The 126,426-nt window shown below is 44.3% G+C and overlaps 3 protein-coding genes and 1 long non-coding RNA gene across 6 annotated transcripts; 2 read left to right on the top strand and 2 right to left on the bottom strand.

Moving 5' to 3' along the window:
• Positions 1–37,654: 37,654 nt before the first annotated feature.
• On the top strand, positions 37,655–39,869 carry RAX2 (retina and anterior neural fold homeobox 2). Its single transcript, XM_075850543.1, has 2 exons — positions 37,655–37,897; positions 39,429–39,869. The coding sequence occupies exons 1-2, from the start codon at positions 37,655–37,657 to the stop codon at positions 39,867–39,869; spliced, it is 684 nt and encodes a 227-aa protein (XP_075706658.1).
• LOC142741163 (uncharacterized) lies at positions 38,519–40,737 on the bottom strand. The gene is made up of 3 exons (XR_012881020.1): positions 40,085–40,737; positions 39,738–39,895; positions 38,519–38,782 (listed from the first exon to the last, which is right to left on the bottom strand). It is a non-coding gene; the product is annotated as an uncharacterized LOC142741163 (long non-coding RNA).
• A 3,867-nt stretch (positions 40,738–44,604) lies between these two features.
• MRPL54 (mitochondrial ribosomal protein L54) lies at positions 44,605–72,978 on the bottom strand. 2 transcript variants are annotated; one of them, XM_075864162.1, is made up of 4 exons: positions 72,813–72,978; positions 71,734–71,914; positions 56,017–56,173; positions 44,605–44,800 (listed from the first exon to the last, which is right to left on the bottom strand). In XM_075864162.1, exons 2-4 carry the CDS (start codon positions 71,867–71,869, stop codon positions 44,668–44,670), a joined length of 426 nt encoding a protein of 141 aa, XP_075720277.1. In that variant the 5' UTR covers positions 71,870–71,914; positions 72,813–72,978; the 3' UTR covers positions 44,605–44,667. The 2 variants fall into 2 exon arrangements, with proteins under 2 accessions (XP_075720277.1, XP_075720269.1); XM_075864154.1 differs by lacking the exon at positions 72,813–72,978 and adding an exon at positions 71,987–72,107.
• APBA3 (amyloid beta precursor protein binding family A member 3) lies at positions 72,071–106,938 on the top strand. 2 transcript variants are annotated; one of them, XM_075864142.1, is made up of 10 exons: positions 72,073–73,017; positions 74,884–74,923; positions 78,241–78,386; positions 78,481–78,567; positions 82,965–83,126; positions 89,519–89,683; positions 102,582–102,794; positions 104,738–104,857; positions 104,937–105,077; positions 105,155–106,936. In XM_075864142.1, exons 1-10 carry the CDS (start codon positions 72,307–72,309, stop codon positions 105,224–105,226), a joined length of 1,857 nt encoding a protein of 618 aa, XP_075720257.1. In that variant the 5' UTR covers positions 72,073–72,306; the 3' UTR covers positions 105,227–106,936. The 2 variants fall into 2 exon arrangements, with proteins under 2 accessions (XP_075720263.1, XP_075720257.1); XM_075864148.1 differs by lacking the exon at positions 89,519–89,683 and having other exon boundaries at positions 72,071–73,017; positions 105,155–106,938.
• The last annotated feature ends 19,488 nt before the right edge of the window (positions 106,939–126,426 follow it).

The following is a 126,426-nucleotide window of genomic DNA, read 5'->3' as shown; positions in this document are numbered from 1 at the left end:
TTTTGCAAGATTCTACACAGAAAAGGACATTAGGAATAAAAAAAGACATGTGAAAACTCTGTACTGGAAGCAACAATCAGCAATCAGTCATCTCAAATATAAGGATATAAATTGTAGTGTCTTAGAAATAAGAAATATAGCGCCTTTCTCTGACGTCTCGTGCGCTTTGCAGCTTTTGGCAAGGGCTTCAACTCACAGACTTCCTGCTCTGCCCACCCCCTGCATTTACTCTGTAAATAACACTGTAAATTCTGACAGCCCCCTGCTCCCTTTGAGGTAATTCTCCCTGTTTTCTAATCTAAATGCATGTGTCACCCCATCAGTACCCCCCGCGCGATGATTGTGGGTTTCCAATGGGTTTTCCCTGCAGCCAGGGGCCTGATGAAGGCCCTCAAATCTGCCTTTATTGTATTGCTGTTAGGCCCAGCCACCTCCACCTGCCAACTTAGTTACCTTGTTTCATAAAAAGTGGAATAAAAGGTGAACAAAAAGTCGTATGTACCCCAAAATAGTACAAAAAAGCAACTTGAGCTTGAGCTTGTCCTGCAAATACATAAGCCCCCACACAGCTGCAGTGATGATCAAATAAGGAAGTTCTAGGTCTCAGAATATAGCAAAACAAAAACAAATGATTTTTTTTAAAGTGTTTTTATTGTTCAAAAGTAGTAGTATTACTGTAATCAGACGATAAAGGTAACATTTATACCGCACAGTAAACGCGATCAAAACAAACCCCAAAAAAAGAAAACCCAAAAAATTGTGCAATTGCTATTTCTTTCCATTTATTACGTCCCAAAAAAGGAATTAATAAAACTTTTTTCAATACATTATAAGTACCCCAAATTGAAGTCAAAATAGCTACAGTACTAAGGGGTTAAAATTAGTTGTTTTTGTAAGAAAACTGCTTCAAAGGGGTTTTCCCATCTTGGACAATTATGGCATATCCGCATTGATCCTCTGGGACCCGCACCTATCTCTAGAACAGGCCCCCTAAAACCCCTTCTAGCTTACTCGGCTCTCGCTGCCTCCCGGCCACTTCCTAGTTAGGTGGTGGGGAGTTACGGAAACAGCCGAGCTCACTGAACTACGATGTTTCATAAAGTAGTCAAAGAAGTAGAAAACATATCAAAGAGCAAATGTATGTATACAATGTCAGAGCGTTGGCATCGTTACATATCCAAGTAACCAACAGGGCAATAAAAGACCAATAACATACAGAGGTGAACACATACCCATATTATGCTCCTGCACACGGAAAGACACCAGACCCGACGCGCATTTCGGCTGATGCCTTTGTCCTTCGTCGAGCTCACTGAGCTACGCTGTTTCCGTAACTCCCATTCACTTCTATGGGAGTTACGGAAACAACGTAGCACGGCGAGCACTTGGCTGTTTCTGTAACTCCCGACCACCTAATGAGGAAGTGGCCGGGAGGCAGTGGAGCCGAGTAAGCTAGAACGGGGTTTAGGGGGCCCCGTTCTAGAGATAAGTGCGGGTCAGATATGCCATAATTGTCCAGGATGGGAAAAACCCCTGTAAATATGAATTTAGAATATTTGTTATTAACATTTTTGGACTTTATTCAAACCTAATAGGTCTAGCTAGTTGTCAGAAAATGCATTATATCAAGTTTATTTTAGATTTTTTTTTTTAATACAAAGAAACTGAATGGGTGTAATGAAACAAGGTTTCTACCCCAGTATTCTGCCATAGAAAAGTAGAAAATTATAGCACAAACTTTTTGTAGTTAGGTTCGGTTCACCAGTTGCAGCAGTGTGCCTCACAATTATTGGCCACGCATTATTTTTAGACATGCGATTTTCGATATTAGATGACATTATTTGATAGTACATAATTGGTTTAAACATGTTATTTATACCATTGATTGTCTTTCTCCATTACAGTCTATGGGAGTAAAGAAAGACTTTCTCAAAATCGCCCCATATCCTGCGCCCACCTTCAACACCATTCATTTCCCCGCTCTGCATCGGCACTACGCATTAGTACCTTCTTGTGATGCAGCCAATTGAAGAAACGCATCAGTAAATGTGTTATGAAAACTAGGGGGTGTTACCACTGACATCAATGGAAGTTATCTTGGCAAAAATACATAATTTTTTAATGCATTTCTATTGTAAATATACAGTGAAGGAAATAAGTATTTGATCCCTTGCTGATTTTGTAAGTTTGCCCACTGTCAAAGTCATGAACAGTCTAGAATTTTTAGGCTAGGTTAATTTTACCAGTGAGAGATAGATTATATTAAAAAAAAATCACATAGTCAAAATTATATATATTTATTTGCATTGTGCACAGAGAAATAAGTATTTGATCCCCTACCAACCATTAAGAGTTCAGCCTCCTCCAGACCAGTTACACGCTCCAAATCAACTTGGTGCCTGCATTAAAGAAAGCTGTCTTAAATGGTCACCTGTATAAAAGACTCCTGTCCACAGACTCAATTAATCAGTCTGACTCTAACCTCTACAACATGGGCAAGACCAAAGAGCTTTCTAAGGATGTCAGGGACAAGATCATAGACCTACACAAGGCTGGAATGGGCTACAAAACCATAAGTAAGACGCTGGGTGAGGAGACAACTGTTGCTGCAATAGTAAGAAAAAGGAAGACATACAAAATGACTGTCAATCGACATCGATCTGGGGCTCCATGCAAAATCTCACCTCGTGGAGTATCCTTGATCCTGAGGAAGGTGAGAGCTCAGCCGAAAACTACACGGGGGGAACTTGTTAATGATCTCAAGGCAGCTGCGACCACAGTCACCAAGAAAACCATTGGTAACACATTACGCCGTAATTGTAATGACGGGGGGTGGGGAAACAGACAAGTGAGCCCTAATCTACCTGCCACTCAGTCCCTGCCTACTTGCAACGACCCGCCCTAGGCGACGGGGTACAACTGGGCGACGGTCCCTACACTCAATAGGTGCACGACAGACAAACAGACAAGGGTACAAAGAAGCCAGGGAAATGGGGAAGTTGCCCACGGGAACACCGTGAGCAACAAGCGAGGTGAACGAGCCGAGTAAAACCAGGAGATGAGCGAGGTACAAAAACGCAGAGCAGAAGAGTGGTAAGAAAAGCCAAGGTCAATCACAAGCAGGGAATCAGTAGTACAAGAAGCTGCAGCACGGCCAGGAAACCAACAGAGAAGAATCACAAGCAAAGGAGGAACAGGAAAGGCAGGTATAAATAGACAGAGGGCGGGAGCTAGCTCCGTCTGGCCAGGCTGTGATAGGTTCTCCCACTCCTAAGCCTGCCATCCTGAGTGGTGGAAGATGGAGTCAGTCTCACAGACATAGAATCAGATGCAGACTGATTATCTATGGGCGTTAACCCCAAAGCTGTGCCTGGCAGATCCTTTACAGTAATGGATTAAAATCCTGCAGTGCCAGCAAGGTCCCCCTGCTCAAGAAGGCACATGTACAGGCCAGTCTGAAGTTTGCAAATGAACATCTGGATGATTCTGAGAGTGATTGGGAGAAGGTGCTGTGGTCAGAGGAGACTAAAATTGAGCTCTTTGGCATTAACTCAACTCGCCGTGTTTGGAGGAAGAGAAATGCTGCCTATGACCCAAAGAACACCGTCCCCAATGTCAAGCATGGAGGTGGAAACATTATGTTTTGGGGGTGTTTCTCTGCTAAGGGCACAGGACTACTTCAACGCATCAATGGGAGAATGGATGGAGCCATGTACCGTCAAATCCTGAGTTACAACCTCCTTCCCTCCACCAGGACATTAAAAATCGCTCGTGTCTGGGTCTTCCAGCACGACAATGACCCGAAACATACAGCCAAGGCAACAAAGGAGTGGTTCAAAAAGAAGCACATTAAGGTCATGGAGTGGCCTAGCCAGTCTCCAGACCTTAATCCCATCGAAAACTTATGGAGGGAGCTGAAGATCCGAGTTGCCAAGCGACAGCCTCGAAATCTTAATGATTTACAGATGATCTGCAAAGAGGAGTGGGCCAAAATTCCATCTAACATGTGTGCAAACCTCATCATCAACTACAAAAAACGTCTGACTGCTGTGCTTGCCAACAAGGGTTTTGCCACCAAGTATTAAGCCTTGTTTGGCAAAGGGATCAACTACTTATTTCTCTGTGCACAATGCAAATAAATATATATAATTTTGACAATGTGATTTTCTGTTGTTTTTTTTAATATAATCTATCTCTCACTGGTAAAATTAACCTAGCTGTAATGACGGGGGTAAGGAAACAGACAAGTGAGCCCTAATCTACCCGCCACTCAGTCCCTGCCTACTTGCAACGACCCGCCCTAGGCGACGGGGTACAACTGGGCAACAGTCCCTACGCTCAATATGTGCACGACAGGCAAACAGACAAGGGTAAACAGAAGCAAGGGAAAAGGGGCAGTTGCCCACGGCAACACTGAGAGCAACAAGAGTGGTGAACGAGCCGAGTCAAACCAGGAGTGTACGAGGTACCAAACGCAGAGCAGGAGAGTAGTGAACAAGCAGAGTCAAACCAGGAGTGTACGAGGTACCAAACGCAGAGCAGGAGAGTAGTCAGTAAGCCAGGGTTAATATGAAGCAGGGTCAAATAGATCAAGAAGCTGCAGCAGGGCCAGGAAACCAAAATGAGAAGAATCACAAGCAAGGAGGAACAGGAAAGACAGGTATAAATAGACAGAGGGCGGGAGCTAGCTCCGTCTGGCCAGGCTATGATAGGCTCTCGCACTCCTAAGCCTGCCATTCTGAGTGGTGGAAGATGGAGTCAGTCTCCCAGACATAGAAGCAGGTGCAGACTGATTACCTATGGGTGTGGATACAGAAGCTGTGCCTGGCAGATCCTTAACACTAGCCTAAAAATTCTAGACTGTTCATGTCTTTGACAGTGGGCAAACTTACAAAATCAGCAAGGGATCAAATACTTATTTCCTTCACTGTACTTACATAGTACATAGTTACATGGGTTGAAAAAAGATACAGGTCCATCAACTTCAACCATTACACGCCATTCATTCCTAAATTAGTTATAACCCTCTATGCCATTCCTCAATAAATAAGTAAATACATAGTATCTGCCATCACTACCTCTTGGGGTAGGGCATTCCATAGCTTGACCACTCTAACTGTAAAGAACCCTTTCCTATATTGATATCTGAAACGTCTTTCTTTCACACGCAATGGTCCTTTGTTGAGTCCTTGGAAGGAACAGATCATGAGCTAGTTCTTTGTATTGACCACACATATATTTATACATAAGATCATCTCTAAGGTGACTTTTTTCCAAGCTGAACAAGCCTAATTTCACATGTTCTTTAAATTTAAATCTAATGTATCGTTTAACCACTGATGTACCTCCATCACTACTGATCGCAGTGTGGACAAAGGGAGAGGCACCCGTTCTCCTATCAGCCCCAGCATCCCAACTGCCTAATAAAGGCCCCCAGGGCTGTCTAGAGTAAAGGCCCTTTTCCATGGGACAATTATCGGGCAAACGATCATTGCCCTGTGTAAACGCTCGTTCATCGGCTGATCGTATAGTTTATGCAGCAGAAAATATTATCATTGTCGGCAGCACATCTCCCTGTGCTGCCGACATGATTGAAATGTATCGGGATAAACGATCGTAGTAATTATCGATCGTCCCAATACATTGCTGATCATAGCTCCTCGTGAAAAGAGCAAACGAGCGCCGATCAACGAGCTGTTCTATATCGGGACATGTATCAAAACCGTGACTATTGGGGATAGCCTCACAGATGCCTGTGCATTTTACATACACAGGCAGTAATGTACTTTCATGTATATATATGACATTATGATTTAAAAACAATTTAAGAAAAATTATTAACAATAAAAGTACCCTAATTCAGTGATCCCCAACCACCGGGACGCGGACCATTACCGGGCCGCGGCATCTGGTATCTGCACAATGGCCGCAGTGAATTCCGGGCGAAAAAAAACGCACAAAAATTGTAAGCATGAACTGTTTCTACGCATCGGCCAAGCAAATTCCAATGGATATCTTATTATGCAAGAAAGTCAGAGTGTCACACAGCCCCCCACAGAGAGTGCCACACAGCCACCTACTGTAAATGATGCCACACAGCCCCCCTTGTAGATAATGCTACACAGCCCCCTTGCAGATAGTGCCACACAGCCTTGAGAGGATGGGGGGGCCTGGGCAATTGCCCAACTTGCCCGCCCAACACCGGCCCTGTCTGTTACAGCTGACACGCTGCTGATGGCACAGGCTCAACTCCTGATCTGCACCCTACATTTACAGTATTGTGCGGAAAATACTTCCTGTCAGCAGCGTAATTCAATGGCTTGGTGTGGGAAGGAGTTAAACAATAAATACCAAAATAAAAGCTAAGGCTTAATAAAAAAAAAATTAGGGAAAGTGTGTAATGGGGCTAACTATTATTATATTGTGCATTCGGTGTTTGTGTGTGTAGAATTTTTTTTAATACCAGCAGACCATGCTTTACTATACAGTGAAAAAAAAAGTATGCTGACATATACAGTATGCCAAAAAGGACACCCTTCTATGGGGTAAATGGGGCAATATGGACTTGTGTATGCTTCGGGAGCTTTCCCGGGGCATATGCCGAACATAGTACAAAACTGGTATGTAAACAGAGGCTAATTTTGAAAAACAGAGAGTTGTCTTGCATTCACTTGGCCTGCTAAAAGGCGTGATAGAAATATGTTATCTAATAAGAAAAAAAACATCTAGTGTGCTCATATTCATAGTAGGCCCCGATTACAAGCTTTTTTAAAAAAAAATAAGATTATAACTTGTAACTAGCATTTCTAACATTATATATAATATATATATATATATATATATATATATATATATATATATATATATAATTTTTTTTTATATATTAGCCCACAGGACCATTGTAAATAATGCAGTATTAAAGAGTTTATACTGTACATTTATTGCCCGGATCATATAAAATTATTATTTTGTTTACAATTTGACAAGGAAAGACTAATTTTAGCACCACCATAAAACTAGGGGTATCACATGGTAATCATTTTTACTTCTGCACTTGGATTAGGATTAAAATATTGAATTATAATTGCTAGTTGTAGTTCAGCTGCTAAATTGTAGCTGATTCTCTTTAAGAAACTCAATTTTTGGGCTATGCACATGCAGATTATACTTCCACACACAAATTAGCAGCACATAAACTGGAAATCCACATTAAAAAAAATCCACCAGAATGCACACATATAACAATCTTGTGAACATAGTCTTTAAGATGTTTTGGGGGAATTTTGATGGCCTATCCTTAGGGTAGGCCATCTGTGTTTGATTGGTAGGGGTCCATCATGTCCCCTGGTTACAAGCATTAAGTTCACACACCAAGCATCGTTTAAGCAGGAGGTGTTGCCCATGGAAGAAAAAGTTGGGCCCTACTGCACAGATAATATGTTGTTTTGACCAGCTATTTGTCACGGTCTGTGGGTATGTGGACCCACTGGGCTGTACCGCCGTAGCGGGATAGCAGCTGGCCAACAGGATACCAAGTCTATATAGTTCGAATAAGGGAACCTGTGGTAATTCAGACAATAGCGATGGTAGGCTCGGATGGGACATTGGCAGCAGGCAGACACCAGACGCGGTGTAACACGGAAGGTGTAGTATACGGCACAACATGCCTCCAACTCTCAATGGCACAGGAACAATGTAGCACGGGATACAGGATACAGGTAGCAGGTACAGGAAAACACTAAGGGACACTTTGCAAACACGGGTAAACACAACGCTCAGGCAATAAAGGAAGGGGCAGGGCCCTTTCTATAGTCCAGGATGACCATGGGCTAATTTAATATACTATTCAGGCGCTGACCCTTTAAGGCCTGGCATGAGCGTGTGCGCGCACCCTACGGGACACAGCAGAGTTAAGCGGAAGGGAGCGCTGGCGTCTTCTGAAAAGGAGATGCGGGTCAGCGCTCACTGATCTATAGCTGCGGACGTCGGGGGGTGAATAATCCTGACAGTCCGCGGCCATGGGTGTCACAGTATCTCCCCTTTTACGCCCCCTCCTCTTGGGACCAGAGCGGGAGAGAAACTTCAGGAGGGTAGGAGCATTGAGGTCCTCCTCTGGCTCCCAGGACCTCTCCTCTGGACCAAACCCCCTCCAATCCACCAAATAAAAAGTTCTTCCTTCTACTTTCTTGGTGTCCAGGATCTTCTTTACCCTTGAATGTATCCGATGAACCGCTGGGGTTAATGCAGAACTAGGAATCTTGGTGTAACGGTTTAGGACCACAGGCTTCAGGAGGGAGACATCGAAGGAGTTGGGGATCTTGAAGGTAGGAGGCAGCCGAAGCTTGTAGGAGACAGGATTGATCTGTTGCAAGATCTCAAAGGGTCCGAGGAACCTGGGAGAAAACTTGTCTGATGGCACCCTCAGCCGGATATTTCTGGAGGACAGCCAGACCTTGGTACCTGGAAGAAACTGGGGAGATTCTCGTCTCCTTGAGTCTGCCTTTTGTTTCAGCAGAATAGAGGATCGTGTTTGCTGCCAGGTCTGCAAGAAGTCCCTGAAAGCAGAATCAGCTGCAGGCACCTCGGACGTAACGGGCACCGGGAGAGGAATTCGTGGGTGTTGGCCATAGACGATGAAGAATGGTGTGGTTCTTGTGGACTCGCTTATATGGTTATTATACGAGAACTCGACCCAAGGAAGAAGATGCCTGGAGATGCTGTGTCATCATGCTGCCTGGAAATGAAGTGTCGTAGGTAGTTCTCCATGATCTGATTGATCCTCTCAACTTGACCATTGGACTGGGGATGGTAGGCTGAGGAAAAGTCCAATTTTACATTGAGGAGTTTACAGAGGGCTCTCCAGAACTTTGAGGTGAACTTAACCCCTCGATCAGACACGATATGCCGAGGTAAGCCGTGCAGTCAAAAGATGTGTTGGATGAAGAGGTTGGCCAGTCGAGAAGCAGAAGGTAGGCCAGTCAGCGGAATGAAATGAGCCATCTTCGGGAATCCGTCCACCACCACCCAGACCGTACTGCATCCAGCAGAGGGAGGCAGGTCTGTAACAAAGTAAATTGCTATATGCTGCCAGGGAGCATGGGCACAGGCAGCGGCTGGAGCAGGCCAGCGGATTTTGGAGTGAGCAACCTTGTTAGCCGCGCACATCGTGCAGGACGAGACGAAGTCCATGATGTCTTTGGGCAGCGTGGGCCACCAGAAATGACGGGCAATCAGGTTACGGGCACCCGCGTGACCTGCCAGTTTGGAGCTGTGTCCCCAGCGGAGGATTCTCCCTCTGTCTGCCAGGCGCACAAAAGTTCTCCCCGGAGGGATGTCTCTAACTTGCAGAAGGTTGACAGAGATAATAGAGGCCGACTCAATAATATTTTGTGGTGTCTTCTGTCTCGAATGACCTGCACAAGGCATCGGCCCTCACATTCTTGTTAGCCGGGCGGTAGTCGAGCTCAAACTGGAACCGGGCAAAGAACAGCGACCACCTGGCTTCATGTGGGTTCAGCCGTTGGGCCGTCTGGAGGCAGGTGAGGATCTTGTAGTCAGTAAATATCAGGATGGGATGAGCTGCACCCTCTAGTAGATGTCTCCACTCCTCCAGGACCAATTTGATGGCCAGTAACTCCCGATCCCCAATAGAGTAGTTGCGCTCTGCAGAAGAGAAAAGTTTAAAGTAATAGCCACATACCACTGCCTTTGGGACCTCTGTGGAACAGAAGTGCGCCAGCACCAACCAAGGAGGCGTCCACCTCCAACGAAAGCTGTCGAGACACATCAGGATGATGGAGGGTAGATGCTGGCGTGATGAAACTCTTCAGGCTATTAAATGCAGATTCTGCCTCTGGAGTCCACACCTTGGCATTAATGCCTTTTTTGGTGGGGGTAGAAATGGGAGCTGTCAGTGAGGAGAAGCTTGGGATGAACTGACGGTAGAAATTGGTGAATCCCAAGAAACGCTGTATGGACCTTAAAGGGAACCGGTCACCAGCATTTCACCTATTGAACTTTACTTCTCCCTCACTGGCCACTGCTATAAAAAGTTCATTGCCGTTATCCCCACTCCTAAACTCCTCTTCCGACTGTAAATATCGGTCTGCAAACGTTTTGCGCCTTTTATCGTAATTATGCGGTGTCCCTTTGTGCGCACACACCAAAAGAGGACATCAATGCACAAGCGCAGGATTTTGTGTGCTGGGGGAAGGCGAGGAGCTGTCAATCAAAAGTAAGGAGGCGAAGTAAACTTGGAAAGACTTGAGGAATGAAGATATGACTCTTTCCAAACGAAGATTTGACTCTTTTCAAATGAAGATCTGACTCTTTTCTGCTCATTAGCATACAGCACGGGAACACTAAAAAGCTAAATACTAAAGCTACAGAGCCGACTAAGAAGATAATTATAGGTTATATTGAAATGATTTTTCACCCACTACCACCAGGTATAGTCGGTTTAATAGGTGAAATGTTGGTGACAGGTTCCCTTTAAGCCTTGAGGACGTGGCAATTCCAGGACGGCCTTTACTTTCTCCGGATCCTGAGAACTTGGTCCGATATGATGTAGCCCAGGTAGAGAATTCCTCTCAAACATGCACTTCTCCAGCTTGGCATACAGGCAATCGCAGCAGAACTTGACAGGCATGTCTCTGATGAGTCATCAGGTCTGGGGAAAAAATTAAGTTGTCATCGAGATAGACCACAACACAGACATAGAGGTGATCCCGGAAGATGTCATTGACAAATTCTTGGAAGACCGCGGGAGCGTTACACAGGCCGAAGGGCATCACCAGATATTCATAGTGCCCGTCTCGGGTGTTAAATGGCGGTCTTCCATTCGTCAACCCAGCGAATGCGGATAAGGTGGTAAGCCCCACACAGGTCTAGCTTAGAAAAAATCTTGGCTCCTCGTATGCGTTCAAAAAGTTCTGAAATCAGTGGCAACGGATATCTATTTTTGACAGTGCTCTGGTTGAGTCGACGGTAGTGGATGCAGGGTTGCAGGGATCCGTCCTTCTTTTTGACAAAGAACCCTGCCCCGGCCGGGGAGGAGGATTTTCGTATAAAACCCCTCTCCAAATACTCCTTAATATAGGCCGACATAGACCGAGTCTCTGGCAAGGAGAGAGGGTATACCCTTCCATGGGGAAGGGATGCATCCGGAACGAGTTCAATAGGGCAGTCATACGCCCGGTGTAGGGGCTGCTTATCCACCTCCCTCTTGCTGAAGATATCCGCAAACTGTGAATAGTGAGAGAGCAATCCTGCCAATGACTGAGGCAGGGGAGGCTGGGCCGGATGGATCTGCCCCAGGCAGCGGTTAGGGCACTTGGGACCCCACTGGAGAACCTCTCCGGAATTCCAGTACAGGACTGGGGCATGTAGTCGAAACCAAGGCAGGCCCAGCAGCACAGGGTTGATGGACTTGGGCAGGACAAGAAACGAGGCTAGCTCTGAATGAAGAGCCCCCACTTGGAGCCTCAGCGGTTTGGTCTTAGCTACAATTGGGTCGGGCAGAGGCAGTCCATTCACTGAGGCAACCATCAACGGCCTCTCCAGGGTGGTTGTGGGCAACTGGAGAAGATACACCATGTCTTTCTGAATGAAGTTAGCTGCAGATACAGAGTCCAGATAGGCAGCAACCCGGTGTGTCTTTTCACCGGGCACTATGGTCACGGGGATGGACAATTTGGAAGAAAGTCCTTCTCCACCCAGAGTTGTCTTCCCAACCAACTCTAGGCTATGGGGCTTTTGGGGGCACAGACGCACAAGATGGCCTCCGAGGACGCAATACAGACAGAGTCATGAAGTGCGTCTGCGTTGTTTCTCCTAGATAGACAACTTGAGATGGTCCATCTTTGTAGACTCCTCTGAACAGCTGATGAGGGCAGTAGGAGTCGGCCTAGGGAGTACTCCCTCCCAACAAACCTCTTGGGACTGTTCTAGGATCTTTATGTTAATCCAGGCGACCAGAAGAATGAGGTCATCCAGGGTAGATGGCAGATCTCGGGCGGTAAGTTCATCCTTAATTTCAGGGGACAGTCCCTGCCAGAATGTAGCCACCAAGGCCTCATTGTTCGAGGTTAGTTTGGCAGCCAGGGTGTGGAACTGCATGGCATACTCGCCCACGGAGGTGTCCTCCTGGTGAAGGGTCAGCAGGGAGGCAGCAGCCGATTAAACTCTCCCGTGAACCTCAAATATAGTACGGAAAGTCTGTACGAACCGCTCTAACTCACGGGTTTCTGGTCCCTGATGTTCCCAAATGGGGTTCGCCCACGCCAGGGCTTTACCAGTGAGGAGATTATAAAGGCGATCTTTGCGTCATCAGAAGAGAAGGCCTCTGCATAGAACGTGAAGTGGATCTGGCTTTGATTCAGAAATCCCCTGCAGGTCCTCACGTCTCCATCATAGAGATGAGGTAGTGACAGAAAAAATCTAGAGTTACCACTGCCAGGAGGTGTAGTAGGAGGAACAGCAGAGGTAACAGGAGCATGTTCTGGGAAGGCTGCAGCTTGCGTATCCAGCCGATATGCAATGATGTTCACCGCCTGCAGGAGTTGGGCTTGTCGTGACCGGAGGTCTAGTATATCTAACCGCATGGCTTGTGACTTCGTCATGGTCTTGGATTGACCAGCGGGGTCCATGGCCTGAGCATACTGTCATGATCTGTGGGTATATGGACCCACTGGGCCTTACCACCGTAGCCTTGGCAGCAGGCAGACATCAGACGCGATGTGACACGGAAGGCATAGTATACGGCACAACACAAATCCAACTCTCAATGGCACAGGAAAAAAGTAGCACGGGATACAGGATACTGGTAGCAGGTACGGGGACACTGGGAACTGGAAAACACTAAGGGACCATTTGCAAAGACAAACACGGGTAAACGCAACAATATTCAGGCAATGAAGGAAGGGGTAGGGCTAATTTAACATACTATTCAAGTGCGCGCACTGGCCCTTTAAGCCCGGGCATGAGCGTGCGCGCGCACCCTACGGGACCCAGCAGAGTGAAGCGGAAGGGAGCACTGGCCTCTCCTGAGGAGGAGATGTGGGCCAGCGCTCACTGATCCATGGCTGCGGAGTGAGAAATCCAGACGGTCCACGGCCATGGGTGTGACACTATGCATCTATATAGGAAACTGGGTAGTTTATTAAATAAACTGTAATGGCCGCCGTCATATGTAATTAATTAATGAATGTGCCATCATACAAATTTGTCCACAGGTTCCTCTGCCCTTTTGAAATCCTACAACAATTAAACCCGGTCTCCTATAAGCTCCGGCAACCTTCTACCCTCAGAATCCCCAACTCTTCTCACGTGTCCCTCCTGAAACCTGTGTTTTTGAACTGCTACAGTAAGACTCCTAGTCCTGGTGTGGCTCCCAGCGTTTCATCTGATGTGTTTGAGGTGAAGGAGATCCTGGACTGCAAGAGGGTAGGTGGAAGGACTTTCTATTTGGTGGACAGGAGAGGGTTTGGTCCTGAGGAGAGGCCTTGGGAGCCGGAGGAGAACCTTAATGCCCCTACCCTTGTTAAAAAAAAGTCCTCTCTTGCTCTGGATTCAAGAAGAGGGAGCGTAAGGGGGGGTACTGTAATGGCCGCAGTCACGGACAGCAGCCTTCCCTTACCTGCAGACCGTAGACCTCCTGTCTGTGGCGGACGTCTCCTTCCCCAGAGACGTCAGCGCATCCGCCCGCTATGTCCCGCAATGGCCGTAAGGTTTCCCGCGGTTTCCCGCCTTAAACGGCCAGCGCGCATATGTAATTATTTTCCAGACCACCCTGGACTATAAAAAGGGCCTTGCCCTTCCACTCCTTGCCTGAGCATTGTTGTCGTTTTCCCATGTCTGTAATGTTAATAGTCCCTTAGTGGTTTCCTGCTCCCAGTGTTCCCTTGTCCTGCCTCCTGTATCCTGTGCTGTGCCTTGTTCCCGAGCCTGCATAGTACCCGAGTCATGCCTTGCTCCGCCTGCTGGAATACCCCACATCTGCTGTTACCTGTCATCCAGGATAGCATCCGCCATGGCTGGCACAACCCACCACTTCCAGTCCCATCTGTGCCAGAGCCCTTGCCGCCATCTGGACTATCAAAGGTACCTTTGTGCTACACTCCTACCATAGACTTTGTGCATAGACTGTGAGTTGGTCAGCTGCCTCTCCGCTACGGTGGAGCGGCCTAGTGGGTCCACATACCCTTAGATCATGACATAAACTACCCAGTTCACTATAAAGACGCATAATTGACAGACAGTGGCTGCAGGGAGGGCCCTGTGTGGGTTGGGGTGGGTGGCAGAAGGGAACAGGCTTTGATAAAGGCTAACTTCTAAGTTCAGGGGCCCATCGGGGGATTCACCGGCTCCTCGGTGGTTCAGTCAGAGCCTGATATAGATAAACTTGAATATGTCTGACTGGTTGTATTGTAAGGGTATGTTCACACGTGCACGTCCGTTACGGCTGAAATTACGGAGCTGTTTTCAGGCGAAAACAGCTCCTGAATTTCAGACATAATGGCATGTGCAGGCATTTTTCGCAGCGTCAATTACGGACGTAATTGGAGCTGTTTTTCTATGGAGTCAATGGAAAACGGCTCCAATTACGTCCCAAGAAGTGACATGCACTTCTTTGACGCGGGCATCTTTTTTAAAAAATGACCGTCTGCACAGTACATCGTAAAACCCATTCAAATGAATGGGCAGATGTTTGCCGGCGCTTTCAAGCAGTATTTTCGGCCGTAATTCCAGGCGTAAAACGCCTGATTTACGTCCGTAAATAGTGCGTGTGAACATAACCTTATGAGATTCAGGTTGGATATTTTAACAACCTGGGACTTTATTATTTGACTTTCAGTACCTTTAGAAATAAAAAGACAAACTACCACCAATAGCTATATGGAAAGGGCTATGATTTTTTGCTTTGTTTGGAAAGTGAAGATGGGGCATAGTCTACATTATAGTCTACGGCCTGTCTTCAACTCTCCAGAATAAAACTGAGACAGGAACTGAAGAAGCACAGCACTTTGCAGAGTGCCGTAGGACCTTCATTTAAGATATTAGTGGGCATCTTAGTGTTCCATACTCCCACCAAGGAGAACTTCTGATCTGTTTCTATGTTGTCCAAAGTTTTCTATAAATAATGGTATATTTTAAAGAAGAATTCTTGGTATACTGACTAAAGCAGTCTACGTCCTTCAATATTCTCCGTTAGGCATATCATTATTGGCGTAACTATAGCTGAATCAGCCATTGCAGCTGCTAGAGGGCCCAGAGGCTGAGGTGACACACTCTAGTATGTGTTGCAACTCTAGTATGCAGAAACCCCCCTTTGACATGACTCGGGAGAAGCAGGTACACAGCCATTGAGCTAAATGATAAATCTTTTCATTTGTGCAGCCAACACTACAGATATCTCCTTACTTACGGATTTATACGGCTAGTATTGAGCTCAATCGGAGCTGTATAAATCCATATGCATTATTAACCACTTGCCGTCCTGCGCCGCAATAGTACGTTGGGAGCAGCGCTGCATTCCCGCACTCCAATGTACTATTGAAGCACTGTCATAAACTGTCACTGCAAGTGACAGAACAGTGATAGCAGCTGTAATGAACATCTGACCATCTATGTCATTGGCCGGGGGACCAATCAGAGCGGTCCCCCGCCGGCGATCGCTGTGAGATTGGTCAATCAGTTCTGACAGACCAGTTACACCATTCTTCCATGAAAACATTAATAAACTGTCACTGCTAATGACAGAGAAGAGACAAAACACTGATGGAAGCGGTCATAGATAGACCAATCACAGCATTATTTAGTAAAAAGAAACCCGGCCAAATGTGGTCACCAGCCGTGTTCTCCTCTGTTTTTCACAGAAATCTGAGGAGATCAAAGCTGTCTAGCCTGGAGAGCTTGTGAAGGGAAAAAACAACAACATACAGTTAACCTCTACTGTGCCGTATCCTTCACACTTTGTACCCCCCAGCAACCCCTGTCACAGCCCCCACTGTGATCCTTTTCTCTTTTTTTTTTTAAATTAATTAAAAAATAAAATAAAAAAAATTAATACTTTTAGGGTCAAAACGTTTGTGATTCTTAGGGTTATTTAAAAAAAAACAAAAAAAAAACAGTTAATATGTCTTTACGCCTATATTCCGCAGAAGAGGAGTATGCTATCGTCTCTTCCGACACAGACATTGACGAGGAGTTTTTTGTCATCTTCCTCTAAGGATATTGAGGTTATAGAGCAGGGGTCTCAAACACATGGCCTGCGGGCCGCATGCGGCCCCTAAGGCTGTCATCTGCGGCCCGCAAGGCACTGTAGCTCCCTCAGGAGGAGAGAGATCAGGCCGACGAAAGAGTGCGCCGGCGCTCCTTCATGATGTCCTAGAGCAGAGCATATACTAGCGCTCTGCTCCGGGACTCCTGCTCTGAGGAAGCCCCCGAGATCACTGTCCATATATGGACAGTGATGGCAGGAGCAGAGCTGGAGTCCCAGTCAGAGTGCTAAAAGCGGCTCTGCTCCAGGACTCCAGTAGGGGAAGCCCCTGACATCACTGTCTATATATGGACAGTGATGTCAGGAGCAGAGTTGAAGTCCCAGGAAGGAATGCTACTAGTGCTCTGCCTGGAACTCGACTCTTTTTTTACTTTTATTTTTTTCATTCCTTTTTATTATAAATTTTCCAAAAATTGAAATACAATATCACACAATTTATCCCCATACGCAGTACAGTTATGTTGCGGTGATGGTGCGGGCTCAGGAGCTGAGCCCGCACTATCACCGCCAGGTGTCAGCTGTATATTACAGCTGACACCCTGCTGTAACGGCTAGCACCGATGCTAGTCTCCAATCTGGGCGATTAACCCCTCAGATGGCATGCTCAATAGCGACCGCAGCCTCTGAGGGGCTTTTAGCCAATCGGCACCCCAGCTACGCCATCGCTGGCGTGGCGATGATTGGTATGGAAACCGGAGGCCTAACAATGGCCTCCGGGCCTGCCAAGTATGGAAACCTATGAGGACCAGCCTGTTGTAAAAAAAATAAAAAATAAAAGTTTCAAGTTAACCCCAAATTGCCTTTTTTCCCATAATTAGGCCCCATGCACACGACCGTAAAATCGCCCATTACGGGCCCATTAATTTCTATGGCCGACGGACACTGTCCCGTATGTCTACAGGAGGGTGTCTGTGCCGTTGAAACCTGACGAAAAAATAGGACATGTCCTATTTCTTCATTTTACGGACCGTGCTCCTATACTTTATAATAGAAGCACCTGTAGTAATTACAGGTCATAATTATGGGCACGGTCGTGTGCATTAAGCCTAAGGCCTCATGCACACAACAGTATTTTCATCTATCCCGAAATACTGTCCGTATTGCGTCCGTATATACGGATCCGAAAAAAAGAGGGAGGTTGCAAATGATGTAATCAACCGATGGTTTACGGATGCACATCAATAGCCGTCTGTATTTACGGAAACTCCCATAGACTTCTATGGGAGAGTCCGTGCTGTAATTACTGACAAGAATAGGACAGGTTCTATAAACCAAGGTCTCTCAATTCAAGGATTCTTTCCTTCTCAGTTTGGGACAAGTGGCAATAACTAGCACGTCGACGAACTGGAAGCATCGCACAATCATCCCACACCACTTGATCCGATTTGGCTAAAAAAAACTTTTTTTGCCCCTCCCATGTACCACAGTTTGGAGCTAGGTGCTTGAAAGTGTGATCATTTGCAGGATTTAGCAACTCCGGCTACTTACTCGATTTGCATAACTTTACGGCTTGCCCTTCGTGGTGTTGCAATTTCAATGTTGAGGAGTTTATATTCTAATAAAAAGAAGGCCCCAAAATCCACATGGTGTTCCTTCATTTCTGAGGCCTGTGTTTCAGTCAAGTAGCACACTAGGGCCATATATGGGATATTTCTAAAAACTTCAGAATCAGGGTAATAAATATCGAGTTGTGTTTCTCTGTTACCACTTGTTTGTTACAGAAAAAAAGGATTCAAATTGAATATCTGCAACAAAAAAAAATGAAATGTTTAAATTTCACCTTAACCCCTTCCCGCCCAATCACGTACAGTTACGTGATGGGAACTGTGTTTTAACGCATTTCCACATAACTGTACGTGAAGGAGATGGAGCTAGCTCAGGAGCTGAGCCCGCACCATCACTGCCGGGTGACAGCTGTATGCTACAGCTGGCACCCTGAGGTATTGGCCAGGACCGGAGCTAGCCTCCGATCCGGCCGATTAACCCCTCATATGCTGCGTTCAATATAGATCGCAGCATGTGAGGAGTTTTTAGCCACCGGCACCCCAGCAATGTGATCGCTGGGTTGCTGGTGGCTGCAAAAGGTGATCGGAGGCCCAATACTTACCTCCCGGTCTGCGAGAAACGGAAGCCTCCTATGCCCCGCTCGGCGGCGGGGCCTAAAAGGCTTCCGGTACCATCGGCAAGATGGCACCGGCTCAGTTTCCTGCTCAAAAGCTGACCTGGCGTCATCAGCAGTGGGTGTCCGCTGTATGTTACAGCGGACACCTCGCTGTATCGGCAGGAACTGGAGCTAGCTCCGATTCCTGCCATTAACCCCTTCGATGCAGCGATCCTTTGCGATCGCTGCATCTTAGCGGTTTGTAGCAAATCAGCAGCCTGCCATGCGATGGCAAGGCTGGCGACTGCTACTATGGCAACAGGAGGCCTAACAATGGGCTCCTGTCTGCCATTACGGAAGCTGATTAGGCCCCGCCCAGAGGCAGAGCCAGATCGGCTTGCGGTCAGTGAACAACTGACAGTTCCAATACATTGCACTACATAGGTAGTGCAATGTATTAGAACATCAAACACACAGTTGGATCTTCATGTCTTCTAGTGGGACTAAAGAAAAGTGTAAAAAAAAAAAAAGAAGAAGTGTAAAAAAATTAAACATAAAAGTTGTAAAAAATACAATAAAAGTTTCAAGTAATAAAATAAAACACAATATCCACCTTTTCCCTTATCAAGTCATTAATTATTGAAAAAAATAATAAACCATACATATTTGGTATCGCTGCGACTGTAACGACCTGAACTATAAAAATATTATGTTATTTATCCCAGGCAGTGAACGCCGTAAAAAAAACCTGTCATAATTGCTGTTTTTTGGTCACTGTCTTCCAAAAATTGAAATAAAAAGTGATCAAAAAGTCACATGTATCCAAAAATGATACCTATAAAAACTATAGCTTGTCTCGCAAAAAACAAGCCCTCATACAGCTCCATCGACGAAAAAACTAAAAAGTTATGGCTCTCAGAACATGGTGACAGAAAAAAGTACATTCTCTTTACAAAAGTAATTTTATTGTGCAAAAAGTTGTAAAACATAAAAAAATTCTATAAATTAGGTATCGCCGGAATCGTACTGACCCGCAGAATAAAGTTAACATGTAGTTTATAACGCATGGTGAACGCTGTATAAAAAGAACTAAAAAAAGATGCCAGAATTGCTGTTTTTTTGTCACCTTGCCTCCCAAAAAAAAAAGGATAAAAAGTGATACCCCAAAATGGTACCAATAATAACTACAGCTCGTCCTGCAAAAAAACAGGCCTCATACCACTACGTCTATGAAAAAATAAAATAAGTTAAGGCTCCAATAATTCAGGAAAGAAAAATATCCAGTTGTGCAGGCCGAGGGGAACATTTATTCTGTTTCAAGAGGCTAATTATCAAGGCACTAAAATTAGGGAACCAGGAAGGGGAGGGCCCAATCATATCTGCTGGAAGCGAGGGTGCCCGTAATATACCAGGACAACACTTCCCAGCAAAATTCCCCACACTGCAAAGGTGCGGAGTGTGGACCAAAAGGGGGATAAAGAAGGACATTTATCAGTGAAACACCGGCCTGTGCAGAAAGGATTGTGTCACAGCGTAACACACATCTATGGATTATTTTATTATTCTTATTATTATACCACCTGACTATGCCCCTGATGTACTCTGCCCAGCTCACATATGCCCCCACATTATAAAACTGAAATACCAGTAATACTCAAAAAAAAACTATTACCAAGCAAAATCCATGCTCCAAAAGCCAAATGGTGCTACCTCCCTTCTGAACCCTACAGCGTGCCCAAACAGCAGTTTACTTCCACATATATGGCATCGCCATACCCAGGAGAACCCTTTTAACAATTTTTGGTGTGTGTGTGTGTCCAGTGGCACAATCTGGGCACGACATATTTTCTACTGAATTGGCATATCTAGGGAAAAAATTAAATTTTTACTTTGCACCTTCCGCTGCGCAATCATTTATGGAAAAGACCTGAGGGATGAAAATGCTCATTACACCCCTTAATAAATTCCTTGCAGTTTCCAAAATGGGCTCACTTGTCAGGGGTTTCTTTTATTATTTCACATCAGAGCCTCTGCAATTGTGAACCAATACTGTGTAAGTCGCCAAATTAGGCCTCAATTTTACATGGTGCTCTTTCACTCCTGAGCCTGGTCGAATGTCCAGGCAAAAGATTAGGGCCATATGTAGGGTGGTTTCTAAAACCGGGAAACACAGCATAATTAGAGAGCTGTCTTGTTATGGTGGCAGAAGCTGGGCACCACATATTGGCATATCTATGGAAAAAAATCCCATTTTCACTCTGCAACATCGAGTGCACACTAATTTCTGCCAAACACCTGCGGGGTTAAGATGCTCACTGCACCCCTAGGTGAATACCTTGAGGGATGTTGTTTCCAAAATGGGGTAACTTTTGGGGGGTTTCCACTGTTTTGGTCCCACAGGGACATTGCAAATGCGACGTAGCGCCCAGAAACCAATCCAGCAAAATCTGTACTCCAAAAGCCAAATGGCGTTCCTACCCTTCTGAGCCCTATTCTGTGCCCAAACAGCAGTTTATGGTGTGGGGTGGAAATTAGAGAAAATTAGCTAAACCTACATTTTCTTTGAAAGAATGTCGATTTTCATTTTCACGGCCTATTTTCAATAATTTCTGCAAAGAACCTGCGAGGTCAAAATGCTCTCTATATCCCTAGATAATTTCCTCAAGGGGTGTAGTTTCCAAAATGGGGTAACTTTTGGGGGATGTCCATTGTTTTGGCACCGCAAGAGCCCTTCAAAACTGACATGGTGCCTAAAATATTTTCTAATAAAAAGGAGGCCCCAAAATCCTCTAAGTGCTCCTTTGATTCTGAGGCCTGTGCTTTAAGTCCATTATCACACTAGGACCACATGTGGGATATTTCTAAAAACTGCAGAATCTGGGCAATAGATATTGAGTTGCATTTCTCTAGTAAAAATGTTTGTGTTACAAAAAAATAGATTAAAAATGCATTTTTGCAATAAAAAATGAAATTTGAAAATTTCACCTCTACTTTGCTTTAATTCCTGTGAAACGTGTAAAGGGTTAAGAAACTTTCTAAATGCTGTTTTGAATACTTTGAGGCGTGAAGTTTTTAAAATGGGGTGACTTATTGGTGGTTACTAATATATAAGGCCCTAAAAGCCGTTTCACAACTGAACTGGCCCCTGTAAAAATAGCCTTTTGAAATTTTCATGAAAATGTGAGAAATTGCTGCTAAAGTTCTAAGCCTTGTAATATCCTAGAAAAATAAAAGGATGTTCAAAAAACGATGCCAATCTAAAGTAGACATATGGGTGATGTTAATTAGCAACAATTTTGTGGGGTATTACTATCTGTCTTACAAGCAGATACATTTAAATTTAGAAAAATGCTAATTTTTGCAATTTTTCACTAAATTTTGGTGTTTTTCACTAATAAATATTGAATTTATTGACCAAATTTTTCCACTATCATAAAGTACAATAAGTAATTTGTTGAATTTCTTGCCTTCATAATGTGTTTGAGACCATCAGTTGTGTTGTGCAGAGGTAGGATTGGTACACACTTCCATACAGTGTTTATCCCTATTCAATTGCTGTTCTAATCCACATTACGGCAAGAACTACTCAACTAAGTAATTAGAAACGACAGTCCATCATTACTTTAAGACAGTGGGTCTCAAACTCGGCCGTGTAAATGGGCTACACATAGAAATAATAATACTACACTACTATAACAATACTACATTACTATAATAATACCGTTCGGTTTAAACTTTCATTAAAATAGTTGACTCCACTTGTATTTTAACAATCCAGTTTGTGTCACTAAATGCAGTCCGGTGGCTCAGTTGGCAGTCACAAGAATGTCAAGCTTGGGCAGCCCCTTCTTAGATAGTGCCACAGTGCCCTCTGTAGATAGTGTAGATAGTGCCACACACACCCCCTGTAGTTAATGCCATGCCGCACCCCCCCCCCCACACTGCAGATAGTGCCATACACACACGCACCCCCCCCCCTGTAGATAGCTCTATTGGGGCTTCCTCTAGGAGCGGAATCCCCAGAGCGTTGTGGATGCTTTGGACAGGGATTCCTCAGCTGGAGGAACCCCCGACACCACTGTCCATAGACAGTGACATCAGGGGATCCTCCTGGACCGAGATGTGATGTCAGGGGCAACCCCAGAGCAGGAGTCCCAGGCAGAGTTGTACTAGCACTCTGCCTGGGACTCCAGCTCTGCTCCTGACATCACTGTCCATATATGGACAGCAGTGTCACGGGCTTCCCCAGAACCGGAGTTCCAGAGCAGAGCCGCTTCTATCACTCTGCCTGGCACCCCTGATCTGCTCCTGACATCACTGTCCATATATGGACAGTGATGTCAGGGGCTTTCCCAGAGCAGGAGTCTCGAAGCAGGGTGCTAGTATAGTCTCTGCTGTGGGACTTCTTCTTTGGGGAAGCCCCTGACACCACTCTCCATATATGGACAATGACTTCAGGGGCTCCTCTAGGAGAGGAATCCCATCCAAAATGTCGGCAATGCTCTGGCTGGGGATTCCACTCCTAGATCGAGCCCCAATAGTGCTATCTACTACAGGGGGCTGTGTGACGGCATGAAGGAGCGCTCCTCCTTAAGGCTGCTCTCTCCTCTCCCGAGGGAGCTACGGTGCTCTGCGGGCCGCAGATGACAGTCTCAGGGGCCGCATGCTGCCCGCAGGTTTGAGACCCCTGCTTTAAGACAATGAGGTCAGTCAATCCGGAACATTTCAAGAACTTTGAAGGTATACTCAAGTGCAGTCATAAATACCATGAAAACGCTATAATGAAACTGTCTTCCATGAGGACCGCCCCAGCAAAGGAAGACGAAAAGTTACCTCTGTTGCAGAGGATAAGTTCATTAGAGTTACCAGCCTCAGAAATTGCAAATTAAAGAGGCTCTGTCACCAGATTTTGCAACCCCTATCTGCTATTGCAGCAGATAGGCGCTGCAATGTAGATTACAGTAACGTTTTTATTTTTAAAAAACGAGCATTTTTGGCCAAGTTATGACCATTTTTGTAATTATGCAAATGAGGCTTGCAAAAGTCCAAGTGGGTGTGTTTAAAAGTAAAAGTCCAAGTGGGCGTGTATTATGTGCGTACATCGGGGCGTTTTTAATACTTTCACTAGCTGGGCGCTCTGAAGAGAAGTAACATCCTCTTCTCTTCAGAACGCCCAGCTTCTGACAGTGCAGATCTGTGACGTCACTCACAGGTCCTGCATCGTGACGGCCACATCGGCACCAGAGGCTACAGTTGATTCTGCAGCAGCATCAGCGTTTGCAGGTAAGATCGACTTACCTGCAAACGCTGATGCTGCTGCAGAATCAACTGTAGCCTCTGGTGCCGATGTGGCCGTCACGATGCAGGACCTGTGAGTGACGTCACAGATCTGCACTGCCAGAAGCTGGGCGTTCTGAAGAGAAGAGGATGTTACTTCTCTTCAGAGCGCCCAGCTAGTAAAAGTATTAAAAACGCCCCGATGTACGCACATAATACACGCCCACTTGGACTTTTACTTTTAAACACTCCCACTTGGATTTTTGCAAGCCTCATTTGCATAACTACAAAAATGGTCATAACTTGGCCAAAAATGCTCGTTTTTTAAAAATAAAAACGTTACTGTAATCTACATTGCAGCGCCTATCTGCTGCAATAGCAGATAGGGGTTGCAAAATCTGGTGACAGAGCCTCTTTAACATCACCTCATATAAGAGCCCACATAAATGCTTCACAGAGATCAAGTACCAGACACATCTCACCATCAACTGTTCAGAGGAGACTGCTGGAATCAGACATTTACGATCGAAACGCTGTAAAGAAGCCACTACTGCTGAACAATAACAAGAAGAGAATTGCTTGGGCCAAGAAACACAAGAAATGGACATAAGACCAGTGGAAATCTGTACTTCGGTCTGATGAGTCAATATTTGAGAATGCCTTTGTGAGAGGCAGAAAAGGTGAGCGAATGGTTTGTACATGTGTATCCGGAGGCTCGCCCTGTCCAGGTGACGTCATTGGCGTATGCCTGCATGGGATTGGCCGGCTGGGCGCCAGGTTATCGCTGTGTGGGAGGGACTACCACTATTTATGTCCGGCATTCACTCTGCTCGTGTTCGACCAGCTGACTAGTGTCGTACACGAGCCGGGTGATGGTTTAAGCACGCAATAGGTGCTTCCCGGCCATTAGGTGTTCTTAATCAATAAATATTGTGACCCCTAATGATGCACCCTGCCAACAAGGAGTGCTGAAACGCGTAGGGACACAGTTCTAGTGGCATGGATGACCAGGTGTTTATATCATAAATCAAGAGGGGGAGATTTCTTTAGGCATCTTGAGGTGTACACAGACACATATAGTACCCATTTGCACACCCCTACTGGTCGCCATGCTTACGCCTCTAATAGTTCTTTGGCTATCTAGCCCATTTTTAGTTTTTGATTACTATAATAAAATTCAATTTTAATCGTTCATACAGGCAGTGATATCTATTTTGACTACAAGTGAACGTACATCTACAATTATCAATACAATGTCAGTTGTGTAGTGTTAACTCTATACATGTGTGGTTCCCACCGTGAAGCATGGAGGAGGAGGTGTGTTGGTGTGAGAGGGGCTTTGCTGGTGACACTGTTAGTGACTTATTCAAAATTAAAGCAACACTTAAAGGGGCTCTGTCACCACATTATAAGTGCCCTAACTCCTACATAAGGAGATCGGCGCTGTAATGTGTCACGACGCGGGGTGTGGACCCACTGGGCGGTACCGTGTAGCGGGATGGCAGCTGGTCAAACAGGTATGGTACAGAGTCTATAGTGCAGATAGGGTACCTGAGGCAATGTAGACAGTAGCAAGGCAGGCTCGGCTGGGACCAGGCAGCAGGTAGACGACAGGCGTTGAATAGCAGAACAGGCGTGGAGTGCAGCACAACACGACAACAGCTCAGCGCGGCAGTAGACCAGGATAGTACTGGATAGCACGGGATACAGGTATGGGGAACACTGGGAACTGGAAGACAGTTAGGAGACCATTTTCAAGACAAACTTTAGGAAACAACAACAACAACAACGCTCAGGCGAGGATCAGAAGGGCAGAGGTCTTCTTATAGTCCAGGAAATCCTGAGAGTTAATGATGATGATTTCATGTGCACGCGCTGGCTCTTTAAAAGCGGGCACGAGCGCGCGCACCCTCCGGGAGACAGTCTCGATACCCGGAAGTGATACCCGGAAGCCTCACAGGGGTACGACGCAGCACAGCAGCACGATGTCCATGGCCTCGGTCGTCGAGGGGTAAGTTAGTACGACGGACCGCGGCCATAGACGTTACAGTATCTCCCCTCTTCTTGGGGCCAGATCGGGAGAGAAACCTCCTCATGAGGACAGGGACATCGATGTTCTCCTCTGGCTCCGAAGACCTCTTTTCTGGACCGAATCCCCCCCAACCCACCAAATAAAACGTCCTTCCTCCCACCTTCTTGTTGGCTAGAATCTCCATTACCTCGAAAGGTCCTGACGAGCCGCCAGAAGCCACTGCAGAACTAGGAGTCCTAGAGTAGCAGTTCAGGACCACGGGCTTCAGCAAGGAGAAATGGAAGGAGTTAGGGATCTTGAGGGTAGGAGGCAGCCGCAGTTTGTAAGACACCGGGTTAATTTGTAGCAGGATCTCGAAGGGTCCGAGGAACCTGGGAGCAAATTTGCAGGATGGCACCCTCAGCCGGATATTCTTTGAGGACAACCAGACCTTCATACCTGGAAGAAACTGAGGAGGATCCCGTCTTCTAGTGTCTGCTTCTTTCTTCATGCGGTCAACTGCCTGCAGAATAGAAGATCTGGTCTGTTGCCATATTTGCAGAAAGTCCCTGAAGGTCGAGTTAGCTGCAGGCACCTGGGACATAGTAGAGTCAGGAAGAGGTATTCAAGGATGTTAGCCGTAGACTATGAACAACGGGCTGCAGGTGGTGGACTCACTAGTATGGTTATTATAGAATGCTGCCCACGGGAGCAGCTGCACCCAGTCATCATGTCGTCGGGAAACAAAGTGACGCAGATAGTTCTCCATAATTTGGTTAATCCTCTCGACTTGCCCATTGGACTGGGGATGATAGGCCGAAGAGAAGTCCAACTTTACACCGAGGAGGCCGCAGAGTGCTCTCCAAAACGTAGAGGTGAACTGGACCCCTCGTTGAGGATTCAACCGTTGAGCTGTCTGTAGATAGTTCAGATTCTTGTGATCCGTGAAGACCAGGATACGATGGACTGCGCCTTCCAATAGGTGTCTCCACTCCTGCAGGGCCAGCTTGTTGGCCAGTAACTCCCGATCCCCAAATCGAGTAGTTGCGCTCTGCAGAAGAAAACAGTTTGGAATAGTAGCCACATACCACAGTCTTGCCTTTAGAACCTCTCTGGAACAACAGTGTACCCACACCAACAGAGGAAGCGTCCACCTCTAATGAAAACAGGCGTGGAGTGCAGCACAACACGACAACAGCTCAGCACGGCAGTAGACCAGGATAGTACTGGATAGCACGGGATACAGGATACAGTTACGGGGAACACTGGGAACTGGAAGACAATTAGGAGACCATTTGCAAGACAAACTTTGGGAAACAACAACAACAACAACGCTCAGACGAGGATCAGAAGGTCGGTGGCTTTCTTACAGTCCAGGAACACATGAGAGTTAATTATTTCATGTGCGCTCTTACCCCCTCCTGAGACAGTCTCGATACCCGGAAGGGAGTGCCGGCGCCTCACAGGGGGACGACGCAGCACAGCAGCAGGATGTCCATGGCCGCGGTCGTCAAGGGGTAAGTTAGAACGACGGATCGCGGCCATAGGCGTTACATAATGTAGGTGACAGCAGTGTTTTTTATTTAGAAAAACAATCTATTTTCACCATGTTATGAGCGATTTTAGCTTTATGCTAATTACTTTCTTAATGCCCAACTGGGCGTGTTTTTACTTTTGACCATGTAGGCGTTGTAAAGAGGAGTGTATGACGCTGACCAATCAGCGCATACACTTCTCTCCATTCATGTAATCAGCACATAGTGATCTTGCTAGATCATGATGTGCTGTCACTCACTTACGTTACTGAAGTGTCTTGACAGTGAATAGACATTCCTTGCAGCCGGGATGGGATGTCTATTCACAATCCCGACATTTCGGTAACGTTTGTGTGGGACTTACACCACAGCACAGCGTAATCTCGCTGTAAACTGTAATTTACAGTGTGATCTCGCGAGATTACGCTTGCTCTGCTTCAAGTACCACACAAACGTTACCGAAGTGTCTGGATTGTGAATAGACATCCTGTCCTGGCTGGAAGGAAGGAATGTCTATTCACTGTCAAGACACTTCAGTAACGTCAATGTGTAAGTGACTGAACATACTGATCTAGCAAGATCACTATGCGCTGATTACATGAATGGAGAGAAGTGTATGACGCTGATTGGGCAGCGTCATACAATCCTCTGTACAACGCCCACTTGGTCTAAAGTAAAAACACTCCCACTTTGGCATTAAGAAACTAATTAGCATAAAGCTAAAATCGCTCATAACGCGGTGAAATTAGATCGTTTTTCTAAATAAAAAACACTGCTGTCACCTACATTACAGCGCCCATCTCCTTATGTAGGAGATAGGGCACTTATAACGAGGTGACAGAGCCTCTTTAACCAGCATGACTACCACAGGATTCTACAACATGCCATTCTATCTGGTTTCCGCTTAGTGGGACCATCATTTGTTTTTCAAGGAAGGAGAGTGATGGAGTGCTGCATCAGATGGCATGGCCTCCACTATCACTCAACCTAAAGCCAATTGAGATGATTTGGGATCAGTTGGACCGCAGACTGAAGGAAAAGCAGCTAACAACTGCTCAGCACCTCTGGGAAGTCCTTCAAGACTGTTGGCAAACCATTCCGGGGGACTACCTCATGAAGATGATAGTATGCCAATAGTACGCAAAGCTGACATCAAAGCAAAAGGAGAATCTAAAAGATTACACATATTCTGGTTGGCTTAACAATTTTTTGTTTACTAATTAATTCCATATGTGTTCCTTCATAGTTATCATGTCTTCAAAATGAATCTACATTATAAAAAAAAAAAGAAAAAGCATGGGATAAAAAGGTGTGTCCAAACATTTGACTAGTACGGACACAAAACAAATTAGTTATTTCTTTCCTTGTACAAGTAGTAAAGTAAAACAAAAAACAACAAATTATATATTGCCGTAATCGTATTGACCCACAGAATAAAGTTAAAGTTTTTTTTTTTTTTACAGTGCGGTGAACACTGTAAAAATGAAACCCCCCCCCCAAAATAATTTGAGGAATCACTATTTTTTCCCAATCCTACCTTACAAATATTTTTTTTTACAGTATCTCAGTAGATTATATGGTAGTATAAATGGTGCCGTAAGAAAAACCTACAACTCGTCCTGCAAAAGACAAGCACATACGGCTACATCAAAGGAAAAACGCTTTTGGAAGGGGAGGAGTAAAAAACTAAAACTGACAGGAAGGGGTTAATTCTGTATTTATACATGAGAGGCTATTGCAGCCATATAGATCAATATGACTTTAGTAGTATATGAATAGATATGACATTAAAGAGAAGCTCCAGGCACATGCTTGTAAAAACAAATTCTAGCCAGTATACAGCAGCTCTGTAACCGACTTAGCTGGGCACATAGGTGTCCTTATCTCTAAAACGTCTGCAAAATTTCATCCAGAAGTCTGCTGAGTTCTCAGCCTCCAGTGAGATGACTGACACCTGCTAAACAGCTCAATGCTGCTGTATGTACTATTAACCCCTGAAAACCAATGCGCTTAATGAGGAACTATTTTGCCATTATCTGTGACGGAGATCTCGTGGGTACTGCCACTGTACCCACAAGATCATAGGCGCCGATCAAAGGCACCAGGTCTGCCACCGGTATCTGCCTAATAGGCCAAATAGATTGTCTGCCAGCATTACACTGACAGGCAATAATGCTTTGGTATACTAAGTATACTAAAGTATTATACAAGCAATCAGCAGATTGCATAGTGAAGTCGCCTAGTGGGACTGAAAAAAATAATTAGTCGGGAAATAAAGATTATTAAAGCAGAGATATATATATATATATATATATATATATTTATATTTGTAATGTAAAACTGGATCTTCCAGTCAGTCTTGTAGCTAAACAATCAGGCAGAAACTGTCAGATTTACATGTACAGTTGTCCAGAGTTTATTGTGCAGTGTCACAAACAGCAATTTAAACAGGCTTGCTTTTGCAGGAAATGTAGAAAATAAAAGGTCCTTAGTTTCGAATAACATACAACTCAAGTTCAGTGCGTCTCACCAAGCTTTGTAGGTTCAGTCCAAATGTGCTTGCTCTTTTCACCCTGGTCTTTCTTCAACCCCACACACTCCATACTGCTCTCTAACAGTCTTCTTTATTAGTCTCTCTGGACACACCTGGACTCCAGGTTCAGGTAGACGACACCAGGCATGGAGTATGCAGTGACCTTCTTACATATTCAGTCACCCATAAAACCTCAATGACACATATCTGCCATCAACTACTTTACCCACTGATATATATATATATATATATATAGATATATAGATATAGTCCAAAAATAGATGAACACAGCACTCCACAATATCAAAAAAATCAGGCCACGTGCTCGTCACCGGGGGATGAATCAATTCCCCTTTTTTTTAAGATAGAGAAAAATATAGGACACAGTGACGGCACCAGGACTTCAAGGTAGATGAAAGCAAAGTGGATTTATTCACCTCAAAAACAGTGTCGCTAGAATTTTTTTTTTTAGTTAAACAGTTAGTATATACATGATTACAAATTGTTCTAATTTTTTAAAAATGTTTCACAAGTCAGGAAATATTATAAATTAGATTCTAATTTATAACATTTCCATGTGCTGGTCACTAGAGGGAGCAATTCCAAAAATTGCAGCATTGGCATGTGGTAAAGCAACCTCATTGCTTTATGCTGCAAAATTGGAGAAGACACACTCGCTCTAGTGTGCTCAAACAATCCCCCTCCTTTATCCTGGCTAGTACCAGGAGAAAGGAGGGGGTTGAATGTTCAAACCTTCTACACTGTGTGCCGCCACTTTTTGAGCGAATGCACAGTGTAGTAGGCTTAGTTACAGTGAACACGAACATACACAAACATAACTTACCTGCAGCTGCCGCTCCCTCCGCTCTTAGTCCTTGCTTCTGAACATATGGACGGCAGCCGCGACCGGAAGTAGTCCTCTTACTGTCCGGCCGCGGTTTCCGGTCCACATGAAAATGGCGCCGGATGTCGCTTGGCCGAAGACCTTCCTTTTGGACTGTGTGGGAGCGGCGCATGCGCCATTCCCACACAGACGGCGTACGCTATAGTGAATGGAACGGCTCCCGTTCGCATTCACTATGGGAATGTATGTGCCGTATTCCATCTCTATATGTGACGTTAATCGACACATACAGAGATGAAAAAAAAAAAAATATGGCAGCTTCCATAGAGAAGTAAAAGACAGAAAAAAGTAAAACACAAATAAATAAAATTGTAATAACATACTAAAAGCAAAAACATATAAAAAAAATTTTTTCGTGACACCTTCCATTTAATGACATTGGATGGGATTGTTGTCCTGCTGCACATTAAATTTGGAGCCAATCAGACGCCTCCCTGATGGTTTCGCATGATGGATAAGTATCTGCCTGTATTAATCTTGACCAAATCCCCAACTCCAATTGCTGAAATGCAGCCCCAAACTTGCAAAGAACCTCTTCTATGCCTCACTCTTGCATGCAGACACTCATTATTGTACCGCTCTCCAGCCCTTCGGCAAACAAACTACCTTGTTACAGCCAAATATTTCAAATTGTGACTCATCAGTCGAGAGCACCTACTGCCATTTTTCTGCACCCTACTTATTATGTTTTTGTGCATAGTTGAGTAGCTTGGCATGGCTTTTTAACCGCAATTCTTCCATGAAGACCACTTCTGGCTAGACCAACTGGGCATGTTTTGATTTTTGACAAAGTGGGCGTTGTGGAGAGAAGTGTATGATGTTGACCAATCAGTGACCAATAATGGTCATACACTTCTCTCTATTAATTTACTTTGCACATAGTGATCCTGCGTTGTTCACTATGTGCAGTCACATACAGACACATTAACGTTACTGAAGTGTCTTCACAGTGAATAGACATTATTTCCAGCCAGGACGGGATGTCTATTCACAATCCCGACACTTTGGTAACGCTTGTGTGTCACTTACTCACACAGCACATCGAGATCACGCTGTGCTGTTATTTACAGCGAGATCTCGTGAGATTACGCTTGCTGTGCTGTAAATCCCACACAAATGTTACCGAAGTGTCGGAATTATGAATAGACATCACTGGTTGGACGTGATGTCTATTTACTGTCAAGACACTTCAGTAACGTTAATGTGGGTGTATGTGACTGCACACAGTGAACAACGCAGGATCACTATGTACAGAGTAAATGAATGGAGAGAAGTGTATGACGCCGATTGGTCACGGTCATACACTTCTCTCCAAAACGCCCACTTGGTCGAAAGTAAAAACACGCCTAGTTGTCTATTAAGAAAGTCGTTAGCATAAAGCTAAAATAGGTAATAACTTGGTGAAAATAGATTGTTTTTCTAAATAAAAACCACTGCTATAATCTACATTACAGCGCCGATCACATTATGTACAAGATAGGGCACTTATAATGTGATGACAGAGCCTTTTTAATAACATTTGTGACATTCGACGTACTCCTTTCCAAACAGCAGCTTATGACCACATACAGCAATACGCTGTACTCGGGAGAGATTGCTTTACAAATGTTGGGGTTCTTTTTCTCCATCATCACTAGTGAAAATGAAAAAAGTAAATATTTTAGTGGAAAAAATGTGGGGTGTAAATGCTCACTATACCCCTAGATAGGTGTAGTTTCCCAAATGGGGTCATTTTTGGGGGGTTTCTACTATTTTGGCCCCTTAGGGGCTTTGCATATGCGACATGACACCCGAAAACCATTCCAGCTAGTTCCAAAAGCAAAATGTTGTTCCTTTCCTTCTGAGCTCTGGCGTGTGTCCAAACAGCAGTTTATGACCACATATGGGATATTGCCATAATCGGGAGAAATTGTAACATAGGGGTACGTTTTCTCCTTCATTCCTTGCAAAACTGTAAAATTTGAACTTTTTAATCAGAAAAAAAACTAAATTTTCAAATTTCACAGCAAAATTCCACTAAATTCAGCAAAAAAACATGTGGGTCAGAATGCTCACTATACCCCTCAATAAATTCCTTCAGGGGTGGTTTCCCAAATTGGGTCACTTCTGAAGGGTTTCCACTGATTTAGTCCCGCAATGGCTTTGCAAATCTGACATGGTGCCACAAACCAATCCAGCAAACTTTGAGCTCCAGAAAGCCAAATAGCGCTCCCTTCTTTATAAGCCCTGCCGTGGGTCCAAACAGCAGGTTATTACCACATATGGGGTATTGCTGTGCTCAGAAGGATTTGCTTTACAAATGATGGGGTGCTTTTTGTCCTTTGTCTATTGTGAAAATGGAAAAATCTGATCGAAAACTAAATTTTATTAGAAAAAAAACTTAGATTTTCATTTTCACAACTTAATTCCACTAAATTCAGCAAAAAAAAAAAAACCTGTTGGGTCAAAATGCTCACTATACCCCTAGATAAATTCCTTGAGGGATGTAGTTTCCCAAATTAGGTCACTTTTGGGGGTTTCCACTGTTTTGGTCCATCAGGGGCTTTGCCAATGCGACATTTTCACCCAAAAACATTTCCAGCAAAACTTGAGCTCCAAAAGCCAAATGGCGTTCCGTCCCTTCCGTGTGTCCAAACAGCAGTTTATTACCACATATGGGGTATTGCTATAAATCGGGAGAAATAGCTTTTCAAATGTTAGGGTGCTTTTTCTACTTTATGCCTTGTAAAAAAAAAAAAATAATTACTACAAATAAAAAATTTCGATTTTCATTTTCACAGCCTAATTCTCACTATACCCCTTGATAAATTCCTTGAAGGGTGCCAAATTGTGTCTTTTTGGGGGGTTTCCACAGTTTTGGCCCCTCAAGACCTCTTCAAACCGGATATGATGCCGAAAATATATTCTAATATAAAAGGAGGCCACAAAATCCAGTAGGTGCTTCTTTGTCTCCGAGGACTGTTTTAGTCCATAAGCACACTAGGGCCACATGTGGGATATTTCTAAAAACTGCAGAATTTGGCCAATAAACATGGAATTGCGTTTCTCTAGTAAAACCTTCGGTGTTGCAGGAAAAAAATGTATTAAAATCTGATTTTCTGGAAAAAAATGAAACATTACATGTACATTTCACCTCCACTTTGCTTTAATTCCTGTGCAATGCCTAAAGGGTTAAGAAACTTTCCAAATGCGGATTTCAACACTTTGAGGGGATGCAGTTTTTTAAATGGGGTGATTTATAGGGGGTTTCTAATATATAGGGCCCTCAAAGCCACTTCAGAACTGAACTGGTCCCTAAAAAAAAGGCATTGACATTTATTTGAAAAAGAGCGAGAAATTGCTGCTAATGTTATAAGCCTTGTAACATCTAGTTAAAATAAACGGACGTTCAAAAACGGATACCACCATAAAGTAGACATATGAGAAATTTGAACTAGTAACTATTTTGTGTGGTATAACTATCTGTCTTACAAGCAGATACATTTGAATTTATAAGAATGGTAATTTTTTGCTAATTTTCACTAAACTTTGTGTTTTTCACAAATAAACACTGAATGTATTGACCAATTTTTGGTACTAACTTAAAGTACAATGTATCACAGAAAATCTCAGAATCGTTCAAAAAAAATAAAAGCATTCCAAAGTTATTACCACTTAAAGTGACACGTCAGAGTTGGAAAAATTGGCCTGGTCCTTTAGGCCAAAACAGGCTGTGTCCTTAAGGGGTTAAAGGAAATGAAGTTTCCTAATTTCATAAGCTGATAGCGAGGTCCCCTGTTAGGAATAGCCAACCTAATCCACTATTTCTTCATTAAAAACAGCAAACTTAATTTGAAAAACAAAGAAAATAGCCCATAATGACGTTCTGTAGAGATTTCTTGTTTGATGCGGATCATACACAAAAATGAATCAGGAAAAGAGGATTTTTTTGAAAGGATGAAGTAAACACACACACACACATTATATATATATATATATATATATATATATATATATATATAATAAGCACTATCAACACACATACAATAAAATAAAGTATGAGTAGGCTTGTGCTGCATGGCTAATTTATAAGCATGTTAAACAGAAACATCTGTAGAATATGTAGTTTATTAATTAATTTATTTTTTTAAACAATATAATAATTTAATCTAATCTTGTCCAAATTGTTAATTTGTGTATGTTTAAAAGTTCACTAGTGCTGTATGTAATACTATGGATACTGCGAAAATGATGCTGAATGTAAACAGTAATAAATCCCCAAATATCATATTAATGAATCATGAAGGAACAAGCAATAAATCTAAATCTATTTATACAATTTCATTCATAAAACACAGTACTGTAGAAAACTTTCCGTGGATAATTTTGGCTTATTGCATTAATTTGACTGTAATTTCAATCCTGTAATGACAACAATGGTCTATTAAACTAATACTTGTTTAACATATTAAGACACTAGTGAATCTGAATGCCAGCTCTATAAATCGATAAAAAAAATAAAAAAATCTTCCCACCCTTTGCACTTATGTCCCTTCTCCCTACATCCCTTGTGCAGTGCCAATCATCATTAGGAGGGGGAGGTGACCCTTTAATAAAGTCAAGTAATCCCCCTACGACTGCTGAATCTTCCTTCAGTCTTGTGGACATCTGTGAAGATTTCACCAAGATTCCCTCTCCTTTGCGCTCTTCATCCCCGACTGAAGCTGGCCCCCCTTCCCAGCCACCACCGCTTAAGTCTCCAAAGCCTGGATCTTATTTTGGGACTGATCCGTTTGTTTGCTAGCAGTTAAGTGCAGCAGAAGAAGACGCTGCCAGGTAACCCAACCTGCTGAAGTAGAGGCGCAATACAAAAGGTAGCCAACTAAAACAGGTAAAAATGAGTGCCAGTCCATGTATTGCTTACATACATTACTTGATGTTTCGTCAGAAATAAACACATTTTGGCGGTTTGTGACCCTTCTAGATCTATTGGAAATAATATGCTTGCTGTTTTACGCTAGAATGACCCCCATTAACCCTGATTTCTCCTACTAAGGGCCTCTGTAGTATTAAGTTCTACACAGCAGCCCACTCTCATAGCGAATGCGATAGAATGTAAATGCATTTATCCTAGAGACATTGATAGTGGAATATACCAAATAACACGAAGGCAATCTCATTGAACTTGGGTATTGTAGAATTGTCCGTAGAATAAGCAAGCCCTTGTGTAGGTTTTGAGCGTACAGTAGAGTAAATCTTAAGGGTAATGCTAGTGAAACATAATTCCTTCTGAGAACAGTAGCATCTGCCATGGAAATTCATGACATGTGGGTTTGGTACACATACGAACTAAAGAAAAAGGCTATAGTCACTTGTACTAATGACGTATATCTGCATAACGTATGTGGGAGTTGGTGATTAGAATGCAGATTTCTATACAGAAAGTTTTAAGGGTCATTTCTATAAATTGTAACTTGGAATTTCCATATCTTCTACCTAGGATAGATAGATAAACCTTGTCAAATTGTATCACAGCAGCACGTTCTAAAGCGTATGTGATATGGTATCAATTTATTATTATAGCAGGAAACATTATTATATGAGGGCAATATTAGCTTTATAAACACAAAGTGCATTGGATTTCCATCAGTAGTTGACACATGCTATTTTGCTGCTATGAAATTCAGGTTGGGGACCTTCTTTACCAAAAAGGTTACAGGAGTCATGTGACTGTCCTATTACCAAATGAATATTTTATCCCCCTAATACTACCTATAATTTCTACTGATGAACCTATTGTTGCATTCTCATATTACGGCAACCATTTTCAGACATCCTTTGGTTCTGTTGAACCAAACTTAGCTCACCATATGGTTTGTATTGCTGCAATACGGCCACCGACTAAATTGCATACCTGCCATTTCCCTGTAGATCTATGGGGCTGATAGGTAGGACTTACAGTACAAGTTGTAGGTGATTCATCCGTTGGCTCAACAGCGCAGATATTTCTGTAGAATCCAAAGAGAACATTTGGGCCGAATATGGACCAAAATATTTCGGTCATGATTTTGGACAATTTATTCCGGTCATCTTTGACACTTGTGGCTAAACATATTAACATGTATAGATACACCAATTATAACAGTAGATTAATATGGCATGTCCTTTTCTTTCTTACATATATTATGTCATTTTAAACAGAACTATAACAAAATGGCTCTGTGAATAAGTAACGTAAGATTTTGGATACCATGGTAATAATTGGGGATACCTACTACAAGTCCATAGCTTCTCCTCTAAAATAAAATTCCTACAAATAATATGTGGGATTTTTTGCCAGTCAGAAAACGGCTATGTCTATTTTCATAAAAACAACTAAATTAAAACTTGCATGCAGGGTACATGACACTGATAGTTGACACCATTTACAGCAGCCATCACAATCCTACATTGTTTGATCCATCTGATCTCTTCCGAGGTGTCTCCTTCTGGAAACCATCTATGTTGTTGTTTGCAAAGTTGTAACGAGACAGAAACCCTGCTAATCCCTCAACAGTAGAGCAGATCTTCAGATAAGAAGCTTAGCTGGCATACCATGAGCTAACAGAAGCATGAGTGGTCCCCTTGTCAGTATCCCCATCCTACCTTACATTAGGGACACAGAAGAGGAGACTATGCGTGTTATTCTATCGCATCTATAGATTTTTATTAATCCCTCTTGATCATCAAAAGAATAGATTTTTATTGCTGGGTTATATCTAGTGGTTTATGATATATATTACTATCCCGAAATCTATATTTATTTAGGCTCGTCGGGTTCAAGTAAAAATATGGGTGAGCATTTTGGTAAATTGTAAACGATTTTAAGCGTTTTTCCAAAATATGCATTGTAGATGGGATCCCAATTATAATGCAGATCCATTCAATTTTAATTAAAAACATTACTCATTGTATCATTATTTCTCTATGTAAGTTTCACACAGGATGGTCTAATTTAGTAGCGTTTTATGTTTTTCTTGTTTTATAGCATTCAGGATGTTTCTAGACAAATGTGATGGAGACCTTTGTGACCTTAGAGGTGAGAACACACCAACTCCATGCCCTCCAGAAGGGGAAGAAGAAGAACTCCCAAAAAAGAAGCATCGCAGAAACCGAACAACTTTTACCACTTACCAACTTCATGAGTTAGAACGTGCATTTGAGCGTTCTCACTACCCCGATGTATACAGCCGCGAGGAGCTGGCCATGAAAGTCAGTCTTCCAGAAGTTCGTGTACAGGTGAGATAGATGCAAGATCTGAGCATATATATATATAAACACTGTCCAAATATTAGCTATAAGCGTCCCATACTTTCCACCATATTTAATTCAAATTTTTTGTCTTTTATTTGAAGGTTGTTTAACATGATTAGTAAAAAAAAGGTAAAACAAAAAAACTTTAAAAGAAAATTAAATTTTTTTTAATTTTCTTTGTAAAATAGAGCGATCTGTAGATTTTTAAACTAGCATAACATTTGTAGATTGGGATCCCTTATCTGGATACAGTTTTTCCCGTTTCTTCCAGGATATAATTAAAATATTCATATCTTAGCACTTTTGGAACACAAACTGTCAATATGTAACAGTAAGGCTGGGTTCACACGACCATGTTACATCCGTAATGGACGGAACGTATTTCGGCCGGAACTCCCGGACCGAACACAGTGAAGGGAGCCGGCTCCTAGCATCATAGTTATGTACGATGCTAGGAGTCCCTGCCTCGCTGCCGGACAACTGTCCCGTACTGAAAACATGATTACAGTACAGGACAGTTGTCCTGCAGCGAGGCAGGGACTCCTAGCGTCGTACAGAACTATGATGCTAGGAGCCAGGCTCCCTGCACTGTGTTCATCCGGCCGAAATACGTTCCGTCCATTACGGACGTAATGTGCTCGTGTGAATCCAGCCTTATAGTGGATTATTCATTTCTTACGGGAACAAAATGATGGACTCTAAGGGTGAATTCTTACAGCAAATTGCAGTGTATTATATTCGCCAAATGTTTTAACAGACCCCTAAGGGCCCGTGGGATGACAAAACAGTGACCTTTTGGCAACTTCCAGGCTGGTAAATGTTCATTTATCTTTTGCTTCAGCTGACTGCATTTTGCTATGCAGCCAGTTACTGCAGAAAAAAATTAAAAAATATATCATATATATATATATTTTATTTATTTTTTTTAAATGACGGTCTATGGGCAACTGTATGTCTAAGCTATACGTTGGGAGATTTTCCCAGCATATACAGTGAATGTTCACAGCAGTGTGAATAGACCTTTACAATACCTTACCAAGATTATCCATGTCCAAATTACTGCTGAGCAAATCTACTGACTGCAAATGGGTACTCGTGACATTAGATGTATACATTTTTTTCGATTCTTACCCACCACACATACCTTCAATTCTCCTAATAAAGCATGCACAGCAGATTATTAACTTTGAAAGTTAGTTTCCATTTTAGGAAATACCTGCTGCAGACCCTTCCACCCACATGTACTGTTAAATTTACATGTCACCCCTGCCCCTTATTACCCTATGTGCTTTTTCACCCTCTCCCTACTAATCCATAAACTGCTCTATCCAATTAGCAGACACTTCGAGCCGTTAATGGAATCATCATTATCAGGGATCTGGTCCCGGCAACGCTAATTGCGCTCATCCTAATGCGGCAGATATCTTGCTCTCCCTCAATAACACCTGCCACTCCACTTGTTTATAGAATGATGCCTCCCAATCCCTCACAAATCCCCGTTTCTTATCTGATGCAGGTTTGGTTTCAGAACAGAAGGGCTAAATGGAGGCGACAAGAGAAGTTGGAGTCTTCCTCAGCAAAACTTCATGACTCCCCACTTCTCTCATTTTCAAGGACACCTATAACCACAAGTATTGGGCCATTAAGCTCCTCTTTGCCATTGGATCCATGGCTCACTTCCCCCATATCTGCAGCTGCAACTGTACACAGCATGCCAGGATTTATATCTCCTTCACAAAATCTTCAATCGCCATACACTGGTCATACTTTCCTCAACAGTGCACCTCAAATGACATCTATACAGCCTTTAAGCAGTGGCCCTTACCAATGCATGGGCAGTTTTGTGGACAAGTTTCCGCTAGAAGAGTTAGACCAAAGGAGCTCCAGCATTGCTGCTCTTCGCATGAAGGCCAAGGAGCACATTCAGACCATAGATAAGACTTGGCAGCCAATCTGACCTATGGCCACACGTCTAAGGTAAAACTGAAATGAAGAGCACACCATAAGCACAGAAATAATAAACTATTAATGAAGGCTTCCCATCTCTTGCCACCTTAAAATGACTTTACCAAAAACGAAAGAGTGATATAGGACTGTTTAGCATGAAGAGTCAATGGTCTAAAAATTGTAGAAGGGATTTTGGAGCTTCTGCAACATTAAACTGGTACTCACAAAGATGTAAGTGGATCCAGAAATATACTGTACTTTTCGTTGTTTTTCCAAAACTATTTTTTCTAAAATAAAAACAAAATCAAATTAGAATGTTGTGCAACATCTTTCTTACCTGCACTGGTTATCTGAATTCTGTATATACATGGCCTATACTAGTTGAAAAAAATGAATAAATAATATATACATATATATAAAATTAATTTTTGGGGTTTCAGTCACTTACAGCTAATAACTGAGCATGCATAAGTACATTACAGGCTGCCTTTACAGGTTTTCATTAAAGTTCATGCACGTCTGTGCACTTCGCTTATTGGTCCTTACTAGTCACAAAGCACCTGGCAACCTGGGTTAATGTAGTTAGGGGCAGTAGAAAGGGGTCAAAGAAAAGGAAGGCCGATCCGGTTTCTGACATTCCAGGCAAAATTGCCAAGTTGTGTGATGATGCGAGGGTGTCAGTCTCAGAAATGGCAGCCCTAGTGGATACTGATCTCCCTAACAGCCAGGAGAACAGCCCAGCTAGTAGTCGGCAGGAGGGTAATGCAGGTAAAGCAAGACAATTGGTAGTTGTAGGGGATTCTATAATCAGGAAGACGGATAGAATAATTTGTCGCCAAGACCGCCTCAACCGAATGGTTTGCTGTCTCCCTGGTGCCAGGGTTCGGCATGTGGTGGAACGGGTGGACAAATTGCTGGGAGGGGCTGGTGATGATCCAGCTGTCGTGGTCCATGTCGGTACCAACGACAGAATAAATGGTAGGTGGAGGAGCCTTAAGAATAATTTTAAAGAACTAGGCTACAAGCTGAAGGGAAGGACCTCCAAAGTAGTATTCTCAGGAATACTGCCTGTGCCATGCGCATCACAGGAAAGACAGCGGGAGCTCAGGGAGTTAAATGCATGTCTTAAGTCTTGGTGTAGAGGAGAAGGATTTGGGTTCCTAGAGCACTGGGCTGACTTTTCATTGGGGTACAAACTGTATTCTGCAGATGATTTGCACCTAAATGGAAGGGGGTCCGCTGTGCTGGGGGAGAGAATTCTAGCTGGGGTGGTGGAGTATTTAAACTAGGGCTGAGGAGGGAGGTCAATGTAGAAAATAAAGGGATAGTCAGGTTAGAGAGGGGTCAGACTATATTGGTGGGGGGAGAAACAGAATGTGGGGAGAGGACTATGCAACAAGATAAGGAGATCCTTTCGTTACAAAACAGCAGTGTAAATAAAAAGGCCCAATTAATGTCAAATCAGATTTCTGATAATAAAAGTGAAAAACTGACAGGCAAGTTAAAGTGTATGTTCACAAATGCCAGAAGTTTAGCAAGCAAAATGGGGGAGCTGGAGGCCTTGATACTGGAAGAAAATATAGATATAGTTGGTGTTGCTGAAACATGGCTGGACTCTTCACATGACTGGGCTGTAAATCTACAGGGTTTTACACTTTTTCGGAAAGACAGGACAAATAGGAAAGGTGGTGGTGTATGTCTGTATGTGAGAAATGATATGAAGGCGAGTGTGAAAGAGACAATAGTGGGTGAATACTGTGAGGAGGTTGAAACCTTGTGGGTGGAACTAGAAAGGGAGGTAAACACTGAAAAAATTACTTTTGGTGTAATCTATAGGCCCCCCAATATAACTGAGGAGATGGAAGTTCAGCTATATAAACAGATGGAGCGGGCTGCACAGGCGGGTACTGTAGTGATAATGGGAGATTTTAATTTCCGGGATATTAATTGGTGTCATGGTTCAGCTTCACCTGCAAAGGGGAGACATTTCCTCAACCTGTTGCAGGAAAATTTTATGGGCCAGTTTGTGGAAGACCCTACTAGAGGTGAAGCTCTGTTGGATCTGGTCATTTCTAATAATGCAGATCTTGTTGGGAATGTCAATGTTCGTGAAAACCTCGGTAACAGTGATCATAATATAGTTACATTTTACCTATACTGTAAAAAACAAACGCAGGCTGGGAGGGCAAAAACATTTAATTTTAAGAAAGCCAATTTCCCCAGGATGAGGGCGGCAATTCAGGATATGGACTGGGAAGAACTAATATCAAATAATGGAACAAATGATAAATGGGAGATTTTCAAATCTACTTTGAATTATTATAGTGCAAAATTGATTCCTATAGGTAAGAAGTATAAACGACTCAAATTAAACCCCACATGGCTTACACCTTCTGTGAAAAGGGGCAATACATGACAAAAAAAGGGCATTTAAAAAATACAAATCTGAGGGTACAGCTGTAGCCTTTGTAAAATATAAAGAGCTTAATAAAATCTGTAAAAATTTAATAAAATTAGCAAAAATACAAAATGAAAGGCAGGTGGCCAAGGATAGTAAAACAAATCCCAAAAAATTCTTCAAGTATATAAATGCTAAAAAGCCAAGGTCTGAACATGTAGGACCCCTAGATAATGGTAATGGGGAGTTGATCACAGGGGATCAAGAGAAGGCAGAGTTACTTAATGGGTTCTTTAGCTCTGTATATACAACAGAAGAAAGAGCAGCTGATGTAGCCGGTGTCAGTGCTGTTTATATATCAGTTGATATACTGAATTGGATGAATGTAGATATGGTCCAAGCTATATTAAATAAAATAAATGTGAACAAGGCCCCGGGACCAGATGGGTTACACCCTAGAATTCTTAAAGAGCTTAGTTCAGTTATTTCTGTCCCCCTTTTCATAATATTCAGAGAATCTCTAGTGACTGGTATAGTGCCAAGTGACTGGCGCAGCGAAAATGTGGTGCCTATTTTCAAAAAGGGCTCTAGGTCTTCCCCGGGTAATTATAGACCAGTAAGCTTAACATCCATCGTGGGGAAAATTTTGAGGGGCTATTGAGGGACTATATACAGGATTATGTGACAATAAATAGCATTATAAGTGACAGCCAGCACGGTTTTACTAAGGACAGAAGTTGTCAAACTAACCTAATCTGTTTTTATGAAGAGGTGAGCAGAAGTCTAGACAGAGGGGCCGCTGTGGATTTCGTGTTTTTGGACTTTGCAAAGGCATTTGACACTGTCCCCCATAGACGCCTAATGGGTAAATTAAGGACTATAGGTTTAGAAAATATAGTTTGTAATTGGATTGAGAATTGGCTCAAGGACCGTATCCAGAGAGTTGTGGTCAATGATTCCTACTCTGAATGGTCCCCGGTAATAAGTGGTGTACCCCAGGGTTCAGTGCTGGGACCACTATTATTCAACTTATTTATTAATGATATAGAAGATGGGATTAATAGCACTATTTCTATTTTTGCAGATGACACCAAGCTATGTAATATAGTTCAGTCTATGGAAGATGTTCATGAATTGCAGGCAGATTTAAACAAACTGAGTGTTTGGGCGTCCACTTGGCAGATGAAGTTTAATGTAGATAAATGTAAAGTTATGCATCTGGGTACCAACAACCTGCATGCATCATATGTCCTAGGGGGAGCTACACTGGCGGATTCACTTGTTGAGAAGGATCTGGGTGTACTTGTAAATCATAAACTCAATAACACCATGCTGTGTCAATCAGCTGCTTCAAAGGCCAGCAGGATATTGTCGTGTATTAAAAGAGGCATGGACTCACGGGACAGGGATGTAATATTGCCACTTTACAAAGCATTAGTGAGGCCTAATCTAGAATATGCAGTTCAGTTCTGGGCTCCAGTTCATAGAAAGGATGCCCTGGAGTTGGAAAAAATACAAAGAAGAGCAACGAAGCTAATTAGGGGCATGGAGAATTTAAGTTATGAGGAAAGATTGAAAGAATTAAACCTATTTAGCCTTGAAAAAAGACGACTAAGGGGGGACATGATTAACTTATATAAATATATTAATGGCACATACAAAAAATATGGTGAAATCCTGTTCCTTGTAAAACCCCCTCAAAAAACAAGGGGGCACTCCCTCCGTCTGGAGAAAAAAAGGTTCAAGCTGCAGAGGCGACAAGCCTTCTTTACCATGAGAACTGTGAATCTATGGAATAGCCTACCGCAGGAGCTGGTCACAGCAGGGACAGTAGATGGCTTTAAAAAAGGGTTAGATAATTTCCTAGAACAAAAAAATATTAGCTCCTATGTGTAGAAATTTTTCCTTCCCTTTTCCCGTCCCTTGGTTGAACTTGATGGACATGTGTCTTTTTTCAGCCGTACTAACTATGTAACATATGATTGGGAGGGACAATGCACCAACATGCATGCATAAAAGTCCAAGTTAAGCGTGTAAATCATAGTCTATCACTAAATAAAAACTCGAGACAAGGGTAGATAAGTGACCCCCTTCCCATTCAGGTTTAACAAACTGGAATTAATTAGGCTTGAACAGGGTGACCACAGGGGTCTTAACGATAGCGTCAGTCCCATAACAAGTTCGAAGGACATTCCATGTGTCTTTTTTCAACCGTACAAACCATGTAACTAGGTAACTAGGTCTGTGACACATTTGAAACAAAATTCCAGACCTCAAATTTTAAGATATACTTTTCAAACATTTTGCTTTATGTTAATTTTCAAAAGTCAACTGGACACCGAACATATAAAGAGGAATAATTTATTTGTGATTTTCAGAGGTTTGTTCATTTGTAAGACAGGCTTGTTTATTAAAACCTCTTAGTCTTGGCTAGACGATTGTTTCTACGCATGTGCAACTTTCGTAGAAGCTTCCAGTATTGAGGAGTGTCTGGACTTCTTTCTTCCAAAGATTTAGGTGGTCCTAAATCCAGCTGAAAAAGCCTAAGAAAATACAGTAAAAGGGAACATGAGAAAAAGAGCTTCAGAAAAGGGCGATTACACAATTAAAAACTGACCCTCCGGTCTCAGGACAAGATTCTAAATGTGATGGGGTATATGGAGTGCCCTCCTGTTGGAACCCTTTGCCGTGGATCTATTTTGTCCCAAAATGGCCACAGCGCTTCTCAGAAACTCCCTTTGTTTACGGATTGGACAGTACTGCTCTTGTAAACAGCTCTGGCCAACCCGAGAACAGTGTCTCAGAATCGTAGTCCAAGAAACGCTGCAGCCATTTTGGGACCGCCCAGAGGGAACCCTAAAACGGCAGATCCACGACATAAGGGGGCAACTGGAGGGTACCAGGTAAGATACAGGTGTACCATATACACCAAATTTAAAATGTTGTCCCGGGACCGGAGGATTGCTTTAAGTCATACATTAAGATTAAATAGACTACGGTATTCCTGACAAAGTCACTCTAGAAAAATCATAATCATAAAATATATATCTATCACAACACATTGATGAAAATGATTTATAATTCCATGGGAAAAAAATTATGTACGTGGCATGCAGAAGTCTCATTCTGCAGCCAGTTGTCTTATAGGGGATACATTAGGATCAAATGGCAGGAATGTTTTTGTTTTTTTTGTTTTGTATATTTAGTGTTTCTTTAACCCCTTAGTGACCAACAATACGCCTTTTCACATTGGTCACTAAGGGGCCTTAGGCTAGGCTGACGCCTTTTCACGTTCGTCTAGTCTAAGTCCTGCACGGGTCTCCCGTGCAGGCTGGAGCCGGGGCTCAGCTGTCTGATGACAGCCGAGCTCCTGCTCCAACGCCCGCGATCGAAGTTTACTTCGATCGCGGCCGTTTAACCCGTTAAATGCAGCCGTCAATAGCGACCGTGGCATTTAACTTTGTTTACAGAGGGAGTGCGCTCCCTCTGTCACCCATCCGCGGCCCGCAAATGCAATCGCGGGTCTCCGATGGGGTGTCATGGCAGCCGGGGGCTTGATAAAAGCCACCAGGTCTGCCCTGGACATATGCCTGCTAGGACGCGCCGGAGGCACGTCCTAACAGATTGCCTGTCAGATTTACACTGACAGGCAATAATGCTCTGGTATACGAAGTATACCAAAGCATTATAGCAGCGATCTGAAGATCGCACAGTAAAGTCCCCTAGTGGGACTAGTGAAATAAATAATAAATGTGAACGATTAATAATAAAAATTAGAGTAAAAAAATAAATAAAACCATTTCCATAAAAAGTGGTATTATTTAGTAAAAGTGTCAAAAAATAAATAAAAAAAATGTACACATATATGGTATCGCCGCGACCGTAATGACTCCATTAATAAAGTTAATATGTAATTTAAACCGCAAGGTGAACACCGTAAAAAAAACGCAAGAAACAATGGCGAAATTGCAATTTTTTTCCATTGCCCCCCAAAAAAGTCATAATAAAAAAGAATCAATAAGTGCCATGTACCATAAAACAGTACCATTCAAAACTACGTCTCGTCCCGCAGAAAACAAGCCCAAAAAAATCACTACATTGATGGAAAAATAAAAAAGTTACGTCTTTTGGAAAACAAATAATTTTAGTTCAAAAGTGTTTTTATTGTGCAAAAGTCGTAAAACATAAAAAACCTCTACATATGTGGTACCGATCCATAGAATAAAGGTAACATGTTATTTACGTCGCACAGTGAACGGCGTTAATTTAAAAACGCATGAAACAATGGCGGAATTTCAGGGTTTTTTTTATAATCCCCCCAAAAAAAGTTAATAAAAAATGATATGTACCCAAAAATGGTGCTATTAAAAAGTACAACTAATCCCGCAAAAAAAAAGTCCTCATACAGCTATGTAGACGAAAAAATAAAAAAGTTATAGCTCTTTGAATGCGACTATAGAAAAACAAATAAAATAGCTTGGTCATTAGGGCCTAAAATGGGCTGGTCACTAAGGGGTTAAGTTGATTGTGAAGAACTCTGCGCGATTAGCGGATATTGCCCAGGGACCGCTGAGTAAGTACTCGATTCATCAGTAACTGAAGCACTGTTCTCACTTTATGTATGCCAATGAAATTTATTTTTGCAAAACAATGAAATGTCAGTGTAAGGGGTAAAGATGTATCAGATTGAATAAAGTTAACAAGAGCAGTAGCAGGTTTCTCATTTCTCCATTATGATACAGCCAGTGGTGTGGCAGAAGTAGCAACAGAGGCCCCTCTACCACATAAGACGACCAGTATTATATATGCCACATGGTAGATGGGGGGGCCTGTTACAGATTTTGCTTTGGGGGTCAAGGCGCTTCAAGCTGCAACTCTGGATACAGCGTGTGCTCAGTCAGTCTACTATATAATGTGTTACAGCATGCTCTTCTGGTTAAACTTGCGGAGAAGACTAAACAAAACTTATTAGGTTCTGTAGTGGCTCCTAAAGGCAGTTAATGTGTTAACATGCTGAATAAATGTTTGACACTCATGGAGATCCCCTCTACAGTGCCTTTCATTTAAGTATTTATATTCTGTGTGCTACAGGACAAAAAACAGTGGCTCTTTAGCAACAGACTACAAACAATGTAGTTTCTAAAAGTAACAGTTTGTAATTGACGCTAAGGAGCAACTTGCAATTTTTAGACTCTTGCTAAATCTCTGCAAAAGTTGGACTACAGTCAGGAGAACTGGACCAAATATTAGATTTCAATTAGGGCTGGGTGATTATAACTTAAATCAACATTACGATGAATTGAACATGTAACCTTGATTATTATTAATGAATGATTATTTAGGCCACACCAATTTTGCATGACACGCCACCGATTTGCATGCTACGCCATTGAATTATTATTTATCCTCTAAGCTTGCTGTATACTACACCCCCTGACACTGCCCCCCACACAGAATAATGCCCCATAGTGCTCCCTGCACATCATAATGCCCCCATTTCTGCGCACACATAGTCAGGGCCGCACTGTCCATGACGCGAGATGAGCCCTACCATTCAAAGCCTTTTAATGACACAAGCGGCGCGATGATGTCATCGCGCCGCTTGCGTTGTTCAGCCCCAGCAGACCTGCTCAGAAGGGAGCAGGCTTGCATCATGTGAACGGGATCAGGTGAGTATGTAACGTTTTGTTTTTTTAAAGTAGCTATATGTGGGGCACTATCTATGGGGGGGCTCTATGTCGGGCACTATCTACAGGGGGCTCTATCTGCAGGGGGCTCTTTGTATGAGGGGCACTGTCTACATGGGGCTCTATGGTGGGCACTGTCTATAGGGAGCTCTATGTCTACAGGGGGCTCTATATGGGGGCACTGTCTACAGGGGGCTCTATGTATGGGGAGTATTCTCTACAGGCGGCACTGTCTACAGGGGGCTCTATGTAGGAGGGCAACGTCTACAGGGGGCTCTATGTAGGAGGGCAACGTCTACAGGGGGCTCTATGTAGGAGGGCAACGTCTACAGGGGGCTCTATGTAGGAGGGCAACGTCTACAGGGGGCTCTATGTAGGAGGGCAACGTCTACAGGGGGCTCTATGTAGGAGGGCAACGTCTACAGGGGGCTCTATGTAGGAGGGCAACGTCTACAGGGGGCTCTATGTAGGAGGGCAACGTCTACAGGGGGCTCTATGTAGGAGGGCAACGTCTACAGGGGGCTCTATGTAGGAGGGCAACGTCTACAGGGGGCTCTATGTAGGAGGGCAACGTCTACAGGGGGCTCTATGTAGGAGGGCAACGTCTACAGGGGGCTCTATGTAGGAGGGCAACGTCTACAGGGGGCTCTATGTAGGAGGGCAACGTCTACAGGGGGCTCTATGTAGGAGGGCAACGTCTACAGGGGGCTCTATGTAGGAGGGCAACGTCTACAGGGGGCTCTATGTAGGAGGGCAACGTCTACAGGGGGCTCTATGTAGGAGGGCAACGTCTACAGGGGGCTCTATGTAGGAGGGCAACGTCTACAGGGGGCTCTATGTAGGAGGGCAACGTCTACAGGGGGCTCTATGTAGGAGGGCAACGTCTACAGGGGGCTCTATGTAGGAGGGCAACGTCTACAGGGGGCTCTATGTATGAGAGGCACAGTCTACAGGGGGCTCTATGTATATAAGGCACTGTCTACAGGGGGCTCTATGTGGGGCTGTCTACAGGGGGCTCTGTTCGTGCGCGACACAGCGTATGGCACGATTATATTTAGGGGCACTACGCGTGGCACCATGGGAATTTTATCTTTGTTTATAGGTGCAGAAATGTTTGAAAAGTGAGAAGCTGAAGACATCTGAGCGGCAAACTGCAGAAATGGGCTGTGGCCGGGAGAAGTCATCATAGAGATTTGGACCGGATGGAGAAGAAAAGAGAAAAAGAACAACTAGAATCTGAGAAGACATCACCTGTGAGCAGTGGCGGATCCTCATATGGGCGGTTCGGGTGGCCGCCCAGGGCCAAGGCTCCCAGGGGGCCCATGGTCGCCCAAACCGCACACAAGTTAAAAAAAACTATCCAGAGCTGCTGCCGGCCGCATTCTAGCGGTCATCGGTCCCACGTGCTGATGAAGGGAGGGGGGGGATGTGCAGGTGGAGTCAATTGCGGCCAGGAAACAGGGGCACAGCACATCAGCTGTAGAGAGCAGACTGTCAGAGTTTGTGATGTGCAGGGGGTCTCCCTGACAGTCTGCTCCTCTGTGCAGCTGTACACTTTCCCTCCTGTCTAAACCTCCAGCAGCTGCCTGATAACGGCAAAACTGCAACTAGAAGGTGAAGGACCTGTGGTGACGTCACAGTCACATGATTAAGGTCCTGAAGGCTGCCAGAGCACAAGCACCGCAGAGGAAGAGGCTCTGGTGGGTGTGTGTGTGTATATATATATGGAACATAATGTAAGTCTATATAGTGTGTGCTGTGTCTATAGTTTATAGTGTCTATAATGTAAATCTACATAGTGTGTGCGTGTAGTGTGTGATTTGAATGTATAGTGTGTGGTGTTTAGTTTCACATTTTTTGTGTGTGAAATTATTTCCCACCCATAGAGCCCTCTGCAGTAAGTCAGATGCAGAACCCCCCCCCCCCCCTGCAGTATAATCTCCCCCATAGAGCTTTCAGTAGTTATTGTACTGCAAGTGAGGGGGGGGGTCAGAGCATCTGATTGGCTGCTGAGGGTTCCATAGGGGGGATAACTTCTTCCCCCCCCCCAGAGCCATAAGTGTGAGACGCTTAGACCCTCTCATAGAGCACTCAGCAGTCAGTCAGATGCACTTGCGAGGGGTGTCTGACTGCTTAAAGAGTAACTAAACTTTTTTTTAAAAATGACATGTCATAGTGACATGTCAAATGTTCTAATCTGTAGGAGTCCGGGTACTAAGACCCCACCAATCGCTGAAACAAAGTGGCAGAAGCGCTCAGGTGAGAGCTGTGCCACTTTGTTTCTGATCATCTTTCCTCTGATAGCCGAGCAAGCGGTGTATGGGCACAACAGAAAGTCTATGAGTCCGTACACCGCGCCGAGGAAAGACAATCAGAAATTAAGTGGAACAGCGCTCACCCGAGCACTCCTGCTGCTTTGTTTTAGTGATCGGTGGTGGTCTCAATGCTGGGATCCCCATCGATCAAAACTTCTGACATATCACTCTCACATGTTTTTTAAAAGTTTAGTTACCCCTTGGGGACTGAATTTATTGGTTTGAGTTAATGTATGGGCCTGGGGGTCTTAATTTGCTTAGGGGTCTGGGGTATAAGACAATTTAGGGTGTTTGATTTCTGAATTTTTATGTTGCTATAGACGCTGAAAATGGCTACAGAATCAAGGGGAAAAGATTTCTCATCAGGAAACTTTGCAGTCATCAGGAGAAGTCGCCATAACGGTCTGTGTCAGATGGAGAAGAAAAGAGAATGACCCATCAGTGAAGACATCACTTGTGAGTCATAGCATTTATAGATCTGTCACCTCTCCTGACATGTCTGTTATCGGAAATCCTTGTATTCCACATAAAGTCTTTGTGTGCCCAGGACTAATAGACAAATGCGTGTTACCATTCCCCTTGTCAGGAGGATGTGTCCCTACACAGTGTGCTACTGTCAGCGATGGTTGGAGACTGTCAGTATGTAGGGACGCAGCCCTTTGATCAGGGGAATCGTAGCACTCATTTGTCAATGATGAAAGGTGGTGTTTAATATAGACACTGCGTGGCAGGGCGGTGGTGGTGAAGGGGGCCCAAGCTTGTGGAACAGCCCAGGGCCCATGGTCTACTTAATCCGCCACTGCCTGTGAGTCACAGTGTAAATGTTTATTCTGCTGTAATCAATATTGGAGTCACTGTATGATCTGCAGCGAGATGATGGGTGGTATGATTTTTTTTTGTGAAACAGCAACTCTGTAGTTTTACGCAGTACAAACCTATACGACCGGGGTTGCACTAAATTGAGCTATATTTGTGCTGGTGTTGTATTTACGTAGCAAGCTTGGTGCTGGATTTACGTAGCGAGCTTGGTTCTGGTGCTGCATTTACGTAGCGAGCTTTGTTCTGGTGCTGTATTTACGTACCGAGCTTTGTTCTGGTGCTGTATTTACGTACCGAGCTTTGTTCTGGTGCTGTATTTACGTACCGAGCTTGGTTCTGGTGCTGTGTATACGTACCGAGCTTGGTTCTGGTGCTGTGTATACGTACCGAGCTTGGTTCTGGTGCGGTGTATACGTACCGAGCTTGGTTCTGGTGCGGTGTATACGTACCGAGCTTGATTCTTGTGCGGTGTATACGTACCGAGCTTGATTCTGGTGCGGTGTATACGTACCGAGCTTGATTTTGGTGCGGTGTATACAAACCGAGCTTGATTCTGGTGCGGTGTATACATACCAATCTTAATTCTGGTGTATACGCTACGAGCTCGATTCCGGTGCGGTGTATACGTTACGAGCTCGATTCCGGTGCGGTGTATACATTACGAGCTCGATTCCGGTGCGGTGTATACGTTACGAGCTTGATTCCGGTGCGGTGTATACGTTACGAGATTGAGTCCGGTGCGGTGTATACGTTACAAGCTTGATTCTGGTGCGGTGTATACGTACCAAGCTTTATTCTGGTGCTGTGTATACGTACCGAGCTTGATTCTGGTGCGGTGTATACGTACCGAGCCGGATTCTGGTGCGGTGTATACGTACCGAGCCGGATTCTGGTGCGGTGTATACGTACCGAGCCGGATTCTGGTGCGGTGTATACGTACCGAGCCTGATTCTGGTGCTGTGTATACGTACCGAGCTTGATTCTGGTGCTGTGTATATGTACCGAGCTTGATTCTGGTGCCGAGTATATATATATATATATATATATATATATATATATACACATACACACTGAGCTTGGTTAGTCCTGCCTCCAAACCCACTGTAACGTCTGTGGTCGCTGACCACGAACTCCTTCCATCCGGTCGACGCCTTCTCTCCAGAGATGTCTGGACATGCGGTCGTCCTGTTCCACAGTGACCACCAGGGTGCGCTCGCGAGCTCAGCCAGCCTTGGAGTGCACACTGGTGTGAGATTGAGCGGACTGCCTCCAGAGCACCCTGGACTATAAGGGCTCTGCCCCTTCCTATCTTGGCTGAGCCTTGTTGTCGTTATCCTAGTATGTCTATACAAATGGTCTCCTAGTGTTTTCCAATTCCCAGTGTTCCCCGTTCCGGCTACCTGCAACCCGTGCGATCCTGGTCAAGTGCCGTGTTGGGCTGAAGTCGTGCTGTGCTGTGTTCCACGCCTGTACTGCTACGCCACGCCTGGTGCCTGCCTGGCGCCTAGTCCCAGCCGAGCCTGTCTTGCTACTGTCGGAGTTACCACAGGTACACTATACAAACTATAGACTGTGACCTGTTGGCCAGCTGCCATACCATCAAGGCGGTACGGCCCAGTGGGTCCACGTACCCCATGTGACACCCACCTTTCCATGCTTGATTGACATCCCCCTAGCTGTTATAAAACACTACCAGTCTCTTTCAACTTTCTCTGATGAGTCATTGCCTTTTACTACTTGGTTGGTTAATTGCGCTGAATTTCTTTTTCTATTAATTGCCCAGCCCTAATTTCAATATATAAATGCTTACAATTACTAGGGATATATATTCTTTTCCAGATCAGTCACTGCTGGTGTAGTTTTAGATATTCCACTTCCTTTTGAAGCCCAATTATACATTGGCTGATAATATTTCTGTCTCAGGAAAGCAGTTTGTCATTTCCCTTTGTACAGGATTTTCTTTGTAAATCCAAAATTCTGAGGTGATTAATGTAATAATCTACCTTTTTAGGGGAGAGTCTCTGTTTTTCAAATGCAGAATAAATGCTCAATTAAACAGGGCCACAAGACCTACCTACCTCCTCACTTGCTCCTTTACTGTTTTTCAGTTAGGCCATGCTAGTAATAATAATGGCTTATATAACGCTGTGTTTGTCATGTACTAGATTACTACATCATCACCTCCCCTGGTCTCTTTCGTCACGCTCCCCACCCTTGTTTCTCTCACGTTGTTCATGTCATTCTTCTCCCCCCCCCCCCCCCATGCTCCCCTGTAACTAATGCCGCAAAGTGATCTGTTACGATGTCTTGGCTGTATTCATATCTCCATAGAGTAGTATGGGGAAGCAGTGCTCTGCTGGAAATGTTTGTATAGGGAACTTGGATGGTATGGTATATGAGGGCAATCTGCCACTGTTTAACCCCTTGACGACATCTAGTGTACTATTACACCACATGTACAGTATCACAATATATGGCACGGGCATTCAAACAGCTGACACCTGCCTGCAACTGCCAGGATGAGATATAAATTTGAATCTAGATGTTTAACGCCTCAGATGCAATCTAAGTGGTTAGATAGCCCCTGATCGCGCTCCCCGTAAAAATTGCGCGCTGCCTATCAGTTGCCACGGCAGCTGCAGGCCTATTGAAAGCCTCCAGGTCCGTTATCAGTGCCCCACTATTAAGCCTGAGAAGGCTTATAAGTAGAGCACAGATAAAAGGCAATAAACAACAATGCATAAGAATTACAGTGTATTGCATTAGCAATCTAATGGTAAAGTCCCCTAGGTGGACTTGAACTTTTTTTTTTTTTAAATTGAAAAAAAAAAGTCCCATCTGGCACAAAAAATTATGTAAGCAATAAAAACAGTAAACATAATTGTTTTTTCTGGGTCCATAAAATTCTGAACTATTAAGATATCACATTATTTAACCTGCCGGATAAACGATGTAGAAGAAAATAAAATAAATAAATCATGCTGCAAGGATTGCTATTTTTTGGTTCTCGTCTCTCCAAAAAAATTGAATAAAAAAAAAAAAAAGTCGCATCTACCTGAAAAGAAAAAGGACATCTCGCCCCGCAAAAAAACAAGCCCTAACACCGCTCAATCGATTGATTGAAATAAATTGTTTTGTTTCCAATATTCTGAGAGCCATAACTTTTTTTTTTTTTTTTATAAAAATAAAAAAATAGTTATGGCTCTTGGAATACGACAATGGAAAAACAAAAATGAAAAAAAAAAAATGGCTGTGTCTCTAAGAGGTTAAACGGCTTGTCTCATCAAGACAACCCTTTTCTGTGTGTCCTATTAGAACATATGGACATCAAAGAAGGGGGTCCCACGCTCGGCTCTACTAGCCAGAGCAAAGAGCTGCTGCAACACGTAGCTCTCGCTCTGGAGAACACGGCCCCACCATGTATTGCACGGACAGCCATTCCTTTAACTCCCCAGTATAGAAGGGTATGTTTACACGGCTTATTTTTGGCCGTTTTTCGGGCAGTAAACGGAAGCAGAATGGGAGAAACGGCGTTCTGTTCCGACAGCCACATAAAAAAAACGGCTGCGAAAAAAAAGTGCATGTCCCTTCTTCAGCCGTTTTTGGAGACGTTTTTCCATATAACCTCTATAGAAAAAACAGCTCCAAAACCGGCCGTAAAAAACGCGAGTGGCTTAAAAAACGTCTGAAAATCAGGAGCTATTTTCCCTTGAAAACAGCTCCGTATTTTCAGACGTTTTTTCTTAAGCGTGTGAACATACTACATTTGCTGCAGAGAAAACGTATAGTCAGCCACAAATTCCCCTGGCGATAACAGCCGATGAATGGAGGTTTCTGAAGCGGTTGTAATTGTACTCTGCTGGCACAGTCCACACCAAAGTACAGTACAATGCATGTAGTGGGGTATTATAAATCCTCATTTACATGAAGTGGAATTGATGAGATGCTCGATTTTTCCCGAAAATACCAGCATAGATGGCGCAGATAATATAGTGCAATACGTTGGGCCTTAAGACTAAACCTCTTGCTGGCTCCTAACTTATTCAAGCTGGCCCCTAGATCTGAATGGGAATTATTCAGGCCTGTTACATAGGTTTGATAAGCTTTATAGGACACATTAAATTAAAGAGGAATTTAGCGCCAGTGGATAGATTCATAAATGCTCATGACAGGAATACAATTTTAAGGGGGTCATTTATCAATCTTTCTACACCAGTTTTCTGGCAAAAGGGCCCAAAAGTTGCAATTTGTGGTGCAAACGGCGACTTTGCCTATTTGCGCCACCCTCGGAACTTTCAGGTAATGGGCGTGGCCACTACAGCCTGACAAATTTATTATCATTTTTGGCAGTATAAACCAGGGTAAATTATAGTGGAAATCTACACCAGCTCCTCGCACATGCTAACACACATGTACTTGTTCTATATAGCTAGAGTATGGGTCTAGAGAATAAATTTCTCATGATAGGTCCAATGTACCCCAGTCTTTTGCTGACAAGTTTTAAATAGTGACTGCACTGTCATCAAACTTTTGATGTATCATAGAGACACGTAACAAGTTTGGGTCGGTGGGGGTCCGGGTGCTGAGACCCCCACAGTTGCTGAAATGAAGGTGCAGTAGCTCCTAGTCAGCCTGAAGACAGCTCACATAGATGTTCCATGAGAGCCGTCTTCAGCCTGACAGGGGGCACTGATCACAACCAAAGGTGCAAAGCGCTTAGCTGAATGCTACTGCACCTTAGTTTCAGCAACAGTGGGGGTCACAGCACACGGACCCCCACCATCCCAAACTTTTCATATGTCTCAGATATATCAAAAGTTTGATGAAAGCGTAGTTACCATTTAAGATTTGAGGGTCCACCGTTACTTTGTGATGGCTTATTTTCTAGTGCACTTTCTCAGTGTTGTGTAGAAAACAATGGAGGAAAGAGTGAATCACCATTCTGGATACTGAGAGTCATCCTTCAGCTTAACATCTGATCCAGACTTGTATATATTCACTCCCATGGCATGCGTGGTCAGGATAGCCGGGTCTTTACAAACTTCAGGTCCTTTTTGGATCTCTTTAACAAATCCTTTTCCCTTTCCTTTAATAACTGTGAAGAAAAGGACATGGTCATTTCCAAGTAGGATTTGTAATGATAATGAGAATGTAATTCCCTATAGTTATAACGTAAACGTGGATTATTACACATTATATGCCTCAAATATATTATATGACTAAATATTTTTTTACAGTACATCTTGACTAATGTTGAATTATGTTAAAGAGGCTCTGTCACCAGATTATAAGTGTCCTATCTCCTACATGATGTGATCGGCGCTGTAATGTAGATTACAGCAGTGTTTTTTATTTAGAAAAACAATCATATTTGACAGAGTTATGACCTATATTAGCTTTATGCTAATGAGTTTCTCAATGGACAACTGGGCGTGTTTTACTATATGACCAAGTAGGCGTTGTACAGAGGAGTGTATGACGCTGATCAATCAGCGTCATACACTTCTCTCCAATCATTTACACAGCACATAGCGATATAGTTATATCGCTATGTGCAGCCACATAAACACACTATAACGTTACTGCAGTGTCCTGATAATGAATATACATTACCTCCAGCCAGGACGGGATGTCTATTCACAATCCTGACACTTCGCTAACACAATCCTGACACTAAAGCATAGCAAGCGTAATCTTGTTTGAAATGACAGTTTACAGCGTAATCTCGCGAGATTACTCGCCACTTGGTCAAAAAGTAAAACACGCCCAGATGTTCATTAAGAAACTCATTAGCATAAAGCTAAAATAAGTCATAACTCCGTCAAAATGGATTGTTTTTCTAAATAAATAAAAAAAACACTGCTGTAATCTACATTACAGCGCCGATCACATCATGTACAATATAGGGCACTTATAATGTGGCGACAGAGCCTCTTTAACAATTTATGTATTGCTGTACCAGAAAAACGAAGGGCCTGTTCACTTCACGTTTTTGCCTTCCGGTCTTTCCATTCATCTGTTCCGTCGGAGGAACGGATGAATGGAAAGAAAAACAGAAAGTACCATTGCCGTTTGCAATACCTTTGAATTCAATGGTATTTTTAATCAGCTTAATTCAGTTTGCGTCTGTTCTGCTAGGTTTCCGTTTTTTCTCTTTTAAGTAAACAACAGAGTAGCGTGCTATGCTATTCTTTCAGTCAAAAAAAAAACGGAAACCTAGTGGAACAGAGGCAAACTGAAACCAGCTGAAACAAATAAAAATACCATTGAAATCCATGGTATTGCCAACGGAAATTATACTTTCTGTTTCTCTCCGTTCATCTGACCGAACAGATGAACAGAAAGACCAAACGGAAGGCAAACTTGATGTGAACAGGTCCTAAGCCATAAAGAGTTATTCCTAAAATATGAATACTGCATGATTATGTAGAGGTACATAAACCCTGCTCCCTCTCTCCTCCTACTGTGTGTTTTTTTGCTTATTAACACTGCATCCTTAAAAATCACTTTTTTTGTGTGCGGTTGTTACTTTAACAAATTTTTATCTTATAACCAAGCTTTGAATTCTTAGGGTATGTGCACACACACTAATTACGTCCGTAATTGACGGACGTATTTCGGCCGCAAGCACCGGACCGAACACAGTGCAGGGAGCCGGGCTCCTAGCATCATACTTATGTACGATGCTAGGAGTCCCTGCCTCGCTGCCGGACAACTGTCCCGTACTGAAAACATGATTACAGTACGGGACAGTTGTCCTGCAGCGAGGCAGGGACTCCTAGCATCGTACATAAGTATGATGCTAGGAGCCCGGCTCCCTGCACTGTGTTCGGTCCGGTACTTGCGGCCAAAAAAAAACGTCCGTCAATTACGGACGTAATTAGTGTGTGTGCACATACCCTTATTCTGGTAATCTTTTTGGAAGACATGGGCCTGTAGATGCAGACATGTGTGAACTGCGCACCCCTTGAAATTGCATGTTTAACCCCTTCCCGACATTTGTCGTAAGTATACGACATGGAAAGCCAGTGCTTCCCGCAAAATGTCGTATACTTACGCCAAATGTTTGGCACCGGCTCAGAAGCTGAGTCAGTGCCATCCTCCCCAGATGTCAGCTGTATCTGACAGCTTACATCCTGCTGTAACGGCGGGGACCGAAGTTAGCTTCGATCCCCGCCATTAACCCCTTAAATGCAGCCGTCAAGACCGATCGCTACATTTAAAGGACGAGTGTTGCTGGAAAAATTTTTTTTAGATCAATTCGCTTTTAGTGTTTTATTAAAACAATTTTTTATTTGTGTTTGTCTTTTACATTTTTTTATTTTTCTTGTCCATGGGGGCTGCCATTTTTTTTCACATCTCTGTATGTGTCGAATAACGACACATACAGACATGGAATACGGCACATACAGTCCCATAGTGAATGCGAACGGGGCCCGTTCCATCCACTATGCTGTACGCCGTCTGTGTGGGTACGGCGCATGCGCCGCTCCCACATAGTCCAAATTGATGGTCTTCGGCCGAGCGACGTCCGGCGCCATTTTCTTGTGGACCGGAAGCCGCGGCCGGACAGTAAGATTACTACTTCCGGTCGCGGCTTCCGGACTTGTGCACTTGGAGCGGAGGTAGCAGACGGAGCGGACGGACCGGAGGGAGCGGCGGCGGCAGGAGCAGGTAAGTTAGGTCTGTGTATGTACGTGTTTTACTGTGTGTTTACTACTGTATGTTAACCTACTACACTGTGTGTCTGTGTGTTAGCTCAAAAAATGGCGACACACAGTGTAGGAGGTTTGACCGTTCAATCTCCTCCTTTCTCCTGGCACTAGCCAGGATAAATGAGGGGGGATTCTGTGAGCTCACTAGAGCGAGTGAGTATTCTCAAATTTTGCAGCATAAAGCAATGTGGTTGCTTTACCACATGCCAATGCTGCAATTTTGGGAATTGCTCCATCTAGTGACCAGCACTGGGAAATGTTATAAATTAGAATCTAATTTATAATATTTCCTGAAAAATAAAAAAAATTAGAACAATGTTTAATCACTTATACACTAACTGTTTAACTAAAAAAATAAAAAAATAAACATTTCTAGCGACACATTCCCTTTAAGGTGTTTGCAGCTCATCGACACCCCAGCAATTAAATCGCCGGGGTGTCGGGGGCTGCAATGGCAACCGTAGGTGTAGGTAGTGCAATGTATTAGAAAAAAAATCTGACAGTTGGACCTTCAAGTCTCCTAGTGGGACTAAAGTAAAGTGTAAAAAAAAAAAAGTGAAAAAAAAAATTTAAAAAAAAGTTGTCAAAAATATAATAAAAGTTTTAAGTAATAATATAAAACACAATCGCCCTTTCTCCCTTATCAAGTCCTTTATTATTGAAAAAAATAAATAAACATAAACCATACATATTTGGTATCGCCTCGACCGTAACGGCCTAAACTATAAAAATATTATGTTATTTATTCCACGCGTTGAACAGCGTAAAGAAAAAATACTGCCAGAATGTCTGGTTTTTGGTCACTTTGCCCTACAAAAATTGAAATAAAAAAGTGATCAAAAAGTCTCACGTATCCAAAAATGGTGCCTATAAAAACTATAGCTCGTCTTGCAAAAAACAAGCTCACATACAGCTCCGAAGACGAAAAAATTAAATAGTTATGGTTCTCACAACTTGGCGACAGAGAAAGTACATTCTTTTTACAAAAGTAATTTTATTGTACAAAAAGTTGTAAAACATAATAAAGTTCTATAAATTAGGTATCGCCGGAATCGTACTGACCCGCAGAATAAAGGTAACATGTAATTTATAACGCATGGTGAACGCTGTATAAAAAAAAAAAAAAAAAAATTTATGGCAAAATTGCAGTTTTTTTGGTTACCTTGCCTCTCAAAAAATAGGTTAAAAAGTGATCAAAAAGTCGCATGTACCCCAAAATGGTACCAATAATAAGTACAGCTCGTCCTGCAAAAAAAAAGCCCTCATACCACTACGTCTATGAAAAAATAAAATTAGTTAAGGCTTCCATAAGTCAGGAAATAAAAAATATGCAGTTGTGCAGATCAGAGGGGAACATTTCGTCTGTTTCAAGAGGCGATTTATCGGGCCCTAAAATTAGGGAACAAGGAAGGGGGGGCCCAAACATATCTGCTAGAAGCGAGGGTGCCCGTATTATACCAGGAAAACACTTCCTAGCAAAATTCCCCAAACTGCAAAGGTTCGGAGTGTGGACCTAAAGGGGGATAAGAAAGGACGCCATATATCAGTGCGACACCGGCCTGTGCAGAACGGATTGTGTCACAGCGTACCACACATCTATGGATTATTTTATTGTTTACCCCATTATTATACCCCCTGACTATGCCCCTGATGTACTCTGCCCAGCTAACATATGCCCCACATTATAAACTGAAACACCAGTAAAACTCCAAACAAAACTACCACCAAGCAAAATCCACGCTCCAAAAGCCAAATGGCGCTCCCACCCTTCTGAGCCCTACATTGTGCCCAAACAGCAGTTTGCTTCCACATATATGGCACGGCTATAGCCTGGAGAACCCTTTTAACAATTGTTAGGATGTTTGTCTCCAGTGGCATAAACTGGAGACATATTTGCCACTGAATTGGCAATTCTGGGGAAAAAAAATTAAATTTTTACTTTGCACCATACGCAGTGCATTTATTTATGGAAAAGACCTGTGGGGTGAAAATGCTCACTACACCCCTTAATAAATGCCTTGAGGGGTGTAGTTTCTAAAATGGGGTCACTTCTGGGCCGTTTTTTATTATTTCCCATCTGAGCCTCTGCAATTGTGAACCAATTCTCTGAAAATCGCCAAATCAGGCCTCAATTTCGCATGGTATTCTCTCACTCCTAAGCCCTGTCAAATGTCCAGGCAAAATATTAGGGCCCCATGTAGGGTGATTCTAAAATCGGGAAACACAGCATAATAATTAGAAAGCTGTCTTGTTATGGTGGTACAAGCTGGGCACCACATATTGGCATATCTATTGAAAAAATCCAATTTTTACTCCGCAATATCGAGTGCGCACTAATTTATGCAAAACACCTTCAGGGTTAACATGCTCGCTACACCCCTAGGTGAACACTTTGAGGGGTGTAGTTTCCAAAATGGGGGGTTTCCACTGTTTTGGTCCCACAGGGGTTTTGCGACCAGAAACCAATCCAGCAAAATCTGTAGTCCGAAAGCCAAATGGCACTCCTTCCTTTCGGAGCCCTGCCGTGTGCACAAAAATTTGTTTATAACCACATATAGGGTATTGCCATACTCGGGAGAAATTGCTTAAAGGAACAGTGTCATCACAAATAATTTTTTTATATGTTAAAGATGTTAGTGCTTTAATAAAAACGTTTATATTCATTTGTGTGTTTGTGTTTTACTGTTTCTTATTTTTACACTTTTTCTTCCCTATGGGGGCTGCCATTTTTTGTTCCATTTCTGTGTGTGTCGATTAACGACACACACAGACATGGAATACGGCAGCCACAGTCCCATAGGGACTGCGAACGGCACCCGTCCCATTGACTGCCGTGTACGGCGTCTGTGTGGGAACTGCGCATGCGCCGCTCCCACACAGTCCTATTCGAAATTGGCGCCGTCCGGCGCCATTTTCCTGTGGACCGGAAGTCGCGGCCGGACAGTAATATTACTACTTCCGGTCGCGGCTTCCGGACTTGTGCACATGGAACAGCGGCAGCAAACGGAGCGGACGGGCCGGAGGGAGCCGCGGCGGCAGGAGCAGGTAAGAGATTTCAATGTATGTTAGTGTTTGTGTGTGTTTACTACTGTATGTAAACCTACTACACTGTGGGTTACCTCAAAAAATGGCGACACAGTGTAGGAGGTTAAACCTTTCAAACCCCTCGTTTATCCCGGCACTAGCCAGGATAAAGGAGGGGGGGGATGCTGAGAGCTCACTAGAGCGAGGGCTTTTAACCCAATGTTGCAATGCTGCAATTTTGGGAACTAGCTCCATCTAGTGACCAAAAATGGGTAGTATTATAAATTAGAAATAATTTATAATATTTCCTGACTCGCGAAAAAAATAAAAAAAATTTGAACAATGTTTAATCACCCACACACTAAATGTTTAATTTTTAAAAAAAAAACATGTTTTTCTGGCAACACATTCCCTTTAACAAACATTGGGGTTCTTTTTCTGCTTTATTTTTTTTACAATTTTGCACTAAAGCTACGTCTTATTGGAAATAAAATGTAAGTTTTATTTTCACTGCCCAATTCAAATAAAATCTATGAAACAGCTGTGGGGGTCAAAATGCTCACTACACCCCTAGATTAATTCCTCAAGGGGTGTAGTATCACAAATGGAGTCCCTTTTGGGGAGTTTCCACTGTACCGGTACCTTAGCGGCTTTGCAAAAGCGACATGATGTCAAGAAACCAATCCAGCAAAATCTGCACTCTAAAAGCCAAATGCCGCTCCTCCTCTTCTGAGCCCTGCCGTGTGCCCAAACAGCAGTTTATGACCACCAATGTGGTATTGCCGTACTCGGGAGAAGTTGCTTTACAAATGTTGGGGGGTTTTTTTTTTCCTTTATTTGTTGAAAAAATGAAAAATTTTGAGCTAAAGCTACATCTTATTGAAGAAAAATAATTGTTTTTATTTTCACTGCCCAATTCTAATAAATTCTATGAAACACCTGTGAGATCAAAATGATCACTACACCCATAGTGGAAAGTTTTGTTATTACTGGAGGTCATCTTTATTTAGTCAGGCATTTTTTTTGACAGATGCTTTATTGACATTTTTGCAAACAAATCACCAAGTGTTGCAAAGTTGCATGAAGGGGGTCATCACTGTGGAAGAGGGGGGCGACGTGAGCTCTCAGCTGTGTGGGGTGCACCCATAAGGGAGTTTTTTTTTTAAATGGAAACTTTTTAAGATGCATTTTGATAATTGATGCCATTGAACAGTGCCCTGAAACACTTGATTGGCCGAGAGGCACCAGTTGGCGCATCAACTTTATCACTTTACAGACATCATGATAAAGATGCACTTTGTAAAGTGATTCCATAAGTATTCTAAACAGACAATTTTAACAAAGAAGAGGGCTAGTTTTAAAAAATAAAATAAACTCAGACAACCAATTTAATGTATTCAGCAACCATTGTATATTGACGACAGACATTAAACAGATCACGGTCATACATGAAGGAAATAAATAGTAAAATTGCTGCATTCTGATGGCTGCATTTTCAGTCCTGGCAGAATCTGTATACTTTTTACAAACTGCTCCTGATTTAGGAAAAAAATAAATATATATATATATAAAAATATACGTATCCTACATTGCCTGAAAAACATGCCCATGTGAATGCGCCCTAAATGTAAAGACCCATCGTTCAGTCCAGTGGCGTAACTACCGCCGTAGCGGCTGCTACGGGGCCCGCGGCATGAGGGGGCCCGTGTCGCCCGCCGGCACAGGCCCCCACCATGGCCGGAGGCTCCGCTACCAGCCGCTATTTCTACTACAGCGCGACGCCACTGAACACTACGGCAGAGCAGGGAGGTATCTCTCCGCTCTGCCATTAAACAAAAGACATGTATCCCCTATCCACAGGATAGGGGATACATGTGTGATCGCTGGCAGCAATAAGGAGAACGGGGGACTGAAAGCCCCCTGAAGTTCTCCATCACAAACCTCGGACTTCCTGTGGATAGGGGATACATGTCTTTTGTAGGACACAATGTAGGTCGGATTTTTTTGGGGGGTTGGGGCTACATGGAGTCACCTACGGGGGGCGGGGCGTCTGCATGGCGTCACCTACGGGGGGGGGGCTGCATGGCGTCACCTACGGGGGGGGGGGCTGCATGGCGTCACCTACGGGGGGGGGGGGGGGCTGCATGGCGTCACCTACGGGGGGGGGGGGGGCTGCATGGCGTCACCTACGGGGGGGGGGGGGCTGCATGGCGTCACCTACGGGGGGGGGGGCTGCATGGCGTCACCTGCAGGGGGGGGCTGCATGGCGTCACCTGCAGGGGGGGGGCTGCATGGCGTCACCTGCAGGGGGGGGGCTGCATGGCGTCACCTGCAGGGGGGGGGCTGCATGGCGTCACCTGCAGGGGGGGGGCTGCATGGCGTCACCTGCAGGGGGGGGGCTGCATGGCGTCACCTGCAGGGGGGGGGCTGCATGGCGTCACCTGCAGGGGGGGGGCTGCATGGCGTCACCTGCAGGGGGGGGGCTGCATGGCGTCACCTGCAGGGGGGGGGCTGCATGGCGTCACCTGCAGGGGGGGGGCTGCATGGCGTCACCTGCAGGGGGGGGGCTGCATGGCGTCACCTGCAGGGGGGGGCTGCATGGCGTCACCTGCAGGGGGGGGGCTGCATGGCGTCACCTGCAGGGGGGGGGCTGCATGGCGTCACCTGCAGGGGGGGGGCTGCATGGCGTCACCTGCAGGGGGGGGGCTGCATGGCGTCACCTGCAGGGGGGGGGCTGCATGGCGTCACCTGCAGGGGGGGGGCTGCATGGCGTCACCTGCAGGGGGGGGGCTGCATGGCGTCACCTGCAGGGGGGGGGCTGCATGGCGTCACCTGCAGGGGGGGGGCTGCATGGCGTCACCTGCAGGGGGGGGGCTGCATGGCGTCACCTGCAGGGGGGGGGCTGCATGGCGTCACCTGCAGGGGGGGGCTGCATGGCGTCACCTGCAGGGGGGGGGCTGCATGGCGTCACCTGCAGGGGGGGGGCTGCATGGCGTCACCTGCAGGGGGGGGGCTGCATGGCGTCACCTGCAGGGGGGGGGCTGCATGGCGTCACCTGCAGGGGGGGGCTGCATGGCGTCACCTGCAGGGGGGGGGCTGCATGGCGTCACCTGCAGGGGGGGGGCTGCATGGCGTCACCTGCAGGGGGGGGGCTGCATGGCGTCACCTGCAGGGGGGGGGCTGCATGGCGTCACCTACAGGGGGGGGGCTGCATGGCGTCACCTACAGGGGGGGGGCTGCATGGCGTCACCTACAGGGGGGGGGCTGCATGGCGTCACCTACAGGGGGGGGGCTGCATGGCGTCACCTACAGGGGGGGGGCTGCATGGCGTCACCTACAGGGGGGGGGCTGCATGGCGTCACCTACAGGGGGGGGGCTGCATGGCGTCACCTACAGGGGGGGGGCTGCATGGCGTCACCTACAGGGGGGGGCTGCATGGCGTCACCTACAGGGGGGGGGCTGCATGGCGTCACCTACAGGGGGGGGGCTGCATGGCGTCACCTACAGGGGGGGGGCTGCATGGCGTCACCTACAGGGGGGGGGCTGCATGGCGTCACCTACAGGGGGGGGGCTGCATGGCGTCACCTACAGGGGGGGGGCTGCATGGCGTCACCTACAGGGGGGGGCTGCATGGCGTCACCTACAGGGGGGGGCTGCATGGCGTCACCTACAGGGGGGGCTGCATGGCGTCACCTACAGGGGGGGCTGCATGGCGTCACCTACAGGGGGGGCTGCATGGCGTCACCTACAGGGGGGGCTGCATGGCGTCACCTACAGGGGGGGCTGCATGGCGTCACCTACAGGGGGGGCTGCATGGCGTCACCTACAGGGGGGGCTGCATGGCGTCACCTACAGGGGGGGCTGCATGGCGTCACCTACAGGGGGGGCTGCATGGCGTCACCTACAGGGGGGGCTGCATGGCGTCACCTACAGGGGGGGCTGCATGGCGTCACCTACAGGGGGGGCTGCATGGCGTCACCTACAGGGGGGGCTGCATGGCGTCACCTACAGGGGGGGCTGCATGGCGTCACCTACAGGGGGGGCTGCATGGCGTCACCTACAGGGGGGGCTGCATGGCGTCACCTACAGGGGGGGCTGCATGGCGTCACCTACAGGGGGGGCTGCATGGCGTCACCTACAGGGGGGGCTGCATGGCGTCACCTACAGGGGGGGCTGCATGGCGTCACCTACAGGGGGGGCTGCATGGCGTCACCTACAGGGGGGGCTGCATGGCGTCACCTACAGGGGGGGCTGCATGGCGTCACCTACAGGGGGGGCTGCATGGCGTCACCTACAGGGGGGGCTGCATGGCGTCACCTACAGGGGGGGCTGCATGGCGTCACCTACAGGGGGGGCTGCATGGCGTCACCTACAGGGGGGCTGCATGGCGTCACCTACAGGGGGGCTGCATGGCGTCACCTACAGGGGGGCTGCATGGCGTCACCTACAGGGGGGCTGCATGGCGTCACCTACAGGGGGGCTGCATGGCGTCACCTACAGGGGGGCTGCATGGCGTCACCTACAGGGGGGCTGCATGGCGTCACCTACAGGGGGGCTGCATGGCGTCACCTACAGGGGGGCTGCATGGCGTCACCTACAGGGGGGCTGCATGGCGTCACCTACAGGGGGGCTGCATGGCGTCATCTACAGGGGGGCTGCATGGCGTCATCTACAGGGGGGCTGCATGGCGTCATCTACAGGGGGGCTGCATGGCGTCATCTACAGGGGGGCTGCATGGCGTCATCTACAGGGGGGGCTGCATGGCGTCATCTACAGGGGGGGCTGCATGGCGTCATCTACAGGGGGGGGCTGCATGGCGTCATCTACAGGGGGGGGCTGCATGGCGTCATCTACAGGGGGGGGCTGCATGGCGTCATCTACAGGGGGGGGCTGCATGGCGTCATCTACAGGGGGGGGCTGCATGGCGTCATCTACAGGGGGGGGCTGCATGGCGTCATCTACAGGGGGGGGCTGCATGGCGTCATCTACAGGGGGGGGCTGCATGGCGTCATCTACAGGGGGGGGCTGCATGGCGTCATCTACAGGGGGGGCTGCATGGCGTCATCTACAGGGGGGGCTGCATGGCGTCATCTACAGGGGGGGGCTGCATGGCGTCATCTACAGGGGGGGGCTGCATGGCGTCATCTACAGGGGGGGGCTGCATGGCGTCATCTACAGGGGGGGCTGCATGGCGTCATCTACAGGGGGGGCTGCATGGCGTCATCTACAGGGGGGGCTGCATGGCGTCATCTACAGGGGGGGCTGCATGGCGTCATCTACAGGGGGGGCTGCATGGCGTCATCTACAGGGGGGGCTGCATGGCGTCATCTACAGGGGGGGCTGCATGGCGTCATCTACAGGGGGGGCTGCATGGCGTCATCTACAGGGGGGGCTGCATGGCGTCATCTACAGGGGGGGCTGCATGGCGTCATCTACAGGGGGGGCTGCATGGCGTCATCTACAGGGGGGGCTGCATGGCGTCATCTACAGGGGGGGCTGCATGGCGTCATCTACAGGGGGGGCTGCATGGCGTCATCTACAGGGGGGGCTGCATGGCGTCATCTACAGGGGGGGCTGCATGGCGTCATCTACAGGGGGGGCTGCATGGCGTCATCTACAGGGGGGGCTGCATGGCGTCATCTACAGGGGGGGCTGCATGGCGTCATCTACAGGGGGGGCTGCATGGCGTCATCTACAGGGGGGGCTGCATGGCGTCATCTACAGGGGGGGCTGCATGGCGTCATCTACAGGGGGGGCTGCATGGCGTCATCTACAGGGGGGGCTGCATGGCGTCATCTACAGGGGGGGCTGCATGGCGTCATCTACAGGGGGGGCTGCATGGCGTCATCTACAGGGGGGGCTGCATGGCGTCATCTACAGGGGGGGCTGCATGGCGTCATCTACAGGGGGGGCTGCATGGCGTCATCTACAGGGGGGGCTGCATGGCGTCATCTACAGGGGGGGCTGCATGGCGTCATCTACAGGGGGGGCTGCATGGCGTCATCTACAGGGGGGGCTGCATGGCGTCATCTACAGGGGGGGCTGCATGGCGTCATCTACAGGGGGGGCTGCATGGCGTCATCTACAGGGGGGGCTGCATGGCGTCATCTACAGGGGGGGCTGCATGGCGTCATCTACAGGGGGGGCTGCATGGCGTCATCTACAGGGGGGGCTGCATGGCGTCATCTACAGGGGGGGCTGCATGGCGTCATCTACAGGGGGGGCTGCATGGCGTCATCTACAGGGGGGGCTGCATGGCGTCATCTACAGGGGGGGCTGCATGGCGTCATCTACAGGGGGGGCTGCATGGCGTCATCTACAGGGGGGGCTGCATGGCGTCATCTACAGGGGGGGCTGCATGGCGTCATCTACAGGGGGGGCTGCATGGCGTCATCTACAGGGGGGGCTGCATGGCGTCATCTACAGGGGGGGCTGCATGGCGTCATCTACAGGGGGGGCTGCATGGCGTCATCTACAGGGGGGGCTGCATGGCGTCATCTACAGGGGGGGCTGCATGGCGTCATCTACAGGGGGGGCTGCATGGCGTCATCTACAGGGGGGGCTGCATGGCGTCATCTACAGGGGGGGCTGCATGGCGTCATCTACAGGGGGGGCTGCATGGCGTCATCTACAGGGGGGGCTGCATGGCGTCATCTACAGGGGGGGCTGCATGGCGTCATCTACAGGGGGGGCTGCATGGCGTCATCTACAGGGGGGGCTGCATGGCGTCATCTACAGGGGGGGCTGCATGGCGTCATCTACAGGGGGGGCTGCATGGCGTCATCTACAGGGGGGGCTGCATGGCGTCATCTACAGGGGGGGCTGCATGGCGTCATCTACAGGGGGGGCTGCATGGCGTCATCTACAGGGGGGGCTGCATGGCGTCATCTACAGGGGGGGCTGCATGGCGTCATCTACAGGGGGGGCTGCATGGCGTCATCTACAGGGGGGGCTGCATGGCGTCATCTACAGGGGGGGCTGCATGGCGTCATCTACAGGGGGGGCTGCATGGCGTCATCTACAGGGGGGGCTGCATGGCGTCATCTACAGGGGGGGCTGCATGGCGTCATCTACAGGGGGGGCTGCATGGCGTCATCTACAGGGGGGGCTGCATGGCGTCATCTACAGGGGGGGCTGCATGGCGTCATCTACAGGGGGGGCTGCATGGCGTCATCTACAGGGGGGGCTGCATGGCGTCATCTACAGGGGGGGCTGCATGGCGTCATCTACAGGGGGGGCTGCATGGCGTCATCTACAGGGGGGGCTGCATGGCGTCATCTACAGGGGGGGCTGCATGGCGTCATCTACAGGGGGGGCTGCATGGCGTCATCTACAGGGGGGGCTGCATGGCGTCATCTACAGGGGGGGCTGCATGGCGTCATCTACAGGGGGGGCTGCATGGCGTCATCTACAGGGGGGGCTGCATGGCGTCATCTACAGGGGGGGCTGCATGGCGTCATCTACAGGGGGGGCTGCATGGCGTCATCTACAGGGGGGGCTGCATGGCGTCATCTACAGGGGGGGCTGCATGGCGTCATCTACAGGGGGGGCTGCATGGCGTCATCTACAGGGGGGGCTGCATGGCGTCATCTACAGGGGGGGCTGCATGGCGTCATCTACAGGGGGGGCTGCATGGCGTCATCTACAGGGGGGGCTGCATGGCGTCATCTACAGGGGGGGCTGCATGGCGTCATCTACAGGGGGGGCTGCATGGCGTCATCTACAGGGGGGGCTGCATGGCGTCATCTACAGGGGGGGCTGCATGGCGTCATCTACAGGGGGGGCTGCATGGCGTCATCTACAGGGGGGGCTGCATGGCGTCATCTACAGGGGGGGCTGCATGGCGTCATCTACAGGGGGGGCTGCATGGCGTCATCTACAGGGGGGGCTGCATGGCGTCATCTACAGGGGGGGCTGATTGGCGTCATCTACAGGGGGGGCTGATTGGCGTCATCTACAGGGGGGGCTGATTGGCGTCATCTACAGGGGGGGCTGATTGGCGTCATCTACAGGGGGGGCTGATTGGCGTCATCTACAGGGGGGGCTGCATGGCGTCATCTACAGGGGGGGCTGCATGGCGTCATCTACAGGGGGGGCTGCATGGCGTCATCTACAGGGGGGCTGCATGGCGTCATCTACAGGGGGGGCTGCATGGCGTCATCTACAGGGGGGGCTGCATGGCGTCATCTACAGGGGGGGCTGCATGGCGTCATCTACAGGGGGGGCTGCATGGCGTCATCTACAGGGGGGGCTGCATGGCGTCATCTACAGGGGGGGCTGCATGGCGTCATCTACAGGGGGGGCTGCATGGCGTCATCTACAGGGGGGCTGCATGGCGTCATCTACAGGGGGGGCTGCATGGCGTCATCTACAGGGGGGGCTGCATGGCGTCATCTACAGGGGGGGCTGCATGGCGTCATCTACAGGGGGGGGCTGCATGGCGTCATCTACAGGGGGGGCTGCATGGCGTCATCTACAGGGGGGGCTGCATGGCGTCATCTACAGGGGGGGCTGCATGGCGTCATCTACAGGGGGGGCTGATTGGCGTCATCTACAGGGGGGGCTGATTGGCGTCATCTACAGGGGGGGCTGATTGGCGTCATCTACAGGGGGGGCTGATTGGCGTCATCTACAGGGGGGGCTGATTGGCGTCATCTACAGGGGGGGCTGCATGGCGTCATCTACAGGGGGGGCTGCATGGCGTCATCTACAGGGGGGGCTGCATGGCGTCATCTACAGGGGGGGCTGCATGGCGTCATCTACAGGGGGGGCTGCATGGCGTCATCTACAGGGGGGGCTGCATGGCGTCATCTACGGGGGGGCTGCATGGCGTCATCTACAGGGGGGGCTGCATGGCGTCATCTACAGGGGGGCTGCATGGCGTCATCTACAGGGGGGGCTGCATGGCGTCATCTACAGGGGGGGCTGCATGGCGTCATCTACAGGGGGGGCTGCATGGCGTCATCTACAGGGGGGGCTGCATGGCGTCATCTACAGGGGGGGCTGCATGGCGTCATCTACAGGGGGGCTGCATGGCGTCATCTACAGGGGGGCTGCATGGCATCATCTACAGGGGGGCTGTAAAAAAAGGCACTATCTACAAGGGGGGGTTGTGTGACACCCACGGGAGGGGGGGGGGGGGTTGTGTGACACCCACGGGAGGGGGGGGGGGTTGTGTGACACCCACGGGAGGGGGGGGGGGTTGTGTGACACCCACGGGAGGGGGGGTTGTGTGACACCCACGGGAGGGGGGGGGTTGTGTGACACCCACGGGAGGGGGGGGGGTTGTGTGACACCCACGGGAGGGGGGGGGGTTGTGTGACACCCACGGGAGGGGGGGGGTTGTGTGACACCCACGGGAGGGGGGGGGGTTGTGTGACACCCACGGGAGGGGGGGGGGGGTTGTGTGACACCCACGGGAGGGGGGGGGGGGGGTTGTGTGACACCCACGGGAGGGGGGGGGGGGGTTGTGTGACACCCACGGGAGGGGGGGGGGTTGTGTGACACCCACGGGAGGGGGGGGGGGGTTGTGTGACACCCACGGGAGGGGGGGGGGGGGTTGTGTGACACCCACGGGAGGGGGGGGGGGGTTGTGTGACACTTTGTACAGGATGTCTAGTAAGATCTCAATGAATGCAATGGAACGCACAATGTCAGGAGGCAGCAGAGAAAGGTTACATCAAGGTGATGCTTTAGGCATACTGTATATGGTTGGCTGCATTGCCCAGTGCAATGAGGCAGTGCCGATAGTTGTACTAGTACCTTGATTATCATCACCCCCATAAATATATACGTGGCAATGAGCAACAACCTCCTAAGGGAAAAAACGCATTTCCAGGAACGTTTCGTAAAGCAGTGCCCACATTTTCAGCTATTTATCACAACACTTTGTAGCCTAAACATAAACCCATCTCACCAGGCTTCTTGGCATAGCCCCGTAGCTGAGCTACCCCGGGCCGGCTAATGAGAGTGCTCACAGCCCTCAGCGCTGCTCTACCGGCCATCTCACACGTGCTTGTCAGTTCCGGGGCATTGAGGCCAAACTGCATCATGGGATATGTAGTCCTTTCTGCTGAGAACGCTTCATCTTTCCGTCACTGTAGGACATTAAAACGCTATTAATATGCGCTATATAAGGTCATGTCACAAACTAAACTTCTCTTTAGTACCGGTCTTGCTTTCCACATTCTATTCAGAACTAAAACTCCGGCATCTTCACAGCGAGAACTACATTTCCCAGAGGTCCCTCCGCGTTGAACTCTGTGGTGGAACACCAGGAACCCGCACGTTACCGTGAACGGAAGTTCAGAGGAGCTGTGGAGTTAACACAGTGTCAGGGGTATACACGATAGTTGGTGGGAGGTAGAATGGCAGGGTTTGTCCTTGCCATGTGGCGGTAAATAGCGAGGATACCATAAACTGTGTGTGACCGGGCGCTTATTCTAACTGCAGGGCGCCACGTTGCGTCCGTTTAACCTGCCAGAGAACTATGGAAAATGGGATGGACTTCCAGAGACAGGCGACAACACTGCCCTCTTATCCATCGGGAAATCTTGAGGCCCCTCAGATGGACTTAGAGACGCAGGAACAGCTGACTAGTGCCAGCGATGAAGAATGCAGCGGTAACGCAAGCCAGGGCTCACTAGAAATTGAAAGAAGAGCGCCCCCACGTGCTGACAGTTGTCCAGACATGGACACCAGACCCCCTCTCGAGGTAATGGGCATGGAGTCACAACTGGACACAGCAGAACTGGGTAGCGCCTTCCATATGCAGGAGCTTCTGAGTGAGTTGCCTACCTTCACTTGCCCCTCTAATCACCATGAAGAAGAATCCTGCTTAGGGAAGGCCCCATATGAATGCCAACCGTGCCTACTACATGTTGCCATGGGAAAGGGCTTTGCCTCCACTCGGCAGCGATTGTCGGAGTCCAGCCCTGTATCCGATGGCAGCCATGGGCTCCTCCGAACAGACAGTGATAAGGATGGGATGTTTACCCTCTTCCAGTGTGAGGAGAGCACATTATCAGTTGAGGATACTGGAACACCCCTGGCCAGGCTGGAGGCTATATCCAGCAATGAGCAATACTCTGAGGCTGCGGGGCCGGAGGAAGAGGAGTATTCATCATTATCTTCTGGTCTCAGCAGAGAAGATTCATCGTGTAGCCTGGCGGATTCCGAGCCTCAGCGTAATGTCCCGGAGGTGAGGAGTCTGTGCTGGTTACTGTGAGCGACAGTCTCCTCCATAGGAGAACAACTTGCGCTACTCGATGCAGCCGTGACACATGGTCGCGCCACTAGAACCGTTACAGCTCAGTAGAAGAGAAAAGAGAATATGGAAATGACACAACTTTCCCTATTCTCTTTTATTGGAGTGTGACTCAAGAAGTAGTCGTCATAGAACTTGAATCACACAAGATGGAAGTTGTAGTTCTGGCCTGTGATCTAAGACTTTCGTTGTAATCCAACGTGCATGTTTATGGCGGAGCAGCGGGACACGACTATGAGCGGACTGATTTAGTATCTGCGTTATCTTGCGCTAGACATAGTGTAGATTCACTGCTAGAAAGTCGTCGAGTTCCATAGGAAAGAATTAGGTTGCACTGTGTACGTCTCGATGCCTCTGCAACTCCTCGATAAACAAGTTGCAGTTGATTGAGACTTTCGATCCCTATGACGCTGTCATTAGACCCACGGCCCAGAATTTGCTGGTGCAAAAAATAGTGCCCGTTTTATGCTTGTGTAAAACTCTCCTTACGCTCTGTCACCACATTATAAGTGCCCTATCTCCTACATAATGTGATCTGCGCTGTAATTTAGATAACAGCAGTGTTTTTTATTTAGAAAAATGATAAATTTTGACGAAGTTATGACCTATTTTAGATTTATGTTAATGAGTTTCTTAATGGACAACTGGGCGTGTTTTACTATATGACCAAGGGGGCGTTGTACAGAGGAGTGTATGACGCTGACCAATCAGCCTCATACACTTCTCTCCATTCATGTACTCAGCACATTGTGAACTTACTAGAACACTATATGCATCCACATACACGCACATTAATGTTAATCAAGTGTCCTGACAATGAATAGACATTACCTCCAGCCAGGACGCGATGTCTATTCACAATCCCGACACTTGGGTAACGTTTGTCTGGGACTTAATGACCGCAAGCGTGATGTACTGCGTGATCTCGCGAGATTACGCTTGCTGTCATTAAGTCCCAGACAAACGTTACTAAAGTGTCGGGATTGTGAATAGACATCATGTCCTGGCTGGAGGTAATGTATATTCACTCTCAAGGCACTTCAGTAACGTTAGTGTATGTGGCTGCACAGCGTGATCTAGCAAGATCACTATGTGCTGAGTACATGAATGGAGATAAGTGTATGACGCTGATTGGTCACTGATTGGTCAGCGTCATACACACCTCTGTACAACGCCCACTTGGTCATATAGTAAAACACGCCCAGTTGTCCATTGAGAAACTCATTAGCATAAAGCTAATACAGGTCATAACTCCGTCAAAAATTATCGTTTTTCTAAATAAAAAACACTGCTGTAATCTACATTACAGCGCCGATCACATCATGTGCAATATAGGGCACTTATAATGTGGTGACAGAGCCTTTTTAAGTCAGAATGTATTTGGTTGTGCCACTTTTCCATTCACTTATTGGAAGGAAAAAATGTATAAAGCCCTGTTTATATGTGCCTCGGAGACTTTGGAGCCTTCTTCACACATTCTGTTTTGTTACCGGACAAAACAGCGCAGCTTGCATCGCTATTTTGTTTGGCAAAATTATGGAATCCCGATGGAATTCATTAAAATCAATGAATACCATCGGGCATCGTTGGCTTCCTTCATGCGACGGATTCAGTGTTTCTGGTATCCTTTGTTCTGCTCCTACCACAAAGCGCAAGAACAAGAGAATTCAGAACGCAAATGTAAAAATCTGGGAAGGAGATGGGGTACAGAGCGCCGCAGCTTGATGATGGTGTTAGGGTTCCACAGTTATTTTTATTTTATTTTTTTCCCCTTACAATTTTGATATTCTTCTCCCACAGACATCGCCGCTGTCTCAGAATTATCCAGCACCTCCAAAAGGTATGTGTAACGAAAGTATATCGATATGATTACTACACTATTTACGTCATATTTCCGTAATGCGGAACTCCTTCAGGATTTTTAAGGCAGATTTCTAAATGCAAGCGTTTTTTTAAACGTTTTTCTTTGCCTTTTTTTTAACCCTTTCATGAACAAAGGGTCATTGATGCCCCTGTGTCCAGGTCAAATTTTCCATTTCTGATGTGCACTTATTTAAACGATAATATTTTTGGAACCGCTTGGAATATCACAACTATTTTTACTTTGTTTTTTTACACGACTTATAAGGCTTTCATTTTCTAGATTAGTTTAATTAATTCCATGTTTTTAATTTGTATTATGAGCAGACAAATCACCAAAAATGTGGAAAAAAACACTTTTTTTTAATTTTTTATATATATTTATCTATATTATATGGATATATATATTTTGCACTGTACAGCTCTGTAACAATTAGTCATCTTCCACCTCCATCACCCTGGATTGCTGAGAGTGAAGAGGGCTATATGGCAATATTCACACGTCATGAAAAAAAGGGCAGTTAAAAAATGGATCAACTGTTAGTTTTTCATGGCTGTTTTGCATCAATGTGTCTCAAAATTTGAATCTATTTCCCGGCCGTCTGACCGTATTTTGCACTGCCATTTGCCATCCGTTTTTCGTGGACGATCGGACACCGGGGATTCCGCTCCTAGTGGGCGTTTAGGTGGCGCTACAGGGGGAAGGGGGGTTCGATGGTATCTACAGCACAGGGGGAGGCACTATTTACAGTGGGGATAAGACGTTGGGGGCTCCCTCTAGGAGGGGAATACGTGGCCAGAGCGCTGGCCTGGGATTCTGCTCCTAGAGGGAGCTTAGGTGGCGCTATCTACAGGGGGGGGGGTGTATTCCAGGGCTCTTAAAGCCCCGGCAGACATGGGAGTGCAGCGCTGCTCACACTAAAGCAGCACTGCACTCATTAAACCCCGTTCCAGGCTGCCAACGTTTATAAACGGGACAACTGCACGGGGCATCGGCACTTGGAATGTATATAGCTGTAAGGCAGTCGTGAAGGGGGTTAATTAAGCAAAAATCGTGACAAAAACAAACAGCACATATCTTATTTTGTTTTCGGTCGTGTGAATAGCCCCATTAGGGGTCTATTATTCCTAATGCAGCCGGGTGACGGCCGATTTATGAACGGCCGTCACCCGGCCGGGAAACTCTGTCGTGTGAATGAGGCCTTAGACTTGTTTGTTATTTATTTTATTTTTTTCCCCAGAGTAGTCAAAATTAACTTGCAGTTTCCTAGTGATTTTCATGTTACTCTATGAAGGTAAAAAGCAGCCACTACTATCCAAAATTGCTAAGAAATCCCATAAAGTAGCGATTTAAAAAAGAAATTGCAAGGGACTCTATTTCTGAGCATCGTTTTTTGTTTCACGAGCGATCTAAAGTTACCCTAGCCTTTAACCCGTTAGTAACCGCCGATAAGCCTTTTCACGGCGGTCATTAGTGGGCTTTATTCTGATGCAATAGCCTTTTCACGGCGTTGCATCAGAATAAATAAACAGAGCAGGGAGCCGTTAAATGTCCCTGCTCTCAGCTTCCGAAGGTGGCTGGGGGCGTCCCTGCTCTAACAGGTAAGATTGATATAAGTATCGATCTCACCCGTTTAACCTCTCAGATGCGGCGCTCAATAGCGAGTGCCGCATCTGAGTGGTTTTGGAGAAAGGGAGGGAGGGAGCTCTCGTCGCACCGGCAATAAGATCGCCGGGTGTCTTCTATGGCAGCCGGGGGGCCTAATAAAGTCCCCCAGGTCTGCCTGTAGTGAATACCTGCTAGGTCATGCCAGAGGCATGGCCTAGCAGATGCCTGTCCGTTTTAAACAGACAGGCAGTAATACACTGCAATACAAAAGTATTCTCATCCCACTGACACCCGGCGATAAGATCGCCGAGTGTCTGTGTCTCCGATGGCAGCCGGGGGCCTAATAAAGGCCCCCAGGTCTGCCTGTGGTGAATGCCTGCTAGGTCATGACCTAGCAGATGCCTGTCCGTTTTACACGGACTGGCATAATACACTGCAATACAGAAGCATTGCAAGTCCTTAAGGTTTAAAATAGGCTGGTCACTAAGGGGTTAAATTTTTCAGAGAAAGAAACGTTACATAAAAAAACCAGGGACTGAATACAATGCTTGAGCTGCTAAATGGCTTTTGGATGTTGAAGCTAAACGCAGGGTTGTTAGACTTGTACAGTCAAACTGACATGCAACAGTGGGTCACATAATAAATAATCTAAATATGACCATCTCCGCCTTTCAATGTACAGTATAATGTATGGGCAAAAGTTGGCCAAACAAAGTATTAATTAGATGCTTAACCCTTTAATGGCCAGGCCAATTTCGTCTTGAGGATACAGATAAAGTTGGAAACCGGGTCACTCTACAGCTGGGGGACCGGCCCTGGGCCCCACTATCTCAGTGGGCCAGGGGCCATTGGTGAGTGGCTCGTGAGGTCTTCACACGACCCAGAGTTTGGGAAACACTGCTCTTATTTTACGGATCTGCAAGGACTGTGTGTGTGCTGCCGTTCAGTCTCTGCTTACACGGCTCTGGCGTATGTATGAGACCTTATGGATTGTAAAATGTGTCTATCAAATGGTTTCCCATGCCACATGATCGCTTAATAGTGACTTTTCATGAATGTTGTTTAGGTAAAGTAGAGTATCTGTTATCACCGTGCGGTCCTGCTAAATATAATGCATTTCACACGAAACCCTAGGTGCACTCTATTACTTGAATTTCATATCCAAAGGCTTTAAATGTGCTGAACCTGTGTTCACGTCCTGCGCCAATACTAGGTGCTAGAAAGAAGGTTTTCTGGTATTTGTAATTGTGCATTTATTGCCATCAATAACAAGCAGCGTGATCCATTGGTCACCAGTAGAAGGTACATTGTTTACCTGGCTCATGGTAATTACCAGATCTTACAGATGGACGTTCCTAAAGGTGTAATGTGGCAGATGGCGTATACCTTTGAACCTGCTACTTACAACATGACCTCTATCCGATCACAAGGACACTGCCTGTATAGCTGTTTTCATGTGTCAATGACACTGAGCAATAACTTCTAGATTGTTGGTTCATTAATGCTCTTTGAGCTTCAGGGCAGTGAACAGGATAAAATATATGAAGGTCCCGCAGATTGATTCTATACAGGACATTTTTCTTGCTATGTTTTATATGGCTTGGTTTGTCCAATGCTTTGTAAAATTGTATTTTGTTTTTGTTTCTATCTGGTCAATGTTAATGGAGTTCTCTGTTTTTCTCAATCAGTGCCTGGTCCTTGTGAACCAGAGGATTTACTGGATGGGGTAGTATTTGGTGCCAAATATCTGGGATCTACACAGCTGCAGTGTGAGAGACACCAGATGGCCAGCACACGTATGCGGCAGGCGCAAGAGGCAGTGGATAGGGTGAAGGTGAGAGGATGGATTAATGAAGGCATAGAGAACAGTGAGAATTGCACGGATTTCTCTTTCCTTCCTATGTATATTTTTCTGTTCTACTCCTTAGGCACCAGATGGAGAATCTCAGCCTATGACAGAGGTGGATGTCATGGTGTCAACACAGCGTGTTAAAGTCCTGACTGCAGACACTCAGGTGAGCATTTATGTAACTTAATTTAAGGCATCATGCGCACGCTCCTGTCTCTTTTGGGTCATTGGGGGACACGGAAATGACCGTGGGTATAGCTGCTGCCACTAGGATGAGAACGCCAAGTAAAAAGTTTTAGCTGCTCCTACCAGCTACATCCCTTTTTCAGCCATTGACCTAAACCAGTTTTTAGATTAGGGTCTATAGGAGGCAGATACATATTTTTTTTTTCTTTGCCCTTTTAGGTTGGGAATACAGGGCTGACAAGATCTCCCTGCTAGACCAAACCTAGTCTAACAGTGAGGCCTGACCTCACTGTTTTCTCTGTCTCAAGGAGACAGGTGACACAGTGCTCTGCCAACCTACGGTCATTCACTTTTAATCCCAGTGTTCCCCTCTCTCTTTTCAAGGAGAGGTACGCTGAAGGAGTGACCCAAAAGGACATCTAGGACATGAATGTGGCACGATCTAGAGAGGTAAGTACATGGGTGACTATATGGGTCAGTATCCTCTCCCCACCTCAGACCTCCACACAGTATAGGGACCCCTTTTAAGAGCAGTGCTCATTGCTTGGTGGCCTTCTCAGGGGGCTGTTCCTTTTTTTGGCGGCTCCTCCTCCTCTCTTGCTCATTGTAGCTTTAGCACAGATGTCATTCTCTGCACTTCTACTGAGGATCTTCTCCTAGGATCTGGTAGGCTCTGCCCCTGCCTATTTTTTGCTTTCAACATTTCTTCCTGCAGCTCCTTGGCCCTCATATTTGATTCCTAGCCTGTAGCTGTACAATTCCCTAAGCAATAGCTCTCAGCCCACACTATCCTCTGCCTACAGAGACGTAGCTGTGTGGCCACCATGTCTGCACCCATAGTTGAAGCCCCTAGGCTTTTCGCTGTAATACCAAATTTTAGTACGGTCACTTGGTACCCCTCTGCTAGACCTGCTTGAGACCTAAACAGCTTGCCAGTGAACCAATTCCCACAGTGCCCCGCACCCAGGTCCTGAACCTGACTGGACACGCTCTCTGTCTACGGTGGTATTCGACCTCTCCAAGGCATCTAAGTCCATTATTGATATGCTCGGAAACTGTCACTACAAGGCCAGGCCCTCACACGCTGAGAGACCTTCCTACTCGGATCACCTTTTTTTGGTAGACTACGCAAATGAGCAAGAACTGCCCAGTTCAGTCAGCCTTCTTTTCCCCAACCTTGTCTGCCGCCCCTCACCAAGGGGGATGGGCTCTGATTTTTCTTCAAAAGAACAGGATTGATTTGAGGACAAGGTCTCTGACTCAGATTCAGTGATAGATGAGAAGCAGTCATCAAAACTCTCCTCCACAGTAGGCAGGCTTTTTGCAGTGGTCAAGAAGAAACTCAACATTTTAAGAAACTGATTCTTTCACCTCTCCGCAAGGTCCATAAAAGTTCTTTCCTTCTCACCCTATATTTGAGAAAGCCTTTTCAAAAGAATAGGCCTTTACAGATAGGTGATTTACCAAACCAAAAATGTATGGACGTTATGTCTTCTTTCCAGAAGACTTGGTAAAGAAGTGGTGGTTTTCTTCTGCAGTTGACCCTCCAGTCTTCTGTCTGGCAAAACACACCACCCTGCCCATGGCAGACACATCCTCCTTCCAGTATCACAGAAACGGGAGGATAGAGCTCTTTTGAAAAATGTTTATTTTTTGAGGCTGCTGGCTTAGCTCTGCAGCTGATGTTTGTCTCCTCTTGGGTGAGCAGTGTCACAAAAGAATGGACAAAACGGCTCCATCTTGGTATTTCTGGCAAGTTAGCCAAGATACCCTTGCAAATCTCGAATGCAGGAAACTACGTATGCGAGGCAACTCTAGAAGCGGCTAGATTAATGGCCCATTTTTCGGGACACTTCCTGTAGCCATTCACCAGATTCTGTGGCTGAATTGCTGGTTAGCAGATGCAGCCTCAAAAAAGGCCTTGATTGCTTTCCCTTTTGCATGATCTCGACTATTAGGTGCCGCCCTGGATGAAATAATATTTGAGGCCACAAGTGGTAAGGTCTGCTCGCTTAGCCCTTTCAAAAAAAGGGAAGGACTTAATTCTGCTTCTTTTCAAGGCCCCCCAAGTCCAGTACTGCATGAAGGTCATTCCCCATCTGAGTTAGCCTGGTGCAGGGCAATTGCTTCTGTTTCGGGAACGTTTGCCTGTATCACATTCAGGATGCATAAGTGTGCAAATTTGTCTCCAAAGGATAAAAAATGGAATTTGCTTCTTTATCACCAAATCGTTTTTCCCTCAGTACCACAACCTCCTTTTTTCAAAGTTTTTAGCTTTTTTCTACCAGTACCTTCTCTCCCAGGGAGTGATCGTACCAGTTTCTCACCAGGAATGCTTCTGTGGTTTCTATTTAAACCTCTTCATGGTTGACAAAAAGGAAGGAAAGTTCGCCCAGTGTTGGACCTCAAGCGCCTTAACAAGTATGTCAAACTCCATCATTTCTGGATGGAATCTTTTGAGATCAGTAATTGCATCGATAGAGCAAGGGAAATCCCTATACTCGTGGACATTGAGGATGCTTAACTACACATTCCTATTTACGAGTCCTACCAACCGCTTCTTTGCTTCGTCATCCTGGAGGAACACTACAAGTTTGTGGCCCTCCCTTTCGGATTGGCAACGGCACTGTGGGTGTTCGCAAAGATTCTTTTCATGGTGATAGCCTTTATCACACCAAGAGGCTGAAAGAAGTGCCCGGTCCCTGTCGGATAATCTGGAGAGTCTTTGGGTCACTCGAAACACATTGTCCCTCTTTGGCTGCTTACTGTTTCTCGGCATGTTTTGACACAGCCCAGGACAAGAATTTTTCTTCCACCGCAGAAGCTCCACTCCCTCCAACAGACGGTCCGGTATCTTCAAGGCCTTCATCCGATCTCCATTCATCATTACGTGAGTGTTCAGGGCTCTATGGGCTTCTCCATGGAATGATATCATACACCCGGTTTCACAGCCATCCCCTTCAACGGGCTGTACTGGCTCGTTCGGACAAGTCCACAGCCTCTTTGGGTCACTCCAATCTTCCTCTGTCCATCCAACAATAACTCCAATGGTGGCTGCGCTCTCCCAACCTTACCCTGGAATGCTCCTTGATTTAAAAATGAAGCAAAACTTTTTTCCATTGGTGTGAAGAGAAACTTTTCCAACCATTGCAGTACTCCCTATCTCGCTTACAAGCCGATTCCCCCAGGAGAGTCTGGATATGGAACTGGCCCTCCGCTCCCTCAGGGTTCAACTTTCTGTGCTATCTGTTCTTTCCCTTCAGCAAAATTGTCAAACTTTAAAAAAAACTTTTGACATGTAATAGTGACATGTCAAAAGTTACCACCAAACGCTAAAATGAAGCGTCCGCGTGAGCAGATGGGCCGCTTAGGTCCTGATCATCTTTCCATGGGAAGCAGAGCTAGCAGTGTACGGGCTCAATATAAAGTGTATGAGCCCGCACGCCGCTGGCTCGGCTTTCCAAGGAAAGCCAAACAGAATATAAGCCGCACAGCACCCGAGCACTTCTGCCGCTTTGTTTTAACTATAAGTGCTCGAACCCACACTGATCAAAACTTCTGACATATCACTATTACATTTTAAAAGTTTAGTTACCCTTTAATCTGGTTCTCACATGGTTCCTCTTGTTTTTTGCTGTTCTTATTGTTCAGTATTTGCATTCTACTTCTACGGTTTTTGTATAAAACTGGTTTAGCTCCGTGTCTTCAGGAGGGATGTAACTGGTAACTTTATAGTGTTCGCCGCTTAACTGCAGCAGCTATAAACATGGTCATCTGTGTCCCCCAATGAATATGACAAAGGATTTTATGGTGAGTAATAAAAATCCAATTACCGTATTTTTCAGACTAAAATACGCACTTTTTGTCCTAAAAACTGAGCTGTAAACTTATTGTGCGTCTTGTAGTCCGAATGCAGACATGAAGAAGCAGGAGGCTGTGATTCAAAGGTCCTTGCAGTGCAGTGTTATGGAGGCAGCATGTCCTGTGCTGTGTGTAAACAAAAAAACTTTCTCCTCTCTTCAGCTTCAAATTATGTGTGCGTCTTATAATTCAGTGTGTCCTATAGTCTGAAAAATACGGTATTAATACGGTATTAGTGCTCTGTTTTGTGCAAAAGGCCCTACTGAACATCCATACAGTTTTTGGTTTTTTTTGTTTGTTTTTTTTGTCTGCCAGATATGAATCTGAGAGAGAAATAATTGTGCCATGCCTTGTTTAGAGAAACTCTGTACATATGCCATATGGGGTTGTGTGTGTGTGTGTGTGTGTGTGTGCTGTCGTACTTCTACCGTGTTGTGAGCACGAGGCCTAATTTATTAATGTGTAAGGAATGTATTGTATTTTATGCTATTGTATCTAATCTATTCTCTACTTCAGGAGGCCCTTATGGATCACCCTCTGAAAACCATTTCCTATACAGCTGACATAGGCAATATAGTTGTAATCATGGCACGCAGGAAATCACCCAAAAGCAAGGATCAACCGTCTTCACAAAAAAGGCCACATAAAATTCTGTGCCATGTCTTCCAGTCAGTTGATGTGAGTCTCTGTTATTGACGGTAATTCAAGCCTATAATTTTGACTGGGAGTTCTGAAAATCTGTTTATTTGTTGTGGTGGTTTTGCTTTTTTTTTTATTTTATGCGGTTATTGAAATGGATTTGTAGTTTCTACCCTACTACTTGATCGGAGCTTTGCTTTTATCGTGGTGCCATTTAAATGCTTATTGAACCTCTTGCCGCGCTATGACGCAACTGTACGTCCTGGCAAGGGGTTATATCCTGCACAAGGACGTACAGTTACTGCGAGGTTCTGTGTGCACACTGTCCTAACGGACAGTTTCTGGAAATCGGGAGGTAAAAAAATGGCGCTCCCTCACTTTTGAACCCTACACTGTACCCAAACAGCAGTTTACGTCCACCTATATGGCATCGCCATACCCGGGAGAATCCGCTTAACGTTTTATGATGTATTTGTCTTCAGTGGCACAACATACTGTGCACTAAAATGGTATGAGTGGAAAATGTTAATTTTCACTTTGCACCATCCGCTGCGCGTTAAACCCTTCGCGCACCATGATGTAATAGCATGTTGTGGTGCGGGGGTTCATGTATGGACCCGGCTCACGTGCTGAGCTTACTACATAAGGTGTGGGTGTCCGCTGTGTATTACAGCTGACACCCGGGACTAACAGACCGGAAACAGCGATCGGGCTGTTCCAGAAAACGGTAAAAATGGCAATATACTGCAATACATTAGTATTGAAGTGTATTGTATCAGCGATCAAATTGGGGGCTCAGGGGGGCTAATAAAATGTGTAAAAAAAAGTTTGCTATTCGTAGTAAAGAAAAAAAACATTAAAAGTTCAAATAAAAAACACCTTTTCCCATTTTTCCTCTAAAGTAATGTAAAAAAATCAACAAAATTGGTATCGCTACGTCCGTTAAAGTCCGAACTATTACAATATACCAGTATTTAACTCGCACGGTGAACACCATAACAAATAAAGAATTTAAACCGTCAAAATTGCTGTCTTTTGGTCACCTCCGCTCTCAAAAAAAATAAAATGTGATCAAAAAGTTGTGTACCAATAAAAACCTAAGATCGTAACAGCTCTCCCCCCCCCCCCCCCCCCCTCCAAAAAAAATAAGCCCTGACTTCTCAATCAACCAAAAAATAAAGAAGTTATGGATCTCGGAATGTGGTAAAACAAAACATGTTTGTTTTTTGTTTTTTTAACAAATAATTTTTTCTTTGTAAAAGTAGTAAAAAAACTAAACTATATAAATTTGGTATCACCTTAATCGTAGTGTGCCACAGAATAAAGTTACGTTTTAGTTTTTACCGCACGGTGAAAGCCGTAAAAACGAGACCCAAAAAACATGGAGGAATCAGTTTCTTTTTTTTCAATTTCCGCCCGCAAAGAATTTTTTTTCAGTTTCCTAGTATGTTATATGGTATTTTAAATACGGTCAATAGAAACTACAACTCCTTCCACAAAAAAAATAATAACCCCTCGCACTACTCTATTGACGGAAGAATAAAAGTTATGGCTCTTGGAAGGCGGAAGTGAAAAAAGAAAAAGAAAAAAATGTATTGCCGTACTCGGGAGAAATTGCTTTACAAATGTTGGTCGGTTTTCTCTTTTGTCCTTTGTGAAAATAAATTTTAAAAAATGCAACATTTTAGCGCAAAAAAAATGTTTATATTTTCATGGCCTAATTCTAATAAATTCTGCAAAAGACCTGTGGGGTCTAAATGCTCACTATACCCCTAGAAAAATTCCTTGAGGGTTGTAGTTTCCAAAATGGGGTCATTTTTAGGGAATTTCCACTGTTTTGGACCCTCCAGGGCGTTGCAAACGCGACATGTCACCGAAAACCATTCTAGCAAAATCTGTGCTCTAAGATTCAAATGGCGCTCCCTCCCTTCTGAGCCCTGCTGTGGCTTACATATAGGGCCACATGTGAGATATTTCTATAAACTGCAGAATCTGGGCAATAAATATTGAGTCGCATTTTCGGGTAAAACCTTCTGTGTTACAAAAAAAAAATACAAATGAATTTCGGCCAAAAAAAAGAAATTTGTAAGTTTCACCTCTACTTTGCTTTAATTTCTGTGAAATTCCTAAAGGGTTAAGAAACTTTCTGAATGCTGTTTTGAATTCTTTGAGGGGTGCAGTTTTCAAAATGGGGTGAATATGGGGACTTTCTAATATATAAGGCCCTCAAATCCACTTCAGAACTGAACTGGTCCCTGAAAAAATAGCCTTTTGAAATCTTCTTGAAAATATATGAGAAATCGCTGCTAAAGTTCTAAGCCTCGTAACGTCCAAGAAAAATAAAAATGTTCAAAATGCGATGCAAATATAAAGTAGACATATGGGAAATGTTAAAGAGGCTCGGTCACCAGATTTTCAAACCCCTATCTCGTATTGCAGCAGATCGGCGCTGCAATGTAGATAACAGTAACGTTTTGTTTTTTTTCAAAAACGAGCATTTTTGGCCAAGTTATGAGCATTTTTATATTTATGCAAATGAGCCTTTCTTAAGTACAACTGGGCGTGTTTAAAGTTATGTCCAAGTGGGCGTGTATTGTGTGTGTACATCTGGGCGTTTTTACTTGTTTTACTAGCTGGGCGTTGTGAATAGGAAGTGTATGATGCTGACGAATCAGCATCATCCACTTCTCTTCGTCAACACCCAGCTTCTGGCAGTGCACAGACACAGCGTGTTCTCCAGAGATCACGCTGTGACGTCACTTCCTGCCCCAGGTCCTGCATCGTGTCGGACGAGCGAGGACACATCGGCACCAGGCGACAGAGGCTACATCGACTTACCTGCAAACGCTGATGCTGCTGCAGAATCAACTGTAGCCTCTGGTGCCGATGTGTCCTCGCTCGTCCGACACGATGCAGGACCTGGGGCAGGAAGTGACGTCACAGCGTGATCTCTCGAGGACACGCTGTGTCTGTGCACTGCCAGAAGCTGGGTAGTAACGAAGAGAAGTGGATGATGCTGATTCGTCAGCATCATACACTTCTATTCACAACGCCCAGCTAGTAAAACAAGTAAAAACGCCCAGATGTACATACACAATACACGCCCACTTGGACTTAACTTTAAACACGCCCAGTTGTACATAAGAAAGACTCATTTGCATAAATATAAAAATGGTCATAACTTGGCCAAAAATGCTCTTTTTTGAAAAAAACAAACGTTACTGTAATCTACATTGCAGCGCCGATCTGCTGCAATACGAGATAGGGGTTTGAAAATCTATTGACAGAGCCTCTTTAACTAGTAAGTATTTTGTGTGGTATTACGATCTGTTTTACAAGCAGATACATTTAAATTTAGAAAAATGAAAATTTTTCCACATTTTCTCTAATTTTTTGTGTTTGTCACAAATACTGAATATATCAACCAAATTTGTTCACTAACAATTACAATATGTCACGAGAAAACAGTCTGTCGCTTGGATAAGTAAAACCATTAAAAAGTTCTTCCCACATAAATGAACACATGTCAGATTTGAAAAAATCGGCTGTGTCCTGAATGGGTTAAACCCCTCGTCTGTCGTGGGGTATAAGGCTATGTTCACACAGAGTTTTTTGCAGGTGGAATTTCTGCCTCAAAATTCCATTTGGAAGTTTGAGGCAGATTTTCCTCTCCCTGCACACCGATTTTCACTGCGTTTTTCGCCCCCGGCCATTGAGCGCCATGGGCATAAAACGCTGCGAAATACGCTTTCTCTGCCTCCCATTGAAGTCAATGGGGGTGAGAGGCGTAAACGCCCGAAGATGGGGCATGTCCCTCCTTTCCCCCGCGAGGTGGTTTTACCGCTCGCGGTAGAAAACCGCCCCTGCCTCCCATTGAAATCAATGGGAGCCATTTTTGACGAGTTTTGCGGCGCGGTTTCTCCGTCAAAAAACTCTGTGAACGTAGCCTAAGAACTAAGCTAATCCGCTTGTCTGTCCGTTTTTCTGAGATTTATATGTAATCTATTGTGGATCAAGTGTTGTCATAGAAAATAAGAATATGAAGAGTTGTAGCACTAAAACTTACATAAATATGTTCATATGAAATGCTGTGTCTAAAAAGATAAAAATTGTGTAATGCAACCCTGTACTGTGGGGTTTTGTTATTTAAAGGCTATGGACATCTTTGCACTGAAATTTTTTTTTGGGTTTAAATGCAAAATTAAGCGACTTTCTAAATGGTCTACATTAAAAATGTCATACCATTTTACTATTGTAGAGTCTGTAACTCCTTCACATAGCTGGTTGTCCTGCAAACTATAACCTAAATCAGACTGCATACTGCTCTTGTCTGGGTCTGACTACCTCCTCTGCTCTCCCACTCCCTTTTCTCAGTGTTGGGGTATGTTCACACGCTGTGTTTTCAGGCGTATTTCAGGGGCGAAAAACGCCTCGAATTACGCCCGAAAAATCTGCAGATAAATGCCTACAAACATCTGCGCATTGAATTCAATGGGACAAACAGTGTTTTGTTCAGACGGGGCAGTTTTTTATGCCGCCGTGTTAAAAAAAAATGTTGCGTAAAAAGGAGCATGTCACTTGTTGAGCCGTTTTTCGAGCTGTTTTTCATTGTCAAAACAAAAAACGCTCCAAATATGCTTGAAAAAAAAATGTTTTCCGCTTCAAAAAAGGCTGAAAATCAGTGGCTGTTTTTTCTGAAAACCGCTCCGTAATATTCAGCCGTTTTAGACTCTGCCTGTGAACATACCCTCAGAGTTTGCAGCAGGGAGTGGGAGGAGGTTGTACATGGCAGATCAGAGTGTGCAGAGGGAGGAATGCGCACATGGCAGTCTGGAGGGTAATCTCAAACAGGCTATCCGTGTAGAGCAGAGGAGAAAGCCCACCGACATTCTGTAGGGGAGGTAGGGAGGAAATTGCACGCCTCCTCATTTAGTATTTGTCAGCAGAATTGAGACGAGATCTCATGGGCTGTAGAACAAGAAATCTGTACAGGAATGAAGCTGTGCTCATAATTGAGAACTAGTGAAGTGGGCAGCATCCTGGATACAGAGAACTCCCATCCAGCATGTGTTACTGGGAGGGACATGTCAACATGAGAAAAGTTAAAAACTAGGAGCAGGTTGCAAACTTTATATCAGGGTGATCTAAAAATGAGCGAAGCAATGTTTTTAAATACAGGCAATCGCTAACCTATTGCCTGTATAGCTTAAAAAATTCCATGTCAAAAGTGTTCATAGCTTAAAGAGGATCTGTCACCACATTATAAGTGCCCTATATTGCACGTGATGTGATCCGCGCTGTAGATTACAGCAGTGTTTTTTATTTAGAAAAACTATCATTTTGGACGGAGTTATGACCTATATTAGCTCTATGCTAATGAGTTACTCAATGGACAACTGGGCGTGTTTTTCTTTTTGACCAAGTGGGCGTTGTGGAGTGAAGTGTATGACGCTGACCAATCGGCGTCATACACTTCTCTCCATTCATTTACTCTGCACATAGCGATATAGCTATACAGCCACATACAAAAACACTAACATTACTGCAGTGTCCTGACAATGAATATACATTACCTCCAGCCAGGACGGGATGTGTATTCAGAATCCTGTCACTTCTCAGCACTTCTCTGTGATTTACAGCATGTAAATGAATGGAGAGAAGTGTATGACGCTGATTGGTCAGCGTCATACATTTCTCTCCATAACGCCCACTTGGTCATATAGTAAAACACGCCCAGTTGTCCATTGAGAAACTCATTAGCATAAAGCTAAAATAGGTCATAACTCCGTCAAATATGATCGTTTTTCTAAATAAAAAAACACCTGTGTAATCTACATTACAGCGCCGATCACATCATGTACAAAATAGGCCACTTATAATGTGGTGACAGAGCCTCTTTATAACTGCCTTTTCTTCCACCTAATCTAATAGGCACTTTAATGTAGATAACCGGTTTGTTTTTTTGGGAAAACATTTGTTTTTGACCAAGTCATGATAATTTTTATTTTTATACTAATTTGTTCCAAATGCCCAACTGCGCGTTTTTTGTTTTTTTTTACTTTTCACCAAGTGGGCGTTGTAAAGAAAAGTGTATGACGCTGACCAATCTGCGTCATACGCTTATCTTCATTCATGCCCAGCTTGTTTCACAGCACAGAGTGATCTATCATGCTGACCAATCAGCGTCATACACTTTTCTTTACAACGCCCACTTGGTGAAAAGTAAAAAAAACGCCCAGTTGGGCACTTGGAACAAATTACCACTAAGAACGATCATAACTTTAAAAAAAAAAAAAACAACTTCTCTACATTCAAGCGCCGATTTAGATAGGAAATTGGGCAGTTATAAACTGGTGACCGAGCCTCTTTTTAACACCATAAAATACTTTTTCTAAGGAGTTTAATTTGAAAAATGTGTTAACATTGTTTAGGCTCAGCTCATCGCCCAGGCTATTGGTCAGGCTTTTGGCTTGGCATACCAGAACTTCCTCCGCTCTGAAGGTGTGGAACCTGAACGACCAGAGAATACACGTGTGACAGAACAATTATACAATGCAGACCTTGCCCACTTCACCAAGAAAGAAAACATCAGGGAGGTAAGAAGAAAAGTTAAATCTGATATGAAACAAGTAGCTCTGGTATAAAAATAAAACGAACCATTTTACGGCAGCTCTCTTGGAGATGATAATTTCACAGACAGGTCGTTTTCACACAAGTATAATACAGTCTCATTTATGTGCCCAAATAACGTGTGAAACGTTTCTTATAATCTGGAACTGAGATGTGGCTGATAATTTAGCAAGGCCTTTGGCCCTTTTTTTTTTTCTCTAATTTTTTGGTCCTTTAGCATCAGCAGTATCTCCAATTACCTGTGCTGGGGCCTTTAAATTTACCTTGGCTCTACAATGGGCCTAAATGTGACACTGCTTATGTATGCATAATATGCTTATGTATACTTAATGTGGTTATGGATAGAGTCTTGGCTGTGCAAATTACAGTCCTCAACATTGAAATTGCAACACCAAGAAGGGCAACCCGTAAGGTTATGTAAATCGAGGAAGAAGCAGGTGTCGCGAAGATCTGCAAAATGAAAATCTATGGGAAGGGCATAAGAGCCAGATTAAAAGCAAAGTCTATTTTGCTACATGAAACCTCAAAAATCGGATCAAGTGGTGCGGGATGATTGTGCGATGCCTCCTGTTCGTCAACGTGCCAGTTATCGCCACTTGTCGCAAACTGACAGAGGTGAAAGAATCCTTGAACTGAGAGATTTTGGTTTATCACTCCGGCAGATCAATACGTGCCTAGGCCAAGATGTCAGCACTGTTCAACGTTGCATGTCCTGGAGATTGGGGTAACAACGGACGGGAATGACAGCAAGAGGCGCGCAGAGGCGAACCTCTGTACGGACAGATCCAGATTGTCTGTTGGGGAGAATGGAGCGTAGTGATCCATTCTGCAGTGCAAGTGAAATTGGACGTCACATCCCAAGCCTAGGGCGCCAACCATCAGAAGGCGTTTGCATGACATTGGACTACGAGCCAGACATCCTGCTACAGGTGTTCCTTTGACTACATGCCACTGCTCTCAAAGGCTATCATGGTTCACAGCTAGATGGCAATGGAGCCTGGAATGGTGGTCAATCCTCTACAGCGATGAGTCCCGCTTTTGTTTCTGACGCAATGATAGCCGCAGAATGGTCTGGATTCCATGTGGGCAACGTCATTAAGAGGCCTTCAAAAGGGAAGGTTACAGTGGTCGTACTCTCAGGACTATGGTGTGAAGTGGCACAATGTACGAAAGCCAGACCCCTCTAGTTTCCATTTCAGGTACACTAACAGCTCGGCGTTACATTGATTTGGTCATGGAACCAGTGTTAGTCGTTTCTCCAAAGTGACCCAGAAGCTGTTTTTCAACAGGACAATTCCAGACGGCATGTTGCTCGTGCTACTGTGAGCAGCCTGCGTGGCCTAAACTTGCTAACATGGCCTGCAGCGTCTCTGGACTTGTCTCCCATCGAGGACGCCATTGGTCGGCAATTGCAAAGGGAGCTGCCAGCAGCCAATCTTGATGATTTGCGTGGCATAACATTCCTCAGACAACCATTAATAACCTCTTTGGCATGCCCAGTTGTGTAAATGCATCTATTTCTGCGTGTGGCGCTCATACTAGATGCTTGGAATATCTTATTTCAATTTTTTTTTTCATTTGCATATCTTTAAAATGTCTCGATTTGGTGATTTCCACAATTCCAATACTTTTCCTTCATGGTGTTGCAATTTCAGCGTTGAGTGTATTTAGCACCTGGGAAGTTAACCCCTCTCCAACATCTGTCATGTGTACGGCGGAAGTCGGTGGGGAAGTATAGAGCGGACTCCTGGGCTGAGCCTGCCCCATATGCTGTGGGTGTCGGCTTTATATTACAGTTGACACCCTGCTATAATGGTTGCGATCGCGTCAATAACGACCGCAGCATCTCAGTCATTAGAGTGGGAGGCCAATTGTGTTGTCAGGGCAGCTGAGGACCTATAAAAAGTTGTATTGCAGTGCATTGTGCAATCGATCTAAGGATCGCATGTTCCAGTCCCCTAGTCGGACTAAAAAGAAATATTTTCTTTTCTTTAAAGATTAACCCTTTCATGCCAACAATCTGTAGATTCGCGTCCTATTCACGTATACCCCGTGCAGCAAGGATGTGGATCTGCTGACCGCTGCTTTTGCCAGCATAGCGCTGGGGAGATCGCTCTGACGCCGGCGGTGTTAGTGTCCGCGGCTCCCACAGCCTGTTCTCTGACAGCAGAACCGATTGGTCCGGCTACAGAGAATATGATCACCATTTTTAACTGTTTCCCGACCGCCAAAAGTAAATTCACGTCGTCGCTTGCTGGGTTCTGTGCAGCGGCGACGTGAATTCACAGTGGGTGTTAAAAGCGCGATCCGGGTGTCTCAGAGTAGTGCTCACACCCGGATCGCGCTGTTAAATCCTGCCTCTGGTCCCGGAGACATGATCGGGACCTGATTGGTTCAGGTCCCGATCATGTGATCGCAGGGAAAGTTTGTTGCTACAACAAACTTTCCCGGGGACCGATTGCGGGTGCGGCCGTCGGTTGCATGGCAAAACCGGAGGCCATACAACGGCCTCCGGGTCTGCCATGCACGGAAGCCTATGAGGACCAGCCGGAGGCTAGTCCTCATAGGCTTCCTGTCAGTGTGACTCTCAGCGTCACACTGACCGTTTATAACACGTTACACTACCTAGGTAGTGTAATGTATTATAGCAGCTATCAGTGCTGCAGGCCAAAAAAAAAAGTAATAAAAATATTTTATAAAAGTGTAAAAACAAAAAATGCTTTTTTCCTATGGCGGGATTCACACGACCGGGTCGTTCTCGAGCCCGAGTGTCGGCCGGTAAAATCGGCCATTTTGCCCGTCCGGTTTGCATTAGTTTTGCATCTGGGCCGGGCAGATCCGGACAGTGACATCAGCGGCAACTCCTGAAGGGGAATCCCCATGTGTTCGGGGATTCCGCTTCAGGAGTTTCCCCTGATGTCACTACCCAGATATGGACAGAGACATCAAGCGCTCTGTCCAGGAGCGGAATCCCCGAAAACACGGGGATTCCGCTCCTTCAAGGAGCTAAAGTGCGGCTAGCACATAGCAGAGCGGGGAGATACCTCCCCGCTCTGCTATAGTGGCGTCGCTACAATAGTAGCAGCAGCTGCAGCTGCTAGCGGCGCCATCGAAGGTGTCGCCGGGCCAGGGTGCTTTTAAAACAAGCAGGAGAAGGGAGCCAGCGCAGCCCTCCCTTCCACCTGCTGTACACCCCGGCCCTGCCACACAGTGTACAGCGATGCCATTCGTCAGAATGGCATCAACTCCTCCTCCTCACATGCACTCTGCGCTGTGAGGAGGAGGAGGAGATAGAGCGCAAGCTCCGGAAAACCCGGCCATCACTCGGGACACATCCCGGTGATGGCCGTGTATTACCCGGCCCCATAGACTTCTATGGGAGACGGGTACCCGGGCGAAGATAGAGCATGTCCTATTTTTTGACGGCCGGTTTTCCCGGCCGTCAAAAAATCGGTCGTGTGAATAGCCCCATTAGGGGTCTATTATTCCTAATGCAGCCGGGTGACGGCCGATTTATGAACGGCCGGCACCCGGCCGGGAAACCCTGCCGTGTGAATGAGGCCTTAAAGTCTTTTATTATAGGGAAAAAATGAAAACGTTAAACAGTACACATATTTGGTATCACCGCGTTCTTAACGACTCAAACTATAAACTATAATATTATTATTCCCGCATGGTGAACGCCGCAATTTTTTTTTAAAAAACAATGCCATCATCACTATTATTTTGGACATCACCGCTCCAAAAATATAGAATAAAAAGTGATCAAAAAGTCGCATGTACCCCAAAACAGTACCAATAAAAACTACAACCCATCCCGCAAAAAAAACATTAAAAAAATCCCTATATACATATGGTATCGCCGTAATCGTATTGACCCTCAGAATAAAGTAAAATGTCATTTATAGCGCACGGTGAACACTGAAAAAAAAAATACAAAAAAAACTTACTTTTTTTTGGTACTTTGCTTGCCCAAAAAATCGAATAAAAAGTGGTGTACCCTAAAATTGTACCAATGGAAACTACAGATTGTAATAGAACAAATACGCCCTCGCACAGCTCCGGTGGAGAAAAAAATTAAAAAGTTATGGCGCTCAGAATATAGCGACAGAAATTGTGTAGAGCGTTCCAAAAGCGGATAACATCCAGCACCATTTATCAGTGCGACACTGGTCACACATCTACGGATTATTATTTATTTACTGCATTATTGTACCCTCTTATTATGCCCTGATGTTCCCTGCCCAGCTTACATATGCCCCCACATTATAAACTGAAATACCAGCAAAACCCCAAACCGAACCAAGCAAAATCTGCACTCCAAAAGCCAAATGGCGCTCCCTCCCTTCTGAGCTCTGCCGTTGGTCCAAACAGCAGTTTTATTAACACATATGGGGTATTGCCATAATCGGGAGAAATAGCTTTACAAGTTGTGGGGTGCTTTTTATTCTTTATTCCTTGTAAAAAAATTTAAAAAAAATATATTTTTTCAGAAAAAAAGTAGATTTTCATTTTCACAGGCAAACTCCAATAAATATAGCAAAATAACTGTGGGGTCAAGATGCTAACTATACCCCTAGATAAATTCCTTGAGGTGTGTAGTTTCCAAAACCATGTCACTTTTGGGGGATTTCCATTGTTTTGGCACCACAAATCCTCTTCAAACCTGACATGGTGCCTAAAATATATTCTAAAAAAGGAGGCCCCAAAATCTTCTAGGTGCTTCTGAGGCCGGTGCTTCAGTCCATTATCACACTAGGGCCACATGTTGGATATTTCTAAAAACTGCAGAATCTGGGCAATAAATATTGAGTTGCGTTTCTCTGGTAAAACCTTCTGTGTTACAGAATTTATTTTTTTTATTACAAATTACTTACGGCAAAAAAATATTACATTTGTAAATTTCACCTCTACTTTGCTTTAATTCCTGTGAGATGCCTAAATGGTTAAAACACTGTCTGAATTCTGTTTTGAATACTTTGAGGGGTGCAGTTTTTAAAATGGGGTTATTTATGGGGTCCATCTAGTACATAAGGCCGTCAAAGCCACTTCAGAACTGAATGGGTCCTTGAAAAATAGCCTTTTGAAATATTTTCTTGGCAGAAATTGCTGCTAAAGTTCTAAGCCTTGTAATGTCCTGAGTGCAGCATGTAATGGGGAGGGCTGAACAAACCCTGGGGCACTTTAATTTATTTTTTTTCTACCTCCCTCCGTTATTTAGATATCAGTGCTGTTATATTTAGCGGCCAATATTTAAATAACCCCCTGAACAGTCAAGGGGGCGTGTTACTATGGCTGTGACTGTCCAATCAGATATGGACAGTGCCACAGCAAGTGCGAGGAGAGAGAGTGTGCGATTGCAGTCTTTTCACCTGAACTGGCAAGGGGGGCGTGTCACTGCTACGGACAGTGTAAGAGCTGTGGAGAGGAGAGCGCGCATGAGCGCTCTCATCTCTTCAGTTCTTGCAAGAGATCAGTCTTGTATTGTCTGCCGAACTGGCAAGGGGGCGTGTCTCTGCTACGGACAGTGTAAGCGCTCCCCAGCTCTTACACTGTCCGTAGCAGTGACACGCCCCTTGCCAGTTCGGGTGAAAAGACTGCAATCGCACACTCTCTCTCCTCGCTCTTGCTGTGGCACTGTCCATATCTGATTGGATAGTGTCACAACCATCGTAACACGCCCCCTTGCCATTACATGCCCTGTTGACTGTTCAGGGAGTTATTTAAATATCGGGCGCCAAATATAACGGCACCGATATCTAAATAACAGAGGCAGGTAGAAAACGTTTTTTAAAGTGCCCCAGGGTTTGTGCAGCCCTCCCCATTACATGCTGCACATGTATGGGGAGGTGAAAGGTTCTCTTTTAAAGTGTATGTTCACAAATGCCAGAAGGCTAGCAAGCAAAATGGGGGAGCTGGAGGCCTTGGTACTGGAGGAACATATTGATTTTTATCGTTTGTGTTGCTGAAAAATGGCTAGACTATTCACATGACTGGGCTGTAAATCTACAGGGTTTTACACGGTTTTGGAAAAACGGAGCAAATAGGAAAGGTGGTGGTGTCAGTTGCGGATTAAGTAGACCATAGGCCTTAGGCTGTTGCCCATAGTTGGGCCCCCCTTCTCCACCGCCGCCCTGTAACTATTGTTAACACTTCCTTTTTGTCCAGACATTAACAAATGGGCGTTACTACTTGTCAAAAGGCTGTGTCCCCACATACTGACAGTCTCCAACCATCGCTGACAGTATCGCACCGTGTAGGGACACATTCTCCTGACAAGGGGAATAGTAACACTTATTTGTCTATCAGTCCTGGACTGCACAAAGACTTTGTGAAATACAAGGATTTCCTATAATAAACATGTACAACCAATTTGTACACATGAAGCGCTAATGGGCTATCTCAAACTATCCGGTATAGTGTGTCAGATAATACAATAAATTACGTCTTAATTTTTTCACAATTTGTAAATAAAGATAGCCTCAAAAATATATAACCAAGTGTGACTTGGTGTTTTTGACTAAGAATATACAGAGAACCTATAGAGAGAGAGTAGTCAAAAAACTAATGCAAATGTAACAAATAAATAGAAATTAATTTTATTCACAGACAGATACAAACAAGATTAAAAATTATGAGTCATACAATGTTAAAAAATGGCGTCAACCGATTATGGGACACAGAATAATACATACAGGGTATGAATGACAAAGTGCAAGGAAATAGGATGACAGCATGAGATGTACTGGTTGTGCCTGATATGCAAACAAGAGAATATATAATAAAGTGCAATTTGCCAGTAATGGTATGCTAGTAAGGCTACTGTGCTCTGAGAAATATATAAATGCAAAGCACTTTTATAGGAATAAATGGATGCAGGCCAGGACATACAATAACAACCAGTATATTAGTATAATGTAGAACACGTTCTTGTGAGAGGAGAATGCTGTTAACCATCCAAGATTGTGTACCATCGATATGGAGTAATGAAATACATACCCAAATTTGTAAGTGATCCCACATGCAGGAGACACCAGACCCGACGCGCGTTTCGGCTGATGCCTTCGTCCGGGGGTGGCGTCATCCAAACGGGGCCCTCCCTTTTATGTTAGATGTTAAAACATAACATCCAATCCGTGGGAACACAAGAGGTGGAGCAACGGCGACAGGGCGAGGGTACAAAGATGGCCGCTGCCCCACTTCCGTAGCTGCCCCCACAGTATATTGCCACCCATAGCTGCCCCCACAGTATAATGCCCTTCATAGCTGCCCCCACAGTATAATGCCCTTCATAGCTGCCTCTACACAGTATAATGCCCCCATAGCTGTGACACAGTATAATGCCCCCATAGCTGTGACACCGTATAATGCCCCCATAGCTGCGACACAGTATAATGCCCCATAGATGTGACACAGTATAATGCCCCCATAGCTGCTACACAGTATATTGCCTCCATAGCTGCGACACATTATAATGCCTTCATAGCTGTGACACAGTATAATGCCCCCATAGCTGCTACACAGTATAATGCCCCCATAGCTGTGACACAGTATAATGCCTTCATATGTGCGTACCTAATAAATAAAAAAAAACATAATTACTTACCTATCCCGGTTCCCATGACGGTGGGGGATGCTTCTCCTCCTCTGCACTGTCCCGTGAGTGACTCCGTGCAGACAGGCCCGATGACGTCACTACATCGTGCCTGCCTGCACCGAGCCGCTCACGGCAGAGTGAATGATGGAGCGAGGCTCCAGCATTCAACCCAACTGAATCTGCGTCCTGCGGACGCAGATTCAGTTGGAAGCGGGCAGCGCTGCATCGTTTTTTTAAGATTGTGTGCGGTTCGGGCCGCGATGGGCCCCCTGGCAGCCTCGGGCGGCCGCCCGAACCGCCCATATTATAATCCGCCATTGGGTGGTGTATGTCTGTATGCGAGAAGTGATCGAGGCAATAGTGGGTGAAGATTTGAGGAGGTTAAAACCTTGTGGGTGGAATTACAAAGGGAGGTAAATACTAGAAAATTTTTCTGGGTGTAATCTATAGACCCCCCCCCCCCCCCAATATAACAGAGGAGATGGAAGTTCAGTTATATAAACAGATGGAGCGGGCTGCACAGGCGGGTACTGTCGTGATAATGGGAGATTTTAAATACAGGGATATTAATTGGTGTCATGGTTTGGCTTCAACTGCAAAGGGGAGAAATTTCCTCAACCTGTTGCAGGAAAATTTTATGGGCCAGTTTGTGGAAGACCCGACTAGAGGTGAAGCTCTGTTGGATCTGGTCATTTCTTTTATTTTTTTTATTTTATTTTTTTATTAACTTTCTCTCAAAATACAAATGTACAAAAGTGCACAAAAACATACATAGCATACTGACCAACCACACTAGTTGGCAATAACAATCATCATAGATAAAAATACAGTCACATAGCAAAAGCCAGCATGAAAACTTAACGGATCACAGGTGCATATAAGTGTATTGCAAAGAAAACAGGATCAACATTTGACCGTCATTATTGCCAAAACAGACAAAACAAACAACCAGTCACACTCCATTCAAACCTGTCAATCAGACAGCAGTGTCCGAAATCTCCATCCATCTAGCCCATATCTTCCCGAATTTGTCATGACACCCTCTGCTAATGTATAACTTCTGATATAATGGTACAAACTTATTTACCAATTGCAACCTCCGTTCCATAATTATAACCTTCCGCGCACAGAACAAAACAAATCGGAAAACGATTTTGTCATAATAGCCTTGTACTAAGTCATTCATAATGCCCAAGAGGCACACCTGAGGGGAGAGAACCTGGGGAAACTCAGTTATCATGCAGAAACTCTACAACCCTTGACCAGAATAGTGAAATCCTAGGACAGGACCATACACAGTGGAGGTATGTGCCAAAATCCGACTGACACCTAAAACAGCTGTCCGACCCAGAGGCCCCAATTCTCTGAAGTCTAACCGGAGTATAGTAAATTCGGTGTAGAAACCGCGATTGTATTTAAAAATCTCGAGCACTAACTACTGAATCAAAGGAGGAAAGCTCCACCTCCCTCCACTCCTCCTCCGACAAATCAGGCATATCTCTCTTCCACCCCAGGTACGCCTTATCAAAGGGACGTTTTACAGAGGACAGCAACAGGGCATACGTCTGAGTAAGGGTCTTAGGAAGGTCTGGGGTGCCGAGCAGGTCCTCCAATCCGGAAAACCCCAAAGCTGGTGTGACAGATCCGAACTGAGCCGAGCAGGCATGTCTCAACTGGAGATAATGATAAAAAGCCGTCCTCGAGACCCCAAACCTCTCCTCTAGCTCAGAGAAGGAGACAAACCCACTGTCCACAGAGTATATTTGGCCTACAAATCGAACCCCTACCCCAGCCCACATCATCGCTCCCGGCAGGGACACCAGGTGAGGCAACCATGGATTGTTCCATAACGGAGTCCTAGGAGAAACTGAAGAATCCGCAGTATCTTTTAGTAAGAACTGTGCCTTCTTCCAGGTATTCGCAATAGTTTTTAACGGTAACGGTGCCCGACACGAAGATTTAAACCTATATAAGAGGTTGGTAAGACTCTCATAGGAAGTCATGAGTGCTCCAGCCAACGCCGTGGCCGCATTACTTAAGTCAACGTCAATCCACCAGTGAGCCAGTACCAGCTGCAAAGCCAAATAATATAAGTAAAGGTTGGGCACCGCCACCCCCCCCCCCCCACACACTCCTTGGGGCCTGCAGAAGACTGAGACTAAAATAATCGGACGAATATGTAGGAGGTGTTTAGCTGCTTTTCAGTAGAGGCCACTAAGGGACAGAGATTAAGTTCACGGAAGCGTAACAAATTAAGGGAAATCCGCACCCCAAGATGAGTAAATTGAGACACTACCTGCAACGGGAGAGGGAGCCCCCTGCCGTGAGCGATATTCTGCACATAGAGGAAACATAACCGACTTAGACCAATTAACCGATAACCCCGAGAACGCCCCAAAAGTGTCGATCAGCTGCAAGAGCGAAGACAACGAAGGACCATCATCTGCCAGGTACACCAAAGTATCATCTGCATTCAGGGATGTTTTCTCAACTAGTGAACTTCGAGGGATACCAATAATGGAAGAGGAACGCCTAATTGCCAGCGCCAGAGGCTCAATCGCAAGAGCAAACAACGGGCAAAGTGAACAAACCTGACGCGTACCTCGACCTAAAGAGAAGGGTTTAGAGACATCCAGATTTGTACTCACCCTAGCGACAGGCTGTACATATAACAGGCGGACAAGAGCAAGAAATCTGGGACCAAAATTTAAACGGGAAAGCAGCATCCAGAGATACCTCCATTCAACCGAATCAAAGGCTTTATATGTATCCAGAGAGAGAGCAAACCCAGGGGATGTATCGTATTGTGGGATCTGGTCATTTCTAATAATGCAAAGCTTGTTCGGAATGTCAATGTTCGTGAAAACCTCGGTAACAGTGATCACAATATAGTTACATTTTACCTATACTGTAAAAAACAAACACAGGCTGGGAGGGCAAAAACACTTAATGTTAAGAAGGCCAATTTCCCCAGGATGAGGGCTGCAATTTAGGATATAGACTGGGAAGAACTACTGTCAAATAATGGTATAAATGGGAGATCTTAACATCCACTTCGTATAATTATAGTGCAAAATGTATTCCTATAGGTAACAAGTATAAACGATTAAAATTAAACCCCACATGGCTTACACCGTCTGTAAAAACGGCAGTATATGACAAAAAAGGGTGATTTGTAATTTTCAAAGGCTAGAGCTGTACCCTCAGATTTATATTTTTTAAAGCGCTTAAAGAAGGACCTCCAGTGAAAACAAAACTTTCCATGTCTGCACCCCCCCTGACTGTATACCACACTATACAGTTCTTTTATGTATCCTGTACTTACTTTTTGAACTGCTGCCTTCTCGTGCTTTAAAAAAGCCTCCATCTTGATTCTTAGATTTCCCCAGCTTTCTCTTCCGCTCTGCTTTGCTATCAAGCCCATGATGCTTCAGCACAGCATCACATGACCAGCTAAAGACAATACCATTTCTACATGCTAGGGGACACTGATTGTCATTCTCTCTATATACTCCTAAATAAGCTGAGAAACCATAAGTATACAGACAGGGAGGCTGCACTATATTCTTCTACATTATACCTGTGTGACAGGAACCATCAGTGGTAGCTGATGATAGAAGTTTCTGTCCCCCCTGTGCACATCTAGTGTGGTACAGGAACTGCTGAAGCCTGTTATGGGTGACACACAGATCTCCATAGACTCATGTAAAGAAAGTGCGTCACCGAGCCTGATTCATACTGCTGCTAAACAACCATCCCAGTCTGATATATAGAGATCGAAGCAGCAAGAAAAATAACGGGCGAGAGACTGACACATGGAATACCATAATGGTACACGTGGGAAAGTTTAGTTTTGGTCGGAGTGTCCCTTTTAATAAAATTTGTCAAAAATGAAATAAAATCAGAAAGTACAAAATGAAAGGCAGGTGGCGAAAGATAGAAAAACTAAATTCTTCCAGCATATAAATGCAAAAAAGCCAAGGTCTGAACATGTAGGACCCCTAGATATTGGTAATAGGGAGTTGGTCACAGGGGATCAAGAGAAGGCAGAGTTACTAAATGGGTTCTTTAGCTCTGTATATACAACTCTTTTTTTGTGAGATTCCAGCAACGGATACGAAATCTCGCGAGATCACGGAGCTAAACGAGATTTGGTTTCACTTGCCAGAATCTCACAAAAAAAGATTCAGAAGTGTCAGGATTCTGAGTACACATGACGTCCAGGCTGGATGGTCATGTGTATTCATTATCAGGACACTGTAGTAATGTTAGGGCTTGTGTATGAGGCTGCACATAGTGATATATCTATATCGCTAGTGCAGTGTAAATGAATGGAGAGGAGTGCATGATGCCGATTGGTCAGCGTCATGCACTCTTCTGTACAACGCCCACTTGGTCGAAAGTAAAAGTACGCCCACTTGGGCATTAAGAAAGCTCATTAGCATAATCTTAAATCGCTGCTAACTTTGTGAAAATAGATCGTTTTTTTAAATAAAAAGCATTGCTGTCACCTACATTACAGCACCCATCTCCTTATATAAGAGATAGGGCACTTATAATGTGGTGACAGTCTCTTTAAATCATATTCTGACTTTCAATGTACCCAACTATAATTCCGATTTTTCATTTGGTTTTCACCCCCTATAACTACAGATGGTTTCAGTTTACATAAAAAATACTTTGATTGTTCCAACATTTGAGAGCATGATGTGTTGCTGTGGAGCATTGCATTCAAACATCCAGCTTTGAGAAGAATGGACTTGTGGGAGAAAGGAAATGACAACTGAGCACGTATTCAGAGCAGTTCATATATCTGAACATGCGACCCAGTACATATATCAAATTACTTACTCTTTATGTAAAGGGTGGTATAGTTAGAACAGACTAAACGGTCTTGTCGTTTTTTTTTTTATCCCTTTAATTTCCCTGCAGTGCCACCACAGGAGACATAGGGAATTGCACAGTTTTCAGTGAAATTAATGGGCTGTCCATGTAATTGATGGACATGCTGCGTTCTCCAGAGGGAGAAAGACTTTGTTTCTACTCTGGCTAATAGATAAAGATACTGAATGGGAAACCCCCTTATTTTCTAAACCAGACAGCCCTTTTTAAATTCAAATATAGATTTTGTGAGTTGTTTGACTATAAAATTCTTAACTGCATAAAGATTCTTTGCAGCCACTTTGCAAGTTATCTAGTTTATCTAATTCATACATTTTATTTTATATTGGCATAAATGTATTTTTCTTGTTTCCTTTTATTAACAGGTTTATATCCAGAAGGAGCGAGGTGAAATGTTAGGTGTGGCTGTAGTGGAGTCAGGTTGGGGATCCTTACTCCCTACTGTAGTCCTTGCCAATTTAATGCATGGAGGTCCAGCAGAGCTTAGTGGTGAACTAAGCATTGGGGATCATGTGACCAGTGTCAACGGCACAAGTTTGGTCGGTCTGCCTTTTTCTACATCCCAGGGATTAATCCGGGTAAGTAGATGTTAAGCGATAAAAGAAAAATAAGCTTTTATTAGAACTTGGCATTGAAGCTGGAGGGTCATTATTCACTGGGTGTAGGAAAGTAGAATGGAAGCAAACACTTACAAAGATTTGTTAAAAAGGAGTCCTCTGAAAGCTATAAGTCTTACATTTTCCAATTCACATATGTCCATATCCGTTTAGACCACTTATAAGAAAATGCACATTTAGCAACGATCTACCGCACAAGGAAAAAAAAATACTCTACATACTGTAGTTCCCAATAGAACATGTCAGCAGAATTTTATCAGGTTCTTAACTTTGGACACACTAAGGTCACCGTGTGATCCAGCTTTAACTGCCTACTTACACGCTTATTTTTCTGCCATGTCCCTCCCGTTATGCCTTATGTACATCAGCTCTGCTTGTTCAGGTGGGCTGCTGTGTATAAGAACAAGCTCAGCAGAAAGTCAATTTATGGAAAGATGATTTCCATTTAAATCAATGATAGCGCTATAAATTAGAACTAGCTGAACCACCAGTGAGCAGAAGAAAATGAAAATCAGGATGGACACAGAGTAAAAGGCCTCTGTGCCTGCAATGGGAACAAAGCTACATACATGCACGAGTGCACGCACAGACTCCTCACGCGTAGGACTCCTGCTGCGCACCTGGAACTCTCACACAGGACACATACCCCAGGCGTTCTACTCACAAATGGGATGCATGCTGCACTCACACATAGGGCTCATGCCGCTCCCACGCAACAAAGCTAGACAAAGATAAATATGTACATACATGCTGCATATATGCCACTTCAGCATATGACACGTTGTATACACACCCCTCCCATGTAGGACCTATGGCACATACACACCACTCGGACATAGGACACATGCTGCATACACCACCCACATACAAAATGACATGTCTGGCTAACCCTTGTTTCAGCCCAGAATTCCTGTTTAATCCCTTTCCTTTCTCCCATCACTTGTTTGAACTTGATGGACATATGTCTTTTTTCAACCGTGCTATGTAACCCTGATGTATAGCACACAAGATCTATGGCGACTCACACATAGGACACGTGGCGCATATACACCACTTACATGTAGGACACATGGCACATACGCATTATTCACACATATCACACATACACACCACTCCCACATAAGACACATGCTGCTTACGCCAACCCACAGGATCATCATATTCAGTAGCTAGATTTTTTTGTGACATTTTTTTATTTATACCTTGATAACCCCTTTAATTGCATACAGTTGCTGCACCCTTATCCTCACTTTGCAGTCCTGTACAGGACAGTCCTCTGTTCTCCCCTTCACACACTGTCCTACAGCTGCAAATTCACTACTGAGGCAGCAACTTACCTTTATGATGTCTGTTTAGCATCACAGAGGAGTCCAAGCAGCTTCTGGTTGTAGGGCAGGATGGAGGAATGACATATACTTGCCCTCCTCTATCTATCTGCTCATACCCCCCATTCCATTGTTTCTTTTTCTCAGCCAGCAGCCAACGGAGGAGCGTAACATGCTATCAAGCCCCAGCTTCAGAGTCCGCCATGCAGTTTCAATACCAGCAGGAGGCAGCATCACTGTGTAATGCTGCCATCTACTGGACACAATAATTACCAACTGAGCACAATAATTATGTCTCCTCTAAAACGGAGTAGATATGATTACTACTTATTGAACGTTGGCCCTGTGGCCCCCTACCCCTCCAGGCTCCTGTGCAAATGCACAGATGGTATATATGCCCCTATTGAGTACTACACTGAACCAAATGAGCCTCCGTAAAGAAAAGTTAAGCTTTGTAGAATGAATAAACTTGTTCAGTGCGGACAGAATGTGTATAGGAAAGATTGCATGAGCTTGTAAAATGAAGATGTGCTTGACTTTTAGATAAGTTGAATAATGACATGCCCGTGTCTTTTTCAGGAGCTGAAAGGTCAGTCTGAGGTGATCCTAAGCATTGTGCGCTGCCCCCCAGTGGTTACAGCTATTATTCAGAGGCCGGACACCACCTACCAGCTAGGTTTCTGTGTAGAAGATGGAGTGGTGAGTGTTAAGCAGCTATTGATAAGAAGTGAGTGAAAGGATAAAAATGTGTTCTATATTAACCGTATGTGCCTAACAGATCTGTAGCCTTGTACGTGGAGGCATTGCTGAACGGGGAGGTATCCGAGTGGGGCATCGAATCATTGAAATAAATGGACAAAGTGTGGTGGCCACAGCACATGAGAAGATTATCCAGACACTGTTGGATGCTACAGGGGAGGTGAGAACTTGTTAGGTAACTGTCATATAAAAGCATTTTATATTTTAAGAGTTGTGATCATAGACCTCTACCTACAGGTTCACATAAAAACCATGCCAGCCTCCACCTACAGACTGCTCACCGGACAGGAGACCCCAGTATATCTCTGAAGAATTGGTTCATTTTTATAAGCTTGTCCTACTGGAAAACAATCAATTCAACAATTCACTTTGCCAAGGGTAATTTTTCAGTCCACAACCATGTTGTGTCTGTATATTTTAAGATGGATGTCTACCAAGTAGAACCGAATGCAAATCTGTAAAAAAATAACATTTCCTTTTAGTATTTATACATCCTACCTGCTCTCCCTCCGTTTTCAGAGCACCTTTAATTTGAACAGATACAATGGAAATAAACGTATGAATTCTTGCTGCAGTTGTAGCCTGTGAAGAAGCCATCTTTTGTGAACTCTGTTTACATCTGATCCTGATGAGCTTTACACAATGCAACTACCAGCTCTCTGTATTTTTCGCACATGCGGTTTTCTATAATGACCGGGACTTCGGAGACCTAGCAGAAGGAGCACCGGTCTAGGCTGGATTCACACTTGAAGGTGTTTGCAGCTCACTTATTTTATTTGCTCAACAGCCAATCTGAATTTATAAAGAACAAAATCATTGCAGAACTGGTGGCATCAGTTTGTGTCCCAAAAAGTGTTGTTTTTTTTGTTTCTTTTGTTTTGTTTTTTTTTAAATTTTAAAAAAGATAGCACAAGTAATGAAATTCTGAAAGAAAAGTGTGCATATCTCCAACTGCAGTTTACATTTGGGCTTGTACAAGACAAATCTACTCAATACTTACCAATATGGAGACGGAATCAACCATGTTAAACGTTTTAGCTTGATAACTTTCCAACTGTGAAGAGATTTATTATGTGGCTGACGTTTGATCACCCTGAGATAAATGTCTGGTATAGATTTCAATTGTTCTTTAGCGTGCATCCACATATATAGCTTCTGGAGACTAAGGGTCCTCTTACAGGGTCCGACGTGGGCCACGTAAACGAGCGCCTATCAGCGAGACAGCTCGTTGATCGGCACTGATTTGCTCCTTGTATGAAGACGAGCACTCGTTACTCCGATCGATCGACCGACCCCGTACATTTCTATCATGTCGGCAACGGATCTTCCTGTTTACACCGGGAAATGTGCTCCTGCAACGATAATATTTATTGCTGCATAAACGATGCGATCAGCTGATGAACGAACGTTTGCAGAGGGCAATGATGGGGAACGAACGATTGCTTGCCCGATAAATGACCCGTGTAAAAGGGCCTTTTAGAAGCAAATAGGAATGTGGTAAAGTAGAAAACATCTGCAATGTTGGGGTTCAGTGAAGGAAAATGTAATGTTTTACAAACATTAGGAAAACCCTTTCACCAATGTTGGCTAAACCAAGTGCTCTGCTGCACTGGAATTGTGGGCACTTCATGAATTCATTTACTTTCCACTGGTTTTCAGCTGCAGAAGTAATGGGAAGCCTTATTTATGGGAAAAGTGCAATAACAAAACTGAAGCATGTCTAGCTGTAACATTCAGGTCAAGTCTTTCCAGAACTGTGTAAATGTTATGAATAATTTCTTATATAGGTTAATGGATACATATGCTGAGGGAGATTTATTAAAACTGGTGCAAAGGAAAAGTGGAGTAGTTGCCCATAGCAACCAATCAGGTTTATGCTCTAATTTTTCAGAGGCCCTTTTGAAAATGAAAGAACCAATCTAATTGGTTACTATGGGCAACTACTCCATTTATTTTTTGCACCGGTTTTAATTAAATTTCCCCCATTGTTTTCTATTTTTATTAAATGTTCTGATTAAATATTCCATGCCTTAATCTTTTTATTGGACTGTGTAATATAGATTAAATATACATATAATGTAAATTTTTGTTGGTGCAAGTTGTGTGAATGAGGCTTCATACAGGTACATGTCTGTACATACCTACCTATTGACTAATAGGCCGTGTTCACACGATTCACTTTTTGCATAATAACAGATCAATATGTGATATTTGAACAGCTGAAACATCCTTCCCTGTCACGCTGTGCCAATTTGAATCTACAAGCTGCAAGGACAGCAAATGTAAAAATGTGCAGTGTAGCGAAAACAGAATGAAGATATTAAAGAGGCTCTGTCACCACATTATAAGTGGCCTATATTGCACATGATGTGATCGGCGCTGTAATGTAGATTACAGCAGTGTTTTTTATTTAGAAAAACAATCATTTTTGACGGAGTTATGACCTGTATTAGCTTTATGCTAATGAGTTTCTCAATGGACAACTGGGCGTGTTTTACTATATGGCCAAGTGGGCGTTGTACAGAGGAGTGTATGATGCTGACCAATCAGTGACCAATCAGCGTCATACACTTCTCTCCATTCATTTACACTGCAGACAGCGATATAGCTATATCGCTATGTGCAGCCTCATACACACTATAACGTTACTCATGTGTCATGACAATGAATATACATTACCTCCAGCCAGGACGTGATGTGTATTCATTCTCCTGACCACTCGCTGTGAATGACAGCGTAATCTCGCGAGACTACGCCTGCTATGCTGTAACTCACAGAGACCCTACAGAAGTGGTCAGGATTCTGAATAGACATCACGTCCTGGCTGGAGATAATGTATATTCATTATCATGACACATGAGTAGCGTTATAGTGTGTTTATGTGGCTGCACATAGCGATATAGCTATATCGCTGTCTGCAGTGTAAATGAATGGAGAGAAGTGTATGACGCTGATTGGTCAGCATCATACACTTCTCTCCACAACGCCCACTTGGTCATATAGTAAAACACGCCCAGTTGTCCATTGAGAAACTCATTAGCATAAAGCTAATATGGGTCATAACTCCGTCAAAAATGATTGTTTTTCTAAATAAAAAACACTGCTGTAATCTACATTACAGCGCCGATCACATTATGTACAATATAGGGCACTTATAATGTGGTGACAGAGCCTCTTTAAGAGAAAATTAACAAAAGTTAGCATTTTCTAAATTTAAATGTATCTACGTGTAAAACATAGTAATACCACACAAAATAGTTACTAGTTAACATCCCCCATATGTCTACTTTATGTTTGCATCGTTTTTTCACGTCCTTTTATTTTTCTAGGACGTTACAAGGCTTCGAACTTTAACAGCAATTTCTCATATTTTCAAGAAAATTTCAAAAGGCTATTTTTTCAGAGACCAGTTTAGTTGTTAAGTCGCTTCGAGGGCCTTCTATTTTAGAAAGTCCCCATAAATCGCCCCATTTTGAAAACTGCACCCCTCAAAGTATTCAAAACGGCATTCAGAAAGTATTTTAGCACTTTAAATTTACAAATTATATTTTTTTTTGCTGAAATTCATTTGTAATACAGAAGGTTTTACCAGGGAAACGCAACTCAATATTTATTGCCCAGATTCTTCCGTTTTTAGAAATATCCCACATGTGGCCCTAGTGCGGTAATGGACTGAAACACCGGCCTCAGAAGCATAGGAGCACCTCGTGGATTTTGATGCCTTTTTTTTATTTTATTTTTTTAGGAATATATTTTAGGCACCATGTCAGGTTTGAAGTGGTCTAGTGGTGCCTAAACAGTCGAAACCCCCAAAAGTGACCCCATTTTGGAAACTACGCCCCTCAAGGCATTTTTCTAGGGGTATAGTTAGCATTTTGACCCCACAGTTCTTGTTGCAGAATTTAGTGGAATTAGTCTGTGAAGATGAAAATCTGTTTATTTTTTTCTGCTAAAACATTGAATTTTTTTCATTTTTACAAGGAATATAGGAGAAAAAGCACCCCAACATTTGTAAAGCAATTTCTCCCGATTACGACAATACCCCATATGTGGTCATAAACTGATGTTGGGACCCACAGCAGGGCTCAGAAGGGAAGAACAGCCTTTTGTATTTTGGAGCACAGATTTTGCTGGATTGGTTTTCTGTGACATGTCTCGTTTGCAACGCCGTGGAGGGACCAAAACAGTGGAAACCCCCAAAAAGTGACCCCATTTTGGAAACTACACCCCTCAAGGAATTTCTCTAGGGGTATAGTAAGCATTTATACCACACAGGTTTTTTTGTAGATTATAGTGGAATTAGGCCATGAAAATTTATATCAAAATTTTTGTCCACTAAAATGTTGAATTTTTTAAATTTTCACAAGGGATAAAAGAGAAAAAGCCGCCCAAAATTTGTAAAGCAATTTCTCCCGAGTACGGCAATATCCCATACGTGGTCATACATGTATTTTTTATTAGAAATTTTATTAGCCCTTTCAGGACTGATCCTTTTTTAGTTTTTCACTCCCCGCCTTCCAAGAGCCATATCGCTTTTATTTTTCAGTCAGAGCGGTGTGAGGGCTTATTTCTTGCAGGAGGAGTTGTTCTATTGACACCATTTAAAGAACCATATAATGTACTGGGAAACTGAAAAAAATTTGCGCGCTGAAATCGGGAAAAAAACTGATTCCTCCATTGTTTTTGCTGTTCTGTTTTTAAGTCTTTCATCGTGCGGTAAAATTGACAACTTTAATTCTCAATGCGATTACGATGATACCAAATTTATATAGTTTTTTTTTAATATATGTGTATATATATACGTGTGTGTGTGTGTGTGTGTGTGTGTGTGTGTCTATATATATATATATATATATGTACATATACTTTACTACTTTTACAAAGAAAAGACAGTTCAAAAAAATTATTTGTTTTCTAGCATCACATTCTGAGAGGCATAACTTATTTTGTATTCAATTGAGCGCTGTGAGGGCTTATTTTTGGCGGGACGAGCTGTAGCTTTTATTGGTACCATTTTTATGGTACATACAACTTCTTGAACACTTTTTATTACATTTTTTTTTTTAGAGCGAAGGTGACCAAAAAACAGCGATTTTGCCATTTTAAATTCTTTATTTCTTACGGCGTTCACCGTGCGCAATAAATTACGTTTTACTTCTGCAGGTCGGTACGATTACGGCGATACCATATGTATACAGATTTTTTTTTAATTTATTTTTTTATTCTATATCTTAAGGGGGTTGGTGACCAAAAAATAGCGATGTTGGCATAGTTTTTCATTATTTTTTTTTGCAGTGTTCACCATGCAGGAAAAATAACATTATAGTTGTTACGAAAGCGGGGATACCAAATGTGTACTTTCTTTTGTTCTTTTAACGGTTTACTTTTTTTTCTATAATAAAAGACTTATAGGAAAAAAAAACTTTTATTTTTACACTTTTTTTAAAACATTTTTATAATTTTTTTTATTTTATTTTTTACTTTTTACACTTTCTTTTTTGACCTGCAGCACTGATCGCTGCTTGAATACATTACACTACCTAGAAGTGTAATGTATTCCAGCTGACAGCAAGCCTATGGGGACCAGCCAGAGGCTGGACCTTATAGGCTTCCATACGTGGCAGACCCGGAGACCGTTGTCTGGCCTCTGGTTGCCATGGACTGCATGGAGCTGCCGATGTGCTACAATCCCCCTAAATGCTTCGACCGCAATCGATCGCCGCAATTAAGGGGTTCATTTCCGAAATCGGCGATGAGCCGCTGATCGGCAACACTGGAGTGTCAGCTGTCGGGGACGGCTGACATCCCAGTTCTCGATGCACCCTATCAACCGATCGCCACATTTAAGGGGTTAATTGGCAAAATCAACAGCAAAGGACAGCTGGCCGCAGAAAATGGAGTGTCAGTGTGCACCGGGAAAGACTTAGTATCTATACGTACTTGTGTGCGAAGTAACCTCCCGCGACGACGTCTAGTTACTGAGTAGTGCGGCTAGGGGTTAAATGTATCTGCTTGTAAGATAGGCCGTTATACCACTCAAAATTGTTGATAATTAACATCCCGCATATGTCTACTTTAGATTGGCATCATTTTTTGAACATCCTTTTATTTTTCTAGGACGTTACAAGGCTTAGAACTTTAGCAGAAATTTCTCATTTTCAAGAAAATTTCAAAAGGCTATTTTTACAGGGGTCAGTTCAGTAGTGAAGTGGCTTTTAGGGCCTTATATATTAGAAAACCCCAATAAGTCATCGCATTTTAAACACTGCACCCCTCAAAGTATTCAAAACAGCATTTAGAAAATTCTTAACCCTTTAGATGTTTCACAGGAAATAAAGAAATGTAGAGGTGAAATGTACAAATTAAATTTTGAATCCATTTTTTTTGTAACAAAGTTTTGCCAGAGAAACACAGCTCTATTTATTGCCCAGGTTCTGCAGTTTTAGGAAATATCCCACGTGACCCTAGTGCTACTGGACTGAAGCACAGGCCCCAGAAGCAAAGGAGTACCTAGTGGATATTGGGCCTCCTTTTTATTAGAATATATTTTAGGCACCATGTCAGGTTTGAAGAGCTCTTGCGGGGCCAAAACAGTGGAGATTCCACAAAAGTGACCCCATTTTCGAAACTACACCCCTCAAGGAAATTATCTAGTGGTATAGTGAGCATTTTGACCCCACAGTTTTTTTGCAGAAATTATTGGAATTAGGCTGTGAAAATGAAAATCTAAATTTTTTTCAAAGAAAATGTAGGTTTAACTAATTGTTGTTTTCTCATTTCCACAAGGACTAAAGGAGTAAAAGGACCGCAAAATTTGTAAAGCAATTTCTCCCGAGTAAAACAATACACCACATGTGGTCATAAACGGCTGTTTGGACACACAGCAGGGCTTAGAAGGGAAAAAGCGCTATTTGGCTTTTGGAGCTCAAATTTAGCAGAAATGGTTTGCGGAGGCTATGTCGCATTTGCAAAACCCCTGAGGGACCAAAATAGTGAAAATGCCTAAAATGTGACGACCTTTAGGAAACACCACTTGAGGAATTCATCCAGGGGTGTAGTGAGCATTTTGAACCCACAAGTTTTTTATAGAATTTATTAGAATTGGGCAGTGAAAATAAAAATCACTTTTCTTCAATATGACGTAGCTACTACAACATTTGTAAAGCAATTACCCCCCCCCCCCCCATATGTGGTCATAAACTGCTGTTTGGTCACACAGTAGGGCTCAGAAGGGAAGGAGCACAATTTGACTTTTGGAGTGCAGATTTTGCTGGATTGGTTTCTGGCCGCTATGTCGCACTTGCAAAGCCCCTGTGGGTACAAAACTGTGGAAACCCCCCAAAAGTGACCCCATGTTGGAAACTACACCCCTCAAGGTATTCACCTAGGGGTGTAGTGAGCATGTTAACCCCGCAGGTGTTTTGCAGAAATTAGTGTGCACTCGATGTTGCAGAGTGAAAATGTGATTTTTTCCATAGATATGCCAATATGTGGTGCCCAGCTTGTGCCTCCATAACAAGACAGCTCTCTAATTATTATGCTGCGTTTCCGGGTTTTAGAAACACCCTACATGTGGCCCTATTCTTTTGCCTGTACGTTCGACCCAGGCTCAGTGAAAGAGTACCATGCGAAATTGAGGCCTAATTTGACGACATACAAAGTGTTGGTTTACAATTGCAGGGCTCTGATGTAAAGTAATAAAAGAAACCCATTTTGGAAACTGCACCCCTCAAAGCATTTATTAAGGGGTGTAGTGAGCATTTTCACCCACAGGTCTTTTCCATAAATGAATGCGCTGCGGATGGTGCAAAGTAAAAATTTCAATTTTTCCCTAGATGTAATATTTCAGTGGCAAATATGTCGTGCCCAGCTTGTGTCACTGGAGGCACACATCCCAAAAATTGTTAAAAGGGTTCTCCCGGGTATGGCGATGCCATATATGTGGAAGTAAACAGCTGTTTGGGCACGCTGTAGGGTTCAGAAGCGAGGGAGCGCCATTTGGCTTTTGGAGCGTGGATTTTGCTTGGTATTCGTTTTGTTTTAGATTTTTACTGGTATTTCTGTTTATAATGTGGGGGTATATGTAAGCTGTGCAGAGTACATAAGGGGCATAGTCAGGTGGTATAATAATGGGGTAAAAAAAACAAACAATACAATAATCCATAGACATTTGTTACACTGTGAAGCAATCCTTTCTGCACAGGTCGGTGTTGCACTGATAAATGGTGTCCTTATCCCCCTTTTGGTCCACACTCCGCACCTTTGCAGTTTGGGGAATTTTGCTTGGAAGTGTTGTCCTGGTATATTACGGGCACCCTCGCTTCCAGCAGATATGTTTGGGCCCTACCATTCCTGGTTCCCTAATTTTAGGGCCTTGATAAATCGCCTCTTGAAACAGAAGAAATGTTCCCCTCTGGCCTGCACAACTGCATATTTTTTATTTCCTGACTTATTGGAGCCTTAACTAATTTTATTTTTTCATAGACGTAATGGCATGAGGGCTGTCTTTATGCGGGACGAGCTGTTATTATTGGTATCATTTTGGGGTACATGCGACTTTTTGATCACTTCTGGCAGTTTTTTAGTTTTAATTATACAGCGTTCACCATGCGTTCTAAATTACATTCAATAGATAAGCTCCAAAAGCAGTAGTGTTATAGGCTTAGTGATGTTATATATAAGCATATAACAATTTTATTACATAAATATAACATACACTTAAAAAACATGTAATTACAAGACTCTAGTGCAGACAATGTGGTATTGTAGGGCCCAACATGGAAGTTACTGGATAATATGTAATGACTATAGAAAAACTGTACAGACTAACCGCAAAAGATATATTGTAGACCATAGTGGATTCTACCTTGATAGTCCCTAGTACTTTCTAGTATCCTATACACAGTATAAACCAGTAATAAAAGGGGAGTGGCAAAAGGAGGTATCAATGCATGCAGATAACAGTCAGAAAGCAGCCTTACCCATTATGTGCACATACCCCCTGAGGAAGCACTCATAGCGAAACGCGTATTCGGGTCTTTGTGGCAGAGCCGACACGGGTTTGGACACTCGTTTGCTGTAATGGGTAAGGCTGCTTTCTGACTGTTATCTGCATGCATTTTTCTATAGTCATTACATATTATCCAGTAACTTCCATGTTGGGCCCTACAATACCACATTGTCTGCACTAGAGTCTTGTAATTACATGTTTTTTAAGTGTATGTTATATTTATGTAATAAAATTGTTATATTCTTATATATTTCTGGCTATACGCTCTATTTTTTCTGGTACGCTATAAATTACATGTTCACTTTATTCTGAGGGTCAGTACGATTCCGGCGATACCTAATTTATAGTGCTTTTTTATGTTTTACAACTTTTTGCACAATAAAATTACTTTTGTAAAAAGAATGTGTTTTTTCTGTCGCCATGTTGAGAGAACCATAACTTTTTAACTTTTTCATCGACAACTTTATGAGGGCTTGTTTTTTACGAGACGTACTATAGTTTTTATAGGTACCATTTTTGGATACATGCAACTTTTTGATCACTTTTTATTTACATTTTTGTTTTTTATTACGCCGTTCACTATATGGAATATTTAACATAATCGCAGCGATACCAAATATGTATGGTTTATGTTTTTTCAATAATAAAGGACTTGATGGGAAAAAGGGCGATTTGTGTTTTATTTTATTACTTGAAACGTTTTTTTTTTCTTGAAACCTTTTTTTTTTTTTCCACTCTTTTTCCACTCTTTTTCCACTTTTCTTTAGTCCCTCTAAAGGACTTGAAGGTCCAACTGTCAGAATTTTTTTTCTCTAATACATTGCGCTACCTATGTAGTACAATGTATTAGATCTGTCAGTCATTCACTGACAGCATGTCGATTAGGCTTCGACTCCGGGCGGGGCCTAATCGGCTTCCGTAGTGGCAGAGCAGGAGGCCATTGTTAGGCCTCCGGTTGCTATAGCAGCAGTCGGCAGCCCTTCGATTGCATGGCAGATCTGCGACCAACCTCTAAAGATGAAGTGATCGAAAGTGATCACTGCATCTAAGGGGTTAATGGCGGGAATCGGCGCTAGCTCCGGTTCCTGCCGTTACAGGTGGATGTCAGCTGTAACATACAGCTGACATCCACTGCTGATGAGCTGAGCCGGCGCCAGTGGAAGCCTTTTCGGCCCTGCCTTCGGGCAGGGCCTGTAAGGTTTTTGTACTAGGCATACCGGGAGGCTAGTTTTAAGCCTCCGGTTGCCTTTGCAGCCACCGTGTCACCGGCAATTTTATTGCTGGGTTGCAGATGAGCTGCAAACCCCCTTAAATGCAGCGATCGCCTTTGACCGCTGCATTTAAGGGGTTAATAGCGGGGATCGGAGCAAACTTCGGTACCAGTCATTACCCCAGGGTGTCAGCTGTAATGTGTAGCCGATACCCAGGGATGGTGGCACAGACTCTACTCTCAATTACGTATCCATACGACAAATGTCGGGAAGGGGTTAAAGATCCTCTAAATTACCGTGTGGACTCCTTTGCTAAAACCACTTTTGAGGCCTTTGGCTATGCCATTTAATACCGATTTTTCCTTCTGTCTGGGTTAGCAAAGCTATCGCTAAATGGGCGCACAACCTCGGTCATGGCCTTCTCTAGGACCCTCCTTTGGAGGAACTGATGGAATCTGTCTCACCTTCTCTCCAATGCATCCAAATTTATTTTTTGTCATATTTATTTATACACGTTTTTAACCCCTTAATGACCGGGCCTGTTTGGACCTTAATGACCAAGCCAGATTTGTTAAATCTGGTATGTCTGACTTTATCAGAGAATAACTCTGCGAAAGTTTTGAATATCCAAGTAATTCTGACATTTGTGTTTTCGTCGCATGTTGTACTTTATTTTAGTGGTAAAAGTAGACTGATACGATTTGCGGAAATTAATTGAAAAATTGAAGAAATTTTGTAAAAATTATAATTTTTCCCTATTTTTAACTGCAATATGTCACATATGTACATACTGTACAATTTTTTTAATTAAATATATATTTCCATCTCTTTACTCTATTTTGGCAGCACTTTTGGGATTTTTTTTTTTTTTTTTAGCAATTTAGGAGACTTACAAATGTAGTAATAATTGTATACATTTTGAAGTACATTTTGTTTTCCTGCACCAAGCCAGGTTTTCAGAGGCTCATAGGTGTCAGAATGGTGGAAACACCCACAAGTGACCCCATTTTGAAAACTACACCCCTTAAGGTATTTATTAAGGGGTGTTGTAAGTATTTTGACCCCACTCTTTTTTTGTAAGAATTCATGCAAAGCAGGCGTAAAAAAATATAATTTCACTTTTTTCATAAAAGTATCACTTTGAAGACCGATTTCTTTGTAAAGCGACCATAAGAATGAAGAAACACACCCCAAAATCTATCACCCTGTTTCTCCTGTTTTCAAACATGCCCCCATTGTGACCCTAATGCGTTGCCTGGACACACAGCAGGGCCTGAAAGGAATGGAGTACCCAGAGGCTTTCAGGACTATTTTGCTTGAAAATGTTTTAGGCCCCACTGTATATTTGGAGAGGTTTTGAACTACCAGAAGGATAGAAACTCCCCATAAAGGACCCCATTTAGAAAACTAGACCCCTCAAGGTATTTATCTAGGGGTATAGTAATTATTTTGTCCCCACAGTTATTTGCAAAATGTAATACATAGCAGGTAAAAAAAAAATGCACTTTTTTCATAAAAGTGTCAGTTTGAAGACCGATTTCTTTGTAAAGCGACTATGAGAATGAAGAAACACACCCCAAAATCTATCACCCGGTTTCTCCTGTTTTCAAAAATACTCCCATTGTGGCCTTGATATGCTTATTAGACGTGTGGCTGGGCCAAAAAGAGAGGGAGCACCCTTTGGCTTTCAGGGCACAATTGAATAAATTCTCGTCCCCATATCATGCATTTAGAGGCATTGAGCTGCCTGAACAAAAAAAAAAAACACGCAGAAATGACCCCATTTTAAAAACTAAACCCCTAAAGGTATTCATCTAGTGGTGTAGTGGGCATGCGGACCAAAAATTTTTTAAAGGAGGAAGTAATGGGTATTATTTCAGACACTATGGGTATATAAAGTTTTCTTCAAATTCTTATTAAGTTTCCAGATAAAATAGAGGAGACGTGGTAGAAGGTTATTTTGTTAGAAATATGCCACATTAATAAATTTGTGCGGCATACAGAAGATAAGTGAAGCCGTGTAGTCATAATGGATACATGTTGCTATAGACGTATTTGCCTGTACTTATGACTATGTCTTGCTGAAGAAGCAGTTGGTGCCATTATGATGTCATTGTGGACAGAATTCTGTCCTAATATAAAATCAGTCAGAGAGGTTTTTCAGTGACTGGTTGTACAACGTCTCTTTAGCTCCATCAATCCTTATGAGGGACGAATGTGCCAAGTGACGCGGTACACCATAACAGGCCCCTGCCCGGCAAGGTAGAAACCGCTATGTGCACAAAACAACCAATCACCTACAGAATATATAAAGGGGTAATGTCCAAAACCATCTATAGGAACAGTAAGGGATCACTAATCCCCAAAATGATGTCAGTATTTCCAGAAGAACTGTAACAAAGCCCATGGTGTATTGATAAGGAACAGCTCAATTATTAGAGATCCTCCAAAAAAAAAAAAAATATCATGCCCATATCACGGTACAGAATTAGGAATGTAACAGCCGTATGTGGCAGGACATAGTCATAATAAAAAGGAAATACATCCCCAATTTATTCTTGTAACCATTGCTAAAATGCACGACTTTCACTAATTCAGGGGCGGCACTGGCCGCAGGTGTTGGATTTATCTACTAAATGCAATGCCCACATTTATTTTTTATTTCAAGAACACTTGTGGGGTCCATGTTCTGAATAGACAGATGTGGGCTCCTGCACAATAAACTGTATTCATTTGTGAGTGATCAAGTCCTGGATTTAATTGTCCAAGAATTGTATAAAAAAAATCATAAAGGGGAAATTTAGTTTTACAGTCTGAAATAAATAAACCCCCCCATGAGAATCCCTCCCTCCCTTGGAAAGCCCAGAAACTAAACAAAAAAATATGCATAAATGAAATTGACTCCCTAAAAAGAATCCCCCCCCCCACCCCACCCTTTTTGGTTTTCCCTAAATTATAGATGAAATTAATAATTAGAAACAGTGTGGTAGGTCTCAAAACAGGGGTAGTTGCACAGGCCTGGATTTGAAGGGCACATGGGGCAGTAAAACCGGGAATCGCTCCTCCTTCCGTGTTTACTGCACACCCGGCATCTCTTTTGGGGGTATCTTTGGTTCACAGAGGCAGGGACGGGGTGAAGGAAGTGGCGCTCAGTGAGCCTTTTGACATCCTCTGACTCGAAGGATTCTCTAGGTGCGGGGGAGTCAAACAGGAGGTGCTCTATAATTTTCTCCTGACACTGGAGGAAACTGAGTGTTCCCTGGGTCTTGTACAGCACATAGCTGTTGTAAGTGGCCATTTGGATAAGGTAGATCGCTACATTTTTATACCAGGCCCTAGTTTTGCGCTTGACCAGGTACGGTTGTAGGACCTGGTCAGATAGATCGACTCCCCCCATGAACTTGTTATAGTCCACCACGCAGACCGGTTTCCTCTTATCAGAGGTAGCGTCCCTCTCTCTTACTGCCACTGTGGTGTCCTCGTGCACGGTGGAGAGCATGTACACGTCCTTTTTGTCACTCCATTTGACAGCGAGCAACTGGTCACTTGCAAATGAGAGTGACGCACCCCTTACTAGTCGCCTGGACACCAGTCGTTGAGGGAAGCCGACTCTATTTTTTCGTACCGTCCCACAGGCCCCTGTATTCGCAGCATGGAGGGACTTATACAGGGGGACACTGGTGTAGTAATTGTCGGTGTACACATGGTACCCTTTTTGTAGGAATGGCACCATGAGTTCCCAGACAATTTTCCCACTAATGCCAATATCCTCTGGGCATCCTGAGGGATTAAGGTGGCGGTCCCTGCCCTCATAAATGAAAAAGCCACAGGTATAGCCCGTTGTGCTCTCGTACACCTTATAGAGTTTCACTCCGTATCGGGCTCTTTTGGAGGGGATGTATTGGCGAAACGATAGACGGCCCTTGAAGGACATAAGGGACTCATCTACCGCTAGTTTTTGGCCTGGGGGTGTATAAATTGAAAAATGAGTCACTTAGGAGGGAGATAAGGGGTCTCAGTTTGTTGAGGCGATCATAGGCTGGGTCACTTCTTGTGGGGATTTGTGTATTGTCAGCAAAATGCATGAAACGCATTAGAGTCTCATAGCGCGTTCGGGCCATAACGGCTGCAAATACAGGCGTGCTATGGATAGCGCTGGTAGCCCAATAGGAGCGGATAGAGGTTTTTTTTACTATGCCCATGTTTAGGGTAATTCCCCCAAAAAAATTTATTTCAGAAACTGTTGCGGGGACCCATCCTCTGGTATAGCAAGACCTGGGATTTTGGGTGCCAAATTGCCTGGCGTATAAATTCGTCTGCTGGACGATTAGTTCCAGGACCTGATCGCCTATAAACAAATGAAAAAAATTATAGGGACTAAAATTTGAGACATCTGCGTTGATGCCTGGAGTCGCTGTAAATGGCAAAACTTGGGGGGAGAAAGCAATTGCAGGATCCCAAATTGCGGAAGGGACTGCAGTACTAGGCCCGTCTCCTGACGCTTCACCGGTGACCGCTGCGTCCACCACCATAGGGCTGGAGGGTCCGGTAGCTGAGAGCAGGGAGCTATCTCTCTTCACGGCGCCGCAATTTTATTCTGATGCAGTGCCGTGAAAAGGCGTATGCATCAGAATAAAGCCCGTTAGTGGCCACCGTGAAAAGGCGTATTGGCGGTCACTAACGGGTTAAACATCATAAACAAAAAAAACAAAAAAAAACAGTACAAAAACAGACATTCTACTATTCTATTTTTTACACTTTCCTTGCGCAAATTTCTGTTTTTAAATATAAACCGCATCTTCAGGCAATAACATCCTGTTTTTCGGAAAAAAAATGAATTTTTTTTCCCCCTTTTATAAAATATAAGCTTCTTCTCTCTCCCCACAGCGGACCTTCGATCAGTCTCCTCTATCATGATCTCTTGAAAGTTCAACTCGATACTCAGGTGAACCACAAAAACGAATCCACTCTACCCGTGTTTTTTGAAATTTCCGTCTCTTTTCATTATCATATGTCACCAGATCTTCCATTCTCATAATATCATTTACTTTTAAGAGCCAGGCATTCACTGATAATGAATTACGATCTCTCCACTTCATAGTGATACCTGCTCTTGCAGCGTTTATCGGGTTTTTAACCCCTTAAGGATGCAGCCTAGTTTGGACCTTAAGGCTCAGAGCCCATTTTTTAAATCTGACATATTTCACTTTATGTGGTAATAACTTCAGAATGCTTAAACCTATCCAAGAGATTCTGAGTTTGTTTTCTCGTGAGACATTGGGCTTTATGTTAGTGGTAAAATTTGGTCGATGTATATTCAGTGTTTATCTGTGAAGAATAGCAAAATGTAGAGAATTTTGAAAAAAAGCATTTTTCAGAATTTAAATGCATCTGCTTGTGAAACAGACGGTTATACCACCCAAAATAGTTACTAGTTCACATTTCCCATATGTCTACTTTAGATTGGCATAGTTTTTTGAACATTCTTTTATTTTTCTTGGACGTTACAAGGCTTAGAACATAAACAGCAATTTCTCATATTTTTAAGAAAATTTCAAAAGTGGCTTTGAGGGGCCTATGTATTAGAACCCCCATAAAACAACCCATTTTAAAAACCCTCAAAGTATTCAAAACCGCATTTAGAAAGTTTATTTAACCCTTTAGGCATTTCACAGGAATTAACCCTTTCACGACCACGGACGAAAATGCACGTCCTGGTCGGCTGCTAGTTCCCGCTCCAGGACGTTCATTTTCGTCAGTATTTAAAACTGTCACTCTGTGTAAACACAGAGTGACAGACCCGCGCTGACAGCTGTCCTAGACAGCTGTCACATCAGTCTCGCCGGACAGCGGACCATCGCCGCTGCTTTCGGCAATTAACCCCTTAAGTGCGGAGACGGATTGCCGTCACCGCATTTAAGTGGTTTGAAGAACATCGGCAGCCCCCACGAAGTGATCGTGGGGGCTACCGATGCTTGTCACGGCAATCGGAGGTCAGATAATGACCTCCGGGTTGCCATGTACGGAAGCCTCGGAGGAACAGCCTCCGGCCGTTCCTCCTCTGCTTCCTGTCAGTGTGACAGTCACGTTACAATGACAGAGTACATTACACTACGTGTGTAGTGTAATGTACTCTAGCAGCGATCAAAGCTGCAAGTCTAAGTGTCCCCTAGTGGGACAAGTAAAAAAGTAAAAAAAAGTAATAAAAATGTTTTAAAAAAAAGTGTAAAAATAAAAGTTATAAGTTCTATAAACAAACACTGCTTTTTTTCCCTATAATAAGACTTTTATTATAGAAAAAAAATGAACACGTTAAAAAAGTACACATATTTAGTATCACCGCGTTCGTAACGACCCCAACTATAAAACTGTAATGTTATTTTTCCCGCACGATGAACACCCCAAGAAAAATCAATAAAAAACTACGACAGAATCACTATTTTTTTGGTCACCACCACTCCCTAAATAAAGAATAAAAAGTGATCAAAAAGTCGCATGTACCCAAAAATAGTACCAATAAAAACTTCTATCCCGCAAAAAACAAGCCCTTACACAGCTTTTTTGACTAAAAAATAAAAAAATGATGTCTCTCAGAATATGGTGACACAGAATTTTATTTTTTTATAAATAAGTCATTTTATTGTGCAAACGCTAAAAAAAAAAAAGGACCAAACCTATATACATATGGTATCGCCATAATCGTACAAACACGCAGAATAAAGTAAAAATGTCACTTATAGCGTACGGTGAGCGCCGCAAAGAGAAAACTTAAAAAACGGTGTCAGAATTCCTGTTTTTTGCTCAGGATTGCAAAAAAATTTAATAAAAAGTAATCAAAAAAAAATCGCACGTACCCCAAAATTGTACCAATGAAAACTTCAGATTGTCCCGCAACAAATAAGCCCTCACACAGCTCCGGTGGTGAAAAAAATAAAAAAAGTTCTGGCTTTCAGAATATAACGATGCAAAATGTGCAGAGTGTCCAAAAGTAGATAAGATCGGGCGCCATTTATCAGTGCAACACCGAGCACATATCTATGAATTATTATTTATTTACCCCATTATTATACCCTCTTATTATGCCCTGATGTACCCCTCACAGATTACATATGCCCCCACATTATAAACTGAAATACCAGCAAAACCCCAAACAAAACTACTACCAAGCAAAATCTGCGCTGCAAAAGCAAAATAGCGTCCCTCCCTTCTGATCCCGCTTAACGTTTTATGAGGTATTTGTTTTCTGTGGCACAAACTGGGCACAACATATTATGCACTAAAATGGCATATCAGTGGAAAATTGCAATTTTCACTTTGGACCATCCGCTGTGCACTAACCCCTTTGCGCACTATGACTTAATTGCCCGTCATGGTGCGGCGGTTGATGTATGGAGCCGGCTCACGTGCTGAGCCCGCTCCATACGCTGCGGGTGTCGGCTGTGTATTACAGCTGACACCCGGGACTAACTGACAGGTACAGGGATCGCTCTGTTACAGAAGCCTGTAAGAATAACAATATACTGCAATACATTAGTATTGCAGTGTATTGTACCAGCGATCCAATGATCGCTGGATCAAGTCCCCTAAGGGGATTAATTAATAAAATGTGTAGAAGAATTATAGTTATTAGTAGTGAGAATTTTATTTTTTTTTAAAGTAAAAAAAAAAAACACCTGTTCGCATTTTTCTTCTAAAGTAATGTAAAAAAATGAACAAAATTGGTATCGCTACGTCCGTAAAAGTCCGAACTATAACAATATACCATTATTTAATTTGCACAGTGCACACCTTAAAAAAAATTAAGAATTGAAACCGCCAAAATCGCTGGTTTTTTTTTTTGTCACCTTCGCTCTAAAAAAAAAATGTAATACAACTTTTGAGTCACTTTTTATGTACCAAAAAATGGTACCAACAAAAACTGCAGCTCCTCCCGCAAGAAGTAAGCCCTCCCACCGCTCTATTGATGGAAAAATAAAAGTTATGGCTCTTGGAAAGCGGGGAGTGAAAATCTAAAATAAGAAAGCAAAAAATGGATCAGTCCTGAAAGGGTTAATTCATTTCTAATGAAAAAAACGTATGACCACATGTGGGGTATTTCCGTACTCGGGAGAAATTGCTTTATAAAAAATGGTTGTTTTTTTTTCCTCCTTTATCCCTTGTGAAAATGAGAAAATGCAACATTTTAGTGGAAAAAATTTTGATATTAATTTTCGCGCCCTAATTCTAATAAACTCTGCAAAAGACCCGTGGCGTCTAAATGCTCACTATACCCCTAGAAAAATTCCTTGAAGGTTTTTCCAAAATGGGGTCACTTTTGGTGGGTTTCCACTGTTTTGGTCCCTCCAGTGCATTGCAAATGCGACATGGCACCGAAAATCATTCCAGCAAAATCATAAATCCAAATGGCGCTCCTTCCCTTCTGAGCCCTGCTGTGGGTCCAAACAGCAGTTTATTACCACATATGGGGTATTGTCGTAATCGGGAGACATTGCTTTACAAATGTTGTGGTGCATTTTCTTCGTTATTCCTTGTAAATAATAACAATTTCTATGTTGTTTCAGAAAAAAAGTACATTTTAATTTTTACAGACTAATTCCAATATATTTAGCGAAAAACCTGTGTGGTCAAAATGCTAACTATACCCCTAGATAAATACCTTAAGGGGTCTAGTTTTCGAAATGGGGTCGTTTATGGGGAGTTTCTATCGTTCTGGCAGCTCAAAGCTTCTCCAAATGTACAGTGGGGCGTAAAGCATTTTCAAGCAAAATATGAGTCCTGAAAGCCTCCGGGTGCTCCCTTCCTTTGGGGCCCTGCCGTGTGTCCAAACAACGCATTAGGGCCACAATGTGGGTATTTTTGAAAACAGGAGAAAGAGGGCGATAGATTTTGGGGTGTGTTTCTTCATTTTCATGTTCGCTTTACAAAGAAATCGGTCTTCAAACTAATACTTTTATGAAAAAAGTGAAATTATTTTATTTTTCACCTGATATGCATTAAATTTAGCAAAGAACTGTGGGGTCAAAATGCTAACTATACCCCTAGATAAATACCTTAAGGGGTCTAGTTTTCGAAATGGGGTAGTTTATGGGGAGTTTCTATCGTTCTGGCAGCTCAATGCCTCTCCAAATGTACAGTGGGGCCTAAAACATTTTCAAGCAAAATATGAGTCCTGAAAGCCTCCGTCTGCTCCCTTCCTTTTGGGCCCTGCCGTGTGTCCAGGCAGCGCATTAGGGCCACAATGTGGGTGTTTTTGAAAACAGGAGAAACAGGGTGATAGATTTTGTGGTGTGTTTCTTCATTCTCATGGTCGCTTTACAAAGAAATTGGTCTTCAAACTGATACTTTTATGAAAAAAAGTGAAATATTTATTTTTTTCACCTGCTATGTATTACATTTAACAAAAAACTGTGGGGTCAAAATACTTACTATACCCCTAGGTAAATACCTTAAGGGGTCTAGTTTTCTAAATGGGGTTATTTGTGGGGGTTTCCATCACTCTGAGACCTATGAGCCTCTGAAAACCTGGCTTGGTGCAGGAAAACAAAATGTACTTCAAAATTTATAAAATTATTATTCAATTTGTAAGTCCTCTAAATTGCTGAAAATTTATTTTATTTTTTCAAAAGTGCTGCCAAAATAGAGTAAAGAGATGGAAATATATATTTAATTAAAAAAATTGTACAGTATATGTGTACATATGTGACATATTGCAGTTAAAAATAGGGAAAAATGGTAATTTTTACAACATTTCTTCCATTTTTCTATTTTTGAATTAATTTCCGCAAATTGTATCAGTCTACTTTTACCACTAAAATAAAGTACAACATGTGACGAAAAAACAATGTCAGAATTACTTGGATATTCAAAACTTTCACAGAGTTATTCTCTGATAAAGTCAGACATACCAGATTTGACAAATCTGGCTTGGTCATTAAGGTACAAACATGCCCGGTCATTAAAGGCATGGTGTCGCCCCAAAAACATGTTTTTTTTTTTAAAATTTAAACATTTAGTGTGTGGGTGATTAAACATTGTTCAAATTTTTTTTATTTTTTTCGCGAGTCAGGAAATATTATAAATTTTTTCAAATTTTTCAAAATTTATAATACTACCCATTTTTGGTCACTAGATGGAGCTAGTTGGAGCTAGTTCCCAAAATTGCAGCATTGCAACATTGGGTTAAAAGCTCTCGCTCTAGTGAGCTCTCTGCATCCCCCCTCCTTTATCCTAGCTAGTGCCGGGATAAACGAGGGGTTTGAAAGGTTTAACCTCCTACACTGTGTGTCGCCATTTTTTGAGGTAACCCACAGTGTAGTAGGTTTACATACAGTAGTAAACACACACAAACACTAACATACATTGAAATCGCTTACCTGCTCCTGCCGCCGCGGCTCCCTCCGGCCCGTCCGCTCCCTTTGCTGTCGCTGTTCCATGTGCACAAGTCCGGAAGCCGCGACCGGAAGTAGTAATATTACAGTCCGGCCGCGACTTCCGGTCCACAGGAAAATGGCGCCGGACGGCGCCAATTTCGAATAGGACTGTGTGGGAGCGGCGCATGCGCAGTTCCCACACAGACGCCGTACACGGACGTGAATGGGACGGGAGCCGTTCACAGTCCCTATGGGACTGTGGCTGCCGTACTCCATGTCTGTGTGTGTCGTTAATCGACACACACAGAAATGGAACAAAAAATGGCAGCCCCCATAGGGAAGAAAAAGTGTAAAAATAAGAAAAAGTAAAACACAAACACACAAATGAATAAAAACGTTTTTATTAAAGCACTAACATCTTTAACATATAAAAAAAATTATTTGCCATGACACTGTTCCTTTAAGGAGTTAAAGCAAAGTGGAGGTGAAATTTGCAAATTTCTTTTTTCTTGCTGAATTTCAATTTTATTCAATTTTTTTACTGTAACACAGAAGGTTTTACCAGAGAAACACTACTAAATAAGTATTGTCCAGATTCTGCAGTTTTTAGAAATGTCCCACATGTGGCTCTAGTGCGCTCATGGACTAAAACACAAGCCCCAGAAGCAAAGAAGCACCTAGTGCATTTTGAGGCCTCTTTTTTTTTTTTATTAGAATATATTTTAGGCAGCATGCCAGGTTTGAAGAGGTGTTGAGGTGCCAAAACACTAGGAATCCCCCAAAAGTGACCCCATTTTGGAAACTACACCCCTCAAGGAATTAATTTATGGTGGTTGTTACCTTTTTGACCCCACAGTTTTTATACAGCACGTATTTGAATTGGGCTGTGAAATTAAAAAAATAAAAATTTTTCCAATA

This window comes from Rhinoderma darwinii, chromosome 1 (genome assembly GCF_050947455.1).
Source record: "Rhinoderma darwinii isolate aRhiDar2 chromosome 1, aRhiDar2.hap1, whole genome shotgun sequence".
In the NCBI taxonomy this organism is placed as follows: domain Eukaryota; kingdom Metazoa; phylum Chordata; class Amphibia; order Anura; family Rhinodermatidae; genus Rhinoderma; species Rhinoderma darwinii.
Note: the sequence above shows the minus strand (reverse complement) of the source record. Positions and strands in the feature narration are given on the sequence as shown.

Bases quoted from the DNA above. Each gene is read 5' to 3' on its own strand.
- MRPL54 (XM_075864162.1), bottom strand. From the start codon at position 71,869: ATGATGCAGTTTGGCCTCAATGCCCCGGAACTGACAAGCACGTGTGAG. The intron at 56,174-71,733 runs GTGAGATGGGTT...TTTTCTTCACAG, and splicing joins GGGCTATGCCAAGAAGCCTG to TTATTAAAGGAAAGGGAAAA. The intron at 44,801-56,016 runs GTGATTCACTCT...GTATTTTCTTAG, and splicing joins GACTCTCAGTATCCAGAATG to GCTTTTTCAGCTGGATTTAG.
- APBA3 (XM_075864142.1), top strand. From the start codon at position 72,307: ATGGAAAATGGGATGGACTTCCAGAGACAGGCGACAACACTGCCCTCT. The intron at 102,795-104,737 runs GTAAGTAGATGT...TGTCTTTTTCAG, and splicing joins CATCCCAGGGATTAATCCGG to GAGCTGAAAGGTCAGTCTGA. The intron at 104,858-104,936 runs GTGAGTGTTAAG...TGTGCCTAACAG, and splicing joins TCTGTGTAGAAGATGGAGTG to ATCTGTAGCCTTGTACGTGG.
- RAX2 (XM_075850543.1), top strand. From the start codon at position 37,655: ATGTTTCTAGACAAATGTGATGGAGACCTTTGTGACCTTAGAGGTGAG. The intron at 37,898-39,428 runs GTGAGATAGATG...TATCTGATGCAG, and splicing joins TTCCAGAAGTTCGTGTACAG to GTTTGGTTTCAGAACAGAAG.